The 124,539-nt window shown below is 33.7% G+C and overlaps 5 protein-coding genes, 3 long non-coding RNA genes and 1 pseudogene across 16 annotated transcripts; 6 read left to right on the top strand and 3 right to left on the bottom strand.

The window, feature by feature from the left end:
• The first annotated feature begins 7,997 nt into the window (after positions 1-7,997).
• LOC131639468 (cuscuta receptor 1-like) lies at positions 7,998-11,996 on the top strand. The gene is made up of 7 exons (XM_058909966.1): positions 7,998-8,357; positions 8,461-8,613; positions 8,702-8,872; positions 8,960-9,109; positions 9,200-9,274; positions 9,577-9,723; positions 9,820-11,996. Exons 1-7 carry the CDS (start codon positions 8,024-8,026, stop codon positions 11,901-11,903), a joined length of 3,114 nt encoding a protein of 1,037 aa, XP_058765949.1. The 5' UTR covers positions 7,998-8,023; the 3' UTR covers positions 11,904-11,996.
• A 582-nt stretch (positions 11,997-12,578) lies between these two features.
• On the top strand, positions 12,579-16,468 carry LOC131639467 (uncharacterized). 7 transcript variants are annotated; one of them, XR_009294963.1, is made up of 5 exons: positions 12,579-12,936; positions 13,047-13,447; positions 13,628-14,003; positions 14,094-14,438; positions 15,208-15,762. It is a non-coding gene; the product is annotated as an uncharacterized LOC131639467 (long non-coding RNA). The 7 variants fall into 7 exon arrangements; XR_009294966.1 differs by having other exon boundaries at positions 13,047-13,129; positions 13,273-14,003; positions 15,208-15,761; XR_009294965.1 differs by having other exon boundaries at positions 13,047-13,129; positions 13,245-14,003; positions 15,208-15,760.
• Positions 16,469-32,589: 16,121 nt separating this feature from the next.
• On the bottom strand, positions 32,590-33,651 carry LOC131639472 (uncharacterized). Its single transcript, XM_058909969.1, has one exon. It carries the CDS (start codon positions 33,649-33,651, stop codon positions 32,590-32,592), a length of 1,062 nt encoding a protein of 353 aa, XP_058765952.1.
• A 1,365-nt stretch (positions 33,652-35,016) lies between these two features.
• On the top strand, positions 35,017-36,683 carry LOC131639474 (uncharacterized). The gene is made up of 4 exons (XR_009294970.1): positions 35,017-35,296; positions 35,401-35,715; positions 35,884-36,032; positions 36,119-36,683. It is a non-coding gene; the product is annotated as an uncharacterized LOC131639474 (long non-coding RNA).
• A 9,369-nt stretch (positions 36,684-46,052) lies between these two features.
• On the top strand, positions 46,053-55,122 carry LOC131639476 (probable inactive leucine-rich repeat receptor kinase XIAO). Its single transcript, XM_058909972.1, has 8 exons — positions 46,053-46,376; positions 46,489-46,629; positions 46,738-46,908; positions 46,985-47,137; positions 47,465-47,533; positions 47,627-47,782; positions 49,905-50,060; positions 52,447-55,122. The coding sequence occupies exons 2-8, from the start codon at positions 46,542-46,544 to the stop codon at positions 52,503-52,505; spliced, it is 852 nt and encodes a 283-aa protein (XP_058765955.1). The 5' UTR covers positions 46,053-46,376; positions 46,489-46,541; the 3' UTR covers positions 52,506-55,122.
• A 1,402-nt stretch (positions 55,123-56,524) lies between these two features.
• On the top strand, positions 56,525-58,724 carry LOC131639475 (cuscuta receptor 1-like; the record flags this gene model as incomplete). Its single annotated transcript, XM_058909971.1, has 1 exon — positions 56,525-58,724. A coding segment is annotated over one exon (2,142 nt), but the record flags the coding sequence as incomplete, so codon positions are not given.
• Positions 58,725-59,455: 731 nt separating this feature from the next.
• LOC131639477 (uncharacterized) lies at positions 59,456-62,527 on the bottom strand (annotated as a pseudogene).
• A 7,791-nt stretch (positions 62,528-70,318) lies between these two features.
• On the top strand, positions 70,319-73,680 carry LOC131639465 (guanine nucleotide-binding protein alpha-1 subunit-like). 3 transcript variants are annotated; one of them, XR_009294960.1, is made up of 7 exons: positions 70,319-70,682; positions 71,023-71,117; positions 71,210-71,275; positions 72,085-72,178; positions 72,334-72,411; positions 72,508-72,615; positions 72,990-73,678. XR_009294960.1 is itself a non-coding variant. In XM_058909965.1 (7 exons), exons 4-7 carry the CDS (start codon positions 72,079-72,081, stop codon positions 73,113-73,115), a joined length of 408 nt encoding a protein of 135 aa, XP_058765948.1. In that variant the 5' UTR covers positions 70,319-70,682; positions 71,023-71,117; positions 71,210-71,275; positions 71,952-72,078; the 3' UTR covers positions 73,116-73,680. The 3 variants fall into 3 exon arrangements, 1 of the variants encoding a protein (XP_058765948.1); XR_009294959.1 differs by having other exon boundaries at positions 71,952-72,178; positions 72,990-73,672; XM_058909965.1 differs by having other exon boundaries at positions 71,952-72,174; positions 72,990-73,680.
• Positions 73,681-89,727: 16,047 nt separating this feature from the next.
• LOC131639473 (uncharacterized) lies at positions 89,728-95,006 on the bottom strand. Its single transcript, XR_009294969.1, has 7 exons — positions 94,837-95,006; positions 94,526-94,657; positions 94,364-94,444; positions 94,086-94,186; positions 90,645-90,762; positions 90,263-90,563; positions 89,728-90,153 (listed from the first exon to the last, which is right to left on the bottom strand). It is a non-coding gene; the product is annotated as an uncharacterized LOC131639473 (long non-coding RNA).
• Between the last annotated feature and the right edge of the window lie 29,533 nt (positions 95,007-124,539).

Here is a 124,539-nt window from a genome sequence, read left to right as displayed (position 1 = left end):
CAACCAAAGGCTTCAATCATCTTCAAATAATCCCTATGACAATATACAATGGAAATTGTATCTCAATTCAAGATCCACAGGCATCAATTTCATCAGGTCGACAATTAGGGTTTTTGACCTAATTCACTGAACAACTGACTTTTTAATCAGGACATGGTACCACAACTCAAACTATGATTCAATATCCTCTAATGCCTCAATATGATCCATTCATACCATTCATTTGATGAGGATAGCCTGTTTCATTTGAAATCTCCAGAAACGCGATTCGTCTGAAAAAGTCAACTGTACAAGATCACCATTGACTTTTGGGGAATTTTGGTCAACCATGACTTTTGAAGTTTTGAATCATCAATATATGATATGATAAGTCATTTGATCAAGGAAAATCAAGAAAATCAATCAAGAATCAAAAAGTCAAAAGTTTGACTTTCATACTTAGAAAAATTTTCTAAGTGTTTTTCATGGTTTTTTCCAAACTTTGGAAGGGAATTTCTCAAAATTTCACCTACAAACTGAAAAAAACTTCCAACATGAAAGTTGTAGATTTTGATCCAATGAACAACTTTGACACATACAAATTTTTTCCATAAGATCAACCATTTAAGAGATATGGAGCTTCAAAGTTGGCATCTTTGGAAAATTTCACTTGAAACTTCATTTTTCTCAAAGTTCATGGATCTTTTTCACCCACTTCCTTAAAGATCTTGAAGAAACTTTCAACTAAGGTTTTGAAGTGTGTAATAGGAGCTTTCCAAAATGTCTAAGAGCATGAAAAAATATGGAGTGTAGCTATGGCTTTGAATTTTGCCATTAGTGACCATTTCACTTGAAATTTCAAGTCATTTTGCCAAAGTTATGAACTATCTTACCAAATAATGCAAGTGATGACACACCAATGCAATAATTAGAAGATATTTTCTGGTTTGGGATCAGATAGGAAAGAGATAAGAAGCTTAGAGAAATAACCATGGTTAAGTCACTTTAACCATTTTGCATTAAATGGCAAGATTCCTTTCTATCTCCAAATGCCAAATCACCATTCTTTGGGCAACTTGCAAAGTTCTGAGTTCAGAACTCATGGCCTATAAATAGAGGTCATTACCTCATTCAAAATCACACCAAAACCTCACAAAGCATAGGTTTTCTCTTTCTTTCTTGAATTGCAAGTTTCATGTTTCAAAGTGAGGTAGAAATCCCAATCTCCAAATCCTTGAAGCTATGGCCAAAGTGATGATTCTAGCAAACCATAAACATCATATGGGATGTGTTTGAATCACTCATGCACCCAAAAACACCTCAAATCTCAGAATCACTACCTCACTTCCATAATTGCATAACCTAAGCCTTATCATGCCAAAATCAATTCCAGGTCATTTCTGTCCAAACTAACACTTCAAACACCATCCATATACTTCATATGAACTATCCAAACACTCATCATCAACCTGAAACATCAGAATCATCAAGCTCGATTCTCACTTGCTCCTACTGCAGATCGGGTTCCACCAACTGATCCAGATGTTTTCAATCCACTCCAAGCATCCAGACACCTTCCATATGGTCCATTGAAGCTATCCAGATCATCAAACAACTTCTGTAACACCTCTACTGCAGAATTCGATTCCCAGTTTGGCCGTTTTTGAAGGTAAGTCACTTGAACTTCAAACTCATATTTGCACGCATCATAAATGAAATATTGCTTTGCCATCATGTTTCTGCATACATATGGATCATTAACCCTCAATCAATTGCATCATAACTTGCACATACACGATTTCAGATTGAATCATAGAATTAGGGTTCTTCGTGTTCATCAGAAAATTAACCATCTTAGAGCAAAAATAAATGAAATTAAATGGTACCATCATGTTCCTGGTGAAAAATCGAGCAAGATAGGCTATTCACTTGATCAAAACAACACAGTTTTAGAGATTTTCAAATTTCAGTTGGGATTGTGTTCTTGGCGCGTTTTTTGGTTCAGAAATTTCAAATATCAATTTCAAAATATAATTAAATGAACGCGTATGTTTAACAAGCCACAAGCGTGGCTCAGTTGGTCCATGTTTTGGTCTGCAAGCGTGGGTGCGTGGGTTCAAACCCTTGTGGAGACAAAACCAATTTTTTAGCACCTATTTTCTTTCATTTTCTTCACAACTTTAACATTTAATTTAACCAATCAAATTAATTTATTTTCTCTTCATTTTTTACACACCTCTTATTTAATATACATATTTTGACAATATCAAAAAAAATCACAAAAAAAGATTTATTTAATGTGTTTTTAATTAGGTTTAAAATGATACATTTTAAGTGTTTTTAAATACTTTAAATATTGTTTTTCATTTAATTTTCAAACCTAATCACTTGTAAATACTTTTTTGATCAAACCCTAATCACTTAGGTCTTAATTAAACATTAAAACTTGTTTTAAACTTAATTAAGTTGACTTTTGTCAAATTCAAATCGTTTTAAAGCGAGCGATCGCGATTCTTTTCAAAAAAACGATAAACCATTTCTTTTTGAACTATTGATTAAACCTTTTTAATTGATCAAATGATTTTCAAAACGAAGTGGGGCCTCTCGAATATTAGAGAGTATAAGACCCACTCTTTTTTTTCCTTTTACAGTTTTTCTTTGTACAGAAAACTTTTTCAAAACAATACTTTTCAAACTGTTTTTCAAAACAATAAATCTCACATCTTTTTTTTCAAAGCCATCCACCCTGTTTTATGAAAATAAAACAGGGACCTCTCGAATATTAGAGAGTGTAAGTCCCATTTCTTTTCTTTTTGTACAGAAAACTTTTTCAAAACAAATAACTTTTCAAACAACTTTCAAACAGTTTTTCAAAAACGAAACCTCGCGTCTGTAAATAAAAACAGTCAACCATGTTTTATAAAATAAAACACGGGCCTCCACGTAGGTATAAGTCCCAAGCCCCTTTTGTACATACCCATTCCTGTACATGAAATTAGGTATTTCATTGTACACACACCGTTTTGTACATATCTCGATCAATTTGGTTTTTAACCTTAAATAACAAACCAAAAATGAAGGTTTTTCTTTAAATCTTCCCAAAAATATACCATGGGCCTCCATGTAGGTATAAGTCCCAAGCCCCTTTGTAAATACCTGTTTACATAGCTTTGAATAAACTCAAGTGGACCTCTCCTCGAGTGTGAGTCCCGAGCCCCTGTGTATACAAATGGATCATGCTTACAGGTATATTTCCTTCATAAACTCCATTATACACACACACTTTGTCATATATATATAATTGTTCATACCTGTTCATGTTTGTTCATACTTGTTCATGTTTGTTCATATATGTGATATGTGTGCTTGTTCAACTTAGTACAACACTAGGTTCCCCATAGCCTCCTATTGGGCTTCGTGCAAAGAATCTCCACTAGTTTAGGTTAGGACATAGAGTATGGTTTCCCGGTGAAATCGCTCTAAGAGCTCAGACCAACTATACCATGCCTCCCCTTGGGCTTTGTACAAACGAGTGACCCTCCCATAGCCTCCTCTTGGGCTTACAATGCAAGGACCCTGGATTGTCCCTCCCATAGCCTCCTCTTGGGCTTACAATGCAAGGACCCTTGGATAGCCTCCTCTTGGGCTTCGTACAAGGACCCACGGGCTTCTTATAAGCATCCCCAATATCCAAATCAAAATACCCTAGGAGATTAGACATTTATCATCTCTATGATAGGAGTATCTCTTCTATATCATCACAAACAATTAATTTATCAAACTTTTTGCCACAAGGCTGGCTAATCAATCAAACTTTTTGCCACAAGGCTGGCTAATCAATCAAACAGTTTTGCCACCATACTGGCTGATTAATCAAAGTTTTTGTCACAAGGCTGACTTCATTGAAACTTTTGCCACGAGGCTGGCTGATTAATCAAAACTTTTTGTCACAAAGCTGACTTCATTGAAAGTTTTTGCCACAAGGCTGGTTAAACAACAAAAACATCTTTATCATTCTAAGCACCCTAAGTGGCATGGCCCCGGGCTTATAATGAAAAGATTTTCAAACAAAATCAAACAGATGTATGTGATGATATAGATTAGATACATCGAACATTTAGATGACATTTGTCTCCTATCCTTTGCTTCCACTAGCATAAGTGGGAACTACGATTGCTCTGACTTTCTCAACATCCCTTTGAGAATACGTAGGCACAAGGTCGATCCTTGGCGAGCAAAATAAAACAAAAAAAACCATTCAAACCTTAGCACCCGTAGACCCCGAGCTACAGATGCTCTGATTCCCTCTAGGGGATATGTATGCAGAGGATCGCGATGATCTTTGCGAGCATAATCAAACAAACACCTTAGGTCCCACCTATTTCACAACAGAACCTCTCAATAACATGGAATGAAAAACAAAGCAAAGAAACCTATAGAGTACTATAGATACGTTGGGTGCTAATACCTTCCCTTCGTATAACCAACCCTCTTACCCAAGATCTCTCCCCCCACTTTTAAGGTTATTGCAACTTTTTTTCTTTTCCTCCTTTGGAAACAATAAAAAGTTTGGTCCGTACAAAAGAAAAATCATTTTTTGAGCACTCGAGCCCAAAGAAGGCATCAGGTGTCTCATCCCGAAAAAGGACAAACGATTTTTCCCCGCGACAGCGTTGAATTCACAACACGTATTTTATCATGCACTACCTATGCATTTCATGTATGACTGTTATCATCATATATAAGATACATATCTAATAGCCTATAAATAAGGTGCTTTTTTAGTTTGTTGAGAGATATTGGTTGTTGTTATTCAGTTGTAATTTGTAAATCTTAATTGAGAAAGTGAAAAGCAAAACAGTTATAACCAACTGTGTTTCTCTCTCTTCTCTCTCATCATGTTTTGAACAATTTCTTTTGTTTGTTCAAGAACTTTCTCTTTCTCTCCGATTTGCCTTGTTGAAAACAATATTTGTCAGAACAAATTGGTGCGGTGGGTGGGGACGAGATGCCATCAACAAAGTATGAGATTGAGAAATTCACGAAAGTGAATGATTCCGATTTATGGCGCTTGAAGATGCAAACTATTCTTGTCAGCAAGGTTTGTTAGAAACATTGAAAGGATAAGAAAACATGGATACTGCCCTAACGTAGAAGGAGACGAAGACGATGATCGAGAAAGCCCACAGTGCCATCCTATTGAGTCTTGGTGAAAAGGTTCTTTGGTAGGTCTTGAAGGAAAAGACGATGGCAGACGTGTGGAACAAACTTGACCGTTTGCACATGACCAAATTGGGAAGACAAGCCTTCCAATATGTTTTGATGAAGAAAAGCTCCACAATGATGCTATCAAAAAGAAGAAGAAAGAAAAAAATTGAAGACATGTTATAAATTGCAAAGCTTTGGTCAATCAAGTGTTAAGGTATATAAACTCTTAACACATACAATGTAAGTGATCAATCTTTTCATTCATGCATATAACATGTGAAATATGTTTTTGAAGTTAGGTTGATGACCTTGGTAAAAAAGACTTGCATGTTTATAATTTTTAACTTAGAAAATTTTCAAATTTTTTTAGAGTGCAATCAGTTGGAGTATTGGTACAATTGATTGTAATACCTTCTACATGCGCTAAATTTCCATTTTTCACATATGACAATCGGTTATTGCTTTTATGCAATCGATTGCCATCAATCCAGTTTTCAATTTTTTTAACATTGCCAGGTTGTGCAATCGATTGTTGTTTTAGTGCAATCGATTACACCTGTACCATAAGTGAAAAACACCTTGTTTTATTGCACCCACTCATCATCTCTTTTCATGGCAATCATTATATCTTTTCAAGAATAAAAATTCAGAATTTCTTTCAACCATTGCCATGTTTTTTAATGGTTGTTAACACTACTATAAATTAAACTCAAAGTCTCAATTTTTATTTACCTCTTTCAAACAAATTATCAAAAGCTCTCTACATAAGTTCTCCAACACAATTTTCATAGTTAGATACTTTTTTTTATCATACTTTCATATCATATTCAATAAAGTATCTTGAGCACTTAAGAGAATATTTGTTCTTGTTTTTCATACTTGAAATAGAAGAAGTTCTTTCATAGGATTTTTGTAGTACAAACTTATCTACTAAAAAATATCTTGTTGTATCAACATCTTATTTTTCCAGGATTGTTTGAAATAAGATTGTGTGAAGTGTATTGTCTTTTTTTTTCCAAGAATGTTGAAAACAAGTGTGTGCAAGGAAAGGAAGGATTATTTTTTTCTTGTAGAACAAGTTTCAAGAGGATTGTTCTTGATAACTTGGTTAGAGTCTTGTTTAGGAAGATCTAACAATAATAAAATCTCTTACATGTGGTAATGGGACTAGACGTACTCTTGGATTGTGAGGGAAACTAGGATAAATTCTCGATGTTCTTTACTTTCCGCACTTTATTGCTTTCATCGCCTAGCATAACCAGAAAAGATAGAACCAACATTCATATAAACCTAATAAAGTTTTTTTTAAGTCCTAATTCACCCCCTTCTTAGGCAAACTTCGTACTTATAATTGGCATCATATCAAGTTATAGGTAACCTGTTCCTAAAGATCCGGAATGACTTCCGCAAATACAAATCTGATTTTCAAATACAGTGGTAGCAATAACAAGCCTCCATTGTTTTGTGGTGAATACTTTGATTTTTGGAAGATTTGCATGGAGACACATCTAGAATCTCAAGAAAAAGAAGTATGGAAAGTAGTTGAAAATGGCCCTTTTGTTCCTACTAGTGGTGTTAATGGTGTTGGCACCCCTAAGCTCGAAAGTGCATGTGACGAAGATGATGAGAAAAAAGTCCTCTAGGACAAGAAAGCAATAAATCATCTTCAAGGTGCACTTAGCCTAGATGAATTCTTTCGTACTATGACATGCACAATAGAAAAAATGGGATACATTGGTAGATACTCATGAACGAACCGTTGGAGTTAAAAGATCAAGATTGAACACGTTGAGTCAAGAGTACGAACTATTTAGAATGCAACTCTGAGATTCATTCTTTGATTTGCAGAAAAGATTTGTGCATTTGACAAATCACTTGAAAGCACTTGGTAAGACTCTTACTAGCGGTGAACTTAATCTTAAAGTGCTTAGATCTTTATCTAGAGAATGACAACCAAAAGTGACTGCAATATCCAAAAAGAAAAGTCTATCCAAAATGACTTCTGCAACGTTGTTTAGAAAACTTCAAGAATATGAGACAGACCTTGGAAGACTAGAAAAGTGTGAGAATTAAGAGAAGACATCCAAAATTATTGCACCAAAGGTTCTTTTTAAGAAAGTTGAAAAAGAAGATAATCCGGAAAAAGATGAGATCTCCATGCTTCTTTTAAAAAGGTTAGGTAAATTTTTTAGTAATAATAAAAATAATAATCCTAAATGATTTCGGTTGAGTACAACGAACAAATGTGATGGGTGTCAATACCTTCCCTTGCACAACCGTCTCCCAAACTCAAATTTCGTTGCACCGACCATTTTCTTTAGTTTCGAGGGTTTTATCAACATTTTTTTTTTGAAATAAATAAACTTCGGTGGCGACTCTGTTGTATTCCGAGCATTCAATACACTATGATATTTTTCGCACCACGATACATTTCGCTGTTGTATCTGAAGCTCTCCGACGCAGCACCAAAAGAGCTCATACAATTGACATCTCTTATTTTCCGTTATACAACTTTATTTGAGTCAATTATGCGATTTAATCAATACATTTCTAGTTTGACCTCTGATCCTTTAATTCAATGATATTATCAGTTCGATCGGCAAGCCGGTTTTTAAAACATTGATTTAAAGGAGTTTGTTTATTTACGTTTGTTCCAATAAAGTAAACTTGAAATAAATAAAGTTGACTACGTGTGATATGGTTTAGCACCGGATAGAAATATTCAACACGGTGAGTAGTTGAGTACAATAAATAAAGTTGACAACTGAGTCAAGTGTACTATCCTTTCTTTATTTAAATGGCAAAATAATTTTTATGATCATACAAACCTGTGAAGATGAAATTGAAGAGTTTGTTAGTATGTGTGATGGTTTTAGTACAAGTACTAATGTGCTGTGAAGGCTGTTGGAAGCAAGAGAGAGAAGCACTTGTTTCTCTATTTTCCCGTATGGGAGATACTGTGTATTATACGAAAGACAGCATAGATTGTTGTCAATGGGATGGAGTTGAATGCAATACCACTTCGGGAAGAGTAGCGAAACTGAATCTCATGCAATTCAATCCAGAACAATATTGGCAACTTAACTACTCTGATTTTCTAATCTTCCAAGATTTAAAGACTCTGGAACTCTCACGTACCCAAATATCCAATTGTACAAGAACTGATCAAGGTTATATTAATTCAATTTTCTATATCATCGTTATTAATTATCTCAATTACTAAGGGAATATGAACTTATCTTCACAATTTCATTTACATATATTATTATGCAGGGTTGAAATATTTGGAAGTTCTTGACTTGAGTCAAAATCCTTTCGAAAATGCTATGAGCATTCTGTCTTGTCTGGATGGACTTTCATCTCTTAAATCTCTATCATTAGCAGCTGGAGACTACGGGTCCTACTTTGAGAACACTCCTTTACACAGTGAGGGCAAATAATATGGTTTTCTTTATTAAAAAAATTACATAGTTAAAGGAAATCAGCAATTTTTAACAAATTATTTTTATCATAGCTTTTCAGACAGTTTTGAAAACAATTCCATCAAAGCTGCCGCATCTGGAGGTCCTTGACATAAGTGCATACAATTTGACAAATGAAATCCTGCCTTCACTAAAGGGATTCACATCTACGAAGGAACTGCATTTGGGTAACATTGGATTGGACTCAGATCTCCATATACAAGGTAACAATCACTCTTTCATTTTATTAGGATAGCTAATTGGTGGTTTTTAGTTAAGACTGATGCAAATTATATAAATTTAATGCGTAGAACTGTGGGACATATTGAAGAATCTTGAGATTCTTGATATTTCCGGCAACCGCTTCAATGACACTGATATTACATCTGCTCTTAGTGGACTTTCTTCTCTCAAGAGTTTAAGTTTAGCGAGGAGTGAAATTACTCGAAAAACAATTCACAGTATGTCATGTTTTACATATTCATTATTATTTTTTACTTAAATAATATATGGGCCTCTAATCAATCATGTATATGTTTATATATTGCTAGATATATCAAAACTGAGGAATTTGGAGATTCTTGACTTAACCGATATCGACTTGAATGGATCGTTTGATATCAGTGGTGAGTATTGCTATTTTTATTATTTTTGAAATTCATCTTTTGCTAATATCTTTTGAAAATAATCTTCATAGTTTTTGTATGTGACCCCATCATTTATAGATATTAATTAGACACGAAAGTTTACTTTTGAATGATTAACGCAACCAATTTTTATACCTATTATGCTACTTAGTTTGTTAGTTTCTAAAACATTTCCAAAAATATTGATATTGTAATACTTGATTGGATGGATATTGAAAAATATTTTTTATAAACTAAATTATTAATTTATTTTTGGTACTTCTATTATTTTCCGTGTGTAGTTTTTCATGGCCTAAGTAATTTGGAATACTTGACATTAGACTTCAGTAACTTGAAAAATGAGTTTTTCAAAAGTATTGGAGACGTGCCTTCTTTGAAAGTTTTGTCCGCAAAATATTGTGGGATAAACGGCACCCTTCCAATTGCAGGTAATTATTTTTATCATTTTTTATTATTAGAACAACTTTTACGTATGCATCACAACCCAAATGTAACTGGAATTTGTGTCAACCTTTCATTTTCAGATTGGTGGAAGCTTAAGAAATTGGAAATTTTAGATCTCTCCTACAATAATTTTGTGGGGAAGCTCCCCTCATCTTTTGTGAACATGACATCACTTCGAACTTTGACACTTACTAATAATCACTTTATTGGTAATATTGGTCCTAATCTTGCTACTTTTACATCACTTGAATATCTTAATTTCGAAAGAAACCAACTTGAATTTCCTATTTCATTTACATTATTTTCCAATCATTCAAACCTAAAGTTTATCTATGGCAACGAGAATAAAGTCATCCCCGACTCACACTCATCTTTGAAAACATGGGTTCCCAAATTTCAATTGCAAGTGCTTCAATTGTCTTCAACAACTGAGGCTAATTCCATTCCACTTCCAAACTTTCTTCTTTACCAAAATAATTTGACTGATGTTGATTTCACTAACTGTAAACTAAGAGGAGAGTTCCCAAATTCTTTATTAGAAAACAACACGAAATTGGAAAGTCTTGTTCTTAGGAATTGTTCCCTTAATGGAGATTTCCAGCTTCCGTCTCGTCCTCATCTCAACATGGCAAAAATTGATGTATCTAGCAATATTATAACAGGTCAAATGTTGAGCAATAACATCAGTTCAATTTTTCCAAACTTGCGTAGTCTAAACATGTCTAGAAATTCAATTCATGGTTCTGTTCCTAATGAGGTAAGTTACTTAAGCACTCTATATGAATTGGATCTATCTGATAATGAATTGTCTGGTGAAATACCTCATATGTTGTTTATGTCCAGTTTTTTAGAGTATTTATTGTTGGATGGTAATAGTCTTTCAGGAAACATCCCAAGTAACTTTTCTAACTTATTTAACCTCGAAAATTTGGACATAAGCAATAATAAATTCATTGGAAAAATTCCAAGTCATATAAAAAATTGTTCTAGCTTGATTGAGCTTTCAATGTCCAATAACAATTTTGAAGGATCTATCCCATCAGAATTAGCACAACTTGAAACTCTTGCTTTTCTAGATCTTTCACAAAATAATTTGGTAGGTTGTGTCCCATCTTTTGAAAGTTATTCTACCACTCTTATCCATTTGAGTGACAACAAATTCAGTTGTTTGTCCAAAAATATGTTTAAAAAAGGATCTCCTTTGGTGGCACTAGACCTTAGCAACAATGAAATAACAAATGGAATCCATGATCTAATACACAATCTTCGCTACACAGAGTTAAGCATCCTCCTTATGAAAGGTAATCACATCACAGGAAGTATACCAAAGCAATTATGCCACCTGACAAATTTAAATATATTAGACCTTTCATATAACAATTTTGTTGGGGAAATACCTAGTTGTTTGGGTAAAATGCCTTTTGAAAACAGTGATCCAGAGGGATTAAGGGAGAAATTCAATGGTGCCGTCAATAATAGTGAAGATATTAATTATCGATTTGGGAAAGAGAGAGATAACTTTACATCAAAAAAAAGAATAGAAACCTATACCACAAATGTCCTTATTTATATGTCTGGGATTGACTTATCTCACAATCAACTAAATGGGAGTATTCCATCAGAGTTTGGACACTTGAGAAGAATTCTAGCACTGAATTTGTCCAACAATTTTTTCACTGGAAAAATTCCAGCAACATTCTCCAATTTGGTGCAAGTGGAGAGTTTAGATCTTTCTTTCAACATGTTATGTGGCCAAATTCCTCCTCAACTAAGTGGATTGACTTCCCTTGAAGTATTCAGTGTTGCACACAACAATTTATCAGGCACGACACCAGAAAGGAAAGGACAATTTATTACCTTTGATGAAAGCAGCTATGAAGGTAATCAATTTCTCTGTGGACCTCCACTGCCAACAAGTTGCAATTCTAGTGGAGAAGCACCTAATACATTACCAAATGACGTGAACATGGATGGAGATAATGATAGTTGGGTGGACATGTATGTTTTCCGTGTGAGCTTTGTGGTGGCATACACATCAGTATTGTTGGTAATTGCAATTGTTCTGTTCATCAATCCTTATTGGAGGCAAGCATGGTTTTACTATATAGGAATGGTGTGTATGAATTGCTTCTACTTCTTAGAAGACAATTTATGTGTGTTCTAATTATTATAATATATAATATGTGAAGTTGCATGTCATGAATATGTATTTTGTTTCTTCTATGTGTAACTCAATAAAAAATTACATTAGTATTATATGGCCAATGTGATTTTTTTGAAGCTTTTTCCATAAAATTTCTTACATGCCAAAGTGTAATGTGCAACTAATGTAAAAAAAAGATTGATGTTTTTAGAAGAGTCCTTGCTAGTTGCAAATGAGAAAACTTCTCCCCTGTTTTTTTTATAAGCTCGTAATATTATAGGGAGTACAAGAGGCACTCCAACATGATACATTGGTAGAAAGGTCTAAGCCCAGAATCACTAGAAAAACCACTATCCACCTATGTTTGAGAGCTAGACGAAACAAAAAACAACCAGCACATTCAACATACAATCCCTACATCCAACAACCTAACCAAAACAGTTCTCCTATATAACAAGGATACTCTCATTTACAACTAGCAAGGACTCGTCTAACAAGCACAACAAGAAATTTAAAGATTAGCTACCAAAATTTTACTAAAAATTATTTTCATAGTTAATCTCAATTTAAAAAACAGTTATTTAACACCAATTACATAAATATAAAGTAATTTTTTAAAACATATTATTCCTTTAATGAAAATAATTTTTTAATAAAAAGAAAAACTCACGTAAAACCCTTTTCTTCAATTCACTTTTTCTCAAAATCACTTTTTCTCCGAAATCCCTTTTCCTTCGCAGATCGAGAATCTCCACCGGAATCACTTTTCATGAAATCACCGTTCTCTATTGAAACCGTTGTTTTCCCGATGAAAATTGCTACTTCTCCGTCATCGAAACCGCTGCCTCTCCTTCATCAATTGAAATCATCACTTCTCTGTCATCGATTGAAATCATTGTTTCTCTTTCATCTATCAAAATTTCTACTTCTCCTTCTTCGTTGGAAATAACTGCTTCAACTTTCTCTTCATTGAAAATCGCTGCTTCAAATTTCAAATTAGTTACTTTACCATTCGAGAAATCGCTCACACATTTCTCAAAACCTAATATTTCAGGTAATTATTTTTTTCTTGAATCGAATCTCACAGAATCACTCATTCACTATAGTAAAAATTCTCTGAAAAATCTCTTTCTCTGATGATTCACATGGTTTCTATCATAACAGTTCGTTGTGGCGACATCTCTTTTCGATCATCGCTACAACTATGTATTTTCTCCTATCGATATTCTATTTATCCTGATTTTAAGGTATAGTTGAACTTTTGATTAGGAAAATCATTTGTGTATTTGATATCCTCTTTGTAAAATGAGTTTGGAAAAATAATTTAAATGCTTGTACTTAGATTCTTATATTCGTCTATAGCACCACTACTAACTGGACATCAACAGAGGTTATGATGGGAAAGATGTGGTTGTTGAAAATTTAAGGCAGCTATGTGTTTTCAAGGTGGAAAAAGAAACAGAAAAGTCTTGGGTGTAGTGGCACTTTGTCACTGATTTTCAAATCAGATGCATGATGAAGGAGAAAAATGATGGAATGTGCAAACTCTGTCATTAAATCTCTGGGTGAGTGAATCATCGTGCTTATCATCGGGATTATCTTGTTTACTTTTCATAAGTTGTACTTTGAAAGAACAGCAAGATGTCCAAGTATTGTCCTTTATAGTTGCTTTTAGTTTACGTCAATATTTAATTCTTTGTAACATTATATTTACTTGTTGATGTTTATTGAAACCGGTTTTGTAGATTATGAAGGGATCACGTAGTGATGTTAGCATATTGCCTACTCTTGTTGTCAATAACAGACAATATCGGTTTATCTTACATGCTCATGTGACAAATTGTATTAGTAATCAGTTATCGAGTTCTAAAAAGAACCTTTCCTGGTAAATTGGTCGTTCTAAAGGCTATTTGTTCTGGGTTTGAGGAAACTACTGACCCAGCTTTTTGTTTGAGCAACAGTAATTGTTTACTTGCCTTTGTTACAAGGGACAACTGATGTGTAGACTAGTTTTTAGACCTTATACTGATGTGTTTTTGGGCAGATATGGAAACAAATGAGTGTTTGACAAACAACGGTGGTTGTTGGCAGGATAAAACAGATAATATCACTACATGCAAGGTATTTGTCTTCATGAAACAAACTATCAAATAACAGGGTACTACATATTTATAATTTCCTATGTTCTAACAATGTTAAGTATCTGCTCAGGATACATTCCATGGACGAGTATGTAAATGCCCCTTGGTTAATGGTGTGCAATTCAAAGGAGATGGTTATAAAACTTGAGAAGGTGAAATGGCTTTCATCTTTACATAAAATTTATTTCTAAGAGTGCTTAACATAAAATTTACTTCTATGTTGTGCATAACAGGTTGTAAATTGTAATGATGATACTTTGCTATAAGACATCTGTGATTTTTTCCTGGTGTGCACTCGGAGTTGTGCACAACTAGCTATTTTTTGTTTGCAGGTAGTGTACCTGGGCGTTGCAAGATTAACAATGGAGGCTGTTGGCATGATGCCCAGAACGACCATGCATTTCCTGCTTGTATGGTTAGTAACCTTTATGTTTCTTGACCCAACTGCATTCAACTTATTTATCTTTAATAGTTTTTTCTTTAAATGGTTAAAGTTCTATTGGCTTGTAAATCCCAAATTTGAAACTGAATTACTACACAAATTATCGTGGAAACAGGATGATGGGGGATTAAATGTCAGTGTCATGCCGGGTTTAAAGGTGATGGTGTAAAAAATTGTGAGGGTAAAAAAAATCAGAATTCATAAGTTGAACGTTATCTATTTTATTTTGGCAGACGTTGATGAATGCAAAGATAAGAAAGCTTTATTAGTGAAAGTTGTATTTACTAGCAAACACATATTGTCTTAAATGGAGACATAAAAGTGGGGGCTGATTGATTTCTAATCATTTTCTATGCTAGCTTACTGAGTTTTGTCCCATGAAATTTTGTTCTTGTTTACTTTATCTTACCAATAAAATGGTCCATTGTCTCTAATTTTATATTTTCAGAAAGTTGCTTAACAAAATCAATTCGTTCATTTTAGAGGTAGTCTATGTATGTAAAGTTATCTGTGTTATCAACCTTAGGTCTCACTGCTAATAAAATTTGAGGGTGGAAAAAAGTAAATTTAATATTAGTTGTTTTGATAAGTTGTCTTAGAAAACTTATTAAGATCAATTGCTTTTATGTAGGTGAAACTATGTCAAAATATCCAATCAAAGATTATATACAATGCTTGATGCTCATAAATGAAACTATTTTTACCTTATGAGTTATTTGATTTAATTTTCCTTATATGCAAGGTTTGGTTGGGACTGATTAATATTATGCCTATAATGATGGTGAGGAAAATGATGGTGAAGAAGAGAGGCAGCTCATTTAGGTGAAAAAAAATCAACAACAATCACTCAAGTGAGGAATTGGAGTAAGGATCCACTCCATTTCTTACACTCCATTTCTTTTCCATTACTATAGTTTTATGTACATAAAGTTAAATAAATAATAAATATGTGTCACATGTCTTAGAAATCCGTGTAATATACACAAAAAACTATGGTAATGGAAAAGAAATGGAGGGTAAAAAATGGAGTGGATCCTTACTCGAGGAATTGATGCAAACAATGCAAAAAAATTCATATAGTATTAGACATGCTTAAATATGATAGTTGCAAACATAAAAAAAAAATGTTAGCTGCAAAATATATTTCTTTGATATTTTGATTATTGTAATGACTAGTGGATTAGTCCTACAAGATGAATATATATGAACATGAAAATGTTTTTTAACTGTATTTTCATTTTAGTGATAAACTAAAAATTATATTATTTAAAAAAGTCGATTTAATTTATTTAAATAAAAGTCTAATTAGTTTAAATAGTTTTTTTAAATGATAGTTGATATTTATTTAAAATTAGTCTAATTAGTTTTGATTTTAAATAGTCTAATTAAGATTTATTAAAAAATCAAAATAAAAATAGTTGTAAAATTGTTCCAAATATTAGCTTGAGATTTGATATGATATTTTCGTAGCCATAATGTAGCTTTATAGTTGGAAAATATAACTTCAACATCAATATTTTGCTACAGTTTTGTTTTAGTTTAGCTAGGAATATTTTAATATTAGTTGGAGTTTTCTTAGGAAAATTTTGCCAAGACAATTACCCACTCAATCCATGCTAGGGCATATTTTGTAGTTAATCTCCAATAAATCTCCAACTAATTCTGTTTGATAGAGATTAACTACAATCTAGCTAGTATATTTGCCGTAGCTAATTGAAGATTTTCTTGTAGTGAAGTAAAAACCTTCTTAAACCAACCTTGCAAAAATTGAGAACCAGTAACCACTCTTTCTGTCTTTTGGTCATCCAAATTCCACCAACAAATGCATGTTATCTACTTCATTTAGTATACTGCCAACAAATTTACTGCTACTTACACTATAAGAAAATATAAGATTTGCTACCTTAATTTTACTACAGAATAAAATGGTAGCTAATCTCAAACTAATAAGTTATTAAATGACTTCATTTAATTTTTTATTAATTTATTTTTAGTTATTATTTCAAAACTTTAATTTTATTTGGAAAGAAAAAAGTTACAGATCAAACATTACGTTTTCTACCGTCATTGATTGAACTCGTTTCTAAGTTTTGCTCTCTCTCTCTCTCTCTCTCTCTCTCTCTCTCTCTCTCTCTCTCTCTCTCTCTCTCTCTCTCTCTCTCTCTCTCTCCGATCTCGTTTCCCTCTCAACTTGATCTCGCTCCCGATCTCAATTTCTCTCTCTATTTGGATCTCGTTCTCACTCTCGATAACACATTCTTGTTGAGGTATGCATCCATTGTCTCTCTCTTCGATTTCCACGTCTCTAATTTATGCTGACTTTGATCTTTGGAGTGTTTTTCTTTGCAAATTCATGAATCTCTTCGATTTCCATTGTCTCTCTCTTTGATTTCCACGTCTCTGATTTAAGCTGTCTTTGATATATATATATATATATATATATATATATATATATATATATATATATATATATATATATATATATATATATATATATATATATATATATATATATATATATATATATATATATATGGGGACGACTCAAGTGAGAACACTTGGTTATTATGAGAAATGAGAACACTGAATCACGACCATTAAATTTTAATTTGTTTATTTTAATGGACTGGATTTGTTTCTCTTTCTATGATCCTTAATATTTATTTTAAATCAAAATAGTAAGAGAAACCAATCCAGATCATTAAAATTAACAAAATTGAATGTTAGAGCTTTAAAATATTTAAAATATAATAAATACCTTTAGAAACAACAAAATTGATCAGTTGGTTATCCTAGAAGTGGGTGGATGAAACGGATGGAGTGTTGTATTTTTAAAGTGGGTGGTAATCCTAGAAGCATTTCTATGTGGAAAGATCTCTTAGTGTTCATCAAGAAACGTTTAGCCGTTTTGAGAGGTAAGAACCTCTCTTTAGCGGGGCGCGTGGTCTTGATTAATGCGGTGCTTAATGCGATTCCGATTTATTCTCTATCTTTCTATAAAGCTCCGACGAAGGTGCTTCAAGAGATTCGGACTATCCAAAGTAACTTCCTTTGGAGTGGTGGTGAAGATAGAAAGTTTATTCATTGGGTGTGTTGGGACACGGTTTGCAAATCAAAAGAGGAAGGTGGGTTAGGAATAAAAAATGTGGAAATTATGAATGTGGCTCTTATGAGCAAGTGGAAGTGGAGGATTTTAAACGAGAACGAAGCGGTTTGGAGTGGCATCATTAGAGCTAGATATGGTAAGGTGAAATTAAAGGTTTTAGTAGGTGACATGGCGGTAGTGGGTAAGAAGGATTCTATATGGTGGAGAGACGTATTGGTGTCGGATAATTATGAGAGACTTTTAGTCAATCATTTTTCGCGAGCAATTAAATGTTGTGTGGGTAGTGGTGAAGATATTCCGTTTTGGTATGCTTGTTGGATTGACAAACAACTTTTATTGGAAGTTTTTCCGGATTTATTTCAGGTGACATCGGATCATCTTTTAGCGGTGGCTGATTTGGGGAAATTCGGGCAAGAAGGGTGGCAGTGGGACTTGCGGCCTTTGCTGCCAGTTACCGCACCAGCCTTACTGCCAGCGGCCAGCACTAGTTTTGCAGCTGGATTACTGCAACCGGCCAGCAATGGCTTCTCTTTTTTGATGCAGGAAATAGAAGAGGTGTTGAACCAATGCTCTCCGCAAGAGAATGTTCGTGACTCCTTTTCTTGGGTGGAGGATACGTCCGGTTTATTTAGCGTGAAGTCTTGTTATGGGCGCTTCAAGTCGTGCCTATCGGGACCTCCTTTGCAAGATTCTTTGGTTAAGGCCTTGAATTTCCTTTGGAAGGTTAGAATTCCCTCAAAAATCCTTTTTTTTGGTTGGAAATTTTTGCATAATAGAATTGCAACAAAAGACCAATGTGCAAGAGAGGGATTTTGGTGGAGAACATAGATTTATTATGTGTTTTGTGTTTGAAAGAGGAGGAAAATTTGGAACATTTATTTGGTGAATGTGAAGTTGTTCATAACATTTGGAGGAGGGTGTTTTGTTGGCTAGGTCCTTCTCTTGAAATGTCCTTTGATAGCTTTGTCTCTTTCTTTTTATTTTGCGACACCGTGAAGTGCTCGGCGAAGAGATCAATAGTAGGAGTGATTTGGTTGACTACTATTTGGTGCATTTGGATGAAGAGGAGTGACATTATCTTTAAGAATGAGAGTTTTTGTTTTACCGAATGTTATTCGAATATTATCATGTTTTCCTGGAATTACTTGTTAGCTTTCTATAAGCTAGGTGAACTTTGTAATTACCATACTTGGAATATCTTACCTCTCGCTTGTTTCGAGTACAGAGAGCTTTCCGTTTGTATCCTTGGGCGGAGTATCTATTATACTCCCCTTGATTATTATCATTGCTTATTAAAAAAAATCATTAAAATCAAGCATCTTCAAATCGGTTAAAGTCAACAATCCTGCAATAGATAAATATCTTATTATTAATAGTTTTAACTAATAAATTAAATTTACTAAAATCATTTAAGAAAAGAGTAAAAAATTGATGTAAAAAAAGTTGTACTATTAATCAATTATGTAAGAATAATTAATAACTATATAAATAAAATGATTCATGTGTAAAGTGATGTTATTGGAACAAGGTTAAATAGTGTTAATCAAAGAAAGTGAATCACTAAAATGATTATCAATCAATACTGACCAGTAATATCTAGTGATCCTTTCAAGTTGTTACTCCTTAAGTCAAGAGATTTGAGACGTGAAAGACTACTTATGGATGAAATAATATCGTTGCTCAAATAATTGTTGTTTAACACAAGCACTTGTGAACTGGACGGCCAAGCAAATCCATGATTCTCTGATATAAAAATGTAGAACATGTCATTATCTGCACTCAATAAGAATATGGAACTTAAAGAACATAGATTATCATCGAATAATGACAACAAACCTATAGGCCATAAGTTTTGATATATCTACAAATATACAAGAATATATGATTAATGGCCATGTATTCTTTAAAAAAATCAAAGAAAAAAAATCAAGGGTTAAATTTGTTTAAAATCCCTCTAAAATTAGGCATTTTTATTTTTCGTTCTTCTAAATTTTTTTTAAAAAAAATGTTTGTTAGAACAAGATTTGTTCTGATCAATATTCTTAGTTTTGATGATAACAACGTATATGAATTTTGTATGAGATAATGTGGTACTCTAATCCTATGCAATTTCCATTTCAGGAATCACATAAAGAGTATGCACAAAATCAGCGCAAGAAGCACTGACTCAGAAGGTTCAGCATGCAACATCAGAACATGCTCTGGCAAGACATCAGAAGATGGTCAAGCAGAATCAGAACATGGTCTATTGAAGCATCAGAAGAACTTGAGATCAGAAGCAGAAGCACTGAAGTTCTCATGGTATCACGCTAGAAGCACTTCAAGGTCAGAAGACAAGAAGATGCTCTGCACCAAGCTGTTTGACTCTGATGATATTCAAACGTTGTTCATACAAACATCATATCAGAAGCAAGTACAGGATAGCAGACTACTCTGACTGACAAAAGAAACATTAGAAACTATTAACGGCAATGTTAGTAGATGCAGCAAAAGCAAGGCTTGAGGTAGTTGACAAAAGAGTGAAACATTAAATGCAATGTTGTACGGATCATGCAACGCATTAAATGCTCCCAACGATCATCTTCTCAAGTGCCTATATATAGAAGTTCTGATGAGAAGCTGAATACAACACTTTGCGCAAACATACAGAAACGCTGTCAAATTCAAAAGCTCTCAAACTTCATCTTCAACCTCACTTCATTACCGTTGTAATATCTTAGTGAGATTAAGCTTAAACTTAAGAGAAAAATCACAATTGTGATAACAGATTATTAAGAAGCATTGTAACTCTTATAAGAATTTGTTTACATTAATTTGTAAGAACTAGAGGAGATCAAGTTGTGATTGGATTCTCTAGAAAGTCTTAGAGGGTATCTAAGCATTGTGTTCCTAGAGTGATCAGGTTGTGATCAGAATACTCTAGAAGACTTAGAAGTTATCTAAGTGGAAAACCATTGTAATCTTATGTGATTAGTGGATTAAATCCTCAGGTGAGGTAAATCACTCCAAGGGGGTGGACTGGAGTAGTTTAGTTAACAACGAACCAGAATAAAAATCATTGTGCAAATTGTTTTTATCTTACAAGTTTTAAAGCTACACTTATTCAACCCCCCCCCCTTTCTAACTGTTTTTCTATCCTTCAATTGGCATCAGAGCGCTGGTTCTAAGGTGCAAGCACTTAACCGTGTTTAGAAAAGATTCAGGAAGAGAAAAACGCTTAAGTCAAGATGGCTGGTGAAGAACCAACACCTACATCTACATCTGGCTCTGCTGAGCAACATAATGGAAATGGTAACAATGGTTATACTAGACCACCAGTATTTGATGGTGAAAACTTTGAATATTGGAAAGATAAACTTGAAAGTTACTTTCTTGGTCTATATGGTGATTTATTGGATCTTCTGGTGGATGGTTACAAACATCTAGTTAAAGCTAATGGTGTAAAGCTTCCAAGACAAGTAATTTAAAAATCAAAAGAAGCAATTCAAAAATCATCACAAGTGTAGGACTGTTTTGCTGAATGCTATCTCTCATGCTGAATATGAGAAGATATCTAACAGGGAAACTGCCTATGATATATATGAATCATTGAAAATGACTCATGAAGGAAATGCCCAAGTCAAGGAGACCAAAGCTCTTGCCTTGATCTAGAAATATGAAGCCTTCAAGATGGAGGATGATGAAAACATTGAGAGAATGTTCTCAAGATTTCAAATGCTAACTTCTGGATTAAGAGTTCTTGACAAGGGATACACCAAGGCTGATCATGTCAAGATGATCATCAGAAGCTTGCCAAGAAGATGGGGTCCAATGGTGACTGCATTCAAGATTGCCAAGAATCTAAATGAAGTTTCTCTTGAAGAATTGATCAGGGCCCTGAGGAGTCATGAAATAGAGTTGGATGCTAATGAACCTCAGAAGAAAGGTAAGTCTATTGCATCAAAATCTAATTATAAAAAATGCACTAACACTTTTCAGGCTGAACAAGAAGACTCTAAAGAATCAGAATCAGAAGAAGATGATGAAATGTCCATGATCTCCAGAAGGGTAAACCAACTCTGGAAGAGCAAGCAAAGGAAGTTCAAGAACTTCAAAAGTTCTAAGAAGCTTGAAAAAGGAGAATCTTCTGGAAGCAGAAGATCTGACAAGAAGAAGGTCACATGCTATGAATGCAATGAGCCTGGCCACTACAAGAATGAGTGTCCAAAACTTCAGAAGGAGAATCCCAAGAAGAAGTTTCATAAGAAGAAAGGTCTTATGGCAACATGGGATGATTCAGATTCAGAATCAGAATCAGACTCTGAAGGCGAGCAGGCAAACATTGCACTGATGGCCACAATTGATGATGGATCAGAATCTACATCAGAATCAGATTCTGAAGAGGTATTTTTCTGAACTATCTAGAGAAGAGTTAGTTTCCAGTTTAACAAAACTTCTGGAACTCAAGGCTCATCTTAGTATCAAATACAAAAAGCTGAAAAAGCTACTTGATTCTGAAACTAAGAAGCTGGAAGTGGAAAATTCTGAACTGAAGGAAAAAGTTTTAAAATTATCCAAAGATATTGGATCTCCTTCTGAATCAGAAAAATCCATTCCTAGCCTCAATCATATTCTGAAAGAATATGACTCGAGCTTCAGAAAGTGTTTGTCTAGAAGTATTGGCAGAAGTCATCTTGCTTCTATGAGGGTGATTCCCCACACAAATTTGAACATGTAGATGATATGAAAATCACATACAAGCCATTGTATGATCAGTTCAAATATGGTCACTCACATGATATTAGGCTCACTTTACATGCCAAAAGCTTTCATGTTACACACACTAAGAAGAATGTGACACAACCTAGAAAATATCATGCTGTCAAACCTAAAGAATATCATGCTGTTCCTCCTGTTGTTTATTATGCTAAACCCAAGTTTAATAAGAACTTGAGGAAAACTAACAAGATGTTAATAAGTACTAATATAGTCTACACCTTGTATGTGAAGATCTGAGTCCAATCCAATGCCATCCAAATACAGTTCCTTCAAAGATTTGAATCCCCTTAGTGAAGGAAGTATTTCATTTGTCAAATTGTTGAAACTTAAGTCAAGGACCTCCAGATGCAGCACCTTTGATGGAATTGTTTCCAAAACAGGCTAAAAAACTAAGGTTGAAGTATGTATTAGTGTTACTGTTAGTTAGTTAATTGATTTGTCGAAGCAAATAAAAAGTATTGATTGCCTTTAACTATTTATTCTTTCATTTTAAGAAAGTATTGGCCTCACTGTGTAATGAAGAAAGGTCTATTTGTAACTTGGTCTGAAGAGGACTCTCATAGTGACTTTGAAGAAGAATCTACCAAGGATGTAAATGCTTTGACAAGCATATCAACATTTGATGACTATGATTCAGCATACGATGATCTAGTTGCATCATACAGATAGTTGTGTCTCACAAGTGCTGAATTATATGAAGAAAGGGAGAAGCGAAAAGATCTTGTGCGCCAACTGAATGAAGAAAAGAAAGAAAAGTTGAGGACTATCTCTGAACAAGAAGAAGAGGTTAGCTCTCTACAATTTTAACTTAACAAAGCTCAAAATTTTGTCAGAGTGCATAATGTTGGGTTTATCTCTCGTGACGAAATCCCTAAAGTGGGAAGAATGACAAGGGGCATGAGTACCTTATGGCTGAATGAGAAAAGGAAGCCAGCTTTAGACTCTAGTTATCCCCAAACTAGATCGAAGATGTTACATCAAATGTCTCAACATCCTGACAAGGGGAGTATGGATTTTGCCTCGACCTCCAGAACCAAGGAGGAGATGACCCCTAAAAGCTCATCTGACGACCTGATTGTGTTGAGAGAGCAATTCAACATCATGGGAAAGTCCAGGTTGAATCATGAAGGGTATGAATAGAGACATCAAATCATATACCTCAAAAAATATGAGAAAGGCCCAGCTGTGTCTCTCCTCCAAACTTCTTTTTGAAATTGGCATATAAATCCCTAAGACAAAGTGTGTGTTCAACCCTTTCAAATAGTTCTTCAAAGACAGGTATCAAACCCTGCAAGCCATTTATAAATAGTCAGGGATGAGATCTAAAAAAAAATTATACATTCAAGGATGATATCCAAAAATAGATACATAGTTAGGGATGAGATCTAAAAAATTTAAATTACCTTTTGTTGGTCAGATATGAAAACCCATCTCTTATCTTGACCAATATCCTCCAAAAGCAAGGTAAGAAACCACCTCCGTGACTCCTTTGTCTCAGTTTCACATACACCAAATGCTATGGGATAGTATTGATTATTTAGATCTCTACCAACTGCTATAAGAAGAGTCCATCCATACTTGGTTTTGAGATGACATCCATCAACACCAATGAATGACCTACAAGATATTGTGAAGCCCTTATTAAGCCCATCAAAGAAAAAATAGAAACTACCTAACCTTGGTTGGAGTGTAGGTGCAATCCTTGCCAGATCAATTTTACAAGTGTTCCCCATGTTAACTCTCCTTAATTCAGCAGAGTATCTCCGTAAAAGGTTGTACTGTTTCACTGAATCACCTTCAATCAATGCCTTTGCAATTTGTTTAGATTTCCATGCCCTGCCCATAGTTATACCAACAACAAAGATACTCCTTATTTCAGAGACAATATCACGAATCTTCACACCATCAGAAGATGCCATTTTATCCGCCACCATTTTAGCAACCCACTTGGAACTAGCAGAACTATTATTCAATACCCTACCACATGGGTTCCTTCTAACCCACTTCTTCATTCCATACGCGTGCTTACTCCCTACTTTACCTACTAGTGCTAAAAAGCCACAATTAACCTTGCATATCACCCTTTCTCTGCTTGATCTCTGTCCCATTTAATACAGACCATTCAGTAATTGCTTCTTTAAACTCATTTAGTGATACAAACTCCAACCCCACTTTGAATTTGTAATTCTTGCTTAACTCCTCCTTCTTAAACCTTGGATATTTTGGTTCCTTCTCTCCATCAGATGCATCAGGATCACTACTACCAAGCTCATCACTAGCATAGTTTGTCTCTATCTCCTTATCCATACCACTTGTTGACAGTGCATTGTTAACACTAATTTGAAATTTCTTTGGAGTGAGTTTGTGCTTCTTTGGTGGAACTTTTACCCTACCTTTTTTTCTATTTGCCGAGTCTTCATCAAAGCTGTCATTCAACCCAAGAGCCCTCTCATCATCGTTGTCATCAAATGATAAACGATTAGCTTCAAAGTCATTATCCTTACTGTCTTCACTATCCTCAGTTTCATCACATACTTCAACATAATTTCCTACTCGAACATCTTCAACTCCACCAACAACATTTCCTATTTGTACATCATCACCTCCACCAACATCATTTCCTACTTCAACATCCTTAACTCCACCAACATCATTTCCTACTTCAACTTGTTCACATTCTACTGCATTGCCTTTAAGCTCGACATATATGTTGACTACATATTTCATTTCTAAAGCATATTGATATACATTGTGAGCATCCACATCACTGACCATTCTACTATACCTATCAGCATCATTGTTATACCACCATAATCAGTATTCTGACTGCTTAAGACCAGTTAGCTCTTTCACAATCCCCGTTGATTCAAATAAGCTCTATCTATCCAAATCGATTTCTATTACATGATCATTCCCCCTACTGTAATATACAATACAGTCCCTAAAAAATCTACCGTCGTAATGAACAATCAGAGTGAACTCCATGACTTACAGGTTTCAACAACGGATAATGAACAAAAGTAACTCTCCTATAGAACAAAGAACAAAGAACGACGATTCCACAGTGTTCGACTGAAGCGATTGTGTTACTTGATCTTGAAATAGGGAATTTCTCCATCTTCATTTGTTCGTCTCCTCCAACCCACACACATAGATTCTAAATTCATCTGACATACATAACCCTAATTTACAAGGACTAAAAGCAAATGTACATTTATGAATATTTGACATATTTGGTGGGAAACTGATAGATATACACATGTGTATTATATTAACTAAAAAATAAATATAAATCATTTCCAAATCAGCAACGTTAGCCCGGTCAGCTTTTTTTTAAACAAAATTAACCCTATGGACTAAGCCAACATGCAACTGAGATATAAGAATTCATACAAAAAAAAAAGATACAAGGACTAAATCAAAAACTCGCTAACTTAGAGGGACCAAAAGCTATTTTTTTTAATAAGATTATATATAAAAGAAAGCAAACTGTTAAAAAAGGAGTGGAGGACTACACCAAAATCCACTCAACTAGAGCAAAACTTAAAAAACGGCAAACCAAATCTGTTCTTTATAAAGTCGGCTCTCAAAGACTATTGAAGTCTATAACTAATTATAAATCTTCGTACTCTAGTCAAGTCATGCCGTCTCTTTTTCAAATTTATTAAATAGTAAATTTAATTTTTTAAAATAATGATTTCCCTAGTTTGAGAGAAACTATATAATGCTAGGTTGAAAATATATTAGGGAAAAAATAATAATTTTGTATTGAAAACAATAAACACTATTTTTATAATTATATTTTTAAATTAAATTTCTTAATATATGAGAATTAATGTTGGCTATAATTTGCAATATTTTAAATTTAAGTGAATAGTATATGTTGGGTAAATTATGCAGCACTTTCCCAATATCATAAGAAACAATAGAGTTGACTAGCAAGTCTACTCTAATCAAATAATTGTTTCCTTTTTCTAATTTAAAAAATACAATTAACTTTTCAAAATTCCTTAAATTCTAGATAAACGTAACATACACATTCCAGATAAGCGTAAGAAATAATCGTGGTAGATTTATCTTAGCAGGTACAGCTTGGGATTCTAATCTTCTTCCCGTTGTCGAGGCAGAGGCTGTGACCCTGCAGGAGGCAATCCATGGTGCTATAGCAAATCAGCTGGATAAAGTCATATTTGAAAGTGATTCCCAAAGGGTGGTTCAGGCGATTCATTCCAACCATAGTGGAAATTCTGAATTTAGTGTGATTATCTTATCTATACAGAGATTGTTACAATGTTATTCAAACTTTGAGGCTAAGTTTATTAGACGCCAAGCGAATATGGTTGCCCACTCGTTAGCGAAGGCGGCCAATTCCTGGTCTAGGCGTAGCACTTTTAATGTACCTCCTTCTTGTATCGAACATATTCTGATTAATGAAAGACGTTAATTTTGTTTTGGTCAAAAAAAAAGATAAGCCTAAGAAACACATATTTTAATTAAATTTGAAAATACGTAATAATCAAACCCAAATACACGCATTCACATTCTTATAGGGGGTAAAAGAATAAAAAAAAAAACTAACAAGTGCTCTCTCAAGTTGGGGTGACATAACATGCTGAGGTATGCCGGGCCGGCCCACATTCTTGCTAAAGTGTGCCGTCCACCAAAACCCGCTGCTCTATCAAAATCTGTTATTTTTTAAGTTAATTATACTAATTCTAATTTGTGATAGTTTTATTTTATACATTTATTTGTCAATATATGTAATATTTTAAAGTAAAATTTGTTAAAAGTGCTTTAATAAAAAATTGTTTTTATGTGAAAAATCTAATTAAACTGTAAAAAAATCTATTAAAAAAATGAAAAAAATAAAAAATAGGCGGAAAAGTCTGCCACCTGTCAATCTGCCACCTTGGCGGGGCGGGCTAAGTTCTTATGTCCATTTCATTTTACAGGCTTGTCCTGTCCCACTCTTTTTTTTAGCGGACATATGATAGGGAGGGTCGCTAGCTATGTCGTCTTTGTTCTTAGAGACGATGGTTAAGACATAAAATAGTAAATTTATCTCGGTAATCTGTATATCTAATACTTTAAAAATTAAAATATTAAATTTTTTATAAAATATTTTTTTTTAAATGATTAACCATGACCCTGAGGCCATTGTTTAGTTAGACTTTAAAAAAAAAAATACAATAAATAAACAAATATGTTCAACATAGAAAATATGAAGGAAAAAAAGACTAGAATTAATTATAAGCATTCGTATTCTTTTTTTTTTTTTTTGGTACAAAGGAGGGCTAAAAGCCCAAAAAGAAAGCTAAACAAAGACCACTCTAGAAGTGGTTACGCCATTGGCGTCACTCTCCAAAATGAGGGAAAGGAAACTAGGAGCCGTATCGAAAACGATTGACTCTGAATTAAGGCTACAACCAAACTTAGCTAACGCATCCGCACACCGATTAGCTTCCCTAAACGTGTGCTCCAACTTAACCATATGATGCAAATCCATAGCATTCCTAATTCGTCTAATGAGAGATCCACCTTCACCATTAGTTGTTTGGCCTTTCCTTATGGCTTGCACAACCTCCATAGAATCAACATTTAGAATCACATTCATCAAACCAAGCCCACTAGTCATCTTCAGCCCTTCAAAAACTCCCCACAACTCCGCCACAATCACGCTACAGCACCCTAGCGACTTCGAAAAACCACGAATCCAATCACCACTCGAGTTCCGGATAAGACCTCCACATCCAGCAGTTTTGAGATTACAAGAGCCATCAACATTCAATTTGACCTCATGGGCATCGGGAGGAATCCATCGAATCAACTTTGTCACGGAGTCTCTAGCTTGAACCCTCTTTTCCATACCTTTAGCGTCCTGATAGTCTTTAAACTTCTGCATAATCCATCCGCTTGTATTGAAAGGTCTCACAAAATCCTTATCATGGTCTTCCATATTTCTCCATGTCCAAAGTGCATGACACCCTATAGCCCAAATGCTACTCCAATGACAGTTTCTAATATTATTCTTAAACCAACTTTGCAAATCAGACCTAAAGAAGACACCACGTTTTCCATGAGGGATAAGCAATCTCCACATTTGTCTGGCACTGTCACAGTCCCGCATGGCATGAATTGTTGTTTCCATAGCTCTCCCGCAAAGGTTACACATAGCCGAGCCTAATCCTTTCCTGCTTTTGCTAGCATTAGTTAAAAGTCTATCATGTTTGAGCAGCCACATGAAGCTTTTAACTCTTTCAGGAGCATTCAGGTTCCAAACTCGTTTCCAATCATCATCAACTGTCCATGCGTCCTCATCCCCCATATGCAAGTATATATGCTTGACTGACAAGGAACCATCCATCTTGGTTTCAATAGCAAACTCATCTCCATATTCTTCATCGTTTGGAGGCACAATAGTCATCATCCTTTGCAAGATTTCTCTCGGCATCCAAGACTGCAATAAGCTCCAATTCCAATTCCCACTAGGGTCCAGCAAGTCACTTACTCTTGCATCTTCTAGTGCTGTTGGCACACTGATCTGATAATCCAGCAAATTTCTACCTGTTTCAAGCCAATTGTCTTCCCATGCATGAATACTTCTCCCATTCCCGATGTTCCAAATGCCAGCACTCAGTACCGCCGGAATGTTTTTGACGATCTCCTTCCAAAGGCTTGAGTCAGACGCTTTAAAATCGAGGTTTACAGCATACTCTTCAACATGGTATTTGCTCCTCAACACCCTACACCATAAATCATCAGAATTACAAATGATTTTCCAGCTTAGCTTAGCAATACACGCTTTATTCATCACATCTAAATTTCGAAGCCCTAGTCCTCCATACGTTTTTGGCTTAGTAATGGTGTCCCAATTAACTGCATGAATCTTCTTGTTATCATTAGTTTCTCCCCATATAAAATTTCGCTGCAATCTATGAATGGTCTCCACACACTTCTTAGGAAGCATATCAGACATCATAGGATAAATAGGAACCGCTTGTAACACACTTTTGCATAGGGTAACCCTGCCAGCTAGCGAGAGATGATTGGTTTTCCAGCTTGCCAACTTTGTTGATAATTGCTCAATCAAATACTGATAATCCATGCTCTTCAACTTGTTTCCTTTAAGTGGAACCCCTAAATATTTCCCGAAACTATATGTTTCCTTGAAGCCTGATATGTGAAGTAACTTTTGCTTCATTCCTCTTCTAACATTATTGGAAAAGAGTATACTAGTTTTCTCTTTGCTTAATTCCTGCCCAGACATATGGCAAAAAGTCCTCAACGTGCTCATAACACATTTCATTTGATTTTCTGTAGCTTCACCAAATAAAAGTAGATCGTCGGCGAACATAAGGTGGCTAATAAGAGGGCCTTGCTTCCCCATTCTGAACATTCTCCAATTCTTATTCTGGACCTCATACTCAATTAAGTGAGACAATTTATCCATACCTAACACAAACAGGTATGGTGAGATTGGATCCCCTTGATGAATACCACGTTGAGGTCGAAAATACTCAGTTCTACTCCCATTCCAATTGACATTCGTGTCCACACTTGTAATTGCATGCATAACAATATTAACAATCACATCAGGCAAATCAATTTCACGTAAAATATTCCAAATGTACTCCCAATTCAACTTGTCATAAGCTTTAGAAAGATCAACTTTAATAGCAAAAAAGCCTTTCTTCCCTTTCTTCTTATTCATCATGTGCATTACCTCTTTGGCTATAATAATGTTCTCGTGGATTGCTCTCCCTGGAACAAAGCCAGTTTGATAGGGTGAGACTATCTTCTGCATGCACTTCTTCATCCTCTCCACAATTATTTTACTCACCACTTTATAGATGGTGTTGCAAAGAGATATAGGTCTAAACTGAGCCACATTCACCGGATTATCCACTTTAGGAATTAAGCAAATATCCGTTTGATTAACTTCAGCAATTTCTCTCGGATTCCTCCATACCTTCTTCACAAAATCACAAACCTGATTACCAACAATAGTCCAGGATTTTTGATAGAAACCTGCTGGATATCCATCCGGTCCTGGCGCTTTCCAAGGGTGCATAGCGAAAACCGCACTCTTAATCTCTTCATCATTCACAGAAGACTCCATCCTTTGCTTATCAGTTGCGTCCAACTTTGGGAAAGTTATTGGAGATTGACGCCAGCTATTCCAACTATGACCCAAGGAAAAGAGATCTTTGTAGTATTTATTAATCATATGGTGAATCTCTTCAACATCTTCAATCCACTGTCCACTTGAATCTTGCAGCATAAGAATTTTATTCTTTCGCCTCCTTGTAACAGCTTTCATGTGGTAGTATTTGGTATTCCGATCCCCATTGATAAGCCATTCAGCCCTAGACCGTTGAAACCACATCACTTCTTCTTTCTTAAGAATATTCGTCATCTCCGTCTGCAAAGTTTGCTCAAGGCTTTTCAATCCAGGATTGTGACTATTTCTTTGCAAACTTGTTTGAATACCACCAAGCCTAGCCATGATTCTTTTCTTTCTACGACTGACTTGCTCCATAGTATCCTCTTTCCACTCTTTGATATTATCTTGCACATGCTTCAAATTCAGATATATATCTTTATCATCTTGCCATGCCTTTTTGAGCATATCATGATAAGAGTCATTCAACAACCAGGCACTCTCAAACCTGAATTTTTTTTCTTCTTTTCCATTAAAGGAATGATCCAAGGTAATCATAAGGGGATGATGGTCAGAAAACTCAACCCTTGCTAAAACTTTGACATAGGCATTCGGAAACTCCAATCTCCACATATCATTACACATAGCTCTATCAAGTTTCTCATATATTCTTTGACCTCCATGATACAGTGGACCTCTCCACGTAAATCTCGGACCACTAGCTCCAAGATCCATTAACTTGCATTGATTAATACGATCTCTGAAGTTATGGCATTTTCTGGCCGACGCAGGAACACCACCTTTCTTATCACTGATGCTAGCAATTTCATTGAAATCACCAGCTAAGAGCCAAGGTACCTTCATTCCTTGCGCAGTAATCTTTAGCTCCTCCCATAATGCTTGTCTATGAACTTCATTAGGGCTAGCGTAAACGGCAGTAAAATACCAATGCTTAGCCTGATGACTCTCAATTTTTAAATGGAGGTATTGCATATCCTTTTTTTCAAGATTGACTGACAAATATTGCTTCTTCCAACCTGCAATAATGCCCCCTGCATAACCTTGATTCTCCATGTAAATCATATCATCAAATCCCAGTGACTTAAATTTCTTGGTCAGTTTCATGGGATCACACCTCGTTTCCATAACTACAAACATAGTAGGTCTATACAGATCAATATAATGCTTACTATATCGATAGAAAGCTTTACCAGCTGCTCCTCTACAATTCCAAACAATCAATTTATTTTGGACATTCATCATTAACACAAAAATAAAGAAAGAACAGGCCCTCAATCAGTTAATCTTCTTGAGTTTCCGAAACCACTTCCATATCTTCATGTAGCCTCTTGCTTTCACTACTCTGCTCTTCAATACTCTTTTCCTCAGTCTCATGATGAACCTCTTCCCTTATCATATCTGGTGAACTGCTCATTACTTGAATATTCATGTCAGGTGGCCTTGTATGAGTAGCAATATCAAGACAAGAGCTAATCATATTTTGTGGTGTGTTGATATCAGGATACTTGATACAAAAAGATTCTCCCTTATCCACCATGTGAAACTTGTTTACACCCACGTCTCTCTTCACGTTTTCCTTCCCTTGATGCACACTTTTTTTAAGATGATATAGGCCCACCACTTTCTCTTGATTTTCACGTAATCCTCCTTCTACTACATGCTTGGTCCCACTCACCCCTGTTCCCTTGAAAGCTGCTGTAACACGTGTTGCCAATTTTAATTTCATCACCTTTTTAGCATTAATGCTCTTTGTTTTCTGTCTATTATTTTCTTGTCTCCCCACGTGTATAGTTTCCTTTTCTCCACCAATAATTGCCTCATGAATTCCCATGCCATTCAACGAATCCATCACTTCCTTATTTAATATTTCCTCTTCTCTCTCCTTATTTATGTCAGCCATAACTTCTTTCTTTTTTTTATTCTTCTCAGAATCCACACTTGCCTTTTTGGGTAGACCCCCAATCATTGCCCCATCAACCTCATTCATTCCACCATCAATTCTCTTTAGCCTATCATTAATCTCCTGATCCTTTCCCGACAAGGAATTGAATCGAGATCCATTCAAATTATTACCAGCATTAATTCTCCCCGGACCACTGTTTTTTTTTTTCCGGCAACCTGTTTCCTCGCCTTTGTTTCTGCACAACCGTCCACGGGCCATCCACAGCATCTGGTTCTTTCAAAATACGCAGCTCCGATGTAGAACTCTCACCTATTTCCACACTACGATTACTCTCCACCATTTTTCCTTTCACTAACAAAGGGCAACCTTCTTTGTAGTGGCCATATCTCCCACAGTGGAGACATAGCAAATGAAGGCCTTCATACTCAATCTTGTATCTTCTACCTTTTATGGAAAACATGGCAAGTAATGGTTTTGTCAGGTTCACTTCCACACACATTCTAGCATACTTACCCCTTTCTTGCTTCACTGTATTTTTATCTACCTTCACTGCCTTGCCCAACCTATTCCCAATGAAAGTCAAGACTCTAGAGTCATAATATTCAATGGGGAGTCCGGCAATCCTTACCCAAACTGCAACTTCTTCAATAGTGTCCTTCTTCGGATGGAAATTTGGGCACCAATCTTTTACAGTCAGGTAGTGATCATAAATAAACCATGGTCCTTCCCCCATTGCTACTCTTTTATCATCTTCATGAGAGAATGCCACTAAATAATAGTCATTACTTAGATCTATTATACTAATGACTCCTTTTTTAACCCACATCTGTCTCAGTCTATTCTCCAAGGCTTTGTAGCCTATTTTCCGCCCTAGCAGCTTGACAATAACACCTCTCCTCCATGGCCGGTGGATCCGTTTCTCTTCTCGATCTGAAAGCACAAAATTTGGACATTCATATCCTCCCATCAGATTTTCCTCCACTGTCATCCCGTCAATATCTTCAATGATTTGATCCAGCATATCAGCTTCAGTATCGTATTCCGCTTTCTCGGTCTCACTGTTACCTCCAGTCACCATATCCTTATAGGTTACAGTATTACCTATAAGATCTCCGACAACCACCTTAGGATGCTTCCCTTCTTTAACTTTCTTAGTGCTCCTCTCCAATTGATCTTCTTCCTCTGTTGGATTTTTTTGGTCTGTGGAGACAAACCCTAGCAGAGGGTTACTCGTCATTTTTTTGGTCTTTGTTGCACCAAAAAAATAACATAAGCATTCGTATTCTAGCCAAGTCATTCGATCACATTTTCAAATTTCTGGAATAGTAAATTTAATTTTTCAAAATAATAATGTCCCCAAGTTTGAGATAAACTATATATAATGCTAGATTGAAAATATATCGGGGGATAAAAAATAATAATTTTATATTGAAAACACAAATTAGTAAAAACTATTTTTATAACTATATTTTTAAACTTTTTTTTTAATAAATGGAAATTAATGTTAGCTATAATTTGCAATATTTTAAATTTAAGTTAATTGTGTACTGGCGAAATTATGTATCACTTTCCCAATACCATAAGAAACAATAGAGTTGACTAGCAAGTATACTCTAATCAAATAATTATTTCCTTTCCCTAATTTAAAAAATTTAACTTTTCAAAAAAATAAAAATAATAATGTCCTCAAATTTTAAGCGTAACATACACGGACTCCAAAGATTTTATTTTTGGTGAACACTCCGGTACCCTTTAGTTTAATTGGGTACTGGTACCCTCAACCAATCAAATATGATAATTCAATGCCATGTCATATTTTTAATTTTATTTATTTTAAAATAAATAAAAAATTTAATAGAATTTACACTAAAGGTACAGGTACCCAACTACTTATCATGGGTACCTAAGAATTTACCTTTATTTTTTACCTAAATTTTTAAATATCAATAAATAAACAAACGTGTTTAAATATAGTCAAGTCATTCTGTCTTTTTTTTCTTTTCAAATTTATTAAATTGTAAATTTAATTTTTCAAAATAATAATATCCCCAAGTTTGAGATTATATATATATATCACGGAATAAAAAATAATAATTTTATATTGAAAAACACAAATAAATAAAAACTACTTTTATAACTGTATTTTTAAATTAATTTTTTTAATAAATGATAATTAATGTTTATTATAATTTTCAATATTTTAAATTTGGGGACAACTTCTCTACCCATCATAAAAAGTTGGGTCCCGTACCTTCAACCAATCACAAATTTCCATTTAATTTTACACATTTAATTAATTATCTATTAACAATATATAAAATTTAAGTACCTGGAATTTCCACGTATACCCTAACTATGTTTAACTTAAACTAATTTAATAATTAAGGACAGCTTAGTCTTATTGTTAAATACTGCATTATGGTTGATTCTAAGTTTGAATTTGCTGACATGACATCACTACAACAATACTGCTCGATTAATTTTTCCCACATTTAAATTTGCCTTTTTTTATTTTTTCCACATTTCATGCATTGAGAATTACAAAATATCATGATTACAGATTCTAGCGTGATTTGTTTTGTCTTTATGGATGTGTGTTGGAATGATAAACCCAAGCAGCCATATGCAACAACATCCAAGCAACAACACGACACAACTTCCTACCACACTAACCTTTCAACTTCTCACGTCTCTCTTTTTCTTCTCCCTCTTTCTGTTTTTCCTCATTCACTCTCTTCATCCCTCCAGATTTCGTTTTCCTCCATCATTTTCCTTTTTCCACAGATTTTGTTTGTTCAGGCTTTTTTCTCCATAGAAGAAATGATATGCTTGAAAAGAAGGGTCTCAAATCCCCATTTTATTTAATGATTGGAACCACTATTGTTAGTTTAATTTTTCAGATCTGAATAATAATGGTTTTAATTTTTGTTTTATGTCGCTTTCTCAAGTATTTTCTTTGACTCATTTGTTTTCAATAAAATGACAGAATCTATTTGTGAGAACAGGAAGATGAAGAAGGAAGAGTATGAAGTTTGAGAAAGCGTGTCTGAGGGGAAGGAAAGGAGGAGGACCAACGAAGAAATATATTATCAGTTCTTAAGCCAAATATATTCTCACCAAGTTTTTCACGCTGTCATTAATACCTAATTCCCAATCTCCAAACACGATATTTATTCAATACACAATCTCCAAGCCCTAATCTCACTTCATCAAATCTTTTCCTTAACCAACTCTTATATAAATATGCAGAGATCTCTGCTGAAATTACATCCCTATCATACTGCTTCTCATCATTATTCAGGTAATGTTATTTTTGTTGGTACAAAATGTATTGTTCGGTTTTGTGTTTGTATATTTTTTTCTTTCAAAAACATGCAAATGTTTCTTCAACCAACCAATGATTTATTGCTTCATGACCATGTCTTTATGGATATCAGTTTAATGGTTTTGTGGGTTGTGGATTTTTCAGTTCACAAAGAATAAGACGTAGATCTGTTTATGGGTTGTGGTTTTGATTTCAAGTGAAGAAGAAATTAGAAATCTGCTTGTGGGTTTCAAGTGAAGAAGAAGATGGAGATCTACTTGTGGGTTGTGGATTCGATTTCAAGCCAAGAAAAAGTAAAATAATATACAAGTTATTGTTGATTGTGTTTCTCTTTTCAATGTTTTATTGTTTTTTAATTAAAAAAATTTCTTTGAAACAGGATCTACTGAAGTAAAAGGTTGATTTAAACTGGATGCGATCGTGAACTTCGGTTTTTATCGATTTCATTTGTGCTTATTTTCTTATTAGCTTAAAAGAATAAAAATCGATTTGCAAGTATTTGATTTATGAAAAGGTTCATACTCTCAAAGTGTGGGTACGATAAAGATAAAGAGAAAGAGGAATGGGGACTAAAAAAATGAAGCAGCTAAAGATCTGCAAAAGGAATTGTGCTTGGAATTGATTCCCTCCTCTATTGTTTGGATGTATAGTTTTTTTTATGTGAAACTCATTTACTTTTTCAAAATTGCAGAAGGATAATTGCAGGAGGATATCCATTAAATGTTTTAAACGTATGGAATGGCACAAAGTGGAATGGCACAAAGTTGGTTAATGATGTTGGGATTGAGGAAATTAAAAAAGAAATGTATAGTTTGCTTCTATATCGTTAGAATTGCATTATAGGTTCTGAAATTTAATATCAATCCATCTTAAGTTGATGGAACAAATAATTTTCGATTTTCTGAATTGTTGAGAAATACGAGGGATTTAAATCGATTTTGAGAGCGATGGAGATTTTGATGTTCAGTTTTTTTTCTTTCATTTAATGAGAGATTTTGTAAATATTTTGTTTCCTTTTACATTTAATTGAAAATGAAAATATAAACTGCAGAAAATGAAAATGCAAATAGTTAGTTAGATATTAATAGAAAATGAAAATTAATACTGTAGAAAATATAAACTTTATAATAAACTTTATAATTTATTTTATGATACAAATATTGATGACTAGGTATAAACTAAGAGAGAATAAGAATCATAAAACGTATAGCGATGCAATGTTTGGGCAGTGATTAACATGAACAATTGAGATTTTGTAATTTTTTATACTTATGGAATAATTAAAAAATAATTTTTTAAAATTAACTTTATAATTTTAATCATGATAAAAAAATAATAAATGATAGTCATGAAAATTTATTTATAAATAGTAATCATAAATTTAATTTTCTTAAGTTTATTAAGAGAGCCCTCTTTTATATGCAGAGAATTGAAATTTATTGTGAAATATAGAATCATAATATTATAAGTATCAAATATAGGGAGAACCACGGTCCAGTGGTGATTGGCGCTGGACTTGGTAGGGAGAACCACGGTTCGATCCCCCGCGACTGCGATCGGGAGGGGGCTTGACCCACTTGATGCCAGAGCTGTTCCCCCGAACCGGACTAAACCGGTGGTTATAAACCTAAAAAAAAAAAAATATAATCTATTTTTCTGATTTTGTGAATATATTTGATTTTTTTGTTTTCATTGCTATTAAAATATCTTTTTAATTTTTCAACTGAAATTTAATTTTTCGTTGTTCAATGCTTTTAATTTGAAGGGAGGTCAGGTATAAAGTTCACTGTTGAATGCAATCATACTAAATTATAATCCTAGAAGTTCTTCCCACCAAAATCTCCCGCCAAAACATTTAATAATTAAATAAATAAAAAATTAATCATACTAAATTATAATCCTACAACTTCTTCCATCAAATTTTTTTTATTTCATTGATAATAATAATAATTAATTATATTAATATTAATTTACTAACTAATAAAAAAACAACCCACCACTTACATCAATTCCCCACGTAATTTAGTTAGACGGTTAAAAGTCACCTCCTCAATTAATGACCAATTTTGTATTTTCATAGTTCTACCCCCTTAATTAATAAAATAAATGGTTAAACCCACCTCTTCAATTATCTCACGTAGTTAACCTCCTTGGAAATAGTTGGAATAGCATAATTAAATAAAAACAAAGAATACTATCAACTTCTCCACTCCTTTACTGGGGAGGTTCACTTAATTCTAATATTATCAACTTCCCCACTCCTCTTAAGTTTTTATTTAAATCCACTCACCACTTTCTCTCACTCATCTCCAAAATTGATCTTAAAATACCAGGTTTCTACTTCTTATTAATATGAGAGTATTATAGGTGGTTTTCTACTTCTTGCTAATATTATTAATGAGAGTATTGACTCTATTATGTTAGAGAGGGTTAAACATAATTCCTATTACGACAGCGTTATTTATAGTGTTGTTGCATCAAAAATTATTTCTATTGTTTAGTTTTTTTATATCTTTAAGGTTGTTGTGTTACATATTGTTCATCAAATAATATGAATTATTAAAGTTATTATTATGAATGTGGTAGGATTATGTATTATGCAATATTTACAGTTTACTTCTTTTATTTATATTTTAATTTGAGTGAACACATGGTTGCAAGATGTTGGCTTCAGAATTTTAAATCAGATTATATATCTAATGAATATGCAAAGAGTCTCAACCTACTTCAAATCAAATCGAAAAGGTTGAAATTTCTTTTTACAAATATTTTTTGTTTATATTTTGTTTCCGTGACTGCATAAAAAAATGATAAGGAATAATAAAGATTAGTTAATGTCATTATTGTGAATGTGACAGAATTATGTCTATTTTTCATTGATTTATTTAGTTCAAATTTTATAATTCAATGTTATAAACCAAATCAACCAAACATTATTTTTTAAATTTATTTCTACTATTCAATTTTTCAATGTTATAATATGTTTTGTCACTCTTATTTTATCGATGTTTGTTAAGTCTTGATTTTTTTAAAAAATATTTTTTATAAACTTTGTATTTAGTAGTCAAATATAACAATTATTTTAAATTTTTTAAATTTAAAACACAATCAATATAAGAAAACATTTATATACTACTATTTCATCTTATTTTATTTTAATCTATTTACAAATCACCACCATCACTTACTTAGTCATACTCATCTTGGTGGCTATATCACTCTTTTCTTGTAGTGTTTGGCTTCTAAAATAAAATTTGTTTAGTCTTTTTATCTTATTATTTTTTCCACTGATAGTATTATTTGTTGGTAAACAAAATATAAGTATTTGTTATGAAGTATTTTTTTTTTAATTTAATTAATAACTCAATTTTTATTAATTTATTACAGAATTTAGTTTTGTTATCCTTCTATAATTTATTTCCATGTCTTATTTATATTTTTGCTCATTTATTTACTATTTTTCCCATTTTTTTTCTTATTTGTCTATTTTTTATTTATTTTATTTTTTATTCTATTACTTACATATATAACACAAGATGATTAATAAAAATTAGATGTGTACATGGTTTTTGTTTACAATTTTACACTTTTCATTTTTTTACAATCATATTAAATTTTTTTTATATTATACAAAACATTAAATTGTTTGATATTTTTATAAGAGAAAAACAATTTAAAAGAAATATTTAAATAAGTTAAATAAGTTTTTAAGTATGTGTTTATTAATAACAATTTAATAAAATTTCCCGTGCATCGCACGGGTAGACGGCTAGTTAATTTGAAAGATCGAAAGGTCACAAGGGAGATAAAAAGTTTTTTTAATTAATTTTTACAATTAATTTGAAAATTAAGTTAAAAGGTTCAGAAGATAAAAACCTTTTTTTAATAAAGATACGGGACCCCAGTTGTTTAGTTTGAAATTCAATTTTGTTTTTAGGTGTTTAATACTACTAATTTGTTTTTTATTATTAAATTTTTTTGAATAAAATTTATATTTTTTACTTGAAATAAAAAACAATTTTTAATTATTTAGTTTTTCAGGAAAAAGTTAATAAAAAAACTAAATCAACAGAGATATTTGTAATTTTTTTTTAAACTTATAAATTACTAAAATGAATAATTTTATAAATTCAAATATTAATACAATTTTTTTAACATGAATTAGTTAAAATATTTTTAACATGAAAAGTTGTTTTAAATGCAGACACGGGAATGTAATATTTTAAGCTTTAAATTCAATTTTTTGATTTCCTTAAATATTTTAGGTAATTAAATGATAATTACAATAATGTCAAATTATCATTTAACCTATACTTTATGAAATTTAATTATTTAGTGAAATCATTATTATTGAATTACAAATTATCATTCTAAAAATATAAGAATAAAAATTATTTTATAATGAGTTAGTTCCTTATTTAAAATAAAATATATTTTAAAATTATTTAAATTTTTATAGAAAGGGTAATCAAATAAAATAACTAAAATATGTAAGAATTTTTACAAATTAACTTTATAATTGTTATCATGATAAAAAATGTTAAATAGTATTCATAAAAATTTAATGATAAATGTTAATCAAATAACTTTAATGATAATAGGTAGAAACTTATGAGACACATATTTACAACGAATAAATAAATTTAAGATGATACGATAAATATTTATTTTCATAATTATTTTTAGAAACATAAATAACTTACAAGAATAAGTTAAAACTATATTTATAAATAGTCAATTATTTTTAGAAACATAAATATTCAATTATTTTTAACAAGAATAAGTTAAAACTATATTTATAAATAGTCACACGAGTTCAAATCATTTACGAAAAAAATTGCATGTGTTGATATAATTATTCGTAGAAACAAAAATAAGTTAGAATAACTTTTATAAATAAGAATAAGTTACAAATATTTGTATAAATGAAAAAAAAAACAGCTATTGAAGCATTTGTTTTTAACATGAATAAGTTAAAATATTTTTTATAAATTGTCATAGTTTCAAGACACTTATAAACGAGAACAAATCTAAATATTGATATAATTACTCTTACAAACGAAAGTAAGTTACAATAATTTTTATAAACTCATGATTATATATTATAAGTATACGTATGTTAACCAAATGAATACATGAAATGAATTAACGGGTATATGTGACACATCTATGAGATAGCAGTTGCAGACTGTTCATTTTAATGTCCATCTGTTAAATCTTTCTTTTGCTACTGTTTTATATAATTGAAGTTAGAGAATCAATTGTACGGTTTATTATATACTGATCAATGCTTAAAAGTTGGTGCATGTTATTAACCTATATTTCGTAATTAATGAAGCTCATCTCGACTTTTTTTGGTTAATATACTATTTAACTCAGATTTTAATACATTTTAATTGTTTGTTATTATCTTAATATTGACATAAGATAGAACTATACGAAACATTATTAGATCATGCGGTATGAAAACCATACGAGACCCGTGCGACAGCAAATAATGTTGATAACTTCGTACTCTTCCTTGGTCCAGTTGATTCACAAATTAAAATAATGTTGATACAGTTGATTTTATAAACCGGAATAAATTACAAATATTTGCATAAACGGGAATAGTCAACTATAGATACAATTGATGTAATAAACGGGAATAAGTTACAAATAGTTTTATAAACAAAAATAGTCTATTGTTGATACAATTTATTGACATTTATTGAGCCACCATTTAATTTATTTTTTCAAATTCAAATTATTCTGACATTTATTGAGCCACCATTTAATTGAGCCATTCTAAATTACACTACAATCAATGTAAAAAATTGAGCCACTATTTAGTTGAGCCATTCTAAATTACACTACAAATAAATTGTCAAATTAAATAAATTAAACAAAGAAGAAATAATAAAAATATTATTAAGAATAAAAACTTAGTAATCAATAAAAACGATTTGACTCTCTCTTTTCTTTCGTTTTCTCTTTTGATATTCTTAGATCTACTTTGTGATTTTTCTACTAATATCTACAATAATAAATGTTAAATTATTATTTAATATTATTATTTATTTTTGAGTGAAGACCTATTTTGGTCCCTCACAAATATTACACGAGTCAAATTAGTCCCTCACAAAAAAATTGACCCAACTTAATCCCTTACAAAATTTAACCGGATCATATTAGTCCTTCTGCTAATATTTTTCTCAAATCGGTTTTTTCCTACTTCTAAACCGGTTCTTTTTATACTTTTAAACCGTGACTGGAATGACACGTTGGATTTTTTTTATTTTTTATTTTTTAAATACTAAATTAATTTTTATTTTTAATTTCATTTTTAAACAGTTATCAATGAATAATATCAAAAAAACCAACAATATTTCTTATAAAGTAATTTTTAAACAAGTAATTTCCATGATTTCTTCTAATATTAACAAATTCTATACATAAATTTTTACCTATGATGTCTCAAATCCAAGTCACTTCAAGTTAAATGATTTTCACTTTACAACTAGATAAATCAATTTCTATCGTTAATAAAGTAACTATCATTTACAACTAAAAAAATCGATTTCTATTGTTAATAAAATGACTATTATTTACAACAATACAGATCGATTTCTATTGTTAATAAAGTGACTATCATTTACGACTAGATAAATCAATTTCTATTGTTAATAAAGTGATTATCATTTACAACTAGACAAATCAATTTCTACGGTTAGTAAAATGACTATCAATAGCAACTAGACAAATCAATTTCTATTGTTAGTAAAATGACTATCATTTACAAATAGACAAATCAATTTCTATTTTATTAAATTAACTGTCATTTAATCTGAAGAGACTTAGGTTCGAGATCATATTGATACAAATTTTGTATTTTGTATTTTAAATTTAGAATTGTTTAAGATTAACCACATGGGCCTGAGTTCAACTCCTTATAAGAAACAATTTTGGCTTTTTTATATTATTAATTAATAATTGTTTAAAAATTAATTTAAAAATAAAAATTAATTTAGTATTTAAAAAATGAAAAATAAATAAATCCAACGTGGTAGTCTAGTCACGGTTTAAAACTAGGAAAAAACCGGTTTGAAAAAAATATTAACAGAAGGACTTATATGATCCGGTTAAATTTTATAAGGGATTAAATTGGGTCTATTTTATTTATTGTGAAGGACTAATTTGACTCGTGTAATAATTGTGAGGGACCAAAATGGGTCTTCACTCTTTATTTTTTGACATTCTTATATCTAATTTTTTATTTTTTTGTACTGATATCTACAATAATAAATATTATACTATTATTTAATAATGTAACTTTTTATTATCTATAATAAATTTATATTAAAGCAAAACTCAATGTATTATTAAAATTAATATTTAATATTATAATTTATTTTTTGTCATTCTTATATCTAATTTTTTATTTTTTTCGTAATGATATCTACAATAATAAATATTATATTATTATTTAATAATATAGTTTTTTATTATCTATAATAAATTTATATTAAAGCAAAACTGAATGTATTATTAAAATTATTATTCTCCAATATTAAATAATAATTTCTCAATAGATAAATGTATTCACAAATTAAAATAATGTTGATACAGTTGATTTTATAAACCGGAATAAATTACAAATATTTGCATAAACGAGAATAATCAACTATAGATACAATTGATGTAATAAACGAGAATAAGTTACAAATATTTTATAAACAAAAATAGTCTATTGTTGATACAATTTTTTTTTATAAACGAAAAAAGACTATTGTTGATACAATTATTTTTATAAACGAAAATAAATATCAAATAACTTTATAAACTGGAAAAGTCTACTATTAATACAATATATTTATAAACGTGAATAAGTTAAAAATATTTTTATAAATGCGAAAAAGTATATTGGTGATACAATTATTTTTATAAACGAAAACAAGTTACAAATATTTTAATAAACAAGTAAAATCTACTAATTATTTTGATAAAATTATTTTACCCAGCGTTGGATCAAATAAGTGTTTTATAAACGGGTTCTAAGTATTTTTATATTGGATCAAATAAGTATAGTGTTGTTATATTACTTTAATCAATGCATAAAGGTTGCTACATATTTTTTGTTTATATTTGTGATTATGTGAATGTTTATAACCCGTAAAACAAATTTAAAAACTGACAAATGACATATTGCGACGTGTAATTATTGTTTTAGTTAAAGAGCTAAAATTTGGATGTATTATTAGCTCTTATATCGTTAACTATTATTTAACATACCATATGTTTAATTTTTATTCCGATAGTCATCCAATTAATATGAGTATTGTTTACATATATACGGAATAACTTTATAAGATAGATCTTATCCACGTAATATTAAACTCAAACGGCCCCGTGCGATAGCACGGATATCCCGCTAGTAAAGTAATTCAATTGTTGGTTGTTTCCAAGATATTTTACATTGAAGGTAACTCTACCCAACTTTTTGAGTTGGGTAGATAAGAATCCACCTTTAACTTTAAATTTAAGTTAATAGTGTATGTTGGTGAAATTATGCATCACTTTCCCAATACCATAAGAAACAATAGAATTGACTAGCAAGTCTACTCTAATAAAATAATTATTTCCTTTCTCTAATTTAAAAAATTTAACTTAAAAAAAAAAAAGTAATGTCCTCAAATTTTAGGCAAGCGTAACATACACGGATTCAAAAGATTTTGTCTATTTTCAAATTTTTTTACCTAAATTTTCAAATACATAATAATAAAACCTAAATACACTCATTCACAAAAGTAGTACAATAAATAAACGGGTGTGTACAACACGGAAAATACAAAAAGAAAAAGTAGAGTTACTTGTAAGTCTTCTTAATAAGTCAAGTCATTTTGTCTCTTTTTTAAATTCATTAAATAATAAAAGGCAAAATACTTTTTGTCCTATATTTTATCCTCAGAGTTCATTTTGGTCCCTTAATTTTATAAAGTTTCATATTAGTCTTTTAACTCTTCAAAAGGTGTAATTTTAGTCCTTTTTGTCATATTAGCGACCAATTTAGCGACCAATTTTTCAGTTTTTTCGTCGCTAATATGACAAAAAAGACTAAAATGACATCTTTTAAAAAGTTATGGGACCAATATAAAACTTTTTAAAATTAAGGACCAAAATAATAAATTTAATTTTTCAAAATAATGATATCCCCAAGTTTGAGATAAACTATATATAATGCTATATTGAAAATATATCAGGGGATAAAAAATAAAAATTTTATATTGAAAACATAAATTAAAAAAGAAAACTATTTTTATAACTATATTTTTAAATTAAATTTCTTAATATAAGGGAATTAATGTCGGCTATAATTTACAATATTTTTAATTTAAGTTAATATAGCGTATGTGGGTGAAATTATGTAGAACTTAAATTTTCCAATTCCATAAGAAACAATAGAGTTGACTAGCAAGTCTACTCTAATCAAGTGTTATTTCCTATCTCTAATTTTAAAAAATATTTAACTTTTCAAAGAGATAATATCCTCAAATTTGAGATAAGCGTAACATACACGGATTCAAAGGATCTTGTCTATTTAAACGGCCAAATAATCTCATTTTCTATAAACCTGTGAAGATGAAAATGAAGAGGCTATTAGTATGTGTGTTTGTTTTAGTAGAAGTACTAATGTGTTGTGAATGTTGTTGGAAGCAAGAGAGAGATGCTCTTATTTCTCTAAAGAATAATGCTATACTTACACCCCAATCTTACACCAATACTTACACCAAACACTGTTCATCGTATTTATACGGTGAACAGTGTTTTTTTAAATAAAATAATAATATTTATAAAAAATATTTTTTATTTTTAAAATTATGGACGACACTGTTCATGTAAAGACGTGCATTAACCAACTTCATTACTGCATTAACCAAGTTTTTACACTGCATTAACCAAGTTTGGTGACTGCTAAAAATCAATTTTAATACCTGGATGTTGCATTAACCAACTTCATTACTGCATTAACCAAGTTTTTACACTGCATTAACCAAATTTGAGTAATGCTATTCTTACACCTATGAACAGTACTTTTCAGTAGTCATTAAATTTGGTTAATGCAGTGTAAAAACTTGGTTAATGCAGTAATGAAGTTGGTTAATGCAACATCCAGGTATTAAAAATAATTTTTAGCAGTCATCAAACTTGGTTAATGCAGTGTAAAAACTTGGTTAATGCAGTAATGAAGTTGGTTAATGCACGTCCTTACATGAACAGTGTCGTTCGTAATTTAAAAAAAAAAAATTTTTATAAATATTATTATTTTATTTTAAAAAACACTGTTCACCGTATAAATACGGTGAACAGTGTTTGGTGTAAGTATTGGTGTAAGATTGGGGTGTAAGTATAGCATTACTCTTCTCTAAACTCCCATTTGGACAATACCATGTCATCTTGGGAAAACAACAGTACTGATTGTTGTGAATGGGAAGGAGTTGAATGCAACACCACCACTGGAAGAGTCACCAAACTCAAACTTGACTCTGGTGGTGGACCTTGGCAAGTTAACTACTCTGATTTTAGAATCTTCAAAGATTTGAACACTCTCGATTTGTCAGTTATTAGTATATCCAATTGAACAAGAGCTGATCAAGAAGGTTATTTTTCATACAAATTCTATATTCTAATAATCTGCTACTATGTAAAAAGGAATCTATTTTATTTTTCACTTGGTAACCCTCGTTTTCATTTACACATATTGTTATGCAGGGTTGAAAAATTTGGAAGTTCTTGACTTGAGTGATAATTCTTTCGATAATGCTATGAGCATTCTGTCTTGTCTGGATGGACTTTCGTCTCTTAAATCTCTATCATTAGCTGATCTTACTTTCGACAGCACTTCATTATACAGTGAGGCCAATATAGTTTTCTTTCTTAACAGATTAATTAATTAAAGAGAATCAATAGTTCTTTATTTTGTCCAGCAAATCAACAAACTTATTTGTAGTTATACTGTAGCTTTTCAGATAGTTTTGGAGACAATTTCCTCAAAGTTGCTGCATCTGGAGGTCCTTGACTTAAGTGGAAACAATTTGACAAATGAAATACTTCCTTCACTAAGGGGATTCAAATCTTTGAAAGAACTGTATTTGGATGGCATTAGATTGGACTCAGATCTTCACATACAAGGTAGAATATATTAGCACTTATTATGATAACTAGCAGGTGGTTTTTAACTAACACAATATATTAATTTAACATGTAGAATTATGTGCCACCATATTGAAGAATCTTGAGATTCTTGACATCTCCAACAACAACTTCAATAACACTGATATTGGATCTGCTCTTAGTGGACTTTCTTCCCTTAAGAATTTAAATTTAGCATGGAATGAAATTACTCCGAAATCAATTCATAGTATGTCATACTTTAACTATTTGATTTTTGGGTTAAGTATGTTTAAATTCCTATAAAGTTAGAAATTTTAATTTTTAGTCTCTCATGTAACTTAACGATGGTTTTTACAACTTAGCGACTGAATTAACAATGATTTTTAGCATGAAGAATCAAAAGTTAAATTTTTTAACTTTAGAGGGACAATTCTTTAACGAAATGTTTAGAAGGACGAAAAATGAAAATACCTAATTTTAGAGGGATTTTAAACATATTTAACCCTTAATTTTTTTCTTTTATTTTCTTAAAAAATACATGGCCCTTTAATCATGTATGCTTGTATATTGGTAGATATATCAAAACTGAGATCTTTGGAGATTCTTGACTTGGGTGAGAACAATTTGAAGTTATGGCCTGCAGGTTTGTTGTCATTATTTGATGATAATCTATGTTCTTTAAGTTCCATATTCTTAGTGAGTGCAGGTAATGACATGTTCTACATTTTTATATTAGAGAATCATAGATTTGCTTGGCCGTCCGGTTTACAAGTGCTTGTGTTAAACAACAATGATTTCAGCAACGATATTATTTCATCCATAAGTGGTCTTTCACATCTCAAATCTCTTGACGCGAGCAGCAACAACTTGAAAGGATCACTAGATATTACTGGTCAGTATGGATTGATAATCATTTTAGTGATTCACTTTATATGATTAACACTATTTAACCTTGTTCCAATAACATCACTTCACACATGAATCATTTTATTTATATAGTTATTAATTATTCTAACATAATTGATTAATAGTACAACTTTTTTTACATCAATTTTTTACTCTTTTCTTAAATGATTTTAGTACATTTAATTTATCAGTTAAAATTATTAATAATAAGATATTTATCTATTGCAGGATAAATATCTTATTATTAATAATTTTAACTGATAAATTAAATGTACTAAAATCATTTAAGAAAAGAGTAAAAAATTGATGTAAAAAAAGTTGTACTATTAATCAATTATGTTAGGTATGATCTATATGTATGATCTATATGATATTATGTTTCAATCCAACGTTTGAATTTAAAAAATATTAATTCAAGATGTAGTTATTGAACGGGTGTAACTCGTGGTGTAACTCTCCGGGTGTAATTTTATCCCTCCTCATATATATATATATATATATATATATATATATATATATATATATGTCTAAAGTTTTTAGAGGTTCTGTATAGGTTAATCACAATTTCTTAATACTGAGGCTTTGTACCGTAGGTCGTCTCATGTTTTTGGAGGTCCTGTGTAGGTTAGTCAAAATTTAACCATGAAAAAATGAAAAAAATAAATAGAGGCTCGTCTTAATCACAATTTGACCTGATAAATATTTTATGAGGCCCTATTATCTATAGTTTATCCTTAAGAAATTTGAGGCTTTGTGCGGTAGCTCGCCTTGCACACCCTTAAAGATGGCTAATATATATTATTTGCTCTTTTTAATTTTTTTTAAATTAAACCTATCTTTAAATTGATAAGAACGAGGCATTGATTTATTGATCGAATTATTAGATTACTGACAGAACCTCGTGATTAAAAACCATACTAAATAGAATATTTCAGTTAAATAAATTGGACAATTTAGACGTATAAGTCAATTTGTATAGCAAAACTATATAATTATTAATCCGGTCAAATCAGATAACTCAATCTCTAAAAAAATCACGATATTTAACAAATTTTAAAATATCATAATTTTACAAATTCATTCTTTAAATTTAAATTCTAAACATAATCATTAGACATAACAAAATAATATAAAATACAAATCAAAATATATTTTGAACAAAGTCTAATTGGAACATAAATTAAATAACAAAATAAGTGAAGTGTCTAATAAATTTAACTTAAAGAAGGAAAAATTGTTTTAAATAAGTTATGAATCCACATATATTTTAAATTTATAGCTTATCCATCATTTTCCAAAATCGTCGGTTCACCAATTTTTTTTTTTTATAATTTTGGTCGGCTCTATATGATATTATGTTTCAATCCAACGGTTGAATTTAAAAAATATTAATTCAAAATGTAGTTATTGAATGAGTGTAACTCGTGGTGTAACTCTTCGGGTGTAATTTGATCCCTCCTCATATATATATATATATATATATATATATATATATATATATATATATATATATATATATATATATATATTAGAAAATAAATTAAATAGTATGTAAAAAATAAAATAAATAAATTACTTAAAATAAGACTTTAAAATAGGATTTTATACTAGCATAGCTTTATAAAAAGACTAAACCAAATAAAAAAATTCTATAATAAATAATAAGTCATACTAATAATTATATCCGTGCGATGTACAGAAAGTAAATTATCTTAACAAAAATCTAATATAATTTTAAAATATAGTATATAATTAGTAATTATATCTAAATAAGTTTAGACATAAGTAATAATAAATTTGAAAAATAATAGCAATTGAATATGATTATATTTTGAAAAAATTGACATCTACATTAGTTATATTCATAATACATTCCATGAGAAAGTAATAAAAAATAAATTTAATTAGTGTATCCTAAAAAAAATTTAAACCAAATTACCAAAAATACTAAAGTTCAAACAAGTGAAATTAATAAATTAATTTGTTTACCCTAAAAATTACTTGATATTCAACTTATTATTTTATCTTACATAGTAACAATCTTATTTCATTCCTAAGTTATATATTCTTAATGAGTAATAAATGACATATTTTGAATCTTTTGTCAGAGAATCATGGATTTGCATGGCCTTCCAGTTTACAAGTTATTAGTTTGAGCTCAAATAATTTCAGTAACGATATTATTTCATTCATAAGTGATCTTTCACGTCTCAAATCTCTTGACTTAAGGAGCAACAACTTGAAAGGATCACTAGATATTACTGGTCAGTATTGATTGATAATCATTTTAGTGATTCACTTTATTTGATTACACTATTAAACCTTGTTCCAGTAACATCACTTCACACATGAATCATTTTATTTATATAATTATTAATTATTCTTACATAATTTATTAATAGTGCAACTTTTTTTATCAGTTTTTTACTCTTCTTAAATGATTTAAGTACTTTTAATTTATTAGTTAAAATTATTATTTATAGTATTTTCTTGTTATTGGATTACATAAGCAACCAATCATCATCAATATTCATTCATAAAATAAAATTTAAGAAGAGTTACAAGGTAAATAATTAAAAAAATAAATTTTTTTACCCACCTCTTAACCTTCTTAGTCACCCCTGGCGAATTTACCAAAATACTCCTTGTTTCGGAAATACATTTTCGAAAACGTACTTTTATTGAAAATAAAGGTGTTTTCGGAAATGCAGTTCCGAAAACACGAAAAAAAGGTGTTTTCAGAGATGCATTTTCGAAAACACCCCCTTTTTGAGTTTTCGGAGATGCATTTCCGAAAACACCCCTTTTGGGGAGAGGGGTGTCTTCGGAGATGCATATCCGAAATATTCCAAGACCAAATTAGTCTTAGAATGTTTCGGATATACACTTTCGAAAGAATTCAATAATTATTAAAAAATTAAAATCAATGTGAATCAATACAATTAATAGGTATAAAATCAAGGTGAATCAATAAAATGAAGGTGAATCAATAAAATCAAGGTGAATCAAAATTTTTTAAACAATTTTAAAGTTAAAAATTATTTACCTAACTTATATAAATCAAAAACATTTTAATTTTGTAAGTAAATTTTGAATTATATAAAATTAAATATAAAATTTATTCATTAAATAAAATTAAGACAAAATCTTTTTTTAATTTTTTAAACTAAATAAAAAATTATAACTCATTTTTAATTATGAATCATAATAAAAATATATAAATATATAATAATAATTATTAATTTTGTAAGTGAAATATATAAATATATAATATATAAATATATAATGATTATTATAAATTAAAACACGCATTTTTTTTAATTTTTATAATTATTATATAAATATATTTATAATTAATATATAATAATTATTATATAAATATATAAATATATAATAATTTTTATAAATATATAATAATTATTATAATTATTATATAAATTAAAACACTCAATTTTTTAATTTTTTGTAAATATATAATAATTATTATAAATATATAAATAAGAAATTATAACTCATTTTGTAAGTGAAATTATTTTAATTTTTTAATTAAAATTATTTTAAATTTTAAAATACGAATCAGAATATAAATATATAATAATTATTATTCATAACTCATAAATTATATCAAAATATATAATTATTATTATTCATTACTCATAATTTATATCAAATTTATGATATGTGAATTAATTAATATCCTAAAATTAATTTTTGGGATTTTTAATTTTTTTTTTGTTTTTTCGAAGATGTATCTCCAAATTAATAAAAATTTCAATTTTTGGGATTTTTTTCGGAAATGCTCTTCCGTGAAAAAATTTAGAAAAAAAATATTTCCAAAATGCATTTCCGAAGCGGGGTAAAGTGGGATTTTTCGCTGGGGGTGACCCCATAAGGAGGTGGGTAAAGAAAAAACCTTAAAAAAATTATGTTAGTGACTTAATTCAAATTTTGTTTGATATTCTTCTTCTTTATAAAAAAAATTATTTTTTATAAAAAAAAATAAACAAAAAAAATGTAAGTTATAAATATGATAAACAAATTAGAATTTCAAACAAATCATATTGAGATGTTTTTATCTTATATAGTTTTATCATTTCAATTATTAAAACTACTTTTCACTACAGGAAAATTGACTTTTCGTGACACTCATAATCCGTCACTAAAAGTCAAATATCTGTAGGTAGAAATATAAAAAACTTTTAGTGACACCTCCTTTTGGCGTCAACTTTAAGGGGGTGTGGTGTGATGCTAAACTGATTGTCACTATAACTTTTAGTGACAGACAATATAAAACGTTTGTCACTATATCTTATACTAGTTTAATATGTAGCAAAAGTTATACCTACGACTTTGTGGGTGTCACTAAAGCTTATATAAATATAATTTTAATATTTTTAAATTTTATTTTTAAAATACAATAAATTCTAAATTATATTTTTTAATATTATTATTAAAATAAAATTATTCACTAAAAATACTTTACAGTACATTCTCAACTATGACAAAACTAAATAACTTAATCTAAACATTTATGCAAATTTTTATTAAATTCAAACATTAAGATTCATTTCATATAATGTAAATTAGAACTACTTAAAAAAAATTATATACTAATTTTACAATCGAACTTTTCATGTTCTTATTTTTTAGATTCTTACAATCTGGACTTAGCAATTTCTATCATAGTCTCACCAAGCAAGTCACCATAACCAACAATTCTTGAAGCATGTCTCCAAAGCTCACTCAAAAATAATAATCCTTGTTGAAACATAATGGACACCTAAATGTTGAGGCACGAGACTCTTGGCACTGTGAAATATCTGAGGTCAAGGCTCCCTCTTGAAGTCTGAGGCCAAGGCTCCCTCTTGAAGTCAACTACTCCCCTCAAAATCGCCAAAGCAACCTCTTGTTCAGTCTCTGAAATCAAAAACCAATCCAAAAATCTTAGCACACACAAATAACCAGTTAACTAGTAAGTATGATTATATATGATTATCAGCACTCATAATTTATTGCAATTTCCATCAACTCGTCGCTAAAACCACTTGAAAATTAATATCACCATCTAACTAAATTGTGCTTCCATTCCATATAAGAACAACCCTTTGAGAAAGCCTGAAATATTCTTGGTGGATTATACAAAAAAGCAATAGCAAGCCTTTCTGGATAATGGTTTTGCAAAATGTGAATAATATCATAAGTAGTTTTAATAGCAATGTTTGTGCTAAATGAAAATCCCGTGAAGTCTATCAACCATAACATTTGTTCTTGACCATCAGAAAGATTAAGTACAGCATTTTCCAACAGATAGACTAAATGCTTGATATTATTTTCTGCTGATGTTGTATTCTGACAGAAGGAAACAAATTGAACAGAGTAAGTTAATCTGTTATGTACAGAGAAGCCTTCGTAATTAACTACATATATAGCCTTAATAACAATGAATGTACATCTTAGTTCAAACCTGCATCCCTGGTCTCATAATAAGTACTCTCATAATAAGTACTGTCCTCCCAAGTCTATCATGAAAGTTAGCTCAAGATACTTTCCCCGTCTCGCCCTCATGTGCTACTGCAGCCTGAATTTAGAAAACCATTTAGTCAGATGATGACTTCATTAAGCCCTAGCAGGCTACGTAGATATTAAACTCATGCAGAAACACGCCATCCTAAATGTATTCATTAAAACATACTCCATTATGCATCAAATTGAACTAAAGCACCAACCTGGATAATGATCTTAGCACACTCATATTATCCATCAAATTGAACTAAAGCACCAACCTGGATAATGATCCTGGCACACTCATTGCAACGAAACATAGTCACATACAACCACTGCATTAATCAAAAAAAGAAAATAGGAAACTTCTTTTAGATGCTAACTGGTATAAGCAGTACATGCTATATGTGTGCTAATGGCATAGCCCAGGTTAAAGTTGCAAAAGCAACGTGATAAATAAAGTATCACTAAAAAAACTATCATTTGAAAGAGGTGCTTAGGGAGAAAAAAACAACTTTCGTAATCGATATATCTAAAAATATACAACAACTATCCGTACGTAAATTAGTCTACATTTAAAAAGAAAAGATTGAGGAAAACATCTACAATGGCAACAAGAGAAGCAGCAATCATTGTGAAAATATCACCGGCGTTAAAAGAAGGGGTTCCCCATTGCAACTAATTCGGGAGACTTATCCTGCACAGATGTACAAAAACCTAATTAAAATGGTTACTAGCTATTGTAAGAGGTGCAAAACTATTAAGGACTGACCAACGAGCTGCAGTGATCAACCTAGACCGGTCAGTGCAGCAACTGAATTGAGTCAATTGTGGTTTTTATTATATGCACTAGCCGCGGTAAAAATTTCAGCAAATAGCCATGAAATTCCAATTGTAGCTATGATTGCAACGTGGTCGACGCCTTTTGATCCCATCTTTTGTGGAATGTACTGCAAGGAGATTCGATTACGGAAAGTTTCGTTAAATGATCAATTTAAAATGTTGAGCTATTTCAAAATGACAAAAGCAAATATCAAAGAATAACACGGTATATCCACAATTACAAATGGAATACCCACCAATGATATTAGGAACATACAGGTAGACAGATGATTTATTGGATCTTGGTGCAGGTTTTTTGGCCATTGAAGCTTCTTCTTATACTCTAAAGCTTTCCTATAAAGAATATGGAATTTCCAATCAAATGCTTACCTGCACAAATAATTTCCAGTAAAAAATCCAAGCTACACAGTCCCATCATATTTCATGCATATGTAAGAAAACCGATAACAAAAACACTCATCAACAGAGCATGTCAATAAGTGCTAAATTTATTAGCTATATTTGATAATTAAAAATACGATGCAAAAAGGTCATTGTAACATGGAATCTTTAAATTATCTAATGCTATGTCATCAATAGTACCTCTATGGAGCTCAATGGATATTTATCATTACCACAACAAGAGTACAATCAGAAGAGCCACTAACAAGAAGATACGGTGCATGATCACTCCAAGCAACTACTTGAACCTGTAAGATGAATAAGGAAATGTATCATTGGCTCAAATATTTAGAATAGTAATTAAAAAAAATACAACTCTTGCCTTGTCTAAGTTATGTTCCAGGGTAGTAGCACATGTTCCAGTGGCTATGTCCCAAATCTTTACTAGTATATTTAAAATAGTATAATTCACTAGAAGTAGTTTTGTTTGAAATATATTCTCTCGACGTGTATTGAATGAGCTTAATCATCATGTGAGTCATTAGAATTACAGTCTACACTTTAGACATATAAATGACATGATAAGCTCATAATATATGCAAGTTAAACATTAGATTATTATGAAAAAAACAACCCATACAAAATGGAACAAAACAAAGGTGTAAGCAAATGTAAAATAAATATGTATTAATGTATTAATATATTCTATTCATTTTATACCCATTTTATACCAGCTCTAACACATACTGACAATTATTTTCACTCTGAATGCATTTAAGGAAATGTCAATCCTCATCGCCTCAGTTGAATTTTCTTTGGCCACAAATCCCGCAAACACATGATGGACAAATTCAGTCACCATCAGGGACATCCTATAAAGGAAAAACGAAGTCCAATTATTGGTGCGGAAGAATTAAACTGAAGTAAATATGAGAATAATAAATATACCATGTACTAGAATGAAAATGGTTAACCTACCTCCACACCAAGACACGTCGCCATGACAGAAGCACATGTTCTATCAGTCAACTTGCTTCAATGTGAAATTTAAAAAAGAAAGCCTAAAAGCTAATAAAATCAATATATGAATATCCCTGTTATTGAATACACATACCAAAATTACCGAACAAAATCCCAAAATTCAATTCAAACTCGTTCAAAATTACAACTAACGGTCAAAAGGAGCACACTCTAGGAACTTCATGATGAACAATGTTCAACTAGTTGAATTTGACGAAAATAATCGAAGGTAAAACCCTAGTTTTCTGTCTTTGATAAACGAATATCCCTGTAAGATAAAAGCAATCGAAGATTAAGAACATTTCGAAATAATTCATGAAACGAAATGATAACTGTATAAAATCAGTGACGACGAATTGCAACAAAATTCAGTGACGAGAACAAGATTAGAAGTGAAAGTACTATGTGTTGAAATGAGAGAAATCAGAGAAAAATTGAAAATAGGTAAGGATGATTGAATTACCAAAGAGAAAGAAGATGAAAATTGGTTGGTTTGTTGACGCTTTGGGAAGATCGCAGACGAATTTTCGATGTTAGGGTTTGAAATTTGGGGAAAATAAAATGGTTTCGAAACGGTGAAAATGGATGTTCTGTGTTTTGATTAAAAGATTAGATAGATCAATATATGTGGATGAGGGGGGTCTTAAACTTAGTTTGCAAAAATTTAAGTGTTAATTTTTTAATTAGTATGTAATTAGTAAAGTTAATTTTGACAGTGAAAAAAAAAAGTTAAGTTTTGTGTTTTTTTAGTGAAAATAATAATTTTATAATTTTTATTAAAATGTTATTTGTTCAAAATATAAAAAGTGTTAGAAAAAGTTTATGGAAAAAGATATAGCTGTAGGTAAAAGTTATACAAGTGTAGGTAAATGTAACATCTAGTGACAAAAATCTAGACGTCACTAAATATGAGTGTCACAATAGGTCCTTTTTCTTGTAGTGTTTGCAGTAACTATCAAAACTCAAAGTTGTTTAACTGTAACTTTTGTTAACCTTTTATTTTTCAGATTGGTCTAAACTTAAGAAGTTGGAAGAGTTAGATCTATCCTACAATAATTTTGTGGGGAAACTTCCCTCATCTTTTGTCAACATGACATCACTTCGAACTTTGAGACTTACAAATAATCACTTTATTGGTGATATTGGTCCTAACCTTGCAACGTCACTTGAGTATCTCAATTTTGAAGGAAACCAATTTGAATTCCCCATTTCATTTGCACAATTTTTCAATCATTCAAACCTTAATTTCATCTATGGTAATGGGAATAAAGTTATCCTTGGCTCACACTTACCTTTGAAAACATGGGTTCCAAAATTTCAATTACAAGTGCTTCAACTGTCTTCAATATCTGTTGTCAATTCCCTTCCACTTCCAAACTTTCTTCTTTATCAGTACAGTTTGACTGATGTGGATTTCACCGGTTGTAAACTGAAAGGAGAGTTTCCACATTGGTTATTAAAAAACAACACAAAAATGGAAGTTCTTAGACTTAGGAATTGTTCCTTTATAGGAGATTTTCAACTTCCTTCCCATCCTAAATTCAACCTAGTATCAATTGATGTATCAAATAATGCAATGTCAGGTCAAATGTTGAGCAACAACATCAGTTCAAATTTTCCAAATTTGGTTTATCTAAACATTTCTATAAATGCAATTCATGGTTCAATTCCTCATGAGCTAAGTCACATAGATACATTAGATCTTTCTAATAATCAATTTTCTGGAGAATTACCAAGGAATTTAACTATGGGTATTTCTTCTTTGATTATTTCAAACAACAATCTTCATGGGCCCATACCTTCAACATTGTCAATGTACTTTCCTAATACATTGTTGTTGGACGGTAATCATTTTTCAGGTAGCCTTCCAAGCAACTTTTTAAACTCAAGTTATGTCCAGAACTTGGACATTAGTAATAATAATTTTGTTGGAAAACTTCCAAGTCCATTTCAAACATATATTGGATTGATTGAACTTTCACTATCCAATAATCATTTTGAAGGATCTATTCCATCAGAGTTGACAAATATTATAACACTCACATACCTAGATCTTTCCCAAAATAATTTGTCAGGATGTGTTCCCTCTTTTCTAAGTGATTCTCTGAGCTTTATTCATTTGAGCAACAATAAACTAAGTTGTTTGCCCAAGCACATGTTCACAGAAAGATCTTCATTATTGATTCTAGACCTTAGCAACAATGAAATAACAAATGGAATCCATGATCTAATACACAACCTCCGCTACACAGAGTTAAATATCCTCCTTATGAAAGGTAATCACTTCACTGGAAGTATTCCAAAGCAATTATGCCACCTAACGGATTTAAATATACTAGACCTTTCTGATAATAATTTGATTGGAGAAATTCCTAATTGCTTGGGTGAAATGCCTTTTGCCAATAAAGACCCAGAAGGTTCAAGAGATCGATTCAATGGTGTGATTCATAGTAGAGTAGATTACAATAATCGATATGGGAAAGAGAAAGACAAATTTACTTCAAAGAAAAGATCGAAAACTTATACAACAAATATTCATATTTATATGTCTGGGATTGATTTATCTCAGAATAAGCTAAGTGGGAGTATTCCAAATGAGCTTGGAAATTTGACAAGAATCCGATCATTGAACTTGTCCAACAATTTTTTCTCCGGGAAAATTCCAGCAACATTCTCCAATTTGATGCAAGTGGAGAGTTTAGATCTTTCTTCCAACATGTTGAGTGGCCAAATTCCTCCTCAACTAAGTGGATTGACTTCCCTTGAAGTATTCAGTGTTGCACACAACAATTTATCAGGCACGACACCAGAAAGGAAAGGACAATTTATTACCTTTGATGAAAGCAGCTATGAAGGTAATCAATTTCTCTGTGGGCCTCCATTGTCAAAAAGTTGCAATCCTGCTCCATTACCTAATGGCTTGAACAAAGATGGAGATAATGATAGTTGGGTGGACATGTATGTTTTCCTTGTGAGCTTTGTGGTGGCATACACATCAACGTTGTTGGTAATTGCAATTGTTCTGTACATCAATCCTTATTGGAGGCAAGCATGGTTTTACTATATAGGAATGGTGTGTATGAATTGCTTCTACTTCTTAGAAGACAATTTATGTGTGTTCTAATTATTATAATATATAATATATGAAGTTGCATGTCATGAATATGTATTTTGTTTCTGCTATTTGTAATTCAATAAAAAATTACATTAGTATTGTATGGTCAGTGTAATTTTTTTGAAGTTTTTTCCACAAAATTTCTTACATGCCAAAGTGTAATGTACAACTAATGTATAGAATAAAAAAAGAATGATGTTGTTAGAAGAGTCCTTGCTAGTTGCAATAAGCTCATAATATTATAGGGAGTACAAGAGGCACTCCTTCATGAGTACAAGAGTCCTTGCTAGCTGCTACTTAACCCCTGCACAGTCTTGCATAATAAGCCGGAAAGCCAATTCAAATCGGCTTAGCACTAAAATCAATAAAGGTCCACATTTGAGGCTAAACCATAATTGTTGATTGAGACACCTAATCTCATAGCAACATAATCCTCCCCCATTAACGCATAACACCATTTACAATGGTTGAAAAACTCAACACCCACTTTTTCAACTCCCAACACTCCACATCATTTTCTCTTTCTTCCACCTAATAACTCAATACTCATTCAACTTTTATCCTCTCCAATGGTTTTTCACTCAACACCCTACCCCACCACTTTTTATTTTCATATTCTTATTTAAATTTTATTTTTATTTTTATGATTACATAAAATTACAATTATCGATTAAAATTAAATTAAAATAATAAATACTTAATAATTTATTTTTTAATTTTTTGTAATAAAAACAAAATTTATTTAAATAATTGGATACGATACAAATCATCTTAAATTAATTTAAAATACAACACACAATTAACGTAATTAGTACGTTACAAATAATTTAAAATGCAATACAACACACAAGTAACGTAATTAGTACGATACAAATAATTTAAAATGCAATACAACACACAAATAATTCAATCACGGAACATTCCAAACTTTGTCCATATGTGCTTCACTAGATCGGCTTGCAATTCTTGATGAACATTTGGATCACGGAACTCTGATCTAGCACGCACATGATTTGCAAAAGCGGGTAACACCTCGGTCGAGTATGGTTGTGGTGCACTAGATCCACTTTCCCCAGATTGCTCAAAATCGGTCCAACGTTGAGAATATGAATCTCGTTCATCCTCAACAATCATATTATGTAATATGATGCATGACCTCATGATGATACCCAAATCAGCTATGTTCCACAAGCGAGCTGGTTCACGGATGATTTTAAATCGAGCTTGGAGCACTCCAAATGCACGTTTGATGTCCTTCCGACATCCCTCCTGAAATTTTGCAAATAATTTATCGGGTTCACTTTGAGGAAGTCTAATCGATTTGACGAAAGTTGGATAAGAAGGGTAGATACCATCAGCTAGATAGTATGCCATATTATATGGACGTTGATTCACAAAGAAATTCACACTTGGAGCCTTTCCCTGTTCCACGTCATCAAACACTGGTGACCGGTCTAGAACGTTTATATCGTTCAACGTTTCCGGACATCCAAAAAAGGCATGCCAGATCCATAGGTCATGAGATGCAACTGCTTCAAGAATAACTGTGGTGGTTCCCTTATCCCCTCTAGTAAATTGTCCTTCCCATGCTTTAGGACAATTTTTCCACTCCCAGTGCATGCAGTAAATACTCCCAATCATCCCTGGGAACCCCCGCATTTCACTAACATGCAGTATTCTTTGCAGGTCATCTTGGGTTGGTGCTCTCAGATACACTTGCTCGTACAAGCGTATGATTCCTTTACAGAATCTACGTAAGCACTCCAATGCTGTAGTACCTCCTATTTTGATGTACTCATCGACCGCATCTGCTGCCACACCATATGCTAACATTCGCATTGTTGTGGTACATTTTGCTAAGGGTGATATACCTTCTTTATTGGTTGCATCAACTCGCTGGGTGAAGTAGTTATCACTACTTGAAAGGTCCCCAACGATTCGAAGGAAAACATTTTTTTTCATCCGGTACCGACGACGAAACATTGCATCGTCATATGTAGGCTCATTGGCAAAGTAGTCGTCAATTAGTCTTTGGTTTGCCGCTGCATGATCTCTATTGAGATATTTTCTACTACGAGGTGCATTATCTTCCGATATTTTGTTTCTACGCTCTCTAAATCGATTGACTATATAATTTTCTTCAATTTCACGATTTTGGTTGTAGGCTGCGATATCAAAATGATATTGTGATGGATCCATTTTTTTGTGATATTGGAGGTAGATTGGATGAGATTTGGGATATTGGTACATAAATGGATGTATGAGTCCCTATATATAAATGGATGTGGATGGTGGACCACTGACGGATTCGAAATAATTTATTGTATAGAGTTAATTATCAGATAAGGAATAGATTCGAATTGGGTGGTGGACCACTGACGGATTCGAAATAATTTATTATATAGAGTTAATTATCAGATAAGGAATAGATTCGAATTGGGTGGTGGACCACTGACGGATTCGAAATAATTTATTGTATAGAGTTAATTATCAGATAAGGAATAGATTTGAATTGGGTGGTGGACCACTGACGGATTCGAAATAATTCATTGTATAGAGTTAATTATCAGATAAGGAATAATTAAAGCAAACACTACACTGGCATATTGAAACAACAATAATTAAAGCAAACACTACACTGGCATATTGAAACAACAATAATTAAAGCAAACACTACACTGGCATATTGAAACAACAATAATTAAAGCAAACACAACACTGGCATATTGAAACAACAATAATTAAAGCAAACACAACACTGGCATATTGAAACAACAATAATTAAAGCAAACACAACACTGACAAATACTTCATTGAAATTAATTATCAAACAGTTCTGCCTCCAACTTTTTCAACAGCTGGTTCTTCCGGTCATCTAGATGCTCTTCGGAAGTTAGCTTTAGATACATCTTCATTTTCTTGGTTTTAGTCTTTTCCAAGGCTATATTGTTAGCCTGCTGTTGCATCAAGGCTATGTTGTCCAATCGTTCAAGCTCTTTCGTCTTGAATTCTTTGTATTCAACCCATTCTTTGTCCACCACCTCCGAGGCATATTCCCTGCTTTTCTTTTTACCCTTTTTTTTAGGTGCCTCCCTTCCTATAGGACGAGCACTGGATTCTACAGTGTTTGAGCCACATGCATCACTCTCGCGAGATCTCTTAGATCCACTACTTCCTGAGCCAATATTTCCTCCTACTTGACTACCATAACGTGGTTGATCACGGAGAGCGTGCCATTCTTCCATTAAAGTGAATCTAACATTCTTCCCACATGCATATAATTCCTACGCTTTTGCCAAAACATCATTCTCCGACCAACCACTTCCTTGCATACGCTTAGCGCCATCATAAGCGCCAATCCATTTACCCAACACTTTGTTCATATAATTAAAACGGTTTCGGCATGCAGGTCCATCACGCGGAGGATCGAATGAGCAATGCTCATTACAATACTCAGCAATTTTACCCCAATATGTTTCACCTTTCTGGTTTCTCCCGACAACACTGCTTGTTCCAAATTTAATCCACCCACTAATTAGCACCAAATTTTGTTCAGTGTTCCATGCTGGTTGCTGAGTTTTCCTGCTCTTAGGAGTTGAATCCTCTGAATTCGGACCGACTTCATTAGAAACTATCATGCCACCAATAGTTAGTTGTGTTGAAAACTCGGGAAATTCAGGTACACCACCACTTGGAAAATTTGCATTCGCCATTGTCACATAACCATTAAACGGGGGTGTTTGAGATGGATTTCTCGGCATAGATCCATAATATGTTTGAAAGTTTGGAACAGAGGATGACTGGTTGAAATTTGGTGGAAAACCAAAATTAGGTATGTTTTGAGGATGTTGGTTGGAAAATTGATTTGGATTTTGATAATAGTTGGGATTTTGATAATTGTTGGGATTTGGAAAATTGTTGGGATTTTGGTTAAATGGAAAATTAGCAGAATTTTGAGTGTTAAAATGATTATTGGGATCCATTTCACTAAAAAAAGACACTTAACTTCAAAATAAACACTAATAATAAAATTAAGATAGTGAAAAACTTGGTTTTTTTTCTGTGTCCAAATCAAATGAACCAAGTCTCTATTTATAGAGAAAAAAAATCATGAATTTTGGTAAAAAAAAAAAAAATTAATTTGCAACGAAATAATTGAGTTCAAAGTATTAAATGGATAAAAATCTGGTCAGCCAATCAAGCACAGCCACGTGGCTGCACTTATCCCTTTTCTCTTTCTCTCTCCGCGTGGATTAAGACCCAATCTCACACCCAGCGAGTGGGCTACACGCGCCTGGCCCAGACCAATGAGGCGCTGTCACGTCATGCCCTCGGTCAGATTAAATGGTGTTGAGTTTTCTCAACATCTCTCTCCTCCAACACACACTCAACACTACATTACACACCCCATTGCACATGATTTTGTGGTGTTGACTTTAAATAACTCTACCATTGCACATGGTCTAACAAACCAGTGCCAAAATGCCCTTGTGACCACACAGATGAATTTCTAGCCAACAAAACAACCCTCTGCGCTAGACTGCAAATTAAAAACGGATCGACTAACACTGCTAGCTACATCCTGCACTCAGAAAAGAAACACAATTGAACATATTGACACATAATATTAGCGGTGCTCATGTACCGATAATTAACCAATCCAATCCATATTCAATTAATAACTATTTATTATAATCGGATATAAAATCAATCCATATAAATGATTATATTTTTACGTTACAAAACCGGTTTATCCATAACCACATTTTATAACCGGTTATAAAGTTATAACCAAATTTTAATTTAAAACCGATTTCAAAAATTTGTATTTTTTCGAGAAAAAAACGATTTTCATATTTTTGGAAAAAAATTTCATATCTTAAAAAAAAAATTAATTTTCCATTTTTTCAAAAACACTCAATTTTCGAAAAAAAATTGATTTTGTTTGTTCCGATAAAATACGATTTCTCGTATTTATTTGAAAAACTCTTTTTTTTTCGTATTCCCTTTCGTATTTCGGAAAGAACTCAATCTTTTACGAGTTTAGAAATAAAATTGAATTTTTTTCGTATTTCCAAAAAATAATCTAACTTTTTGTATTTATGAAATATGATTTTATTGTATTTCAAAAAAAACTCGATTATTTTGTATTTTCAAAAAAATTGACTTTTCATATTTCCAAAAAAAATCGATTAAAAGCGATTTTCGAAAAAAACCTCGATTTTTTGTATTTTCTAAAAAAAAAAAAATCAAATTTTCATATTTTCGTAAAAACTAGATTTTTTTCGTATTTTTTAAAAACTCGTTTTTTTATGTTTTTAGAAATAAAATCAATTTTTTGTATTTTCGTAAAAAACCAACTTTTAAAAAAAATAATTTATTCATATTTCTGAAAAAAATTAGATTTTCAGAAAATATTTTAATTTAGTTTTTATTTTGGATATGGATGTCCAAAATATGAATTTGGTTAAAATCATATTTATAAAATGTCCAAAATATGGATTTGGTTAAAAACCATACTAAAATTAATCGGATTTTTATAACCGAATTTAAATATGAATATGGATAATTTATATAACCCGTTAATTTGAACACCCCTACATAATATCTACCTGAGCGAACGAATGCATGAAATGAAAAATTTCATAATTAATAAGATGAATAAATTTGTGTGAATAATATGAAAATATTTTCCCCAGAAATATACTCTCAACAAAGTTAGAAGCCCTTTTTAAGTTAAATAATTGTTTTCTATTTAACCCGACACATCGACATCAATCAAATTTATGTTGTCCTTAATCAATCCCTTGAAGTTTGTATAGCTACTAATGGAAACAAAACAAACTTAAAGCACTATGAGAGAGGAAAAAGACAAAAAAAAAGTTCAAAGATAAAAAAAGTTGGGTGCAGTTACCGTGCATAGATAAAAGTCTATGCGCCATACATAGATTATTACTGACCCTTGAATCAAATTCTAGACATTAATTGTTATTACTCAATACTCAATACTCACCACTCAATACTCAATACTCAATACTAGATTTAAAACATGATCCAATGACTTATGTAGGCTTATGCATGGTGCATAAGTAAATCCTTATGCATATTAGCCAAAGCCAGAAAAGTTGTTACTTGTAAACTGCTTTGTTAATGGGTGATCTGTGAGAGATCTAAACTTCATGTTACGGTTGCAAAAAAGATTTAAGAATTGGTATAGAAATAGATAGTCTGCGTTTTCTTTTCAAAAGAGAGTGGAAAATATATTATTAACCATTAAAAATGATTTAAATAGATATATTTAATAAGGTTAGATATGCCAGGGTCCGAATTATGGTTCCTGTAAAATTTGACGTCCTCATAAATGGTTTCTTCCGTTAGTTTCCATCCACTAACAGAGGATGACATGACTTTCCAAGTGTGTTTTATTTCTATGACACGTAGGCTAACGATTATAATAATGTTATTTGTTTTATATTTAAGTGAAATTACACAATCCTAAAACCATATCTTTATTCTTGCCTGTGCCCAAATCGAGCTATTTCACAATCTTCTTCACAATTGTTCTTCTTCTTCATCGTGCTTAGCAGTTACACAAGGTATGTCTTCTTCTTCAATTAGAGGCAAATTGGTTTCAATTCAGTCAACAAGTATGAGCAATCGTAGATTGAAAATGTGTATGCCGGCAATCTTCGTATGATTTCGTATTGTTGCAAGAACGGTTGTAATCGAGAGAGACTCTTCTAGAGATGCCCCTTTTAGAAAAGAGAGGAAATGGGCAATCTATTCAAATGGGATGATGATATGGGACCAGGGCACGATGTAATTGAGACTTTAGATGAAGAACAGAGAAATGATTCGACCAAGACGAGGGAGATGCAATCTATTGAAACATTGAAGGAGTTATATGAGTCAGCAATGAAGAAGAATGTGGAATTGCAGGTCCAGCAGAAGTTAAATGGATTTTGTGGAAAGATGACGACAATTTTCCTATTTTTTCGTTCATGGTCAATTTGTACTTGTTAGTGAATTGTAAAAGTTGAAGGGTTATGGTACAATTGGTGTGTTTTGTTAGTGTAAACCATAACCTTTCATTTGTACTTGTTTCTGAAATGTAATACAATGTTGTTGTTTAATAATTGTTGATGTTGTTGTTGCAATGTGGCCTTTAGTTTAACTTTGCAAATGGCAGTTGATGTTGTTATGTAATAAGCGACCTATAATTTGAACTGTACTATAATAAGTGAACCATAATTTGAATTGTACCATAATAAGTGATCTATAATTTGAGATGTATTATAAGTGACCTATAATTTGAATTGTACTATAATAAGTGACCTATAATTTGAAAGCACTTCCATGACTTTGTCAGTACATAATCTGCATAACTTTGACCTATGATTTGGTTATTGCATAATCACTAATAATTAAGCATAACTGTTAAATACGTAGACATAAATTTAATTTGACATAAAGGTGACCTTAAATAAGGTTCATAATCAGTACATTACAAATAATTTGATCACTTGAGTTAAGCACTTGATTTCAAAAAAGGTTCCAAAAGATTACAAGTAAACAAAACATATGGCAGAGTTAAGCAGTTGATTACAAAAAAGGTTCAAAAACATAATATGTATAATAAAATAAGTTTGTTCACTGAGTTAAGCCCTTGTATATGTCATCCATTTTCTTTTTCTTGACAACACCACTAGTTGATTCATTTGTGGTTTCATCATCCTCGGTGATCACCAAAGGGTCATCTGGATTTTTCATGGACCTGTAACTAGCTTTGTCCTAAGGCTCCTGTATCTGTCACTTTGTCTTTTTACAACTGAATATCAGATTTAGTTTTTTTGATCTTGGTCTCCACTTATGTTGAAGATGATGCTAGTGGTTTGATATGCACTTGTGTTGAAGAAGACACTGGTGGTCTGGTATGCACTTGTTTTGAAGATAATGTTGGTGGTTTGAATGGTTTGTTCTTATACTTTTTTGGAGCTACACCATATAAAATTTTGTGTCCACCCTTGGCCCTGGTAGCAGCACTTGGTTCAAGCTCGTTTGTTTTAGGAGCAGTTGGTACGGGCTTATCTGTTTCAGCAGCAGTTGATTCAAGCCTATTTGTTTCATTAGCAGTTGGAGTAGGCTCCTTTGTTGTCGCATCAGTTGCTTCAGGATCATTTGTTGCAGCAGCAGTTGGAGTAGGCTCCTTTGTTGCAGCAACAATTGGAGCCGCATCTTTTGGCTTCATGGGTGAGGTTTCCACACACAAAGGCTGAATGTCTAAGACGTCATCCCAATCTAACAAGGCACCCAATGTTTCAGAATCCTACTCATGGTACTTATCAACAGGTGGAGACTGTGTTACTGGTGCAATGCCAATTGTTCCAGCTCCATCATTCATAGTTCCAGTGCCACTTGGCTGCACTTTTGGTTTCTTAGACTTGACTTGTTTTGAAGTTTTGACCTTAGGCTTTTGCTGGTAAAAAAAAGGAAGCACATCAGTTGAATGCAAATAGCATATCAGTTGAAGAAAAATAGAAATTTAAATAGGATATTACTTGAAGAAAAAATAGCAAGTTTGAATTACCCCTTTTTTGTTGCCATATTGACCTGGGCCTGTTTGACATGTCTGTGTAGGAAATTCCATTGGCACATCTTCTCTTGGGACATCTTACTAGGCATATCTTATCTTGACACATCTTCACTAGGCACATCATCTATTGGCAATTCATGTCTAGTTCTAGGTTGTACCGAACCAAGTTGCTTACTTTTCTTGCAAGTCCTTTTATTGTGACCTAGTTCACAACATACTTTGCACCTATGACTAATATTAGTTCTCTGCCATTTATTTTGGTTAATTTCATCAGGTTCTCTCATACGTAATATTTTGGGCCTTCCTGCTCCATGTTTGAACAGTGGTGGAAACATATCAGGATAAGAGGTTCTAGGTTATTTGTTCTAGACATTAAAAGGGGTGATGAGTTAATTGTAGCAAGCTTCATATGTACTCTTATGATAGCATTTATGTACATAGCTGATTGGGTCATCTACCTTCCTATGTATGGCAGCCACTGCATGTCTACATGGTATGCCAACAAGCGCCCAAAAATTGCAAGTGCATGTATGTTTTTCTAAATCCACTATAAAGTGACCAGTAAAAAGTACATGAGTTACCTGAAAGAAATACCTACCAGCAAATGTGGTTGTCCAAATAACACTCTTCTCGATCTCTCTATCTAGTCTTCTTAATGGTTTAGTCATTATTTGACCCTTGTATCCATCTACCTTTTCTCTAACGGTTGAAAACCTACCCATTAAATAATTCCTAATCCACTCAAGCATAGTAATTATTGGCTTGTCCCTTTGCAGTAAGATTGTTATATTAAAAGACTCACTCAAATTGTTCATTAACACATCACACTTTGAGAAGAAAGCAAAAGCATTCTTACACCACTTTTTCCTGGGAATAACCTCTAAACACTGATAAGCACCCAATCTGGCCTCCTTGATCATGAGCATCCTTGATTCATGTGCCTCAAAATATGTTGCCTTGGAAGCTTCCATCATCAGATCTCTGAACAAAGTTCCTCCACCAAACTTCTTCTTAAAGTTTGCATACAAGTGCCTTAAACAAAATATGTGTTCATAACCTGGGTACTCCTCTTCAAACACTTGAACCAATCCCTGCTCAAACAAAATTACAAGAAAACATGTTTAAATAATGATAAGTAAATAATGATAAGTAACCTAGAGTTATTACCTTATGCTGATCGGATGTGAAACATCATCTGCCATCTCCAATATCTTCAATCCCTTAAAGTTTGTAAAGCTACTAATGGAAACAAAACAAAGTTAAAGCATTATGAGAGAAAAAAAACGAAAAATAAAGTTCAAAGATAAAAAAGTTGTTACTTGTAAACTGCTCTGTTAGTGGGTCATCTAAGAGAGATCTAAACTTCATGTTATGGTTGCACAATAGATTTAAGAATGGGTATAGAAATAGATAGTCTGTGTTTTCTTTTCAAAAGATAGTGAAAAATATATAATACCCAATTAAAAATGGTTTAAATAGACATATTTAATATATCACATACGATGCAAAAAATAGAGCATTGTAATCTTGTTGTCATTATCATATTATATTCAAATATGAAAACCACTATACAAGACAAGTTGTCTCTAGTTCATACCCTTTGCAATTTTAAGAAGATTTAACCATTGCCACTTTATTTTCTAGTAAGATAAACACTCCCTTTATTATAAATAGAAATACAAATAATCACATGCCAAAATTAGAATTGAGATTAATATATATATATATATATATATATATATATATATATATATATATATATATATAAAAGCAGCAACACACAATAGTATTCTTTCAAATTGGAACTTGGATATCAAAGTTATTAATACTTTCAACCTTAGTTACTCTTTAAAGTCAACACATATTAGTTTTGTACTGTCTAAAAAATAGAGGTGTGTGCATGTTCTCCCTTTTAAGGTTAAGGAGACTCAGATGCCCTACGTGTTTGGATGGTAAAGGCTAGCTCACGACAGCGAGTAACCCATTATAATGGTTTTTGAGGTTGTCTAAGGGACCTGCTCACGTGAGGTGAGAAATCTTGTAAGTGACCGACGTTGTTGAGTTGTAGGCGGGAGACTTTTTTTGGTGGAGTATGTGGTGATGGTTATGAGCATAGTACTCTATCCGCATGGTTGATGCTTCAACAACCAGGTTATCTCTCACATGTACATTATCCACCTGGGTCACATGAGACGGATACGGAATGTAACTCCTCAACTAAGACACATGAAACACATCATAAAGATTAGCAAGCGACGGTGGCAAAGCAACGCGATAGGCCACTTCTCTTATCCTCTACAGAATCTGGTAAGGAGCGTAGAGATGCAGAGTGAGCTTTCGAGACTTTGAAGCTCTGCCAACACCCGTTATCGGAGTAACCCTAGAAAGCACATGATCTCTCTCTTGGAACTTAATTTTTTTCTTCGTTTATCATGATAACTCTTTTGGAGACCTAGAGAAGCTCTCATCTACTCTTGAATCACTTTGATCTTCTTTTTAGTATGTTGAATTTATTTTTTCAACACCTCCATTATAAATGGTCTTAAAAAATCAACCTTTATGTTATAGTTATCCCCACCAAAATATTTTTAAAATATAGTACATTACTCTAGTTAGTAGAATTTGACTGATTAGTTTGCTTTGCTGACATTTGTTTCCATGATAAGTATGGATTATTGAAAAGATACATTTATAGAAAAATTGATGGGATTGATTGATGCAAAATGACAATGACACGGCAGTTTGAATTTTGTTGGGACTTAAAAAAAACTTGCTTTTGAACAGGCAGCAGTTTGTTAACCTTTATGTTATCTCTTTACATGTTCATTTTAACTTACTCTCCATATTTGATAAAGAATCAACTACCTAACTAAGAATTAAACATACCACCAAACACCCTAAATTATCCTTAATGATAAAAATTATTACCCTTAAAAATGCCCTTTATTGTAATTTGCTAAATCAAAGTTTATTCCCACCAATTACATTTCTCTATTCCTCCAAGTGGCACTCCACTTCCAATATTTCTATTGGGTGTTTCCTAATATCCATTGAGTTTCACAATTTAGTCTATTAACCGGACACACAGTTTCCTCCACACATTTTGAATTTTGAATTTTGTGTGCTTGTCTCTCTCTTCCTATCTTCTCGTCTCTCTTTCCCTCCCCCAACCCTAGCAAAACCAATATTTTCCCCTTCATCATTGGCCATCTCTCTCGCTTTCCGCCGTCGCCCCATTTCTCTCTCTAAACCCTAAATCCTTCGTCGCCCCCTTTCCCCCTCATCTCAGTTTCTCATTCCTTTGCGCTACTCAAGATTTATGCGTTTAACAGTAATTGGTTGCCTCAGATGGAGAAGATGACGATGAATTTGAAGGAAAAAACAAACTCAGAGGTTGGATTCTGCAGGACATGTACATATTGAAAAACACAGGTAAATGAATGATGGATTGGTTGCAAAAACATGTTCATTCCTCTTTATCGATTCTCCATATCTTTGTTGTATTTTCATGTTCGGTTCATTGCTTATAGATTCTGTGTTCAAATTTATTGAGCATTTTTATGGGTTTCATTTTGTTGTTAGCTTCTTATTTATTTGCAGGTTCAACACATATATCCTAAAACAGTTCCTAAAATAGTGTAGATATGCTAATAGATTCATTGACATTTTTGTAAGAGTTTCATTGTTTTGGATATAAAATCCTTTAAAGACAGCCTGAAACATAAATGTTCTTCTTTATAATAGCTTTTTTTTATTATGCTTATGTGTTCAGATTTCTTGATGTCTCTCTTCTGAATCTTGATTCTCCAACAAATTCCTCATATTCGGGGAAGCTTGCATCTCAAAGATTTTTCCTTGTCCTTGGAGGTAAAAGGATCTCTTTATTGTTCTTTTTCATAAACTGAAAGTGTTGCACAGATTTTAATTTCATAATGGTTATATACATTTGGAAACTGCAGAAATTGAAAGAAGAATAGAGTTAGAAACAAAGGCTGAAAAGCATATTCAGAAACTTCTACTGCTAGGTACATTTTATCAGCATTTGTTTGTTTAATCTCAGTCTTGTATGCTTAATGTCTCAGTAAGACACTTTAAAGCTGAAAATTGAAGTGTTTCCAAACACTGGATGCTGTGAAGTAGCCTTACAAATCAATTGACTTTTCTGTCCCCTTTATTTAGAAAATTAGAAAATGTTCATCTTTGCAGCTTAAGGTATTTGACTATAATATGAAAAAAGGTTATTCAACTTCTGATTGAGGGATACTTGATTCATAAATCAATATGTATTTTAGATATAAATCCAATTACGAGCTTTCACCTAACCGTCTTAATCTTTTGGGATAGTTGCGGGTTGACATATCAAGCTTTTGACCAAGTGATGATGAGTTTGATCCCTGCTGCCCCCGTTTTCTGAATAATATTTTGTAGCAGAAAGTGTTTTAATCTTGATGGTTGAGTAAACTATTTGTATACTCGAGTTTTTAGGATTTGAAATAACCGATCAAAATGGATATTGGATTTTCCTTATTTATCGTGACGACTTCTTCTTTTGAGTGACCTATCCTGTTATTGAGAATAATTACATATTCATTTGATTGAATCATTTATACAATAGTTTCTTATTTGGTTATTTGGTTACTTGCTTACTTTTGTTAATTTTATGGTGCACTTATTTAAAATTTTCAATGATCTGTATTTTAGGAGCTGGAGAGTTGGGGAAGTCCACAATATTTAAGCAGACAAGAAAATGCATTTTCTCCATATTTCAGCAATAGCATTGTACATTTAAATATATATACGTGATTATTGATATTTATTTGTCTATAATATGCAGATAAAACTTTTATTTCAAACTGGCTTTGATGAGGTAGAACTAAAAAGCTATCTACCAGTTGTTCATGTTAATGTATATCAGACAATAAAAGTAGGTAATATTTGAAAGGGTGTGTTGATTATTTTTCTCTTAAAAATAAAGTGTTTGTAGTGTCCACAGTTTGTAGTTACTGTTTCCTGTGAATTGTGTTTTGACTGTCCTGGCCGAGTAAACTATCATCCTTATTATGTAATTGACATGTTTATACAGTTACCTCATGATGGATCGAAGGAGTTTGCTCAGAATGATGTTGATTTTTTGAAGTATGTTATATCCAGTGAAAATAAGGTAGTTCAATGTTACAGCCTCTTTTGCTTTTTGTCAAATTTTTATATCAAATTTTTCTTCTAAATTCAACAAGAGCTTTCTTAATTGCTGCAATAGGACATTGGTGAAAAGCTATCAGAAATTGGTGGCAGGCTGAATTACCCACGTCTCACCAAGGAACTTGCACACGAAATAGAGAGTCCGTGGAAGGATGCTGCAATTCAGGTGGCTAAATCGCATACTTTGATTGGTTTTACTACTTTAACTCTGTTATGTTATTTCTGATCCAAGTAATTAGCATGCCTAAACAATTTACACATAGCATGTAGTTTAATAATATGTCTTGACTTGTGATTGTGATGTTGATATAAATTATGAGTCAGATTCCATTATTGGTGACAATGTGTCCATAATCCTTGCATCATGTAAGCTTAACTTCTACAGGGAAGAATAATCATTCTGAATATTAAATTTTAGGCCATCATCATAGAGAGCTAAAGCATGCATAAACATGTTTAAAAAAGTGACTTTGTTTTTCTTTTGTTTTCATTTTTTTATAATATAGGTATACTAAATATGATGAATATTTGTTTTTTCAGATAACATTTGAGCTGATAGTAAAAGCTGTGAGGATTGAATTGTATTTCTTCTATATTATAAAAAAAGCCATGTTCCTTCAAATTTCCAGCAAGATGTGTACTTCATTTGTATTATCAAATCAATAAGAAATCTCATCCAATAAAGCCTAGATACTCATGTCAGCCATAAATATGGAAGCACTGAAACTAAGAAAGATAATATGATGAAAAAAGTCTGTAAAACATATGCTTAAATTGGCCTTTAATGTCCTCTATTATATTGAGATACATGTGAGTTTTTACTTGCAATTGTAAAATATTTCTCTTTATTCTTGCTGTTTTTAGCTACTTAACCCATTGGAAGCTATTCTTATTGAATTTGAAGCTTCACTTTTTGTGGTTGCTTACATTGCAATTTCATTGGGCTTGACTTACGTGGGTTCTTGCAATAAAGAAGTTGCTGAAACGCTCATATCTAAAAGTATCTCTACCAATTTGAAATAAAGTTTCTTCTGTAGGAGTTAATAACTTTCTGTTAAAGTTAGTCACTCATATCTATATTGATTTTTTTTTAAAAATTGTAAGATATTAAATGAATAAATTAAGGATTACTTTCATATTTATATTAATTAATAACATTATAACAATATGGAGATTTTTACATTTTCAAAACAATCTTCTAAGCCTTTCCACTAAGGTGTATAGAAATTTTTACGAACTTTCAAACTTTTGGAAAGTTAAAAAATTTAATAAATTTTTAAAGTTACATTCTGTCTATAGGATAAGATTATTCCTCCGTGGTTAATTAGTAACATAATAAATTGTTAAATTCATCAATTACATTAATTTTCTCACAAAGTTTTAATCGGTTAAATCACTCTAGCAAAATAGATTGAAAATAATTACAGGATGTAGACCAAAAAATAAAAGAGAAAATTAATTTTATTCAATTACAATAGAATAACGCATGGCTCTTTAACCACCATAATACTTTTTTTTTGGACATTAATTCATTTTTATTCGGACATTCACTATTTTTACGGGTCACTACCACCATAATACCTTTTTTATGTGAATTTTATCAGTGAAACTCACTACTTTCATGAGTCGCTATCATCATAATACCTTTTCCATTCTTTATTTTCTATTTTTTTTGAATTTCTTTGGTACACTTCAATCTAAGATGTCATATACAATTGAAGTTCTTTTGAAGACACTATTTGCCTATTACATTTCCAACTTTTTTAAAAAAAAAAAAATAGCTACTATATATAGATTCATTACATCTATATCTATATTATGTTTTATGAATCTAATTTAACATTTTTCATTTGAGTTTTTAAATTTCTTTTTATATGTTTGTAATAAATTATTCATCTTAAAATTTTAATTACCCGTGCGGACGCACGGGTCTTCTACTAGTGTTGTATGATAGTATTATTTTAATAAGAATGGATAAACATTAAGAGATAATTTTCCATAAAAATTGGATAGACTATTAAGTTAAACAACTATAGGGACTATAAGTGCTTCTCATAGAAATGTATTTGATTATTTAAATCCCCTTTAAACCGGACTTTGAAGTGTTATGTGTGTGCCATAGGAATATAAATATTTATTTTCATTTCATTCATTGAATGATTTATACGCTTATAGAGTTTACCAGTGCATACAATATCAGTTCATTTACAAAAAGAGTTAGTAGATATTGGCCAAAGCACTCTATAATTTATCACCTAAAAATCATTGTACATAATTTTTATTTATTATAATAGATAGAAAAGTGCATCTTGACCATAATAGCTTGTTTGTGAGTTATAATTTCTAAAAAGCTTATATAGCTTTCTTAAAGAACCATATATGGTTGGATTTAAATCCTTACAAAAAATAACATATTAGACAACATAATATTAATCTGTTCTAAGAAGCATTCAGATTGGCGGATACATAGCACTTTCTTTAATCAATCAAACAAATACTCAACGTATAATACATTTCAAAACAAAACAACTTCTTTCATTAGAACATGGCGGAATCATAGTTCTCAATCTTTAAATCAATAACATCTTATTCAGCTAAGATAAAATAATAAACGACAACATCATAACATCATAAATCGTTCCCCCCGAGTGCTACGTATCAGAGCGACAATTGACTCGATTAACGGCAACTAATATCTTCATACTTGAATACCTGCACGTTACCAATATAAAGGCAACGGCGAACAAGAGAAAATGGTGAGATATCAAATCATATAAGAGAGTGCATGATAAATTGTATATTAGGATCCAGGCATATATAGTTATCACATCGCAAGTATTAACATTGTTATACACTTCATGCATTCACTAACTTATAAATTTCACATACTTTACATCTCACAAGTCACAACAAATCATATTCACATCAATTACATATCTCCCTCATTTACTTTACAAGCTAATTCATGATACATCACAAGTATTAAACACAGTTGTAGTCCCAAAACATCACCGCATATAAGTCATACATTTAGTCACGAAACATCACATATAAGTCACACAGACATATTCAGTTAATTGTATTCACGAGTATTGATATCATCATTCTATTCACAAAGTCATCAATTCACATACATCCATCATTTAACAAGTCACGGAATACAATTACGATATAGTCACACAACGTCACAACTATGAATCACATAAGACACATGGGACATGACTCATGTATATGCATGTGGTACCAATCGGAGCTTCATCCCCCGTCACCAATTGCCCAATTCAGAGGCACAAGGCATAAGCCTTCGTCACTAATTTTTGCCAATTCAGGCCGTCACAAAGCATGCATATGAAATGTGACTCGACAAACAAGACATACAGAACATACTCATCACAATCACACATCATCACTAGGCATACGCCTACGTCACTGATAATTACCAATTATTAGAGGTAATTCAACGTCATAATAATCATTCTTCTTCACATAGAAATAAACTCATCACGACATCATCATCGTCATGTTTCGGCATTTCACGACAAACATAGAACTTCACATACTAACAAAATCATTTCAACAATCATCATATTTCGGCATGTCACGACAAACATATAAATTCACATATTAACCAAATCATCACAACAATCATCATCATCATCATCATCATCATCATCATCATCATCATCATCATCATCATCATCATCATCATCATCATCATTTACTTCACAACATATTCGTCACAAGGCACACGCCCATATCACAATCATCAATTCATAAAAGACATTATCACTTCACACATAATACGACAACTTCATATGACAACAGAACAATTCCGACAATTCACCAACCAACGGTCGATATCATTAGTAAAATAATCATAAAGATATCCACAACAATTCATAAAGTATGATCACAATTCAATACCGGTTAATTGGACACAATTCAACTACTTATCGATTATCCAATCCATTCGGTTAAATACTCAAGATATCGTGATTTATCGATAAACCGAATAGTTAATTTAAGTTCAAGTTTATTCCAATTAAATAGGTTTATAGGACATTAATCCAATCCTTAATTAATCGACCGATTTATATCACAATTTTGACAAAATAACATTGCCACGTTAATGTACTAATTAAACTTAGTTACCACGTTAACTTTCATCAAATTCCAGACAACTAATTATATCGCTTAATTCGGCTATTTTGATAAAACGAGACTATTTTACATTTATTAGTCCAATAACAGCTCGTGTTATACACTTCCTATCCTACTATATATTTCTAATATATCTCATTCTAAAATCATGATTCATTAAGTCACAATGAGAAACAGAAACCAAAATAGAGTATAGCAAAATATTTCAATTATCCATGATCTTACTTTCTATTTCTAACTCTTACTTCCTTATTTTAGATCAGTGCAAACTATTTCAACTTTATTAGCAAAGTAATTTACATAGAACATCATCGCCTGACTGCTAATACATACATAAATTTATATTCTAATTTCTTTTCCTAAAATTGAATGTAATGTTAACCACATAACGCTTCTTAATCTGCTCCACATTATAAACAATATATTCATTGTACAATAGACCACCCTGCAACACAAAGTGATAGATAATAGTTATGGTATGGCACCCTTTCCCACTACCATGCCGTCCGTCAATTTCCCAAGCAAGGCATGCGCCGCCGTCAAATGGAGTAAGAAGGCTGCCGCCCGTCTCAAGGGGTGCCGCCCGTCAATGGCCAATGGCATGTCATGTCGTCCGTCAAGTGGATCCGTTCAATTCCACACACAAAGCTCACATTCAATTCCAGACGCAAGCCTAGAAAATTTCAGAATTATTCCAACTCAAACAGCAACGGCAAAAATTACAGAATTTAGAGGTTTTCAATTTTCAGCATCATTTTAGCACAACAACTTAAATTCATCTATATTGCGGTAGTAGAATCTCAACTTTTAGCAAGAAATTAACACAAACAATTGCAATAACTTAAATCCCTAATTCCCACATACAATGTTTCATAGGCCCCATTATAGAAAGAAAACTCCACCCTTACCTTATTCAATGTGAAGCTTCCGATTGCACTTCCGATTTGGCACCATGGATGTAAATCTCTAAGCTCATTCCTCTTCCCCAAGGCTTGCCTCTTTCTCTTTAAAATGACAAACTACATTTCTCATTCTCTAAAACCCTAAATTTATTCTTTTGCAATTTGGCTTAGCCTCCACACTATTTTTCACAAACCAACTTAGGCCCAATAAGATAAATAATCCGAAATAACCGATACATAATATTCTTTCGATATAACAATCCATTTGCCGACATGAATACTTATTCTCCACAAAATAATTCTCAACCGATAAATTCCGAAAATAAAATAAGAATATTTAATTAAATAAATAATTAAATAATCGAGGTGTTACAGGCGCCATCTCACTTGGCCTAACCACTTTAACCATTTCTGAATCATGGTTATTTGCTTAATTTTCTCCGAAACATGGTTATTTGTGTAATTTTTTTAATACATCTTATTTTATTTTTTTTTTAAAATCATTGTTAGTCTTACTGACTTTCTCTTTTTCAATTTATTTTTATTAATTATTATTAACTGTTTGTTTCTTATATATGTCAATAAAGGAAAAATATGTAACGCTCCGATTATTTAATTATTTATTTAATTAAATATTCTTATTTTATTTTTTGAATTTATCGGTTGAGAATTATTTTGTGGTGAATAAGTAATTATGTCGGCAAATAATTAGTATATCGGTGGGATATTATTAAAAGTGATATATTGGTCATTTGGAGTTATTGGACTTATTGGGCATAAATTGGTTTGTGTGGAATAATAAAGAGGGAGTGTTAACAAAGCCCAATTTGGAATGATAAAAATTAGGGTTTTAGAGATGAGAGAGTAGTGTTATCATTTGAAGAGAAAGAGGCAAGTCTTGGAGAAGAGGAACAAGCTTAAAGATTTCCATCCATGGTGCCAAATCGGAATTGCAATCGGAGACCCATCAAGTTGCTTCAAATTGAATAAGATAAGGGTGGGGTTCTCTTCCTATAATGGGGCTCATGAAACCTTGTATGTTGGGAATTAGGGAATTATGTTATTGCTTTTGCTGTGTTAAAATGGTGTTGGAAATTATGGAACTGTTATGTTCTTGTTGTTGTTCATTTAAATGGGAAACATTACAATGTTATGCGTATGTATGGAAAATGAAAAGAAAACGGCAAGGGGGCCTGGCACGGGCGGCAATGCCTTGACGGCCGGTAGGCATTGGTGTGTGGGAAGGGTTGTCGGTCGGCCCCCACTGTTCTACGATTTTGTTTTTCTTTCCACGTTGTTTCATTGTTCACTATAATTGGTTTTATTTATGTTTCACATATTGACATTTTCCATTGTTTGTTTCATACTGTTACTTAGGTGTGTGTGTGTGTATATATATATATATATATATATATATATATATATATATATATATATAAGGGTGTAGTATAATGGAAATTAGATGATTGAGTGAGGGAGTGAGATGCCGGTCTCCCTTAGGTGTGACGGTCGTCCTTTAATCTTGTTCCCCATTGTTTTGTTTTCGTCACTTGTAATATTTTGGATATGTAGTTTTGGTAAAGAATTATATAACTCAGTAGTAGCTTATAGAAAACAGAAACACAGTGGCAGCTTGTATGTTTAGGAATGGAAATTAGTTACAAGAATGAAAATTAATATTAGTATGACTTGCAGTAGCTGTGGTCTCCTTATACTAGTAGTGTGATATAATTAGTAGAGCACCAATTATCAAAAGAATCATGTGTTGGAATTTATTAAATAACATATGGATTATAGTATGAAGGTAGGTAGTGACTTTAACCGAACGAATCGAATAACCTGTAAAAAATAGAATTGTATCCGAATTAACCGGTTGAGCTGTGTTTTTAGTGACTTGGGAGTATAACCCAAAAATTCGTAAAGTCGTGAATATTAAGGGTTTAACCGGAAATTAGATAACCGATAATGACACATGATGTATCCAATTAATCAGATATTATTAGTTGAATAATTTTGGTTAGTTGGTAGTGAATTAGTGAGTTAATTAAAAGACTAATTTATAGAGAATGATGAAAATATTGTGAATTGACTTAATGTGTTGATTTGTTGTGATATAGCGAAACATGATGATGTTATGATGATTTTGTTAAAATGTGAAGTTGTATGTTTGTCGTGATATACTGAAGCATGACGATGTCGTGATAATTTTGTTTCTATGTGAAGATGAAAGATTGATTGTGACTTTGAATTACCTCTAGTAATTGGTAATTATCAGATATATAGGCGTATGCCTCGTGACGATGTGTGATTGTGATGATTATGTTGTGTATGTCTTGTTTGTCGAGTCACATTTCATATGCATACTCTGTGACGGTCTGGATTGGCAAATTAGTGACGAAGGCTTATGCCTTGTGCCTCTGAATTGGGAAATTGGTGACGGGGGCTGAAGCTTCGATTGGTACCACATGCATATACATGAGTCATGTCCCATGTGTCTTATGTGATTCATAGTTGTGACGTTTTGTGACTATAATGTGATTGTATTTCGTGGCTTGTCAATTGATGGAGGTATGTGAAGATGTGCATTGATGATTTTATGAATAGTATGACGATATCAATACTTATGAATGTGATTAACTGAATATGTCTGGTATGACTTATATGTGATGTTTTGTGACTAGGTGTGTGACTTATATGTGATGTTTTGTGACTAGGTGTGTGACTTATATGTGATGTTTTGTGACTAGGTGTGTGACTTGTAACACCCCATATTTTCCTTAATTAATTTAAATTAGAATTAAATTATTTATTGGAATTATTTGGCATTTGATTGGATTTAATTGAAGAATTATGGAAAAAGGAGTTATTGGGCTTGGTGTTGTGATTAGTAAGAGAGGGGGCTAAGTGATAGGCCCATACTAAGTGAATTTTATTCTTTCATAAAATAGAGAAATTGAGAAAAGAAGAAAAATAGAAGCAAAAGAGGAGAAAGGAAAATACGTGAAAGAGGAGCAGAAGAGGAAGAGGACCAACCAAGAATTCTTGAATAAGGTAAGGGGGGACTCTCCGATTAGCATCTCTTATCGTATTTTAGATGATAATACTGATTAGGAATATTATTTAGGTCAATTGGTTTATATGTTTAGGTTTTGGGAGAATTAGGTTGTTTTGTTGAATTGATGTAATTGATGTAATTGATGAATGGTTTTGGTGTTAGATGACCTCTAAAATGTGTTATAATTGTAGTATATTCTGTTAATTGATGATATTTTGGTGTGGGAATTATTGTGGTGCGATTAGACTGAAATTTTGAGTGGAAGGATGTCAAAATCGCTAAAAAATTCTGCATAAACGCAGCATGCGTCGACTGTCATACCCCAAAATTTGCCCATCCCATTTTCCTATTCAAGCTCATACTAAAGTTCAAGATTCAAAGGCATACTCTCCTAAACAATGAACTCCTGAACTAGGGTTTTGATTTCTCTGAAGAAAATGAATGAATCAAGATCTCCAATGACTTCTTATGTTTCAAACTATCTCCATGACAAAATTCAAGTTTCAATTCCAAGGATTGACCACTCAATTGCTCAGAAAGTCAACAGTCGACTAGTTTGACCTAAAATCAACTGTGGTCAAAGTACAGTCAAAACTCCTGATTTTTTGTCAACAACCTCATTTTGAAGTATCATTCATCATTTGATCAAGGATTGATCATGACTCATCAATGAAAGTTCAGAAATCAACAAAACCAAAAGTTTCTAAATTAGGGTTTTCATGGGAGAAAGTCAACTGAACTTTGACTAGCCATAACTTTCACATGGAACATCAGAAAATTTCCATCCAAAGCTCATTTTGAAGGAAATTGGATTCTCTACAATTTTGTTTCTCACAAGCCAAGTCCAAAAATGCTTCATTTGAGAGATATGGACTAAAAGATTATAGGTCCTTTTTGAAAGTCAACCAAAAGCAGTTTTTTGTCAAAGCCAATATCATCAAGATAAATCCCTCAAATGGAAAAATGCTTCGAAAGTAACTTGTAGAGGACATCTTGAGGTTTCCAAAAAGTCTTATAACTCCTCCATATCTTAAAAATTGAGGGAGATATACCTTGTCAAAGTTGGTCGATTTTAAGAGAAAAAATGTGAAACAAAAGGCTTCAAATTGAATTTTCTTGCAAATGGGCCCAATCTCTTTTGCTTCAATCTTGACCCTCAAGTTATCCAAGACCTAAAATCCAATTCCCACGAATTTAAAGAATTTATTTGATTTATTATGAATTTTTTATTCATTTAAAAATGATTAATCTCAAAATAAATCAAGCAAAATCAAAGATTTGATTTGGATCTTGATTCCAATCATAATCAACCATCAAGTAACATATAATCTCATCAAATTTAGTTCAAGAAGATTGGAAGGAGATAGGTTTCAAAAATAGAAAGATTTGTACCATATTTTATCAAAGTTTCAAGAGATCAAAAACTCAATATCCAAGCCCACATAAAACCCTAATCTCCTCTTATATATAAAGACCAACATGCTCATTGAGGAGTGGACGAAAAAATTGGTGCAAGGCTAAGGGTTTCAAAGCTTGCAAAAGGACCCTCTTTTAAGATCAAAGGACCTTCTCAAATCATTCAAAAGGTTGTATATGGTAAGATTGAACCATTAAACACATCCCATAACACACAAAACGAAGGTTTCACGATTCTTCATACACTACACATTAATTCCTTTCGTTTTTGGTCATATAAGTTATTTTGATCCAAACTAATTATGCAATTGAGTTTCTGACATCATGTAGAGAAGATCTGGGCTATCGGTTTGAAGCTTTAGTGCCTGGAGAAAGATCCACCATTGTTAGGGCATTATGAAGCCTCCTTTTCGTGTTCTTACTTGTAGGGGGTTTTAAGCAAAATAAAGGCCATATTCGTGACCAGGAGATGATTTTAAGGAGTTCCATGCAATTTGTTTCTGTGTCTAACGTGTGTTTTCCTAGTTTTTTTATTTGCAGAATTTGAAGGAAAAATCGCAACTGATATCGCAGCAGTTTCCATGGATAAATCCGCAGGAAACATGAAGGAGAAGGTGAACAATACTTGGGTAATACGCGTGGATGCTTCATGCAATATTATTGGTTGGTCCACTCCCATGTTCTCTCTCCTCACGCATGTAGGGACCTCGTTGGACGGTCAACGTTCTTCAAGTTTCTCTCTCTCCATTCTCATTGGATGCACCTCAACGCCAGGGACCCACTCTGACCTTTTTGCCGTGAATTTTGAGTTTTGTGTTCTTATATTTATTTGATTCGTGCGAATGTATATATTGAATGATAGCGCAACAAGAGTGGCAAAGGAAGAGGAATGCAATAGACATAACCTAGGTTCGAGCCTGCCTCTCAACATTTATTTTTGAGAATTATTCAACTTCCAGATCCCACGCTGCACACTCATGCAAGACTACAATACACCTTCAACGTCCAGCCATCAGATCACCAATGCTCTGGATTTAACGCACCAGAACTGAAGGATCATCCCATGGACTCTCAGCCAACCACACTCAAGCAAAGCTAAGTTTTTTTAATCTTTTTATTTATTTATTTTTAATGTCTCTTTATTTATTCCTTTGTTCCTTTTTTATTATTATTATAATTTCTATTTAAGTTAGTTTTTTTATATATGTAATTTTATAATTATTTATTTTTAATCGAAGACTCGACTTTTTCATAATTTTATCAATAATTGTTTTTGAACAATAAAAATTATTTTGTTTGCCCTATACGGTTTGCCTTTTGCCATGCCTTTTTTATTTGTTTGCCTAAATTATTACTATTTTAATTGTTGATCTGCCACGTTATAACTGTGAGGTCTTTAAATGCACTAACATTTTTCTTCTTTGTGGCTAATTTTCAGGAGTAACCAAAATCCTTCAGCCACGCACCATCTGATCAAAAAGCTAAGTTCTAACTCTTTTTTTTAAATATCATTTTAATTCTTAGGTACATGGTTCGATTCCTGCGGGAGGCAAAAATAATATTTCCTGGGCAGCCGGTAAGCGGACCTAGGGGAGATTATTGATTAAGCCGGTAACATGCTCGGTTGGCCGACACGGTTGATGCGTGCAGCGGATATCGGGGTGTTACACAAAGGGTGCTTTAAACCTTCCCTTTGTATAACCTACCCCCCGAACTCAAAATATTTCAAAGGTCTTTCCTGTTCTTTTTGCCTTTCCAATTGGATAAAATAAAAGTCGGTGGCGACTCTTGCTATCCGCAACATTTCTTAAAAGTCAGTTCACCTTATTACATCAACCTATGAAATTCATGCGTCGACCTATAGGTTCCTAAAAGACAAGCAAGAGTCGACTCATGGGTCAACGTGAGAAAACCCGAGGGGGGAAAGGAATTTCTATGCGTCGACCTGAAAAAGTTGTGAGTCGAATCACATCATTCAATTTTTAACAAATATTTCCGAAGGTCATAACTTTCAACCCGTATATCCGTTTTTAGTGCCGTTTCGAGTATGATGAACCTTATGAGATAAACTATGTGTTTAAATGATGAAATGAGGTGTAACTTTCAATCAGATTGGAATCATGAGTTTACTGTTTGATGAATGATGTAGTGTGCTTATATGTGATGAGTTGTGTTAATACATGCTACGTTTGAAGCAATAATCATGTGATAATTTATGAGTTGTATGATGATGACAATTGGATGGTATTTGAATGATGCTAATATATATTTAGACATGCTTAATGATGATGATGGTAATAGATGAGACGATGATGTTCATTCGATCGACGATGTTAGAAGTATGTTGTATACGTTTGCATTCATTCATAATCATACGATTGAGGGCTGAATCCGAATGATGTTGTGGATTCAGCGAAAGGAATAATTTCCATTGTGTAGAATTTGTGTTGTCTGGGCCGTATCTTGAAGATGTCGGATCGGTCGGTGGGTTATTCCCATTAATGATGTTTGGTACAACATGCATGGCGTCCGTTCATTCATATGCAAGATTTTCATAACATGATTGAATGTGTTTCAGTGTTATGAATTGAAGATGTGTGGTTGTAAATTTGTTGAATTGTCTAAGTGTGATACAATTGGGTGAATAATATAAATATGATGTGTTATTATTTACGATGCAATAATATTTGTTAATTGTGATGAGAGTCACCCTTACATGTTGTCATTTTCATATTGAGGATAGCGGCTTTCGACTTGGTGAGTATTAGCTTATAAGTCAGTGTGTTTAGTATAGCGTCAGGTGTCATGCTCTGATAATTGTAACACTGGGGAACGCTATCTTAGGGTTCACGTTTTAATAACACTTTTTTTATGATTTTGGTTTTATTTTGGGATGTAGTGTAACACCCCAAATTCTAGACTAATAATTTATTTAATTATTTTAGCGTGAATCTATGAGTCGTTCTGAAGTATTGAAAAATGTGATGATATGTTGAGTCCTTATTATGGTTTTTGATGATCTGTGATGTTTGAGATTATGATGACTTATGTGATGTCTTGGTGATTCATCTGATGTCGTGGTGGTTTGCGTGATGCTTATGTGTATCGATGAATTTTGGCGTATTTTAGAATAATTAGAATAATAAGTGGAATTATTTTAATTAGTAAAATAAAATAATATTAGTGTTAGAGATATTAAGGGTATAAGTGGTCATTTGTGAAGAGTAAGTGAGAGCAATATGGGAAGACCATATTAGAGGTCCTAGGGGTAAAAAGAGAAAAGAGGAAATAGGGAATCATTATGTACGATCAAAGTTTTGAGAAGAGGAAGAGGGAGAGAGCTAGGGCACAAAGAACATGGAGGAATACGTAGAGAGAACGCGAAGAGAAATAGAATCGAACCATGAATTAAGGTAAGGGGTGACTATTCTTTATTAAATAGTATTATAGTTTTGATGATGGTAGAATAGATTAAGAGTTGAGCCTTTATTTAGGATGTTAAGGTTTATGAGATTCTGACACTAACATGCCCAATTTGATGAATATGAGGCAATTGGTTTATTATAATTGATGGATGATAGTTATTGTGTTAGAATCATGAAAACTGATGAAAATTGGTCACTCTAATGTGTGGGTTCGTATTTGGTGTTGATAGTGAAAGTAGGAATAAAGAAAAGGCATAAAATTGGAGTTTTCTGCTTCAGCAGCGTCAGGAACCGGTTCCCATGTGGGAGGAACTGGGGTCCCATAGTAAAAACCCGAAATGAGGTGATTTTGTTCAGCAGGAACCGGTTCCCAGATGGGGAGGAACCGGGTTCCACAGATTTTTCTTAATTTTTACTTAACTTTAAAAGCTTCTAACTTTCAAACCGTAAGCCCGTTTTAGACGCCGTTTTGAACGTTGTTTCTTAAGTTGAATGCTCTACCATATGAAATAAATAAAACAACAATAAATTGAATTTATTTTGAAAAGTATCATTTTCTCCAAATGTGCTTTATTCTTGTTTTGCATAGTTGATGAGGTGCAGTGATTTGTTGTTTGCATAATTGAATATGTGCAATAATGTGTGTTTTTATAATGTGATTGCTTCTGCTTGTTATGCAAATGGATGTTGATTGTGGTAAATATGGTTATCATGTGTTTTGATTGAATGATGATGAGTGATTTGTTTTGAATGGTGCATGATACATGTACACACTTGTTGATGATAACTATGTTGAGTTATATGAGAAGATGCGACGCATCGGATCGGCGATGTTATAATTATGTCATATGCGTGCATTCATTCATACGCATTTTGGTGATGGATCCCGATGATGTTGAGGATCAAACGGTGGGCATAATTCCCATTGTGTGGAATTTGTGCCGGTTGGGTTGTATCTCGGTGATGAATAGATCAGTCGGATGGGTTTAGCCCATGTTTGGTACCGCATGCATAAGAGTCTGCATGGTCTTTGTATAAATTGTGACATGCCAGGATGAAATCCGGTTTTATGATTGTGTTGTGTTATTGGTGCATATTTTTGACTTGTGCTTGTGATCTGTATGTATTGATAAATCTGAATATGCTAAGTAGGGCGGATAATTGCTTATGAATTCTATGTCTGACGATTTATAATAATATTTAATTTATGATGTAGTCTCACCCTTACTTTGATGATTTCAGATTGAAGTAGCGGCTTAAGCGATCGGTGAGGATGGCTTGTAAAGTCATGTCTTTAGTTTTAATAAATAGGTGTCGGTGTCATGCTCTAAGACTTGTAACACTGGGGAACACTTGATTGAGAGTTGATTATGCTCTATTATTTCATTTTGATTGTTTGGATAATTATTTATTTTGAAACTAAGGCATGTGACCTTACAAATATTATTTTATGTGGTTTTAAGAATTATCCAAAGTTTGTTTAATTTCCACTGTGATAAACATGAATTCTATTCCAATCAAATGTTGTCTCTCAGTAGAGAATGACCATGAATGTAGAATTTTGTTTTAAATGAATTGTGACGCCCTTTTATTCATGTTAAACTCTGATTGCTTTATAATTTATGTGGGGTATTAGAAGAGTGTTACATGTAGTATTATAGATGTTGTACTCATCCAAATGATGGATTTTCCGCTGTGTTGACATGAGATTATTCTATGATTTATGATTGATTATTCCTTAGTGAATGCATGACCATGACGTATGAAATTGAAATTGTGGCGCCCTCGTTCATGTTACTCTAACATATTTATTTAATTGTCTCGGGATTTAGGAGTGTGTTACATGTTTTACCTGTGATGTTTTGTGACTAGGTGTGTGACTTATATGTGGCTTGTAAAATAAATGAAGTATATGTATAATTGATGTGAATATGAAGTGTTATGACTTGTTGTGCGATGAAAAGTATGTGAGATTTGTGAGTTAGTGAATGTATGAAGTGTATGGCAATATGAACACTTGCGATGTGATAACCATATATGTCTGAAACCTAATATACAATTTATCATGCGCTCACTTATATGATTTAATATCTCACCCTTTTGTCTTGTTCGCCGTTGCCTTTATATTGGTAACATGCAGGTGTTCGAGTATGAAGATTTAGTTGCCGGTAATCGAGTCGGTTGTCGCTCTAATACATAGCACTCGAGGGGGTGATTTATGATGTTTATGACATTGTTGTTTAATGTTTTATCTTAGCTGGATAAGATGTTATTTATTCAAAGATTGAGATTTATGATTCCGCCATGTTCTAATGAAAGAAGTTATTTTGTTTTGAAAAGTGTTATGTGCTGAGTATTTGTTTAGTTGTTTAAATAAAGTGCTATGTATCCGCTAAATGTGATTAGGTAATTTATTGTGAAATGAATATGTGACGCCTCATTTGTCTGTTGAGAAATTTTGAAACTCTGATTCTTGAATAATTTCCGGGTAGAAATGGGTGTTACATAGTGGTATCAGAGCATGTCGGTCCGTCCGGCCAAGTTGTCGAGTTTGTTGAGTTTGTACGAAAGTTGAATGTTGTCAGTGTTTTATCTTGTAGTACACGACAGGTGTGTGGAACACTGTTGATACTTATTTGTTTTGTTGCAGGAAGTAGTTTGACGATAAGTGGGGAGAAGCCTTGCTTCTCGAAGAGGTTTCTGTTGTATAGGATAGTCTGGTGTGCTGTCGATAAGCGATGATGCAAGTGTTGTTGAGATTTTTAAGATGTTACCCGGATTCGAAGGCAAAGTGAAGTTAAGAATGACTTTGGGAAGCAGAATTTAGAGAGTTGCGATGTTCAGCACGGTTGGGAACAGTGAAGTTGTTGGTACGAGTAACCTTTACGTGAGATGCCGATGTTTGAAAAGTGATAGAGTAATGAAGTTGCAGTGGGTACGAGTTATCTTCAGGCTTCATTAATGTACTGTTGGAATAAGTGCGATGAGTCAGGATACTGCATTGGACCATAGATTATTGCGAATCTTGAAAGAATAGTAGCATCAATGTGTTCTTGTGGAATCGTTGTTGTGCCGAAGAAGTAGTGATTGAAGTGTTATCAAGCGCGATTTGCAGATTTGAGGATTGGATACGAGATTTGTTTGGTGATGGTGTTATCAAGTAGATTTTCGAGGACGGAAATATTCTAAGTGTGTGAGAGTTGTAACGCCCCGATTATTTAATTATTTATTTAATTAAATATTCTTATTTTATTTTCGAAATTTATCGGTTGAGAATTATTTTGTGGTGAATAAGTAATTATGTCGGCAAATAATTAGTATATCGGTGGGATATTATTAAAAGTGATATATTAGTCATTTTGAGTTATTGGACTTATTGTGCCTAAATTGGTGTGTGTGGAATAATAAAGAGGGAGTGATTTTTTTCTGAACTTTTGGAAAAAATTCGGAGCAAATCGAAACAGTAGTTTCATAATTCGGCTGGTACGCTGGAAAATTTATCACCGTGCTGAGAAAGGAGAATTAGGAGAGGATGATGTCGTGGATCCGTTCCTTTTGATCTTTCAACCTGCAAAACAAAAAGAAATTGTTACCCGAAAAAATTATGTGATTTGGGGTGTTTGATTGTAATTTTTTAGAGTGACGAAAGGTTATTCGTAACGGCCAGAAACGATGGTGAAGGGTGTTAGTTTGTGAATAAGGATTGAAAAATTGTTAGTGGCAGAGAATAAGGGTTAATTCTTAGTCCCCTTTTGAGAATGAAAAGTGTCTATTTATACACAAAAATTGGGTTAAATGAAAAAGGAAAATTATAATAAAAACTTATGAATCAAATCAAGGCCAAAAAATTAATTTGTTTTAATTCTAGCAAGAAATTAAATCAAAATAATTAAATGAGATTGACTTGCTCCCTAAGATATGAAAAGTGCTACAAATAGAACAAATAAGATTACAAACTTCCTTTTTTGGATTTTTTGAATATTTTACGATTTTTGGTGATTTTTTGACTAAAAATGCATAAAAAGTGAAAATTGATTATTTAAAAAATGCCTATTTAATTAATACGAAAATTAAATTTAAATAGTAATAAAATGAAATATTTGTGATTTTTTGAATAAATGGAAATAAAATTAGAACTAAAATTAGAAAGCAAGTAAAAGGGAAAATGTTAGAGCCCTCTCGCTCTTGTACCTTTTAGCCTCAAATCCTTACCAACTGTGCTAAGCCACTTATTCGAAATAAAATGACATTTTCATATATATGAGGGAAAATTTTGGGGCACAACACACTTGTTTAACATATAACTTGGACAACAAGAAATACAAGAAATTCATAAAAACCTAACAATTAGTACATCACATAACACTGGTTCAATAAGATGTACAATCACATAACACTTCCAAAAACTAAATTACATCATTGTTCAGAAAAAAGAAATACATCCTTGTCAACAAAATAAAGCAATGCATCTGAAAACGATAATATTTGGATTCAACGGTATAAATGAGTCACGGTCATGCTTCTAGTCGGGGGATATTTGATGCTAAATCCCAACACATCTCCTTTTTTCAGCCGCATGTCCTTTGCAAGTTCATACTACCAATTGCATATGAACTTCTCCATACAGTCCTCCTTCACACTTATGTGAAGATCACAAAGACAACTATCACCAGTCGCGGAATCAACAAGCTCTATACAACTGTTTCCTATTAAATCACAAGTCTTTACATTGACTGAGGTAATTGCTGCACATTTCAAAAGAAACCGTCAATTAAATTAAATGAACATCCTTACTACAATAACATATAACTATCAATGTGGCAGGTTGGATCACTGAAACAGTAACTAACTTACCAGAACACTTTTCTCCATAATCTTGGGATCATTTACTTCTATCTTCCAAAGGCACCATGTTTTCCTTGCGGCAACATCACCAATTAATTCTTCCACATTGTTGCCCACAAATAACATGCAAACCAAATATGGAGTTCAAATATTTCTTATCTAACTCTAACCATTACAGATTTTTAGATCTACAGCTTTAAATTATCAGCCTTTGAAATTTGACCTTGACTCTAACCATTCAAACTCCTCAAAGTTATCATCCATGCACATTGTTCTCACATCTATTAATTCTACCACCTCCTCAAGGGATCTGGAAAAACGGATATTAAAACTACATACCAACAAAGAATAATGGACATGCAAAATGAATATTGACAAATTTTTAGCTTACCATGCCGATTGATTTCATTGATTCCATGGTAGAAAAATGGGTTGCAAATGAGTAGTTGTTACTTGTTTCTTGTTGCAAGTGAAAGTGCTTCCCAAGAGTAATTATATCTCACCAAAACCTTTCACCATACCGAGAACTGTTACCCATTAACCTCAGAATACGTATAATCATTACACCTATTAATTCTGATTTTAATTTTCCATTTTCTTTTACTTTTAATACTTCCATTTTATTTTACTTTTAATTTAGACCAATAGTGGCTTTTAACACAAGTGACTATTCACTTTTCTATTTATTGTGCACCAGCATTTGCATTTTTCAAGTGCATTGAATACACAAAATCTGGCATGACTATTGGCATTCTAAACACGCCAACTTCCTAAACATTTTAACTAAGAACTTTCTCTTCCAAAACCTCCCAACTTCACAACTTCATTTACATTTGAAACACATCACAACTTCATAAACAATCAAAATGAAGCAAACTTCTCCAGCAATGGGAAACAAGCGTACAAAACGCAACAACACTGAAGAGAATTCAACATATAAGGTGAACACAAAGACTTCAAACATTTCATCTCACTCCAAACAAATTAAGGATGGGTACTCTGAGTCTCGCATGAAGCACATAAAAAGTGAGATTATCGATATATCATCCAGGTAATAAATCATTGTTTCCTATTTTCTACCATAATAGTCTATTATTTTCTTCCCTTTATACTTCACATATTGTGGTTTGAAAATGAATAAGAACATTGGCAAGTGTGTGTCTCTGTGTACTGAGCTATATTGTTTTAGCAACAAAATTTGAGTTTCTAATGAAATTCTAAAGTTAGGGAAACTAGTAACCAATGCTTTTCATTCATTTTTATGTAAACTTACTTAAAATTTGTAAGGAAGTTTCATTCATATTTATTAAAAGTTTCTTCCCTTTATACATCACAAATTGGTTTGAAAACACGTTATAACATATATAAGGGTGTGTGCCCTAAACTATCTTTTTTTACCAACAACATTTTAGTGTATCCTGAAATTCATAAATTCAAGGTCTTAAATGTGTTTGATTGATAATTTTTTTAATTTAAGAATCAACTTTTCAATTTGATATATGTTGGTTATAACATACTGTGGAACATTAGTTTGTATTCCACTTCTATACTATTAGTAAACTGATTAGTAATATTTTTTGTGTAGCCATCATACTATTACATTGGGCAGTCACAACTATGAACCACATGATTATGAATCCTCAGCGTCTACACCTATCATGGATCGCAAGCGTACCACTAATAATTTTGCAGCAACTGAAAGGAAAGCCACAAAGTATAAAAGTAGGGCGACTATGGGCACAACCTCAACTCCCCCGAAAAACAAAAAAAAACGATGGGGGTAAGAGAAATATAAATGACGGGAAATTACAAAAGATTCGGAAGACGCTTTTCAGTGAAGTTGAGGAACCCAACAATAATGAACCTTGCGATCATGACTTTTACATCAACTGTCATGTAGGTGATTTTGTTGGATATGAAGGTGTTCATGCTCCTACCACAATTCCTGACATAAGTATTCTTTATTTATTTTCAATAAACCCTAATACTACACAGAACTATATAATTTATCGTGACAACATTTTTTGTTTCATGTGTATTTAATGACAATGGATGCCAATCACATTTAGACCACCTCAATGCACCCATCAAAATGACATTTGTTCTTACATAGCCACATACATCTTTATGCGCAATAAAGAAAAACTTAATGGGTATTTATTTTTAATACACATGCTTAAACCTAATAGAAAGTTTATTATTCATAGTCATTTTGATGATTATATCTATTTTCTCTGTAGTGAGGAGGTTTTGGTCAAAACAACTACAAGTGTATATAGAAATAGGAAAGCTCTGAATACGTTGATGCCAGGATGCCCTATGGATCAGGAGGTTATTATTAATATGATTATGAGTATAATTTATCCCATTAATGTATAATTTATGTTAATATAATCTTCATTTAAATATACAAATTATCAATCTTGTTGTTGCAAGACAAAACTGGTTCATAAATAATGTGGTAAGAAACAAGTCCTCTTGGTATCTGCCTACTGAGTTTGCGGTGAGTACTACTACTAATAGTAATATGAAATGTAAATTCCTTCAGTATAAATTTTTTGACTTGAGATACACTTATTCTAATTGCAGCAATATGCCATGAGCGGATATCATATTGCTGAGTATGTAAGGAATATATACCAACCTCACACATTGAGACCAAAACAATGGATTGGCAAGGTGAGTTCTGTGTCACTTCGTTGAAAAAACATTAGGCACATGAAAAAAATTCTTACTACAACTTAATATTATGTTTTTGCAGATTTTTATTCCCATAAACAACGATGGAGTGCACTGGTTTCTAATTGTAGTTGACTTTGAGGGTAAAAAATTGGTTTGGTTAGACTCATGGGATTGTCTAGAAAGACATTATATCAAACACAGAGTAATTAGAAAATTGGTATGCACGTGTGTGTGCGAATTGGTTTTTATACTGTCCAATCAATTTAGCTTCTTTTAACTTTGGTTTGTACTATGTTGCAGGCCATATTTCTTGAGGAAATTATGATGCATGAATCCTCATACATTACTGTTTTTTATTCGATTGATAGTATTACCTTTTATGTGTCACTAATGCACATACTGACTGAACGCAGAAATGATTGTGGAGTTTGGGTCTGTAAATGGATGATTTAGTGTTGCTTACACGGGTCGTATTTAGATGATATGACTGTAAGTTAAATTCATGTGAAAATGATTAATTTAATAATTTCTCTTGTAATTATTTCTAATTGTCCTAAATATTCATAATTATATATAGGTTTAGACTTCGACGAGAATGAAACTAGCGCTATTTTTGGTACATTCAACCAATAATGTGTTGCTCGATGAAGTGGTGTCAAAGTCAAAGGCTTATTGGAATAATCAAGAAAAGCTTCATAAGGCATTTTAAACATTGTTGGGATAATCCTTGTGAAATCATTGGCATTGGTTAATGTTTAACAGTTGAAGTTTTAAAACTTTGTTTCATTAACATGATTAGTACGCTTATTTATAGTTGGAGTTGTTGTTTTGGATTATGTAGTATATGTTTACTATGTGATTTTGAGTTTGGGATTTTTAAGACATGAAATCCAGCTGCATTGTTTCAGCTTATCACAGTTACAGTTTTAAAACATTGTTGCTTATGTGTTTTGACCTAATAGTTTATATAGCTTAATGGATTGGCAGTGACAGCTGTTAGTCACTGCTGCCACCATATATACAAAAAGAATGCCAAACATATATGGTAAGAGAATGCAGTTGAATCAATAACAAACTCTTTCACTCCAGTATATGACAAATACACACCAAATCACAAAAATAATGATTTTCACATCTGGATTTCACATACCTGTGTTATCTGGCCATGCACAACTGAATTGAACTAATGTCTGACTTGAGCGGTTTCAAGTTGACTTCACCTCTATTCAACACTATTTGGACTCATATATGCTGTTTCAAAATGCAACAAAATCACATTGTATCATCAAATCAAAATCATAAGCTCACCGTAATCATCAAATATTCAATTCATACTTTTTACAAAATAATACCAATTAAAATTTTAGACTGATTTTAAACCCAATTTTAGACTAAGTTTAAACACAATTAAACTCCACAATCACTTACCACAATTTTATACTACTTTTAAATGCATCAATTTTCCTGCTCAATATCAGTACATTATTCCTCAAATACTTGCACTATTCCCTAAACACATAATAACATAGATCATTAGTAAACTATAATGACAACCAACTACAATAACCACCAATGGACCATTACACATACCTTTTGCTAATCAGATATGAAGCGCCGCCTATTCTCTCCACCAATGTCATTAGGAAGTAACAAGATAAACCAGCTCCAAGAGTCCTTGGTGAAGCTTATCTACAACCCCAATCTTCAACTTGTCAATGGTAACTAACAAAATTGAAAATCCAAATCATTACATTTGAAACCCATATACAGAATCTGCTATGATATTTGTTTTCTGTATGAACAAAACGAGGTTACAAAAACAGAATCTGTTATGAACAAAATCTGCTATGAACACAAGAAGACATGAATGAAAGAGCAATAAAAGAGAGAAAAAAACATACCTTTTGAGAGTAGCAGAGGAAGGAAATTTAGGGTTTGAGGAGATAGAAAGCTTGAGAGCAAAGAGAGAAAGGGGGAAAGAATTTGAACATGATGATCAAAATGAGAGAGAGAGAGAGAGAGAGAGAGAGAGAGAGAAAACAAAAGATATGGTAAGGGTGGGCATAATAAAGTAAGTGATTCGGACCAATGAGAGACAAACACTTGGCGCATAGAATCTGAAATAGTGATAAAGTGAACTCTTATTTTGTTAATTACCAAAATATCCATTTGTATGTGTAAAACTTTTTTGAGGCAATGGCAGTTTAGGCAGTTTGTGCAATCTGTTAGTAAATGATAGAATAGAATAGAAATAGTAGAATAATAGATATGTGTAGAACTTTTTTGAGACAAAGGCAGTTTAGGCAGTTTGTACAATCTGTTAGTAAATGGTCATCAACACATTATAGAACATCATCCCTAGCACTTGTAGAACTGTAAAAAAAACTGTTGTAAAATATAAAAATAATGATTAATTGTCTCAATAATACATTGATGTGTTGTGTTTGTCTTTTTAGCTAAATCAATTGATCAATTAATTTTTACAAGAATATCACATTAAACTATTGATGCTTTTTTATTTGTGTTTTCCATTACAATATATGATTGTTTACATTTTCCATTTAGTTGTCCACAATAGACACAGATAAAATCGTAAAAGTGTAATGAAAAGTTGTATAAAGTTAAAGTTAATATAATAAAAATCGACACAATAAATATGGTAATAAGTTAATAGGAATAATTAAGGATGTAAAATGATAATTAGGGGTATAAAAATCTTATTTAATTAATGGGAAATGATAAGTGTACACCATTTGATACATTTACACCGTAGTTGTATACCTATAAGGGATGTATTTTGTTTTTTTAATAATTTATTTTGTCTTGATATCTGTGCAAGAATCTTTTTGCTTGTTAAAATTTACTGTGTATGTATGCTAAGGTGTAGGAAAAAGATGAGTAAGGATATCATACCTCTTAATTAATTTTAATCAAGGTTTAAATGTAGATTTACCTTTTAAATAAAAAATATTGATATATTTGACTATCATAATTTCACGCTACAAATCCCATAATTCATGATACCATAATAACAATGATGGATACTCTTAGAAACATCTGTATATAATGAATTGGTATAAGGAAAGAAAACCCTAAAAAATGGAAGGAAGAACAAGCAGAAATCCGATTACACAATTTTTATTATGGAGTGTCAAAACGGTACTGGATCAAAATTCAATGACACTACCTCCATGGGTGGCAGTAAGGAATACATCGAGTTGCAAAACCACCTTATTGGATCGTTTGATATTACAAATGAATAAGTCAAGATTCGGATCCAAAATTGTGTTTACGGTGATTTCCGGTAAACAACCGCTAGTCCTCCAAACTACAAATATACTTTGGTTACTCGCAGGATCGACTAGATTGATCCTAGGACATAGTCAAAGAGTTGTCTTTCGAGATAATTTGGTTCATGTTCGTTGGTCTTTTGTTTTGCTTCGAAAACTTGGTTATGGTATGAACATATAAATAACTTGCGAAATAAACTAACAAAATACACAACCGAAAATAAACTGGTGATAAACGTAAATGGGACTTTGACAAAGATATAAAACAAACGTAAACTTCAAAAATGTAAAGTGCAAGAATGTAACAACTTGTCGGAAGAAATAAAGAAACTTGAAACAAAGGAAAGACTAGACGAAAAAGTAAAGGAAATTTAAAGACATTTCGATTCTGTAAATAGAAATACAAACATATTTAAAGTGTTGTTGTCATACGTACATTTCTCAGCGAAATCTTTCTCTTAACACTTGATACTTGAGTGATTTGTACAAAATGAACACCCTGGATCCTGATACTAAGACCCTTATTTATACTAATTTGACCCTAACGGTCCTACACTAACGAAATGCCACGTTGCCTACATGCATGCATTTCGAATCCCCGGGGCGCCATCTGTCCTCGTTGGGTTATACAGAATATTTCGAATTTCAAATCCTCCCGCCTGAATCCTCTTTCGATACGTGGCAACGCGTTCTTTAGTGAGAATGCAATGAAATACTACAAGTTTCAGTACTCTCGTATTTCAGGAAAACACTTAAGTCTTGAAGATAACCTATCTCGATTCAGCTTCGATTTCAGCCATCTTCACCACAAATAACATTCTCGGAAATGGCCATTGAAAGCCATTTTTGTTTCTTCAAACTCTAATCCTTCGAGAAACATATTCTCCAGTCGAAATCTCCAGTTGAAATCTCCAGCTAACAAATTGCCCCCAATAAATGCTTGTTTTGAAAAACAAGAGAAATAGGCGTTTCTTGTCATGATGAGATTTCGCTTTACTCATACCTTTTAGAGTTCCAAGACATCTGACTAACGTCACAATCATTTATGACTTATCTTTCAAAACGTCTTGTCATTTTCAAAAACGTCTCCTAAAAACATGCGTCCCCATGTTTTTGTCATTACTTATGATCATTGCTCCTAGATACTAGGAGTAAGGCTAATAACTGTTCGACTGCCATATGATTAAATCAGCTTTTGACGCGTGTCATTTTGAACTTTATTCATAAAAGATTTGAAAAAGTTCTCACTAAACCTTTAAATACCAAAGCTTTAGCCTTCAGGGTTTTTTCCTCATTACACAACCTTATTCTCCATCCTCCTGAATCTAAACACAACCCTTTTAGGTTTCAAACCTATTTCTTGAAATAACTTCATCCATGTCGTCTTCCACCGTCTAAATCTCCACATCAGAGACTTCAAACGCTCTCCAACCTGTTCAACAGTTTCAACGTCCTACACAAGTGGGTAACCAGCAATACATTCCAGACCCAAACTTAGAAGATACTCGTGCTATTTATGCTTCTTAGGTAATCATCCCTTTTCTTCTTTATGGAAGAACTCATGCTTTTATGGGTCCTTTACCTGGGGTTAATAGTTCTTCTCAGGGTAAATTCTTTCCTATTTATTATAAAACTAGGCCCTTAGCTAGTAAGAACCAAATAGACAAAAGGGGTAACCCAATCTTAGCTGACACCACCAATGTAGACGATGCTTCGACTGAAGCCGCCGTAGTTCCGGAGAAAATTAGATTGAATTACGCGACCAACTTCCTCAAAGTGTTTAGATCAATCCCTTTAGCAAAGGATCCTGAACTTTATTATGCTTGGTTGGCTAAGGTGGAAACCAAAAAGGCTTCATTCTGGAAAGAATTAGGGATTTATGATTTGATTCAATTATCTAAGACAGGCTTAGAATATAACCAAACCATGTTAGTAGCATATGTATATTTCTAGGATGCTTCTCATAATACCTTCCATCTTCCTTGTGGGATGATTACCCCGACCCTTTTCGACATAGCCGCTATCACAGGGCTTCGACCAACAGGGGAAGTTTTCGATCCCAACTATATGGACACCGATACCATTCAATTTAATGAAATAAAAGCCACTTATACTTTATTCATTCTGAAGCATCATGGCGGCACGACTGATGAAGTAACAGATGAAGAACATATTGCATTTCTGGCACTTTGACTTTCGAGATGCGTTTTTTGTTCTAGATCTCTCCAAGTGGCAAAGAGGTACCTTTGTATGGCTAACCAGATAAATGCTGGAAAGAAATTAAATTTAAGCCAGCTAATTTAGGGTACCTTTATGAAAATCTTGGCGAAGCAACAAATCTCGTCAAATATTACAAAACTGGATCTCTTCTCTTCGCTGGACCCTTCTGGCATCACGACCCTCTCTCCCATTTCCTTCGAACCTGCTTTCTATTCCACTATAGATTTCCATTAGTGGTGGATAGAATATTATAACAAGCAAATCTTTGATGCTGATAGTCTTTCGCAAGAACTAACTGAAGCTTTTGATGATGTGCAGGCGAACTTCAAAAAAGGTACTTCAACTCATATTAAAGAAATTCAAGATTTTCAAAAGTTCTTTGAAACTATCTATAGGCCTGATGATCTTAGTCGGACTGTTCGTGAAGCTGCGGTTGTAACACCCCAATTCTACCCAAGCATTTAGGTACAATTATCAAAGTATAAAAATTAAATTCATATAAACAATTAGGGTATTACACTTAAGGAACCACATCACCAAACATAACATACTCACAAAAGATGCGTAACACAAATAATCAAAGAGGAAAGATTCTCATAAACACTTGACAGTATCACACACACACACACACACACACACACACACACACACACACACACACACACACACACACACACACATATATATATATATATATATATATATATATCGGCATACAGAATATCCACAGTATTCCTCCAAAATACAACGTATGAGAAGGTATCCAAAATACATAATATGAATACATCCAAAGGATTAAATATACATCAAAAGGATCCTATAAGCATCATCTACAAAATAAGTGTTCAATCCCCCCTATGTGTTACGTATCACGAGCGGACGACACCAAAACGGACGACTACTAAAAGAGCACCTACACTTGCGGATCACCTGCACATTACCCACAAGTAGGTAGCATTAAAGCAGAAGGGTGAGAATATAATTTATAATGAAAAAGCATGATAAATATAGTAATGCCAACAAGTATCATCAAGAATCATACAACAAAGTAATCCGCTAAGTCATCCACAATCAATGTATGAACAATGCGATAAATGAGTGAGAACATAATGGTAAAGACAGATGGTGATGAATGAGACTCGACTATGCATATGCATGTGGTACCGAAATCCGGAGTAAACTCCTCCTTGTCATTATGACAAATACACCTTGCCGAGCATTATGCGAGGACTTTATTCCACTCAAGAAAGTACACCGTTGTCCAGCAGTAAGCTACGACAAACCGTCATCGAGCATTTAGCCCCCACTGATGACCTCTTGCCACTCAGGCTAATGTACCGTTACCGAGCATTAAGCTCCCACTGGTAACCAATGCCACACGGGCCACCTGTTAACCGTATTTCGCTATTAACATATTGAAATGTTATGCTGTGCACACAAACGACTCAATTACATAACGACAACAAAAATAATATACCTCGGTCATATATCCACATCACACCGGTTATATTAATCCACACGGATACATCATAAATACCACTCAAGCTTTCATAATCACACAACACACATTTACCGTCAAAACACACCTGATTAGTAAATATTATTTCACAAAATATATTTATGAAAACTCATACAACCACCAACACACTCTTCTTTATCATAAAGCATACTCAATAATTCCCATAACACTTCAAACGGCTTAGAAACGACATATGGTTCCAAAGATACAACAAAACGAAGTTTGGAAAAACTAAGTTTTACATCGTTCGCTTAAGCTTCACTTAGCGGACCCTGACAGAAATTGATATTCAAAAATGCAGAAGCTCCGCTTAGCGGACCCTCACAGAAATTTTTCTGCAAAAGAACCTCCGCTTAGCGGACCCTGACAAAAATTGATAGTAAAAAATGCAGAAGCTCCGCTTAGCGGACCCTCACAGAAATTTTTCTACAAAAGAACCTCCGCTTAGCGGACCCAGGGCCGCTTAGCGGACCTGCGAAAACCTAGAAAAACCAGTTCTGCAACAGACCTGCCAAAGCTCCCTCTAAACCATTCAAATCCCATTAAACCTTCATCCGAACACCAATACAACTCAAACATGCTATATATACACCTAACCCATGATTAATACATGGTTGGATCATCACATAATACCTTTGACCTATATTTCTTCATAAGCAAGGAAACATGGATAAATGGAAAAACAAACATGATCAATGAAGATATCTATCATCATACTACACATACACAACACAAAATCATGTTCATAACTTCAAAACTCACAAAACTCATAATCTACCATTGTTGGCCAAAGCATAGAAAATGAACAAGAACAAGAACAAAACTATAAGAATCATACATTCAAGATAAATTAGATTCACCCCCTTACATTGGTTAGATTCTTGGTTTGCTAGGTTTTGCTTAGATTTCCACACTTTTCTCTTATTCTTCTTCTCTTGTTTTTCTCTTCTTTCTCTTCTCACTTTTCTCTCTATTTCTTTCTTTTCTTCTTTTTCTGGTTTTCTCTCTTTCTATTCTCTTTTATCTCCTTTCTATCTTCTATCTCCCCCTACTTCCTATTCACTCATAAAAATATCTAACTAAAATATCTACTTTACGGTCTAAACTTAATTCCTCAGAAAAACCCCAAAACGCAAAATAATGCATCATAAATATTTTTACTACCAAAAACGTAAAAATCATCAATTAAATAATAATCTACTATACCGAACTATTACCGACTGACACGACTCAAAAATGATAAAATTTAGGAAAATACAACAAACATCACAACTAAACAGAAAAACACATTTACGGGTGTTACAGCGGTCACTTTGCGTGAAATTTTTTCCAACAAACTAGATAAGCTGAAATTGCCCATGTATGTTCGACCTGAACAACGTTATGAAGTTTCGTTCAAGCTCTATCCTCCAAAATTCCCTCCATTACCTAGTGCTGACTTTGGTGTGGCTTTAAGCCCTCCTTTTCCAGACTGGTTTGTGTGTGAGATTGTCCCTAAAATCCTTTGCGAATAATCCAAAAAACACGCTGAACGAGTGGTTCCGACTAAGCATACCTTGGATAATTTCAAAGGACATCTTCATATAGGCTTTGAGCACGTTCGTGTTCTGAATCCAATACCTGAAGGTTGGGGCTTGGATAATCTTTCGATTATAACTCTTTCTTCTCCTGTGTACTAACTTTTGTTTTATTCACAACTCAAGGTCGGAAGTAAGTTATCAAGGAGGCGGCTGCACAAAAGGATGTTGAAGCTTAGAGAAGCAACAAGGCAAGTGGGGATGATTCTGTCACCACTAGCAAGAAACCAACGGTATATACTCTCACACTTTAACTTGTAGTTTTATTCTGAACATTACTCAAGTTCCTTGTTATAAATATTTTTAGAGTTCGAAACCCCTATCAACTCCGAAACGGAAACCTTCGAATACTAGTGCTGCCAACACTTCAGATGATAAAGATGGATCTCCTCCTCATACCAGACAAGCAGCGAAGAAAAGACAGAGGGCCACCATTTCTTCAACTAACGAAAAAGGATCTGGGACTTCAAAGCCCACATCATCAAGTGATAAAGTACTCTTCGATGAACAACTTTTGAAGACCACTGGTAACGCCCCTGTTTTCGAAAGTCATAATTCGAGCCCAGATAATGTCCCACCCAAGGTATCGAATCTTGGACTCTAATAATCCATTATGCTTAACTTTTAATGCTAAGTCTATATATTACCTTGCATTGTAGGACGATGCAGGCACAGCTACTTCTGATCTCAAAGCTTCAGATCTCAACCTTGACCTTGATCATCCTCAAGGTATACCTTTACATGCCTTGAATCTTTCAATAATTCTTTCATAGCTTTTATCTTAATTTACCATGATTTTCTTTTAATAGGTATTCCTCAACGGAAATCTCTCATCCTTTCTCCAGTTCTCGAGGATGATGAAACTAACACCAAAGCTCCTTCCCTTGAGCACACTGAAGGTACTTATTCAAATGATGCATCCCCCATTATCAACCAGGACGAAGATATGGAGGATATTCCTCGACATTCTAACACTGGTGAAGTGTCTGAGCAATCTACCAGGAGTGAGGACACAAACCTTAGGAATGAAACCCTGGATTAAGTCTCTAGTTTACATAAATCAGGCAATATTGAAACTTCAACCTTTGGTACGATTGTCACTCCTGCGACCACTTCGACCAAGATTCCTTCTGAACTCGCTCCAGCCGAATTAGAGCAACTTAAGAATACCGATCCTGTAAGCTTCCTCAAAGCCATGATGAATACCAAAAGCGTTTCGTCCATCATGGTTGAAACTTCCTCGAACCTCTTGGTGGAAAGTGGCATAGGACTCGGTACTCCAAACCTTCTTCACCAGATAAAGGAAAAGTTCTTTGAGACTGACCTTATCGAAGCTCTGAAGAAAGATTCCACCAGTTGCTTTGGGCTAAAAAATATTCTAAAGAAGGTGGATCTACTCCAAGTCTCCGATGAAGCTTCGCAAGTGATTGTCTCACTAAGTTCTTTACTTGACCAGCTTGAAGCTGATAACCTTCAGAAGCAAGAAGTTAATCAAAAACTTAACACGAAAGTAGCTACTCATAGATCTTCGTGGAAAGCTGCTAATGAATCAACTGCCAAAGTTGATGCCCCCGAGCTTGAGCATGCGAAGCGCCAAAAAGAGTATGAAACTTGTGGGGCGAACATCAAATCTTGGGAAAAAGAAATTGAACGCCTTCAAGAGAAAGTGAAAGCTGCCAAGTCTCGCCAGGAAGAAATCATGCAATCAAAGCAAAGAGAATTGGATGAAGTGGTACAAGCGGGGATTCAACACGTCGAAACGACCCAAAAATTGGTGTCAGAGATCGAAGAGTTAAAGAAACAACAAGCCACAATCGAAAGCCGTTTGTCCTTATGGGCTTCTCAATATTCAATAATAAAAAACAATCTTCCTGACGACTTTGACTAATTATGATAGTCTTTGTAATGCCTTTTTCGTTTTTTTCATTTGTCCCTCTTTTTGTAATAGAACTAGCTAATGAATATATATAGATATATATATATATATATATATATATATATATATATATATATATATATATATATATATTCTGCCATGCGATGTCACAAATGACATTTTTAACAATTTTTAATTGTCAAAACCCACTAGTTCAATCATCATAATGACCACGATAGCTTATGCGCGTTATAATACGGTGAACTGACTTTTTATCGAAATGTCGCGGTTAAGCAAGAGTCGCCACCGACTTTTATTTTATCCAAATATTAGAAAGGCTAAAATAACAGAAAAAAACCTTTTAAAGAAATTTTGAGTTCGGGGGGTAATTATGCAAAGGGAAGGTGTAAGGCACCCTTTGCATCCATGGTTTTCCATGGGCTCTTAATTGCTTAGCTCACTTGTTTGTTTGAATTGTTCGAAAAGTGTCGTGTGTGAATAGTAAAAAGATTTCGTTAAGGACTTTAGCTTGTAAATAAGCGTAGCCTTGTTTTGAAATTGTTTTGAAATAGGAGGTGTTTTGGTTTTTGAATTGATTGTGAGCAAGCAATTAAGAACTACCTACCCTAAGTTCGTCTTTCTCGTTCTTTAAGTCTTTCGTTTGAAAAGGTCTATCCATACCATGAGAGGGCAGGAAGTCTTTCAATTGGATGTTAAGGGTCATCGAGAAAAGTATCGTTCGCCATAAGACTGTCCCTTGCCATAAAGAGGGCAGGTAGTCTAAGGGAAGGATATAATAGTCTTTTAAGCAACAATAAGGATACCTTAGCATTCGAAGGGACTATCATCAGTTATCGAGGCAACATAGAGGGACGAGATCACTTTATTCGTAGGCAACTCGGAGGGACTATGATCTTTTATTTCGAGGGACTATAATGATTTGAATTCGTAGGCAGCAAGCTAAGGTATACCTTTATCCGAGGGACTTGACTATTCTGCAAAAAACACAAGGCAACAAGGCAACAGGCAACAAGAGGGGTTACTAAAAAGTGTGCGTGGGTGCAACAATCATGTGATTCAATTCGAAATATATTATCTTATAATTAAATGACTCTAATTCAGTTCAAGGTTGCACTCCCTAAATTACTAACCATGGCAGAAAATATAAAAACAATCTTAAGTGCCTTTGAGGCCAAACAATACAAACCAGGAACAGATACATAAGAATATGGGGAAGGGAAAAAGAAACCACCGGGTTTGACATAAGTAATAATTAAGCAGAAAAATAAAAGAGGTTAGAGTTTTAAGGTTATTGTCTATTTGAGCCTTGGCGGTTGGCAAACCCTGAAAAGGTGGAAAAAATAGAAACCAAAAGGGGTGAGCGCATTATCAATTCAAAGGCAGGTACGGTTAACCCTAATCAAAATAAAAAGGATAAAAGAAAAAAGAAAATATAGAAACTTAGCTTTGATTGATAAGGTTGATAGTCAGAGGTTGCCTCGAGCATTGACTCTGATCACCTGAGAATTAACAGGAAAATAACCGGAAGTGAGTGTATGGACAGTTCTTTTAAATTAGCAGGGCAAAATAAATGATTAAAAATTAAAAGGCAGAAATAATATTGTATTTAAATATATATAAAAAAAAGAAAATGAAAAATAAATAATAAAGAAAGTTGAATCGGGACTTAGCTTTGCGAAAGGCGTGGCGCGTAATCGGTGGTATCTGAAGATTGCCCTGGAAAGAATACACAAAGAAATATGTTTTAGTGTAGGCGTGATCTTTACAAACCCTGATTAGGCCACAAGTTAACCCTAGTTAATAGAATAAATAAATAAAATTGAATTAATTAATTATTGGTTTTTAACCTAATTAATCCTAATTTACTTATATAATTAACCTAACTATTTAAATTAATTAATCTAATAAATTAAATTTTAATTAAAATCATTTAATTAAAAAGGAAAAAAAGTTTAAGAGAATTTTATGATTTTTAAAGACAAAGGTTTTTGTTTTTGTTTTGTATATAAAAAACAATACTTAAAAGCTAACTATAAACAAAAAAGATAAAATAAGAAAAATAAGAAAAAAGCTAGAAAAACTTAACGTAAGAATCAGGTGTGGCAAGCCTGTGAGGGTTAATGGTGGTCGCATGGCTTCAGGAACGTTGGATTAGCATGGCTGATCAACCAAGGGCATGGATCTGGGGAGGCATCATGAAGTCCCATGGTTGTTGCGCACTGGATCAGGAAAATTGATGTTTCACAAAAATAATTCAGGGGACGCAGGATCGAACCCACGCCCTCATAGCTCACTTCAAGCCTTTGCCAACTCAACCACGCACGTTTTGTGTTACATAAATAATTCAATTAATTCATATAAAAGTATTACGCACTATCTGGGCAAACGCGCGCGGATATTTGAATGGACCAATAGCATCATGGCACGTCCTCGTCTTCCTCACGAAACCTATGAATCATTATAAGATATTTGCTACGACTTAGCCATGAAAACGTTCATAGCTAACATACCTGCAACAACAACAATCTCATACAAGCACAATAAATTTGTCGCGAACATACCAAGACGTTCGTCCAACATCCCTGAATGCGATGAGCATCATAGTTTGTCCTGATTTTACCTATTTTAAAAACCCCTAAATTGGGAGATCTAACCCTAATCATGGTGTTTTCTTCATTACGGCATAGAAACGCAATTAAGTTTCCAGGGTTACTCTAAACATCAAAACAAATATAAATATGCAATCGAATCTCAATGAAGATGCTTGTATCATGCAAATCGAGTGAAAAAAGGGGATGAAAAACTGTGGGGTATTGGCTTACGTTCTTGAGGTTTCAGAGCTTGGTGTTGGTCCTCACAGCTTCAGTAATACTCAGGGAATGTTGCTGAATACTCCAAACGCTTTGAAACTCCCTGCAACCTAGAATTCGATCTTGAAATTTTCTTCAATTTTCTTGGACTCGATTTGCGCTCTTGAGGGCCGAAAATTCTCACCTAATGATTTGTTCCACTTATGTTTATATAGAGGAACATATTAGGGTAAATAAATTGGCTTGAATATTTGTAAATCTTTGATTTGAAATTAAGAAAATTTGATTGAGAATTAGTTATGGAACTTTCTAATTTTGGCCAATATTGATTCAATCTTCTTCTAATCACCTATGCACGAAATTTAATTAATATTGGGACTTTATTTATGATTGCATTGGATCCAAATCACATCTTTTACCAAATATTTGATTTTCTTTTTATTTACATGATTTTAATTCTTTTTAATTGAAATAAAAATCAAAATAAATCAAATAAATCATATATTTTTGTGGCAAAGAGATTTTGGGCTCTTGGATACTTGAGGATCGAGATTGGATTAAAAGAACTTGGCCCCATTTGCAAAAATATTCAAGTTCCTTCACATTTTCCTTTTCAAAATAGTCCAACTTTGACAAGGCCTATCTCCCTCAATTTTTTAGGTATGGAGGAGTTCCAGGACTTTTTAGAAACCTTGAAGAGTCCTCTAACCAGTGTTTTTGGTCCCATGTCAAAATAATTTTCCATGCTCCTTGTGTGTCCTTTTGAAAAAAATGACTTTTGGTTGACTTTTAAAAAGGACCTATAATGTTTTGGTTCTATCTCTCAAATGAAGCATTTCTAGACTTGGTATGTGAGAGACAAAGTTGTAGAGAATCAAATTTCCTTCAAGATGAGCTTTGAATGGAAAATTTCTGATGTTCCATGTGAGAGTTATAGCTGGTCAAAGTTCAGTTGACTTTCTCCTATAAAAACCCTAATTTAGAAACTTTTAGAATTGTTGACTTCTGATCTTTCCTTGATGAACCATGATCAATTATTGATCAAATGGCGAATGATACTTCAATATGAGGATGTTGACAAAAAAATCAAGAGTTTTGACTGTATTTGACCACAGTTGACTTTTAGGTTAAACTAGTCGACTGTTGACTTTCTGAGCAATTGAGTGATCAATCTTTTGACTTGGGCTCTGAATTTTGTCATGGAGGTAGTTTGGAATATCATAGACCATATAGGGTGTCGGAGCTTTTGATCCATTGACTTCTTCTCAGAACAACAAAACCTTAGTTTAAGAACCTTGTTTTAGGAGAGGGTGTCTTTGAGTTTTGTACCTTGATTTGAATTTGAATAGGAGAAATTGTATGGGCAAATTTTGGGGTATGACAGCTGCCCCTGTTCAATCTTCTTATACCTGAGGATGTAGATTGGTATGTGTGCCTGTCGGAATCTGAAGGTAGAAAAGGATTGAACACTAAAATACCCAAGAAATTGGGACTTCTATCCGAAATGGGCTTGAAGATGCCATCTAGGCATAGTGTTGTCGGAGATGGTCTTAAAGATGGCATCCGGGCAGAATATTGTCTGAGATGGGCTTAAAGATGCCATCCGGATGTCGAGAGACTTGAGAGTTAGAATACGTCATACGTTAGACCGTATCTGAAGAATATACTTAGGTTGAGTTGTACGTTGGACTGGAGGATGGGTCGTGCGTTAGACTGAATCCCATTTGCATCGGTAGATGTCTGGAAAGCCGTGCGTTAGGCTGAAGGAAGTGTCGTGCGTTAGATCAGATCCAATTTGCATCCGTAGATTTCTGGAAAGCCGTGCGTTAGGTTGAAGGATAAGTCGTGCGTTAGACTAATCCAATTTGCATCCGTAGATGTCTGGAAAACCGTGCGTTAGGTTGAAGGATAAGTCGTGCGTTAGACTAATCCAATTTGCATCCGTAGATGTCTAGAAAACCGTGCGTTAGGTTGAAGGATAAGTCGTGCGTTAGACTAATCCAATTTGCATCCGTAGATGTCTGGAAAACCGTGCGTTAGGTTGAAGGATAAGTCGTGCGTTAGACTAATCCAATTTGCATCCATAGATGTCTAGAAAACCGTGCGTTAGGCTTTGCTTTGAATAAGATTCGAATCTTGGTAATGTACCTGTCAGATATTGTCAGTTTTTATGCAATGTTATGGTGCATGTATTATGCGACGAGTCTAAAATAAATGAGAAACTTGCATGTTATGTATGAATTTATTATGGGGTAATGTATGCAATGTATGAATGTGAGTATGATTTATGTTGTCCTGTTTGAGAATATAAATCTCTGTATTATTGTGATTTTGATGTTTGATCTTGTCTTGGAGATGCTCAGCTGGGGATGTATGATTTCTGCTTGGGGATGAGATCCATTTGAGTGATTGATCTTGATATACCATGACTGGGGATAAGAAGGATGAATAAACCCGTTTGGAGAAGAGAAAAGAGTCGGGGAATCAGGAGTGTCGAAGATGTAAAACTCTGTTGGGGAACTAAGTCCTTGTTGGGATGAGAGCATTTGAAGATATCTTCTTAATAATTACTCTGTGGGGATATGATCCTGCGAAACCGGCTCTGTGGGGAGACATGGGTGTCTTGAAAGTTGCCCCCAGCATTATAGTAACTACCACTCTTGGATTTACATTGATTAAGACACACCATTGAGCATTGATCAAGATGTCAAACTGGACTTGCATAGATTTTCCCCTGCTAGTAGGGATTTTTTGGAAAGATTCGCCTTGCGAGGACCTTGTGAGATGTGTACTCTGGGTAACATGCCCCTAGTACTTTATATGATACCCCTGACTGATCGGGTAGTAGCTTCGTCCCCACTTGGGTGCATGCCCCTGATTGTTTGGCTTTTTGGAGATTCTTAGAATCTTGACTTGATTGCCCCAGATTGATCGGGAAAATCGTGCCATGTCCCTTGTATACGTTGGAGACATTGCTTCTCGGAGTATTCTTGTCCGTCGGGATAACTTTTAGTCATTAGTTGTACCCTGTGCAAATTCTTTCTGTTGCTAACATTTGAAATTATGTAGCAGAATATGTTTAATAATGAATTCATGAGATGTAATGCATACGTCTGTCTTGAGATATTTTGAAAAACATTAAAACATGAGATGTAAAAGCGTGACATTTGTAAAAAAGTGGTGTTTGTATAAATGACATACCAACTCAGCATTTGTGGTGGACCTTAAGGAGTCGGGATACCTTTGTTGTGACAGTATGCTTTCGAACTAACCATGCTTCAGTTAGGACTTTCAAGGGTTGTAGCGTGGCTTGGTTTATGGTTTAAGAAACAAAGGATAAAAGGCTCAAAGTTTATTTGTACCCTTCCCGATCTTCGTGATGTTCTCCGATCCTATGCCCAGTTAACTTTTCGTTTTGAGTTCTAGCAGATCTTTGAAGTCGTAACTTTGACATTTGATGATGGTTTTAAGTAATGGAAGTTTATTTGGACAGGCAATCATCCTTTTCCTTTCTTTTTTTTTTTGTTTTTTTTAATTCTTTTCCTTTTTTCGAGGGTTTTTTAGTGACCTCTTTTTTGACTTTGTTATCCTAACTTTTTCTTGAACTGTTTATTTTGAGATTACAGTCAGCGTGATGTTTCGATTTTTGATAAGTCTCCTTCATAGGTTTTTACTTTACAGCTTTTTCTTCTTGATGTATATTGACTGCCTGACTTAACGGTTACGGGAATCCATCATTATTTGCGTAAACAACAGCTAGTATAATTGGGTTAACTGAGTAACTACCCTGCCCCAGGTTACGATTAAAGGTTTTAAATTGTTTAAGAAAGAAAAACTCCTACACCTTAGGCTCGAAGGGGTTGACTAGGGGTTAACATCCTTATACCCCCACTGTTTAGGGATTGAAACAATGCTTATACATCGTCAGCATAGTCTTTTCAAAAGCATACTGTATGAGGTTGCGGTATCAATTTCGTCATCCTCCCTCAAAAGGTACACAACTTTAGCAAGAGTTGAGTATCACAAAACACATACAAAGTAAAGACATAATTTAAAATGAGTGATAACGAAATAATTGATTCAAGACAAACATACGCAATGCACTGATGATGATTATTAAAACAGATAATGTCTATCATAAGTCGAATGTTTAAACAAACAGAATAGAAATTTGCAAATGAAAGTAAAGCTAATGATTAGAAGTTCATCCACTTAGACGTTAATCAATCTTGTCGTGGTTATGCCTGGGAGTAGTGATCACTACAGGAGTCTTGAGATGAGGGAATTCAATTTCACCAGCATCGAGCATATCTTGGATCTTGTTCTTTAATGGCCAACAATTATTCGTATCATGTCTAGGGCTATTAGAGTGATATGCACACCTCGCATTGGGCTTCTCAGGTGAGTTGAAGCCAATGATCTTGTCGTCTATTAAGTCTTGAATCTTGTGCTTCAATTGCCAACAATCTTCTGTATCATGACCAAGACTATTCGAATGATAAGCACATCTCACGTGGTACTTATATCCAGGAGTGGGATTGGTAGGAAATGAATATGGAGGTAATAGAGTTATCAAGTTCTGATTGAGCAATTGTTGGAGAACTTGAGACAGCGGTATATGTAACGGAGTAAATGACCGCTTAAGCTTGGGTCTCTGATTATCTTGACCACCTTGATGCTTATGTTGATTCTTCTCTTTCTCGATCAGAAGTGCTTTTAATTCTTCTTGCCCCTTGGCCAAATTAAAGATCATTTCTTGGAAATGGTTGTTCTGAGCCTGGAGATTTTTGACTGATTTCTCGAGACTCATGATGCTGAAATAAACAGCGAGGAAGGATGAGAAACCTACTGTAAGAAACCTGCTATGAGATGTTATGAATGCAGATGCAATGTTTTCAAGGATCTTTAGGAAATTTAGTTAGCAATATTTAGACATTGAATCAGTCCCAGCTTTGTGTGAAGAACTTTGACTGTCATCTTGGCACGTCCTTCTTTGAGAATCAAGCTCACCATATCGAGTGGGTAATCGCCTCTGATTCGGAATACTTCTGAATTTGAAGGTGCATGGCTAAAGGAAAATAAATCCTCTTGCCCCCTGCTAGGTATTGAGTCTTTGAATTGGAAGGTATATGGTCAGAGGAAAATAAATCCTCTTGCCCCTTGATTAAGGATTCAGTCTTTGATTAGGGCACCTGAAATTGTGCGCCCTAAATTCCTAAGATCCTTGAAAGGGTTAGTCAACATGTTATGCTTATGATGTTATGATGCCATGATGTTATGTGAATGCAACTCATTATACACAGCGTGAGATAGTAAGGTTAAACAAGTCTTTTAACAAAACCTGCAGGGAAACAAAAGTTAGTAGTAAACACAAACAAGTCACACAAGTCACACAAGCCACACAGTTTCCTTAGGCTTGGCTTGCATGGAGTGTAGATCATGTGAGATACCCTCCCCCAAAGGTACTTCTAAGGATAAAGATGATATCAGCAACGGGTTCTACCGAGTTACCCAGAATTGTCAGCCCTTCTAAAGCACCCTCGAACATGATACATACATACCATGCAATGATACTTTGAGAAAGAACCTATCCGAGCTGTAGTATCGGGTAGCGACTATGCTCTCAACATACATCAAGAGTAGTCCCCCCACTTTGTTCCTAAAAGTCAAGATGGGTTAAAGGTAACTAAAGGTCCTTAAGCTCCGACTCACCTACAGATATCCGCACGAACCTCTCTCATGCAAAAGAGGCATGCGAACACCCATAGAGGCCTAAATTAAGCGTAAAATCTCATATTGACCAATCCTCCACATACATGAAGGAGGTCGCCATGACTATGTCACTTCCTATCTTAGGTGTACTCGAATTCAGGTACAGGATTCATCTTCCATTCAATACCCAAAACAAACCTTAAAAAATAAAGCAACCATACAAACAATCATTAAAGTGATCCTAAACTTTAAGGTAACCCCTCTTTTATTCGAAAGCATCCCCAGCAGAGTCGCCAATTCTGTAATACGGTGAACTGACTTTTTATCGAAATGTCGCGGTTAAGCAAGAGTCGCCACCGACTTTTATTTTATCCAAATATTAGAAAGGCTAAAAGAACAAAAAAAACCTTTTAAAGAAATTTTGAGTTCGGGGGGGTAATTATGCAAAGGGAAGGTGTAAGGCACCCTTTGCATCCATGGGCTCTTAATTGCTTAGCTCACTTGTTTGTTTGAATTGTTTGAAAAGTGTCGTGTGTGAATAGTAAAAAGATTTCGTTAAGGACTTTAGCTTGTAAATAAGCGTAGCCTTGTTTTGAAATTGTTTTGAAATAGGAGGTGTTTTGATTTTTGAATTGATTGTGAGCAAGCAATTAAGAACTACCTACCCTAAGTTCGTCTTTCTCGTTCTTTAAGTCTTTCGTTTGAAAAGGTCTATACATACCATGAGAGGGCAGGAAGTCTTTCAATTGGATGTTAAGGGTCATCGAGAAAAGTATCGTTCGCCATAAGACTGTCCCTTGCCATAAAGAGGGCAGGTAGTCTAAGGGAAGGATATAATAGTCTTTTAAGCAACAATAAGGATACCTTAGTGTCGCTACCGCGAAAATTAACAGAGTCGCCACTAACATATTTATCCTGAAAAGGAAGGGAATGCCAGCAAACCACAAAACACAACAACGGTCTCACGACTAGAGAAAAAGGGTAAGGGAGTCGGTTACGCGAGGGGAAGGTATGAGCACCCCTCACGCCCATCGTACTCGATGGTATCCACGCATGTGTCTAAATCTATGGGTGTGTAACAAATCTACGCTAATCTGGACTAAAATGAATGCAGAATGTAGGGAAAAGAAAGGATTATGCTCGCACGGGCCCTACCCCGCTGCCTACGTATCTGTTTTGCAGAATCAGAGCTACCGTAGCTCGGCTAACTAATTTCTGTTTGTTTTGTGTTTTTTAGGTGAACGAGTTACATTCACACTCCGCTGCTCGACCTTTGGAGACTCATGCTGGGAATGGAGCGGAAATAACAAGCTCTTAAGAAAAGAAAATTAAAGAGTGTGGTTTGTGTTTTAAAGAATGCATGAGGAAGACCTAAGCTAAGGGGGAAAGCTTGCTACCTAATGTTATCATACAAAGGGTACAAGTCTAAACTAAACTAAACAACCTACGGGGGAAAAGCGAATGCAAACAATATAGCACACAAACGAGCATCCACTCGTGAAGCAAACAAACCAAAGGCACTGGCCAAGTGGTAGAAAGGCGGTCCCGCCATAGCCAAGGGGAGCAGCTCAACCCAAGTCAACCAAGCATTAGACCTCGTGAAAATGATCGGGCCATAGACAAGAGGGCGGACCCCTCTCAGCAACCAAGCCGTCACGGATCGTAAAAGAAAACGGTGCGTGCGTACACCGAGCATCGACGTCGAGCGACGCGAGCTATAAGAAAGACGGGGGTCCGGCTGCATGAACCCTTTACCTGACATACTCGATAACAAGATCTTTTGCACGTTCGGAAGCAAGCAACGCGAGGCGTGCGCCTACCAAACAGACTCGATGAGACTAGGCGGGGGTTGATTACGAACCCTTGACCGCATGCCTTTCATGAGGACTTAACGGAGTGCCATATAGGACTTATTACACCGTGACTCCCTGCCGCAAAGCACAAATGTAAACACACCAACAAAAACAGAGCCTCTTTTGAGGGCTTGGCCAGATGCATGTCTAAGTCCTACTTCTCATGTTAAAGGATGATGCGAGAAAGCGATAAAGTACAGAAAGAAGTAAAAGAGAATAAGGAACGATACCAAACGGATAGCAAATCCGCAGTGAGCTAGCAACGCAAGCAGAACTGAGAAACTTCACGTAATCTAACATCCAGCAAAGCCAGGAGTCCAGCATAAGCGTCAAAGCGATGCAGTGTGAAAATAAATCACAACCGCTATGTGGTGTGTATAAAACACAACCACACAAGCAACCTGCAGGAAATACAAACCAGACAATACAGGAGTATACATCTCAATGAATGAGAGATCGGATGAATCGCCTCGGGAATAAGTTCGTGTCCCACAAATAAAGTGGAACACGATGCAAATCAAGTCGCATCAGAAGCGAATTCGTGTCCCACAAATAAAGTGGAACACGAAGCAATCAAATCACAATCGAACCCTCTCAAAGTACCTCGCACATCTCAGCAAACAAATCAGTAGTAACAAGGAAGCACGCGTACCGCCATAGAAAATAATAGAAATTAAATTCTAAGTAAATTCTAAAACAAAATCTAGCAAGATTAAATTGTTTTTTGTAACATTTTTATCTAAGAATAAGAACAAAACTATGTACAAAACAATTAAAGTCTAACAAGCAAAAGATTACATGTTTTTGTTATCTTTTTTATCATCTAAAACAAATATAGAAAACAAAATTATTTCTAACAAGAAAAAAACATGTTTTTATTCATATTATGATGTTAAGAAACTAACAAAATATATTGTTTTTCAAGGCATTTCTATCATCTAAAAATCTAACAAAATAAATGTTTTCATGCATTTTCTATACTAAAAAATAATGGACAACAAACTAGTTGAAAAGAACAAAATCTAATATGAATTAACAATGGATCCAGGGGGTTTATTGTTGCACTCAGAGTGTAAAAGTAGCTAGGGCGCAGGCCCACATATTGATGGCCCAAAATAATTTTACTATGCAAGCAAGGTAGGGGTGCATGGGCTCATGGTAGGGTATGATAGCAAATTCGTGAATGCAAGGCCCAATGTTTTGATCCAACACATTATTCAGATTTTTTTTTATATCATTTCAAGTTAATGATTCAATTAACAGTCAAATTAATCAATTAACATAGATTCACAAATCATCTAATAGCATATTATTATCAATTAATCCAAATTAGTGTTAAAGTGAAAATAGGAAAGGGATTAGGGTTCAAGTTTACGTGTACATCAGACTTAGGAGAACTCAGCTTCCCCTCCTTTCACATAAACGAATGGCGGCGCCGGGAGAAGCTTCTTCTTCTCCGGCGAGTTCCTCTTCCCTCCGCCGTAAACAAAAACAACGAAACTCCAATCCTCCGACGTCCTGCTCACCCATCTCGCTTCTCAAACTCTCCGATTTCCTCTATTCTTTTCACGAAATTGCAAACGGCGGCGACGAAGTTCTTCTCCGATCAACTCTCGGAGCACAACCGTGAACAAGAACAAAACAAACGGATCTCATCTCTCCGGTTAAGCTCTCTTCGATTTCAACACGTCCTTGCTCAGATTCTCTCGTTCCTCTTCGATCTCGTTTTCTGAGTTGTTGTGGTTCGTAGAGTAGAGCATTTGCGAAGGTGATGATGATGATGAACAGTTGCATAGATGATGTTGAAGCGTGGATGGAGATCGAAGCTGTGGACTATGCTGAGTTGAAGATTGAAATTGGATGAAAAGTAGAGATTGAATCGATGAAGATGGAGGTGAATTCGGTGAAGATTGAAGAAGATGATGATTGTAGACGCGGTGAAGATTGATTGATGATTTTCTGTGTTTGTGATTAGAGATCTAGAGCGTTTGTTACAGGTTGGTGGTGAATGAAGAATGTTGAATGGAGGATGATGAAGGTTGAAGATTCAAGATCGAGAAAGAGTTTTTTTCTGTGAGTTTGTTACATATTCTGTTACGCTTTTTTGTTAGATTTTTTTGCAGAATCAATGGAGAATTGAGAGGAAGATTGAATTGGTGTTTGAAGAAGATAATGGCAGGTTCAATGATGGAGAAGGTTCAAGGTGATGAAGATTGAAGTGTGAGAGCCATGAAGGTTCTGGTTCAATGGAGAGAGTGAAGGTTCAAAGTTTTTGGTTGAAAGTTTGTCGCGATTTGTTACAGGTTTTTCTTCCCTGAAATTCTGTTAGGATTCTTTTTGTGATTTCGTAATGAAGATGAATTGATGAAGAGTGGTTCTGCGATGATGAAGACTCCAGAAGAGGATTGAGCAAGAGCAAAAGTTTGTTACGGATTCGGTTGCGTTAGAGAGAGTTCCGATTGGGAGCGAGTTCCCAGAAGTTTGTTACGACTCTTCTTTTTCCTTTTTTCTGTTATCTCTTTTTTGGTTATCGATTTTCTCTGTTGATCATTTTTCTTTCTGATCTTTTTTTTGTCATAAATTGAAGAAATCCGCTGGTGTAGATTCAAGAGGAAGAGTGAAGAGAGTTTTTGTGATGAAGAGGGAAAAAAGAAGCTACGGTTCAGTTTTGATTGCTGCAAGTATGAACCGGTTTGGCTTTGATTACAGGGCGTTTTTGTTCAGCCACGACATGTGATTTTTTTTTATTTTTTATGAGTCTGTATTGGAACTTTGTAATTGGGCTTGCCATATGGAATGGATTTGTGAGATTTTTTTTAATGAATTTCGAATGAGCTCTTTTTGCAATGGGCCTGGACTTGGATTACATTTGTAATTGGAGATAACATGAATTGCTATGATTTGGAAATACACTTCAAGCCTTTGAACTTTGACTTTGAGTGAATGACATTTGAATGAATCTTGATTCCTCTCTTGGAAAGAATTTTGAACGAAACTTTGATTTAGATTACTTTTGAACATTACTCAATAAACTCCAATCAAATCGCCATTTCGATGAAACTTGGTTCACTTGGTAAACTTTCGCTTCTAAACTTCAATGACAACCTTGAATCCTTAACTTCAATTTTCAAAATACCATTTAACTTGTGATTGAAGTAACAAACATTTGATGAGAATCGCAAAGTGTATTGACCAAAGCAAGTGAACCATTCAATCTCCTATGCCACCGCACTTGTATTTCAAAACACCACAACAACAATCCATTGAAGGAAGCCTCAACATATATGCCAATTAATTCTCGATCAAACCTCTACAAACCCAAGCACTCAAATGAGAAACCCTTTATTATTTTCTTGAATTTTGACTGACGAAATAAACGTCTTCCATAACTTATAGCGCGGAGAAAGAGGGCAAATTTTGGGGTGCAACAGCTGCCCCTATTCAAACTTCTTGAACCTGACGAGTGAGAAACTGAGGTTTCGAACCGTTGAGGTGGAAGGAGATTGAATACCAGAATGAACTCGAAAATTTGCGCTCTTGATCAATAGAAGATTCCATCTTGCACTAAGAAGGAATGTACCACCCCGCAAGCAGGGAGAAAAAACTTCGATTGACCTGGATAATAAATAAGCTCCAACTTGTAAAAAAGGAGGAACGGGCACCCACAGGCAGGGGAAACACTTCAAATGATCTGGTTATCAAGAGAAGGAACATCTCGAATGATCTGGGCATCAGACGTAGCAGATGTCTCCGAACTTGCAACGGGATAGATGTCTTAAGTCGATCTGGGAATCGAGGGAGATACATCGGTTGAATCGGACATCAACAGGTAATAGGTATCTCTGATCTGGGAATCATGATCTGGGAATCAGGGCAGACATCTCTTCTGATGCAATTAAATCATCAGGTAGATATTCCAACTAATCTGGGAATTAGCGGCTAGCTCCTTCGTAAGACCACGGGGATCCGGAGGCGGTTCCTTCAACTGAACTGGAAATCAGGATAGGAACAATATCTCTTCCGAACTGTGTACGCCGGGGAAAGAATGCCTTTAAACTGATCTGGACATGATGCCAGAAAATAAGTAGGACAATCTTCATCTGAATGAAAAAGTCAATCAGGCAAACATCTCCATCTGATCTGATGATATCAGTGGCTTGCTCCTTAGTAAGATCACAGGAGATCCGGAGGCGGTTCCTTCAACTAATCTGAAACTGGATATTAGGATAGGAACGGATGTTTCTTCCGAACTGTGTACGCCGGGTAAAGAAAACGTCCTCAACTGATGGTTAGGCATCAGGACTGGGCAAACGAATTTCTTCTTCTGAACGAACTAAATCGTCAGGGAGTAGATATTTCCAACTGATCTGATGTATCAGAGGGCTTGCTCCTTCGGAAGATCTATAGAGATCCGGAGGCGGTTCCTTCAACTGAGCTGGATATCAGGATAGGAACAAATATCTTCCACCGATCTGGGGGCATCGGGAATAGGAATGTCTTTGAACTGATCTGAGCTGTGCCAGAAAATAAGTAGAACAATCCTCGTCTGATTCAAAACATCAGGATAAGCGCCTGTAATGACTAGGCGAATATTGCTCTCTAGGGAGCATTTGAATCTGGATAACTTTCCTGCAGAAAGAAACAGATATGATATGATTTATGCATGATGGTGTATGAATGTGTATGGAATAACATTTCCGAGGAGGAATATGCTACACGCTTTTGAGAATGCTATGCAAATGATGCATGATTCGAACGTTGCTTAGGGAGGCAACAGATGAGCACTGAATTGCTGAAAAAGTCCTGGAGAGAGTATGGAACTCTGCGGGGAGGACAAGATGAGTGACCAGGAGTCACAAACTGCGAGCTGGCAAAGATGAATCAGAAATCTGCTGGAGACGATCAAATCCGGATGCGAGCTCTGATTGAGGAATAAATCCTGCTTGGGGATACCCGGGCAACTTCACTGGAGAAGCAAATTCTCGACACTCTGGGGATGTGGAGATAAGGGCAAGTCATGGAGACAACTCTGATGGGGAGTGACCAACTTGCTTGTGTAGTACCCATTCCGCTGGGGAAATCCTTGAAGGAAACAGATTCTGCTGAGGATGCACATGTATCTCCGCTGAGGAAAAGAATTCAGTGGAGAAGATGAATATTTCTTCATAGCGATCCACTGGGGAGATGAAAGATCCGTTGGGGATAAGGAACTCGGCATAAGAACCTCTTGTTAAGACCACTCCACTGGGGAACAAGATGACTCTCTTGGGGAAAACAGGTCAATCTGTTGGGGAGAGAAAGCCCTCTACTGGGGAAAATGAGGCATTCAGGCAAGGAACCTCATTAAGAGCTTGTTGGGGAATCAAATACCGCCCAATCATGACTCAACTGGGGAGAAAGCATTCCGTCGGGAACAAGGCTTCTGGAGCATGGAGAATGCATTAAGATGTGCTTTGATGAGGATATGAGAATCTTGGAACAAAGAAAGTCTCATCCAGATATACTCAGCTGGGGAGTGAGAATCCTTCACTTGGATAAATCCGCCGATGTGCTGACATGGTATACTCGAAAGGATGTACATGCGAGACGTACAGATGTAAATGCCCCAGGATATAGCATGACATCTTCAAGGGGTTTCCTCATATGGCAGAGGATAATGATGCTCACCCACAATGGGCAAATGCAAGAGCAAACAGATTGTCCGACCTCTTGGCTTTAAAACTTTCCATACAAGCAATGGATTCACGAGTTGATAGGCAAGCAGTGATTAGAACGCCAAACAAGTATCGGCCGTAGCATCAAACAGGCATTGGTTCTTTGAGAGAGTGCCACCAGGAAGTGGGCTTAAGGGGTCAAGCAAGTGTTGACTTCAAATGGACCAAACAAGCATTGTCTTTCATAGTGTTCTGCATATTCGTATTGATTGTAAGGCCAACAAGTATTGGACTTTCAGCTTCTGATTGTTGAGGATGAAGACCCTGACGGTTCTCAAGTTCATAAATTGTTTAGCTCACACCTGAACTTTAAACTGAACACCTCCTGATGAGGAGAGAATGCTATTGCATAGTGCTTTGCCCCAACCTGTAAGGACTTTGAAGAGATTAGTCTCATAAAGACTTCCTGAGATTTGTGCTATCATAGCCAACTTGCCCCAGTATCATGAACTTTGGGATCACGCCCCTGCTTGACTTATATTGTAGGTAGATTCGACTGTGCTTGCGTGAATGCCATTGATTATTCAACACTTTGAGAGATTCTTCGAATCTTGACCTGATTGCTCTAGATTGAGTGAAAACTTACTCAATAGAGTAATCAAACGCTTTTGTGCCCCTGAGGGTGATCAAACTTTGAAATATTGCTGCCTCTGCTCAACTGATTTCAGAAGACAACTTGTCCTTCGGGAGGATAAAACTTTTTCATCTAATGTTCATGATAGAACTTTCCTGATGTTAAGCACTTGTTCATATGCAAAGAATGTTTATTATGAGAAATATAATTCTAATGCAAAGAGTATGTTTGTCTCGAAGTTAAAAGAAACCTTTTGAAAGGATGTCGTAACATCGAGTTTTTTGAAAGAAAGATGGTGTGATACCAACTCAGGCGTTTAGCGGATATCCTAGGAGTCAGCTTACCTCGTGTATAGTCTGCTTTCAAATTAACCCTGCTTCAATTAGGACTTTTAAGGGTTGTAACGTGGCCAGGTTCACGGTTTAAGAAAAAAGGATTTTTAGGCTCAAATTATTTAGTGCCCACCCCCTTCGTGATGTTCTCCAGTCCTAAGTTCAGTTAACTTGACATGAGCATTCATCTTTCAAGAGGAACTTGAGATGATTGAGGAATTAATGAGGTTTTCCGTACACGACAGCCACTTTACCTTTCTTTTTTTGTGTCTGATCACACGACTTTGTTCTTTTGATGAAGATTTTTATTTTTTAATCCTTTCTTTGCTTTCGCCTTTTTTTTGTTTCCCTAACTTTTGCCTGGACAACTTCTTTTGAATTTTGATTTCGATGTCCAGCGGGATGCCCTAATTTTTGCCTAAGCCACATGTTTTCAAGTTGTTGACTTAGCGGGCTTTTTCTTTTTTTTCTTCATTCTTTATCTTTTTTTTCATTCTTTTCTTTTGAACAAGTCGTGTGATCCTGAATCTCTGATTTATTGGAAGTGCATAGTGATTGTGACTGCCTGAGTCCTTGATTGATGAAGAATTACCATTGTGGTATCGTCATATTTTGACCTCCTGATGTGAGGGATAAACCACAGCGGCTTTGATGTTGGTTTCGACCTCCTGATGTGAGGGATAACTGTTGTGGATTTGATTTTCCTCAATAAGTTGAAGGATAACCATTGTTGTATCCTTAGATGTGTACTCCTGATGAATTTTGAATGCTCGATCAGGTCAACTGAATACTACCCTGTCCCTGGGTTAAAATAAGGGTTTTTTCGTATAGAAAAGAAACTCCTACTTCGAAGGCTCAGAGGGGTTATCGAGGGTTTCACTCCCTTATATCTCCAGTGTTTGGGAATTTGAAACAATGCCTGTACATCATCAACAGGGTTTTAATCAAAAGCGTACCATTTGAGGTTCTTGGTATTATGTTCATCATCCTCCCTTCGGAGTTATCATGCTTTATTAACAAGAGTTGAGTATCACAAAAGCATAGAAAAACATATAAGAGCAAAAGCGAAAGGATTTTTTCAAGACAAACATATCCAGTGCATTATGATTATAGTTCAAAAACAAACAAGTTTTGCATGCAAACAGAATTGACAAAACAAGAAAGCTTAAACATGAACATGCATGATGATTTAAGAATTACCAATATTGAGGAGATCCTCTCCGTATGGGCTTATTGCTTCTGAAGATCCATTGAGTCAAAGGAGAACTTCAATTCTGGCCTTCAAGTGCGAATGCGATAGCCTTTGCATCAATTAGGTCTTGAACCTTGTCTCTGAATGGCTTTCAGTCTTCAATCGGATAACCAAATGCCCCATAGTGGAAAACACACCAAGCACTACGTCAAAACACTTTAGACCACTTCCTGGATGAAGATTTCGGCAAAGTCATACAATAGTTGCAAGTGTCCAGCTTTTAGGGATTTGAGCCATGCAAGTGGTGCACAAACTCAAGATACAAGGCGTCTTGCTTATCCCTCGGTCGGGAGCCCCAAACAAAGTGATTGGAAATTGTGAATGCTTTAGGGATTTGAGTTGCCAATGATGCAAACTCAAGAACACGGAGTCTTGCTTATCCCTCGGTCGGGAGCCCTAAATATAGTTGCTGAAACAGTAAACACCATCATGAATGGAGGAAACTTGTATTATTATCGGCGAACAACAATAACCTCTGCCGCTTGGTTATCAAAGTCGTTACTTGGAACACACAATAGCTGTTGTGAAGGAAGCCTCTGGAAGTACAGATTGCAAGTGATTATCATGAGTTACTTCCTCAAGGAAGAACAAACATTCTAGTTGCAGCAGATGAAAAGGGATTGACCAATAGAAACCATTATGAATAAACTCAAACACCTCTGCATCAATCAAGTCTTGGACTTTTCGTACTTCAACATCTTATAAAGCTTGACATTATGATCAGGTGCCCCCAGAATGGAAAACACCGACTATTGTCATCGAAATCAGGAGGGATATCTGTGGTGAGGAAGAACCAAAGCATGAATCTTAACCAACTAAAATTCCAACTAGCATGGAAACAACTGAACACCAGGCATTAGGATTACATCATCCTGCTTCTTATACTCTTTCCGTCTCTATTGACAAGCAGTGGTTGCTGAAAAGGAAACTCCATGAGGAGGTGACCCGGGATGTGAAGTAGAACCTTGAGAATGAGAGGTGCCTTTGCGAATAACTTTTGATTAATATCTGGCAGAAGATTCTGGCGAAGTCACACGGAATTTGTAAGTGCTTTAGGGATTCGAGCAATGCAAATGGTGCAATGCTCAAGATAGACAATGTCTTGCTTATCCCTCGTGCGGGAGCCCCAAGCAATTTCAAAGACTTGTAGATCCTAACATCACGACCAGGTGCCCCAGAATAGAATTCACACCTAGTGTCATCGTTATCAAGCAGAGAGTCTGTAGACATCCACACAGTACGGAGCTTAACCAGTTGCAAATAAAGCAAGCTTGGAAGCAAGTGAGCATAAGACGTGTCTTCATAGATAATCCCAACTGAGCTTTCCTCTTGGTCACCCCACAAAGTTGTTTCATGACTGATCTTTGAGCACACAATAAGAACAAATCAAGTCTCTAAGTCTAGAGAGAGTACCAAATCTGAATGAGAGACCCTTGATCTTGAACACCTGTTATGCATGAGATGTATGAAATGCATGATATGAATGCAATGCCATGCCATGTTCATTCGATTTCCAAGGAATCCCCGTGTTTTGATTTTTTTTTAGCAAGAGATGGAAAAGCTCAACACGAGGCTTAAAGATGTGATTCCTTTGAAATGGAAGGAACATGTATGCCAATATGCTAGTTATTTTTTGTACATCATTTTTTTGAAAGTAAATATGCAATGATGCAAGGTGGTGGGAACCACAATACTGGATATATCTGGGATACCGAAAAATCACATGGCACAGGTTCAAAGGTTCGGCACCAATTCGGAACTCCCCGTAGATCACGGGACATAACCAATAGAATCAAAACCATAGTCACCATCACGGAAATGGAACCACTCGAACGAGAACCAAAGTAACCCTCGAACAAGAACCACGGTAACCCACGAACAAGAACAGCGGTAACCCTCGAACAAGAACCAAAGTCACCATCAATGTACCTGTTAAGCAATGATTGATTCCCGCCCCACTCACGGGTAAATTTAGGCCAAGGTAGGTCAAAAAGCCAACAGAGGATCGAATGTAGGCGTTATCATACGATATTGCCTCATTCCACCAAGCTCTGCCCGTGGATACGTGATCAGAGTCGAAAGCATCCCCAGCAGAGTCGCCAATTCTGTAATACGGTGAACTGACTTTTTATCGAAATGTCGCGGTTAAGCAAGAGTCGCCACCGACTTTTATTTTATCCAAATATTAGAAAGGCTAAAAGAACAAAAAAAACCTTTTAAAGAAATTTTGAGTTCGGGGGGGTAATTATGCAAAGGGAAGGTGTAAGGCACCCTTTGCATCCATGGGCTCTTAATTGCTTAGCTCACTTGTTTGTTTGAATTGTTTGAAAAGTGTCGTGTGTGAATAGTAAAAAGATTTCGTTAAGGACTTTAGCTTGTAAATAAGCGTAGCCTTGTTTTGAAATTGTTTTGAAATAGGAGGTGTTTTGATTTTTGAATTGATTGTGAGCAAGCAATTAAGAACTACCTACCCTAAGTTCGTCTTTCTCGTTCTTTAAGTCTTTCGTTTGAAAAGGTCTATACATACCATGAGAGGGCAGGAAGTCTTTCAATTGGATGTTAAGGGTCATCGAGAAAAGTATCGTTCGCCATAAGACTGTCCCTTGCCATAAAGAGGGCAGGTAGTCTAAGGGAAGGATATAATAGTCTTTTAAGCAACAATAAGGATACCTTAGTGTCGCTACCGCGAAAATTAACAGAGTCGCCACTAACATATTTATCCTGAAAAGGAAGGGAATGCCAGCAAACCACAAAACACAACAACGGTCTCACGACTAGAGAAAAAGGGTAAGGGAGTCGGTTACGCGAGGGGAAGGTATGAGCACCCCTCACGCCCATCGTACTCGATGGTATC

Source organism: Vicia villosa, unplaced genomic scaffold (assembly GCF_029867415.1).
Source record: "Vicia villosa cultivar HV-30 ecotype Madison, WI unplaced genomic scaffold, Vvil1.0 ctg.002649F_1_1, whole genome shotgun sequence".
Classification (NCBI taxonomy): Eukaryota; Viridiplantae; Streptophyta; class Magnoliopsida; order Fabales; family Fabaceae; genus Vicia; species Vicia villosa.
The sequence above is the reverse complement of the archived record's forward strand: the minus strand, read 5'-3'. Positions and strand labels throughout refer to the sequence as shown.

Bases quoted from the DNA above. Each gene is read 5' to 3' on its own strand.
- LOC131639468 (XM_058909966.1), top strand. From the start codon at position 8,024: ATGAAATTGAAGAGTTTGTTAGTATGTGTGATGGTTTTAGTACAAGTA. The intron at 8,358-8,460 runs GTTATATTAATT...ATTATTATGCAG, and splicing joins TTGTACAAGAACTGATCAAG to GGTTGAAATATTTGGAAGTT. The intron at 8,614-8,701 runs GTGAGGGCAAAT...TTTTTATCATAG, and splicing joins TGAGAACACTCCTTTACACA to CTTTTCAGACAGTTTTGAAA.
- LOC131639472 (XM_058909969.1), bottom strand. From the start codon at position 33,651: ATGACGAGTAACCCTCTGCTAGGGTTTGTCTCCACAGACCAAAAAAAT.
- LOC131639476 (XM_058909972.1), top strand. From the start codon at position 46,542: ATGAGCATTCTGTCTTGTCTGGATGGACTTTCGTCTCTTAAATCTCTA. The intron at 46,630-46,737 runs GTGAGGCCAATA...GTTATACTGTAG, and splicing joins CGACAGCACTTCATTATACA to CTTTTCAGATAGTTTTGGAG. The intron at 50,061-52,446 runs GTCAGTATTGAT...CTTATTTTTTAG, and splicing joins AGGATCACTAGATATTACTG to ATTCTTACAATCTGGACTTA.
- LOC131639465 (XM_058909965.1), top strand. From the start codon at position 72,079: ATGCAGATAAAACTTTTATTTCAAACTGGCTTTGATGAGGTAGAACTA. The intron at 72,175-72,333 runs GTAGGTAATATT...ATGTTTATACAG, and splicing joins ATGTATATCAGACAATAAAA to TTACCTCATGATGGATCGAA. The intron at 72,616-72,989 runs GTGGCTAAATCG...TTGTTTTTTCAG, and splicing joins GGAAGGATGCTGCAATTCAG to ATAACATTTGAGCTGATAGT.